Source organism: Rattus rattus, chromosome 11 (assembly GCF_011064425.1).
Source record: "Rattus rattus isolate New Zealand chromosome 11, Rrattus_CSIRO_v1, whole genome shotgun sequence".
Classification (NCBI taxonomy): Eukaryota; Metazoa; Chordata; class Mammalia; order Rodentia; family Muridae; genus Rattus; species Rattus rattus.
In genome coordinates this window covers 71,056,565-71,195,976 of record NC_046164.1, presented here as the reverse complement: position 1 = coordinate 71,195,976, position 139,412 = coordinate 71,056,565, and the positions used below count along the sequence as shown (strand labels likewise).

The window sequence follows — 139,412 nt, the reverse complement described above, 5'->3', positions numbered from 1 at the left end:
TGGTCTGAACAGTGTTTGCCTAGCGTGAATCAATTGGGGTCTATGAGCCCTGAAGAAATGGCTTAGTGTCTAAGAGCACTAACTGCTCTTTCAAAAGTTCTGAGTTCAAGTTCCAAAAACTGAATGGTGGCTTATAGCCACCTATAATGAGATCCAATGCCTTCTGTTTTGCAGGCATAGATGCAAAGCACCCATACGTAAAAAATGTATAAACAAGACTAAAAGAGGATAGGAGATAGTGGTGCAACCTTAGTATTCAGGAGTGCAGGAGGAACTCTGCATTCAAGGCCCACCTGGTCTACACTTCCAGGTCCAGGATGTCAGGACTACAGAGAAACCCTAGGTCCAAAATCTAAACCCAAACCACTCAAATAGAACTGGGGATATTGCTCAGTGGAAAATAGGCAGAAGCTTCTAATTTTGGAATCCCAGAATGCATGTCAAAGAAAGCTCCCAAGGCTACCTGGCCCATAGTAACAAACACAGTGAACATGAGAGCCTAGCTCAGACAGGTATAAAGAACTGACACCCAAGGTTTTCCTCTGAAATGCACACACAGCCGAGTGTCCTAGACTGAGCTGTTTTCTAACTCTCAAATTCCTTCCTGGCATCCACAACTGTGCAATAATAAATCAAGCCTGAAGGCTAGTGTCTGTTCTCAACAGTGTCCAGGGAATCTGTCACTGTGACAGGAGATAAAGAAAGCAACAAAGACATACATTTCTTGCAAATCACACCCTTCTTCAGCAGGAGGATCCCAAAAATGCAAAGCCACCTTCCAGAGTTTGATCTGCTGGTCCCATGACCGCCGGCTGTACTTCTTAAATTTGTTGGGGGTCCTGGGATGGACTCCAGGCTGTCGCAGGTGTCTGCAGGACATAAGATTACCTTAGCACACTTTGAGGTCAACATTTAACAAATAACTTATATTCTCTTTTCTTTTTATTTATTTTCAGCTTTTCATAGTCAGGGTCTCCATATGTAAGCTTGGCATTTGCTATGTGGATCAGGCTGGTCTCAAATTCAGAGATCCTCCCATGTCTGCCTCTTGATTGCCCAGATTAAAAGCATGCACTACCACACCTAGTAATGACTGAGAGTCCATAAGGCGAACAAAGAAATCCACTAAAAGTAGTATCTCAACCAGGCACAAACCTATACTCTCAGCACTTGGGAGGCTGGGGCAGAATGGTAAATAAAGACACCCAGCAAGACCCTTTCTTAAAATCTTACTATTCCTTTAAAACCCATATTCTAGGGGTTGGGGACTTAGCTCAGCGGTAGAGCGCTTGCCTAGCAAGCGCAAGGCCCTGAGTTCGGTCCCCAGCTCTGAAAAAAAAAAAAAAAAAAAAAAAAAAAACAAAAAAAAACCAAACAAAAACAAAAAACCCCATATTCTAGAAAATGTTTTAATCCCAATTCTGCTTAAAAGACACATATACACAGCCATATTATATGTCTGTTCAAGAGAACAATAAAGCTGACACATGCCTTTAACCCAGCACTCTGGAGGCAGTTAGGTGGATCTCTTAAGTTTGAGGCCAGCCTGGTCTACAAAGTGAGTTCTAAGACGGCCAAGGCTGCACAGAGAAACCCTGCCTTGGAAAAGAGAGAAAAAGGGGAGACAGGGTAATGATTTTTTTTTTTCACTTAAGGACTCTCAGAATCCAGAGTGGCTCAAAACCATCTATAATTATAGTTCCAGGGGCTCCGACACCCTCGTCTGGCCTCCAGAGGTACTCAGCACGCACATGGCATACTGTACATGCATGCAGAGGGGAAAGACCCTCATATATAATCTCTCCCTCTCTCTGGTTTTTCTAGACAGGGTTTCTCTGTGAAGCCTTAGCTGTCTTGACACTGTAGACCAGGCTGTCCTTGAACTGATAGCTCTGCCTGTCTCTGCCTCCTGAGTGCTGGGATTAAAGGTATGTCCACCATGACCAGGCTTCATACACACAATCATTAAAATACCACCATGCCCAGCTCTCCAATTAGATAATTGTTTACTTTCCTGAAACTCGTAGAAGAGATAGTCATTATTTTTTTCTGGGTGGTCACCCTAGGAGATATGCATTGTTTACTTTCCTATTGTGTATTTTAATAACTATATACTCTATGAAACGACACACTTTCTAAGTCCTGAGTATGTCAAAACATCCACAGCCTTTCTGATGCCAATCTATTCCTGGTTTGCACGTAAATTCTTATGAGTTAGTAATAAACACTTCCTAGCATATGTGTCTAATATAAGCAGCTCCTTAACAGGCACAATGCTGTGGAACAGGGTTAGGACAGGCCTATGTGACACTACCTGGGCACCTCTTTAATGTATCGATCATAGGCCATAGTGTTCTTCCCATAGTTGATCTGCTTCTGCCTTCTCATCAAGACACTTTCATCTGTCTCCACGTCAGCAGGCACTGAAGACACAGACTCCTTTGAATCAGAACTGAAAAGAATAAAGATTAAATGAGCTTTGAATTTAAGATCATTAGGTGCCAAGAAAAGAAAAAAAACTAACACAAACAGTCCCCCTCTCCATTTGAAATAGGAATCCTACCAAGATCCAGAACCTGGGCCAGGAGGTGGTGGCACACCTAATCATAACACTAAGGATGCAGAGGCAGGTGGATCTGAGTTCAAGGACAGCCAAGGCTACACAGAAATCACCTTAAAGAAGAAGAACAAACCCCAGATTCTGTACTATGGAAATTTCCAGCACACAATAATGAAGAACAAACTACCAATAAGTGCTGGGGCGATAGTCCCCCCAAAAATGTCATTACCAAATTAGAAATGTTTCAGCATGTACCTTCCTGATGATGATTTCCTCTCTCTTCCAAAGTCATTTATGAGTAGCTTTCTTTTGTACCTGAGAATAGAATAAAATACTGCTTTTTAAAAAGTATGCAACACATGAAACAAACAGAACAGTGTTTCTATGACAAAAAGGAAGCTTTTTCTCTGAACAAGGATGATTTGGTGATGGAAGAATGTTGAGTGTGAGGTATATTAGCCCCTGACTAAAACTCTAGGGATTTGGGTTGGAACAGGAAATGCACTACTTTTTTCTTTAAAAACATTTTTGGGCTGGAGACAATGTATGTATGGATCAGCAGTTAAGATCACTTGGCATTTCTCCCAGAGGACCCAGGTTCTATTCCCAGCACCCACATGGTGGTTAACTCCAGCAAAAGAGAGATCCAATGCCCTCCTCTGGCTTCTATGGACACAGACATACGTAGGGCACAAAAAGAAATCCACACACACAGACAAAACATTCATATACAAGAGGTCTGAGTTACCAACAGCTGTGAGCCACCATGTGGGTACTACAGAGTGTACATCAATGCCATGCATGTGTAGGTCTGAGGACAAATGTTAAGAGCCAGCTCGCCCCTTTCATCTGAGTTCTGGAGGGGTGGAGGGTGGGGGTCAGTAAAACTTAGGTCTTAGAAGCAAATTTCACCCATTGAACCATCTCACTGGGCCAGCATTATTTCTTTAAGTCTATTTGATTGCAATTTATGTCCCAGCTAAGTTTTAATCCTGACCTTAAAAAAAAAATACTCCAAATATCTATCTTTCCTTCTGTTCCCTAGCTAGAGATATAGCTTAGTTGAAGAATGCTTACTTAGCATGTAAAAAGCCTAGCTCCACAAACAGGGCACGGTGACAAGACTCGAAACCCATCACTCAGGAGGTGGATGCAGAAAGATCAGGAATGCAAGGTTAAACCTTGTCCCTTGTCCGGAAAGGGAAGACCCACAATAAACTAAGATTAAGGCTAATGTGCTACAGCCTTCAGCATGTTCTTACTCTTTCAGGTTCTCCTGAGATCTTTCTTTCTTTTTTGGGACAGAACTAGGTATAGCCCTGGAACTTTCTATGTAGACCAAGCTGGCCTTTGAATTCAGGATCTATCTGCTTTCCCAATGAGAGGATTAAAGGTTATGTGCAACCACATCCAGCTATTTTCTGGAATCTTATAAGCAAGAGGAAGCCAGAGAGTCTATCAGTGTCTTTCAAAGGCACTTTCTATTTTATGGAGGCAAGATCTCTGTATGAACCCAGAGATTTTTATTGTGTTTGTGTGGACTATGTGTGCTCTCACAAGGACAACTTGTAGGAGCTGGTTCCCAGGCCCTGAACTCAGGCCATCAGGCAGCAAGTGTCTTTCCCTACAGAGGACACTGCGGGTCTTGGTTTGGTTAGTCTAGCGAGCTTGAATTCTAGAATTTTGGTTTCTTTGAAAAACACAGAAATAGGCTGAAGCTGGGAAGTGGTGACCCACACCTTTAACTCTAGCACTTGGGAGGCAGAGGAAGGTGGCTGAGCTTAGGCCAGCCTGGTCTACAGAGTGACTTTCAGAACAGTCAGGACCACAGAGAAACCCTGTCTGGAAAATACAAAAACAAAACAAACAAAAAAAGCACAAAAATAATAGATTCATCTTAATACCAGGTGTGGAGATATGGGGCTGCTTGGTGCCGACTATGATTTGCCTTGTGCTCTACCAGAAGCATGGTTTTGACAGCTGCAGATAGTTTCTGCAGTTGTGTGTGGTTTGGAACTCTGGGAATCTTTCAGAGGGTATGAATGCTAGTGCCAATGGCAGGGAGAGTGCTTGGTCAGCAGGTTAGTTGAGGTTGTTAGTAGCCACGTAAAGAGAAAGACATTAGATTCAAAAAGGAACCTCCCAGGGTTGGGGATTTAGCTCAGTGGTAGAGCTGCTATGCTGCAAGGCCCCTGGGTTCAGTCCCAGCTCAAAAAAAAAAAAAAAAAAAAAAAAAAAGAAAAAAGAAAAAAAAAAAAAGGAACCTCCCCCCACTCCCTTATCCTTCTTCCCTAGCTAGTAAGGGGGTGAAGGAGGGGGGGGAATAAAGGAAGGGAAAACCTACAAAGTAGCCAAGTCCAGCCACAACAAAGTGTGTACCTTGCAATCTCTTTGTTAACTCTGGTCCTCATTTCATCTTCTTCAACTGCGCTTGCCCAGTCAGAACATCTAGAACGGGGCTTATGGCCTTCAGGCGTTGTAAAGCTACAATAAAATAAAAAAATGCATTTAAACTGCAAGTACTTTGTCTCAGGTTTTTGAGGAAAGAATATGACACGGCTTTGGCAGCGTCTAGATGATCTCTCAAAGCCCATCTGGACTCCACTAGACAAGTCTACCTGCCTACTATGAAACTAGGCTTTGTTTTCAGATGACTCTCACCAGTCTTGAAAAACTCTCACGCTTCAGCTACCTCCTAAGTGCTGAGAATACAGGTGATAGCCACTATGTCTGGCTTCAATGCACTCATTTAGCTGCAAAACAAATTATGGGATTTTAAACAAAGACTCCAGATAACAAAAATACATAGTGCTACATACTGTGACCAACCCACAGTGAGAATCCAAAACAGATGAGGCTTATCTTTTAGATGCACAAGACTCGCTACATAAGAGGCACCTCCATCAGTGTGAAATGGGTGAGAATATGAGTGTTGTGGATTTAAAGTTCTTTTGTTTTTAAGACAAAAATCTTACTATGAGGGGTTGGGGATTTAGCTCAGTGGTAGAGCGCTTGCCTAGCACGTGCAAGGCCCTGGGTTCGGTCCCCAGCTCCGAAAAAAAAAGAGAAGGAAAAAAAAAAAGTCTTACTATGTAGACCAGACTGGCCTTAAACTCAGAGATCCTTTTGCCTCACCCTCCCGAGTGCTGGCATTAAAGACTCCCCAACAAGCCTGACAGTTCTAACTTTGGTTGCATTAAGAATAATTAGTCTATCTTTAAAAATTTACCCCCAATACTTGAAAGATAATTTGCTGAGTAATAATAACCCACATTCCTGTAATCCTAGCACTTGAGACAAAAGCAGGAAGATCTCAGTGAGTTCAAGGCCAGCCTGGTCTACCTAGTGAGTTCCAGGACTGCCAAGGTCACACAGAGAAACCCTGTCTTAAAACACACACACACACACACACACACACACACACACACACACACACACACACTTTCAGATAACTGAGACCATGGCAAGGTTCAAAGCTTCAGCTCTTATTTTGTTGGCTTTGTTTTGTTCTCACTGAGAAAAGATAATCTAGTCTCAAACTCACTACATAGCAAATAAAGAACTCAAACTTTTGATTTTCTTGCCTCTAACTCCTGATCACGACTGAGATTACTGATACAAACACTATCTATCACTTTTACCTACCTTAGGGCTGGCCTCTGGTCTTCCCTATGCTCCCTAATGTCTTTAAATATGTGCTGGTAATTTCATATTTTGACCTGAAAGTTTCCCCGAGGTTAACAAGATTCTGTCCCAACATAGATCTGCACATCCACTGCTGCTGTTACCATGAGGAATGACTGCAATCAACAAAGATGGTCAAGGGTTTGAATCAGGCTGGCTTTTCAATCCTCAATCAACACCGCCTGTGTATTCAGAAGTCACTGAGTTAAGTTGCCATGTCCCTTCACTGGGTTTAGCAGCCCTGTCCTTATCTTCCCTTCTAGTCAGCCATCTAGCAAACCACATACCCCATTAAAAGGAATGATCAAAATTTCTGAGATCACCTTCCTCTTCATCCATTACTACATAAAGGTCCCTAAAGAAAGCACTTCTCTGAGGAGTCCAGATCACTAGCTTACTCTTAAAACACTCTTGGTCTCTCAGAATTACTATTTCACTTGCTGGTCCACCTCCATCAGGCTACCAAAGAGACCTCACTGACTTCAGCACAATGCTTCATAAGAAAAAGAAAAAAAAATCTAAACACCGTGGCAAAGTCTTATCAGAAGGAAAGGCCCCAAGAACAACTAGAAGTATGAGTAACCTAGGAATTCAATTTTGGTTTGAATCTTGCTTTCACTCAGGCAATAAAACCTAATTTCACAGACGGACGGACGGTCGGTCTCTGTCTCTGTGTCTCTGACAGACTCTGACTCTGTCTGTCTCTCTCTCTCTGGGGCAGCGGGGAAGAACTGGGAGGTCGAAACATTTTAACAAGATGTTCAAAGTAGCAGTCTTGTGACATTACTGACACTATTCGTGATAAATATAAAGACTGACCCACTCCGGATAAAACCAGTTTTGCTGCTACCTTCCAGTCGCTGGTAAGAAGCTTCTAATACTGAGCAAAACTGAATAGAATCTCCAGAGTAACCTAATCTCTTCCAGCAGCTTAAAAACCGAGTGCCATAGGATGAGGGTCCCCCTTGGCTCGCCTCCAGACCCGAGTGACCCACCCGTTCCCACCGAGTCGGGGCCCACCTTTCAGGTCGATGGTCCGCGGTCTGGAGCTCGCCTTCCTCGGAGTCCTCAGGCTTCCGGTCTCTTCCGTCCGCTCTGCGCTTCCGTCCGAGACTCCATCGCGCAGGAGACCGCGGGCTGAGGACACAGACTGCGGTCAGTGGGCGGGGCCCCCAAAGCACCGATGGTTCAAGGAACCCTACCTCACAGAGAGACTAGAAACCGAAGACTTGAAAACCGCATGACCGCTTACCTCGCACCGCCGTCGCGGCGACTCCCGTAACGAGGTGGGCTTCTAGGTCTGCAGGCCATGGCGGCGGTGGTTTGAAGGAGAGCTCGCCAGCAGGAACCTCACCCGGCGACAGCACAGAAGAGGTCTGAGCCTGCCTAGCCCAACCGCCCTTAAGTGCGCAGGGCCCCGCCCCTCAATAACTCCCGCGCGCGCGCGGGGCCGGACGAAACCACCGGACCTGCACCTGTGGGGGAGCCCTTCTCGGCTCTGCGCGCCCGGCTGACGGACCCGGTTCCGACCTAAGCCTCAGAACTGCAGGCAGTCGCTAAACCACAACGCCTTACGCAGCCATCCAGAAGGGCGGGAAAAACGGGATACCCCGACTAGGTGAAAAGGAACCGGCGACCTCCCCCGACCCCTACGGCCTTCCAGGAGGCTGGCGCTGAAGCTGCTGGGCCTCTGATTGGTCGCCCCTTCGCGGGCCCGAGGGGTATTGGCGGGAGATTGGGCAGTGCGCGCCACTGCCACTCAAAGGAGGCGTGGCCACGGCGATGGCCGGAACACCGAGATACTGTCCGGGATCCGGACTGGCCCCTCCTACCCACCGCCACAGTCCTCCGGGTGCGCCCGCCTCTAGTTTAAACCCACAATTTTAAAACCGTACAAGCTATCCCTTAGTAGCCAACAAACTTAGTTGCCTTTTTTTTCCCTGCAAGGCCGTCTCTGGTGCTTGAGTCACCAGCACGAAGGCCGGGCCACTGCAGATCCCACCTGTCCTAGTTGTAGATGGTCTAACCCAGAGCAGCGACAGAGGACAGAGGGTGGGTTGGTGGTGGTAACTACGTGGCACCATCAAAGGGTTTGTCCTTCTAAACGCACTAAGGACTAGTTTCTAAAACTGTTTTCTGATCTGTGACCATACTCATCAGACTTTTCCAACATCCTACAGCCATTGTATTGTAAACGTTTGGTTTTACTCACAGGTTAAACAAAATGAAATACATCACTTGAAAAGGAACATTTTATTAAATACGGTGTCATTTAGCTACATTTACATTTATCTGTATAAAATTAACTCTTCTGTGGTTAAAAAAATAACTTCAAACCACTTGGCCTCTGCTGGGCAGACAGCCCTTGAAACTGACCGACTCCGAGTCATACTTGGGGACTGGCAGAACTGAGCTTGCAAATCCCTGGGGTTAGGTGCAGTGTTGGCTGGATAAGGGGCTAGCTTGGTCTGTCACTGCTGCTTTCAACAACTCAGTGTAGGTGCTTCAGGACTACAAGTTGAAGGAGAAGTCTTCCCCTCTAGCAGCTATACTTGTGTCAGAGATGGAGGGTAAAGGGCAGCCTTTTCCCCACCCATCTGTTCCATAGATAAGTGAGTAGTAGTCCATCAGAACCCTAACCACTGAGGTATCCTCTCCTGAGCCAAGCTCCCCACAGAGCCTTGGCTCACCCTGTACTGCATTCCTGGTGGGTTTCTTTCTGGGTAGTACTGTGGCTCTCTTCTCAAATCCTTGGCTCCCCTAAAATCCTTCCCAGGACTGGAGAAGCAAGACCCCAAAAGTATTGTGGATCCTCTAAAACATATGCAAGCCTCATGAGTAACTTGGGAGGGTACTCTGTACTGGATGGACTAGGTTGCTGCCCTTGCCTTCCTACCAAGAAGTGGTCCCTTGGCTGGCTACAGTCACCAAGACACCCTAGAAAAGGCCTTCACACTAGAGTGGCACCCCGGTGACCCGCTCTTAACGGTCAGCGTCTACCCAACACCACAGGGCCTGGGACAGACGCAGGTCTGGTTGGTAACTGAGGTACAGGTATGCTCTGTAATAGATATTAAGGCAAACAGGCCAAATGAAGGCTCTTGGGCCAAACTCCAATGTCCTGGGGCTTTGGAGCATTCTATGTGGCATATCAGCCCCACCTGGAGGTAAACAGGAAGAGGGGATGCTGAAGGTCCAGGGATAGAGCATTTCCATGAGAATTTCTTCTAAAACTCTTCAACTGACCATAGACTCAAGGTAGAGAGTGGCTGTAGATTAAGTGTGTGCTTTAACTAGGACATCTTGCTGAAGTCAAGGAGCTGTAGCCACTCCCTAAGTGGCTAGTGGAGACACAGAATATACTGTGATGCTCAGCGTACACAACACACATCCAGGATGCAGAAGCGGGCACGGCAGGTGGGGCAGGGCACACGGCTTGCTAGCCAAGTGTCAGGGCGCTGGGGATCCTGGCGGCTGGCAAACCACTTGCCCATGCAAGTGAGACACCACATGGGTCGGCAGTAACACTGCTGGCACTCGCCCACCGCTGGCTCCTGGCAGGTCTTCACCAGCTTCACGCTGGCCCGTGTTTGCATGCAGCCTATACAAGCCTCGAGCTCCTACAGAGAGGTAGGTGAAACAAAAGGGGTTACAGAAAGGCGGACAAGAAGGTCCTGGGAGGAGGACCACCCACTCCCACTTGGGCCAGCCCTCACCTGGTTGCTGGGTGCTGAATAGGCTGGGTTGACCTCCACAAGAGAAGCAAATGTTTCTAGGAAGAGGTCGCCTAGACTCTGGCGGATGACCACATTGGCTGCACTTCGGATTGGGGCACGGAGCTTCTCACACAGTTCGCCATATTCTGAGGAGTTCAGCCTGCAAGAGGCATGCTTAATGAGCTGAGACAATCTGCCCTTGGGTCCACAACCTAAAGCTATTCAAAACCAAAAGCAGGCAGTGCCAGGGAAAACAAGCCACCTCCGTGAAGTAGCCACGAAAGACGGCCAGCAAGGCAAAGTCCACAGACTCCCGCATCCCCAGCACAGAGGATAGGAAGCATCTGGAGCTAAAGTGCCACCAAACTACACTTCTAGGCCATCCCAAGAAGGTATAGGGACAGCTCAACGACAGAGCAGAAGGAGCAACAAAAAGAAAGCAGAAGGCAAGAGGTAGACACGGATGGGTTCAACTGACCAATGTCATATAAACCCCAGGAGTGCCTCCATCCTCCTCCACCCTTAACACCTCCTAAGAGATGCATGAGTCATAGCCACCATGTACTCACCTAATATCAAAGGGCTGTGCACCAGGGCTGGTGCTTGCCACATGTATGGTAAGAAGCTGCACAGGTAGGTTTGAGTCTGGCGAGAGATCGTGCTGCCGAGACTCTGTCACGGTCAAGTGAACATCCTGTTGCTGGGCCACATGCACACGGTATGTGGTCACCTTCATTACCCATGTGTCTGTCACAATCACTCTGGCACCAGGTGCCCCAGTAGCAAACTTGTCAATCCGTCGGAACTCTGTGTTGATGGAAGAGGCAACCGCCTGCCAACCAGACTGTGGAAGGGCATAGAGGGCCAGGGTTTGGGCCAGTGGGTGCCGGGCCCACCTATCCCAGGACCAATAGTAGATCAGGGTACAGGAGACAAGGGGAAGGGTCACAGCCAGGAGAAGGAAGAGCTGCCAGGCTTCTGGGGCCTGACCGGGGGAGTAGAGCTGCTTTTCTGAGGCTGCAAAGCACATGCCCATGTAGTAGCCTGCAGAAGAAAAGACATCTCAGGGGACAACCTGAAGACCACAAATGCTACCCCTGTGCTGCGGGAAGGGAAGAGCTATTTCCTTTTCATTGCCAACCCTGAGCCTTGTCTTGGTCACCTAGTCCCAGGACATGTTGCTTTTACATCTGCACCTCCACAGCAGGCCTGCCTCAGCCCTTAGCCAGAGCAATGGCACCACATATTAGAGGAAAATGTTTTCAATTTACTACTATAACTTCCCAGAAATTGCCAAGTAGAAAAAAATAAAAATTGCCAGTTGGGGTTGGGGATTTAGCTCAGCGGTAGAGCGCTTGCCTGCGGAGCCAAGGGCCCTGGGTTCGGTCCCCAGCTCAAAAAAAAAAAAAAAAAAAAAAATTGCCAGTTGGAGGTGACACAAACTTTTAATACCAGCACTCGGAGGCAGATGGATCCAAGGCCAGCCTCATCTACTGAGCTAATTCTGGGACAGCCATGGCTACACACACACACACACACACACACACACACACACACACGCGCGCGCGCCAAACAAACAAAAAAAGTTCTAGAAAAATAAAAGGAAATGATGACTTTGCATAAACTGACCACTGGCCTACTTGAGACAGTTCTTTGGCCTATATCTTGGTATCTCAATTTTGCTTCCTCTGAGGAGGCAGATCCAACATAGCCCATCTCAGAGCTGGGGCACTGTCCAAGAACGTAAGCAAGTACCCAATGATAGGGCATGTTTCAAGAACAAAAAAAAAACAGTTTTAGGGCCCTGTTGAGCCAACAGGGAACAACTTGAACATCAAAATGATCTGTAGTTACTGTTTGAGCAGGCTCCATTCTGAAAAAAACAATAGTAAATGTCTACTTTTAGCCAATTCACTACATGTTAAAATAACTTGTTATGAGGGGTTGGGGATTTAGCTCAGTGGTAGAGTGCCTGCCTAGCAAGCGCAATGCCCTGGGTTCGGTCCTCAGCTCGGGGGTGGGGGTGGGGGTGGTAAATAAAGAAATAAATAACTTGTTATGGTTACGTAGCAACAGCGCCACCGTCTGTCTGCTCTTGATATGACCTCCCTGAGTGACTTGTGCTTATTAACTTTGGTTCCTTGTTCAGGCATGGGAGTGCCCACTGGACAGCCCTTGGTCAGGAGTCCTGCCTCAGAGCCTCACTTCATCTGCCTTGCAGAGTACTAGGTTCCCAAACCAAACCATGCCAGCTCCATCTCCAGTTCTCCAATGGAGTCTCCTCCACCCTCCTCAAAACAGACCTGAGTGTTTCTATTTACCACGCCTGCCTCCATCTCCCTGGAGCGGAGGCTGCTGCATCCTCACACCAATCATTCATTCCTGTGCCCAAAGCTGCAAGTATGACAGGCCATCACACATTTGTCCTCCCAGACCTATCTTTCCCTGTCCCTGTATCCTCCTCCAAAGGTCTCCTTCATCTGGATCCCAGACTTCAATCAGTGCTATATCACAGCTGTTCCCCCAGCTTTTCCTCCAAACAGCCGACAGATGAGCCTCTCAGAGGTCTCGCTTACACTTGGGGCACCACATACCATTGCCTTGGAAAGGGCCATAGACCTAGCCCGGCAAAAAAGACTCTGCATTAACATACCCAACCTTGAACGTCTTCATCTCTGCCTGCACTTACACCCACCTTCCCCGGGAGCCCTCCAACCCGTGTTGGAATGAATCAATAGGAGCCCTTTCCTAGAAATCGCCCAACATGGCAAACAAGCTGTACGATTCTGCACTCCAGCCTCAGTGATGTCAAAGACTGGAGCTTAGCCCCATCCGAGCACCACTAGTAGGCCAGCGCCTGGGCTGCCGCCTCCCAACTGGGAAGAGCACAGAGTGCCCTAGAGCGCCCAGCTCACAGCCAGGGCTGCAGAGATCCCGCTTGCTTGCACCAGGTCTTGACCGACTTCTGCTCCGGTTCTGGCGGGGAGCCTCCTCGCCCTTGGAGTCTCCAAGCGCCCAGTTAAGCGCCAACCACCGACCCGCAAACAGGAGGCTCACCCAACGGCAGCAGTGAGTGGCACAGTAGTGTGGCGGAAGTACGACGAAGGTGGTAAGGCACGAAGGCGGCGTCCTCGCTGCCCAGCCAGCCCGACAACAGATTCTGCACTGTGAGCCCGGCCGAGTAGAACTCGTTGGGCGTGAACACGAAGCACACTGCGAAGACCAGGTAGGCCAACGTGAAGGTCACCTCAGGGCTGTCCATCCCGCCGCCGCTTACCGGGCCAGGCAGGGGTAGCAGCCTCTACTTCTGGACAGTTGGTAGGTTGCCGCAGCCACCGCCAGACCGGCCCAAAGGCACTCTGGGAAACAGAGTCCTAGTCAGGCTAGCCGTGAGGCATTCTGGGAGACTGAAAGACTCCTGTCAAGACACCTGCAAAGCATTCTAGGAAATGGAGTCCCTTCGCAGGCTACCCGCGGGGCACTGTGGGAGACTATTTTCTTATCAGGTAACCCGAAGGGCATCCTGGGAGACAGAGTCTCGTGAGGCCGCACCCGCGTTCTGAGTGGGTAATTCTCGGAATCCTGCGCGGATCCACAAGTTGTGAGCCACCCAGACACCCCGGTATGGGTTTAGCTTCTTCCTTACAAACAGTTCGGAGGAGACACTGCAGCTGGTTCCATTTAACAGCTGAGAAAAGCCAAGCCAGAGCGAACTGCTCTCTAACCGCATTCGCGGCCGACTCAGATTGTCTGTCCCGTGGTGGATCTCACAGTCACTGGCTACCAACAAGCCCACTGGGCCTGAGATGCTAGACGACAATTCCCATATGCCCCCACGCTCCCACTGTGCCCTCAATCCCGGAAGCGGAACTGCCTGCGCATGAAGGGCGGGACTGGTATGGCCTGCTATTGGCTGCCGCCGGCTATACAGAGGCCTCTTCTGCAGCGCGCTGATTGGCTGCAGAACCTCAACTCCCGGTATTTGAATCTGGGGCGGGCGTAGCGGACGATGTTCACGGACTGAGAGAGCAGAGCTTGGTCGGATTCCTTTGGCTCGGTTTCTCTAGCTCGTTTTTCTGTTGCGGAGCAAATACGGCGCTCCTCCCTTGCGGTTGGCGTCCGCGCGGGCCCAGGGCTCCGCAGCCGTAGGCAGGAAAGGTAAACGGCGCTTTCTTACTTCCCTTGGGCGCGGGGTGGGGATCAGCCCCTCGGAACTGGATTCCTACAAGCTGAGTTGCTGTTCTTTTGTTCCGCAGCTTCGCTCCTTTGTTAAGCAACCACCCCTCATCCCTCTTTTCTGAGCTAAGGGATGGGCCTAGCCTCCTAGACAGGACTGGAACCGGCGTACTGGGCTTTGCAGGTCGGCCTGCCCGTGGTCTCGGTCTGACCTAGTTGATGTCGGTCCTCCAAAGAGGCCGCGCCAGGTTCCCGTTTAGTCGAGGGTCTCCTGTATGAAACTCTCGTCCCAGAGCCAGGACATCTCTCGCCCCAAGTCTCTTTCTCCACCTTTTCTGCGAAACTGTGCTATCTGTCTACTGTCTTCCTGAACCAACTCTCACAGGGGATATTTCTTGTTCCTGGGTCTGTGCCTCTAAGTCCTGCTTCTGTACGGCCTGGCCACAACCTCAGAATAAATGGCTTCTCTTGGAAACGCTTTCTTCCAGATGGTCGTGATAAGTTTCTCTTCTCTATGGCATCCTTCTCTGAACAGAGTCCTTTAAGGCTAAGGCCTTTTTCCACAACTCTAGCTACCAGGATGACCTCATGCCTATACCTATACAATTTATTCAGAAATGCATGTTTCCAGTCATTGATTGTACACACCTGCCAACTCATTGTTCCAGGTGGGATGTGTTTCATCTTCCTCCTTCAACCCCCAAACTCCACCTGGGAGACCATCAGTCAACTTCAGTTTTATCATCTCCCGTAGGTGCCTTGACCCCATATTTGATCTCAGAAGGACAGGTGCAGCAGCAGCAACAAAACTTCATATGCATGGGGCTGGAGAGATGGCTCAGTGGTTAAGAGCACCCGACTGCTCTTCCAGAGGTCCTGAGTTCAATTCCCAGCAACCACATGGTGGCTCACAACCATCTGTAAACAGATCCGATTCCCTCTCCTGGTGTATCTGAAGACAGCTACAGTGTACTCATATATAAGTGAATAAATAAATCTTTAAAAAAAAAAAAAAAAAAAAAAAAACTTCATATGCTCCCTGTCCCACCCCATAGTCACTCCTGCACCAAGAAGACGTCAGAACCCAAACCTAGCTTGTCAAGTTTCGTCCCCAGGAACTCCCTCCAGGAGCTGGGGACATGGCTCAGACAGTAACGTGCTTGCCAAACAAGCCTGAGGACTTGACTTTGGATCCTCATTACCCACCTAGAAATTGGGTGGTATAGCCTCACCTGTCTGCAATCCCAGCACTGGGCAGGCTGACTGGAGGATCCCTGGAGCCCACTGGCCACAGAGTCTTGCTGAGTTAGTAAGCTCCAGGTTCAGTTAGTCTAACAAGGTGGAGGACAACTGAAGAGAACACCTCATGTCAACCTTTGACCTCCCCTTTACAGGCGCCAACACTCCCCACCCCACCCCCCAAAATCCAATCCCAAACAAAGGTGGAGCCAACTGTTCTTCTGCCTTCTTGCCTGAAAAACTTCATCTAATGCCGTACAGCCCAGAGGCCGATGCTTGCAAATCCCACAGCCATTGCAGTGCCCTTTCCCCAAGCTTTCTGGCCAAAAAGCCTAAAACTTGCTCTTGATTTGTTTCCTCTTTATCTCATGACCTGTGCACCTTGCTGAGCAACCTAGTCTAATTCTCTTTTTGCTAAGGGAAACTCTGGTTCTTTCCCTCTCCCATTTTTCCTCAAGGGCTCCTAAAGGAGAGTCAGCAATAGCTTCTCTTTTGATGCCCTCCCTCCCCAGTGCCTCTCCTTACTCCTCAACCTGAGCTCCCAAGGTTTCGCCCCCAAGAATCCATGGTTCTCTGCCTCTGCTTCCCAAGTGCCGAGATGAAAGGTGCTCTCCTCTACCACCCTGCTTCTGTAGTCCTCTTCAAACCAAAATTGTGTCCCTCTGTTCTTGCCTTAAGTGTAATACATTAATGGGAGTCATTCTGAACTCCTGGTTCTCTTTCCTTCCCTGCCTGAACCCTTTTAGCAATTTAGCACAAGGGAGCAGTGTCTCCAATGCAGTACAAGGGACTCAGGCCTCCTCTGGAAGATGGCACCTACTTGAAGTATTAACTATCCCTGTAAAAAGTACTAGTTCTGGGGCTGGAGAGATGGCTCAGTGGTTAAGAGCACTGACTGCTCTTCCAGAGGTCCTGAGTTCAATTCCCAGCAACTACATGGTGGCTCACAACCATCTGTAATGGGGTAGAGTACCCTCTTCTGGTGTGTCTGAAGGGATCAACAGTGTACTCACATACATTAAATAAATAAATCTTGGGCTGGGGATTTAGCTCAGCGGTAGAGCGCTTACCTAGGAAGCGCAAGGCCCTGGGTTCGGTCCCCAGCTCCGAAAAAAAGAACCAAAAAAAAAAAAAAAAAAAGAAATAAATAAATCTTTAAAAAAAAAAAAAGTACTAGTTCTACCTGTCCGGAAGTAGGATACCTCCCTGCCATACCTGTGGGGGATTCCTGTACATACACTGCAGCATCATTGACTTCCCAGTGACTACAACATACTGTTTTCCCAGGATGAGTCTGCATATCTTAACTGACGAAAATGTCCCCAACGAGAAGAGTTCAGAAAGCCGTGACTTCCTGTTTTCAGCACCAGAACTTACCGGAAGATCCTCTGTTCTTCGCCTGTCACAGAAAGAAAATGTACCTCCCAAGAACCAGGCTAAAGCCGCAAAGGTAAGTGTGGGCTGCAATGCATGTCCTCAGCGGGTACCTGGGATTGACTCTCTGACCTGTGAGGGCTTGTGTCACAGCATGTGCACTTTCCACCGTTCACTAGGTGACTTTTCAGACACCTCTTCGGGATCCACAGACACACAGGATCTTAAGTCCTAATATGACCAGCAAACTTGAGGCTCCTTTTGCTCTGGATGACAGTGTTGGATTACAAAATGACCACTGTGTCTTCTTACAGAAAGAGAAGTAAGTGTTGATGCCTTTAACTCTTCTGCAGTTCTGTCCGCTCTGAGGGTTGTTGCCAAAGCTTTCGGTCCTGTCATATCTAGACGTCTTCTTCTTTTTTTTTTTTTTTTTTTTTTTTGGTTCTTTTTTTTCGGAGCTGGGGACCAAACCCAGGGCCTTGCGCTTCCTAGGCAAGCGCTCTACCACTGAGCTAAATCCCAACCCCACGTCTTCTTCTCTTGAGCACTGCCCTTAAATGGAGTATCTGGCACAGTTGTTAGCTGAGAGTTAGTCATCAGATAGTTGGACTGTTTTAATTCCATCCCTCACTCTTGCTGGGTCCCTGACCAGCCCCAGTAAGCCCATATAAAAAACACACAATCCAGTTATAAGCTAAGAGCCTTGATTGTGCAGATCTGTCACTGTACAAACTTGTTCCCAGCTATGAGACTCTTGCTACTTGCCGTTGGTTCTGCTTCACTGTGGCTTCCACCTCCTCTCCTTCCCCCCTCGTCCTCTTCTCCCCTCTCTCTACCTGTCCCCACTCTGAAACCTCCAGTCCTATCTTTCCCCTCCACTGCCCAATCAAGGCTCTAGCCTTTATTGACCAGTTAAAATGGGGAGAAGGTTCACATGAGATCACCAGAGTACATGATAGGTTGCTTGTCGGGGGCAGCCCCTCTTGAGGAAGCAGATTTGACATCAGAATATAAACAGCATCAGGACAACCCACAAAACCTACCACCTATTCTTTATTTCTATAACTTGATGGAATAATTAGATCTTATTTCCAAAAAAGATTATCTGTAGTTTCCTTCCTAGTGAGTTCTGCTCATCTCTCCCTGCTGCTTAAAATTATCATTTGGCTTCCCGTACTCAAAACTTGGAAAGGGCAGATAGACTCATAAACAGAGAAATTACCATAGGATTGATTAATTGGGGCCTCAGAGTGGCACCCTTGGTATTGTTGGCTATACAAACATGAGGACTTGAGTTTAATCCTCACTATCTAGATCAAAAAAGCTACCAGGGTGCACATCTAATTCCAGCCCTAGTTAGGTGGAGATAGAATCTGTCAAGCTTTCTAGCCAACTCTGTGCTCCAAGATACAAAGTAAAGATTGGTTGAGCAAGATATCAAGTGTTGACTTCCGGCTTCTTATACATTTACATGCGCACATACACAGTGGTCATACACCATGCATGTACTGTGTGCATGTGCACCCACATATCTGCATGCAAACATACACAAAGGAGGAACTATTAAGAATGGTGTAGCTAAAAGGACAGGGGAAGCTTCATCCATAGGTACATTAGACATTTCCTTGGTGGAAGTCAGACAAGCAGATGCTGACCTTTTGCCTAGAGAGGAGGGCCTTGGAGTTAGAACTTCACCAATCTGGCACCAAGAGCACATCTTTAGGGCTGGAAATTCTTTCCAGAGGACTTGAGTTCAATTCCCAGCTCCCACATGGCAGCTCACAACTGATCTCCAATTCCGGTTCCTGGGGATCTAACACCCTCACACAGACATGAATATAGGAAGAACACCAATGAATGTTAAGCAGAAAATTATTAAAAACACATCCAGAGCAGGAAGGGACTTTGGTATGGGTTTGTTCCAGTTTTACTAATTCAGCTGTTGAAGCTTTTTTCTAATTTACAAGAGAGGTGAGGTGCGGGGAGGCATGAGAAATAAAGCATCACTCCTATGCTCTTTAATGTCACAACTCTCTGGGCTGTGTGCTATCTCTGTCCTATCAAAACACCCCCAAGTCTGTTTCTTTTTTGGGGTGTCCTTGTTACTTTACAACTTCATTCTGGTTTTTTTTTTTTTTTGGGGGAGGGTGGGTGGGTTTTTGGTTTTTACTGAAATTCAGTCCAGTGCGATTGAGTGAGATTGGTGTCAAACACTGTTGGTCTATAACAACCTCAGAAACACAGAGCCAGCAGTTGGCGCTTGGCTGCTGTAAATCCAGCCTACTTTGAGACCAAGAAGTTGTCTCTTCCTGTGCTGCTGGGAGGGCAGCTCTGAGTGGTAGCAGTTATGTCACTTGTAAGCTTATCCTTGGGGCCTAGGCATGCATGGACCATATTGCCATTCACCAACTTAAAACACTCTGCCTATCCTATGTCCGAAGAAGCAGGCTGCCCCCGTGGTAGCTCTTCGAGTGAGTTTGGTAGAGGGTGGGGGGATGACCAGAGTGATTGGATAGGTATTTGATTTTTCAGGGCTTATTTCTAGTATATCTAAGGTCCTAGCCTAGGAGGTGGTATAGCAATCTTGCAGTTCTTATCTTATGAAAGAATGGATTCTATCGAGAGAGACATGGGCAGTTTAAATAGTTTACAAAACCAGTTTAGTAGTAAAGTGGAACACTGGAGACCTGATTGATAAGGCCTCCGCCTATCCCAAGATTGTAGGCACCCTTGAGCCAGCAGCAGGCACTAAGACCCCTTCTAGTTTGTGTTCATCTAGTCCTAAGAACTCAATCCCAACTGGCCCTCTTTAGACAGATGGGGCCACAGACCCGAGTACTCAGGAAGCCGCCACTGGTCAGATGGTCATCCATTCAAGTATGATTCTATGAGTCTAGAATTTGACTTCTCTGATGGTACAACCAGCACAAAGGTATCTTCACCAAGGAGACTGGCAGAGAGACCTGGCCTCCAGCCTCTCCTGAAGAAATCAGAGACCAGCCAGATGCAGTGCCCCAAAGAAACAGAAGAAAGAGATGGGACCAGAGAGAGAAATGAATGTCCCCAGCCTACTTCCTAGGGCTCTTATCACCCTAACTGGGAGAAGTTGGATGACCCAAACTTCAACCCATTTGGAAGTGACTCCAAGTATAATGGCCAAAAGGCTAAGCTCCCTGAAAGTCCCAAGAACAGGTTGTCCTTGCCTGTGGCTGAGCAGCTGAGTGCTGGGCCTACAGACGTGGAGTCTTCTCTAAGCCAGTAAGTAGGAAAGGGGAACGTTGTCATCTCAGGGCAGCTTATTTAATGTGTGTGTGATCTGGGGCCTAAATGCCACCTCTTTATGTAGCCAACATACTACTATCCTTTATAGTTCAAGACAAACAGGTCTCGGGTTAGTCCAAAAGAGGCACAGCTCCAGAGTCCCTATCCCCAGACAGTGGGAGAGGTGCTCCAGAGTTCTTACAGCGTATGTGCAGCGTCACTAGCAAATCAGTGCGGTTAGCTCCCAGTAATCCCAGCACCCTGGCTGAGAAGTCAGATCAAGAGTTCTCTATGGGGTTGGGGTTTTAGCTCAGTGGTAGAGCGCTTGCCTAGCAAGCGCAAGGCCCTGGGTTCAGTCCCCAGCTCTGGAAAAAAGAAAAAAGAAAAAAAAAAGAGGTTCTCTATGTGGTAAGAACATCTCTTTTATAAGAAAGCATAGGCTACCAATCAGGTGAAAACTGGTTGGTACCACAACAAGCCACTGTCCTTGGGTACTCCAGAGGCAGCTGTGACCTGAAACTAGCTTTCCAGCAGCCAGATAAACTGTTACCTCCAGAGAAACCTCCTCATAATTTTCATGTACTTTTTAGCATGAGCAGTTTTCACATGATCAGCGTAGGAGGGAGGTAAATAATGGTTCAGTGCAGGATCAGGAACATGGGGAAGGCCCAGCTCTGATGACCCTGTCTCTCCAGCCAGCTGCCGGTAGCCCCAGTGGACAATGTACCTGTGGTTCAGACGGCAGCCGAGATCCTGAAAGCAGAGGGCGAGTTACAGGTATGTGTGCTGTCAACACTATTATACACTGCATAGCAGAGGAACAGCATTGAGGTACAGTGGTGCATACTTTTAATCCCAGCACATGGAGCCCAGAGGCAGGCAGATTCTGAGTTCTAGGCCAGCCCAGTCAACATAGTGAGTTCCAGGACAAGCAGGGCTTCAGAGTGAGACCTTGTCTCAGAAAAATAACATAGTAGAAGAGGCTACCAGCTCTCTTCTACGAACAGGGTGGGATACAACACTATCTCCCATCCCCTAAAGCTGCCTCCCTGTCTGGGTTTACTTTAAGGAAAGAGTGAGTGGGGCTCTCCCTCACCCAGAACCTCACTACAAGGTGATGCTGACTTTCTCTCCAGGAGGGAATTTTGAATTCCTTGAGCCCTTCAGCTTTCACAAGTTTTCCAGACGGTGAGCTGGTAACCCCTCCAATCGAGCCGATGCCGGAGCCTTCCCCTCAGGGGCCAGAGCCTCTCTTGGACAGCGAGCCAGTGACCCCTCCAGTCAAGCCAGTGCTGGAACCTACTCCTCAGGGACCAGAGCCTCTCTTGGACAGTGAGCCAGTGACCCCTCCAGTCAAGCCAGTGCTGGAACCTACCCCTCAGGGGTCAGAGCCTCTCTTGGACAGCGAGCTGGTGACCCCTCCAGTCAAGCCAGTGCTGGAACCTACTCCTCAGGGATCAGAGCCTCTCTTGGACAGCGAGCCGGTGACCCCTCCTGTTGAACCAGTGCCAGAGTCTTCCCATCAGGGACCAGAACCTCTCTTGGACAGTGAGACAGTGACCCCTCCTGTTGAACCAGTGCCAGAGGCTTCCCCTCAGGGACCAGAACCTCTCTTGGACCCAAAGGAAGAGAGCTTCAGAGACCCAGCAGAAGGTATGTGGCATAAATGCATTTTTAAAAGTGATAATCTTTTCTCTGTACTGGCTAGCTCTCAAATAAATGAAACAGACTATAAGATTTATAAGCTTTATAGTACAGTAGCTGAGCAGTTATTAATCTGTTTTATACTCTAAACTAATCTGGCTACTTCCCAGCCAAAATACTTGCATTTTAGTATCAGTCTGGCCCCTTGGTGTCTCTTTTTCTCCTGTGGAATCTAATCCCTCTTTCAGTCCCTCCCCCAATCCTCGGTCTTGGAAGTTCAACCCTATTAGCTGATCAGCTTTTATTGACAAGTCTGAGAGTAAGTGGGGAGCAATATTTACACAAAATTCAGGCAGGAGATACTTAAAATGATCATTACAGTGTCTTGTCCAGATTGCAGCCAAATATGGGGGCGGTCGTCAGCACTTGAATAAAGGATCAAGGATGATCTTTATAGATTACAATAGCATTATGCCTACACTGTGGCCCCAAGGTGTCACCATAGGTTTCTCTGAAAGTCCCTGTGGACACTTAATTACCTGCAGGTTCCAGGCAGTTATTCCACAGGCTTTTCCCTGACAAACTTTTGCTCCCAGCCAAGCATGGTGACACCTTTAATCCCAGCATTGGGTAGGCAGATGCAGAAGGATCTCTTGAGTTTGGGGCCAGCCTGGTCTACAAAGCCAATTCCAAGCCCCGGCTGTCACACAGAGAAACCCTGTCTCTAGAAGGGGAAGGTGGGAGAATCAGCTTTTGGTCCTTAAAAGATGGGGTATTGTCTTAGGGTTGCTATTGCTGTGATGAAACACCATGGCCAGCCTGCTAGTGGTGACACAGGCTTTAATTCCAGCACAGGTAGGCAGATCTCTGTGAGTTCAAGGCCAGTCTGGTCTTCTAGAGAGAGTTTGAGAACATCCAAGGCCACACGGTCCTGGCTCAAAAGAAAAAAAAAAAAAAAAAGGAAGAAAAAGAAGCCAGGTTGTGGCAAATGTCTGCACTTGGGAGGCAGAAGTAGGCAGATCTCTTGAGTTTGAGCCTAGCCTGGTCTACACAGTGAGTTCCAGACAGCCAGGGTTTCACAAAGAAATTCTGTCTCAAAAAAACACAAAAAGAAATTCAGGGTCCTCTTGAGAGTTCAAGACCAGCCAGACTAGAGAGCCAGTCAGTCCCCAGAATGAAAAAGTCGGGTCTTTATCCATGGATTTCACATCTTCTCATTCAGTCAACGTTGGGTAGAATTTTTAAGTGTCTTTATTGAATACGAAAAGGGAAAGAAAGTACTTTTTCTTCCTGTATAAAATTGGGGGCTCCTTTTGAGGTCTATCCCGATGGGGCTTCCCTGGTAGCCACACATCGTTGGAAACGCCTCGTATAGTAACTTGTGGTTTTACTTGACTCACGACTATTCGTTAGGTCTGTGGGAAGGAACTACAAGACAGCAAACAAAAAAAAACAATTGGGGGCTCACCTAGGGCTTTCTTCATAGAAGCAGAGAAGCTGCTAGTTTGGGTGCTGGAACCAATCTCGGAATTTATTTCAAAGAACAGTAATCCCACTCTGTTGAATACTTTGGGCATGTGGCCCTCAGAGCCTGCGGTACTTGGGGGAATGGCTAATACCACTCATTGTTTCAGTTCTAGGTGCTGGCGCTGAAGTGGATTATCTGGAGCAATTTGGAACTTCCTCGGTAGGTACTTGCCCATTATGACAGCCTCGACTGCAATGTGTAAATCAGTCAGCCTAGGCCACTTATCCTTGGCTCCTGGAGCATCCTTTAGTTCCTGTACTGTGTCTGGTCAAGGCTGCGTGTAAGAGCCCTTGCCTTGCAACAGTGTCCTGACCCAGGTGTCCCCTCACTCCCAGATAATCCTGGACCTATTGGGGTGTGTTGTGGTCTCCCCAGGCCACTTTGCTCAATAAGGTCATCCTGGCTTCTGGTATCTGTTAAATCAATGATGAATCCTGTTAATTTTCCTTGTCCCATCTCCAACTCTCAGTTCAAGGAGTCAGCCTGGAGGAAGCAGTCTTTGTACTTGAAATTTGACCCCCTTCTGAAAGAGAGCCCTTTGCGGTCAATGCCAGTGCCAGTGGCCCCAGTGACAAATAGGTATGTTCCTCCTTTGAAGCTGTTAGCATGAGCCAAGGAATCTAGTGGCTGTTACTAAATGTACTGATTGAAAACTTGTGGGAAAAGGCTAATCTCAGCTAGAATGAGTGTTGGTAATAGACAAACAGGACTCTGAGCCTAGAGCCAGCCTCATTGATCAGGTAGTCCGTGGTTTTTTTTTTTTGTTTTTTTTTTTTTTTTCTGGTTTTTTTTTCCGAGCTGGGGACCAACCAGGGCCTTGCGCTTCCTAATGAAGGCTCTACCACTGAGCTAAATCCCAACCCCTAGTCCGTGTTTTAGTAAGGTACTCTGCCATGCTCTCTTCACACAGCCACACAAGCAATAATTGCACAGGAGGGCACGAGCCTGGGCCAGGCCAGACAGTCTGTTTGTATGAGTGGACTTCAAAGGCCTGTTCCTTCATGCATCGTCTATGACAACTTGTATTATAAAGGCAGATCCGGGGGTTGGGGATTTAGCTCAGTGGTAGAGCAGGTCCTGGGTTTGGTCCTCAGCTCTGGGGGGGGAAAAAAAGGTAGATCTGAATTGTTGTGACAGAAACCATAGGGCCTTCAAATCTGACATCTGTGGAAAACCCAGGCTGATAACTAGTACTTTAGAAGAAAATATAATCAAATATTACTGAGAATTATGTGCTAAATCTAACACAAGACCCTTGAACCCAGGGAAGAAAAGATTTGTCCCCTCTAACTAGGTATTAACCCTGTACATTCTGAGGACTCCACAGTAAGGCATCTACACTGTCTGCACAGCTTGCTATGAGCCAGGGGAGCATCGGGCATGCCTCATAGGGACAGTGAGTGGGCAGGTGGGAGAGGGGGCTTGAGGCAGTAACTGCCAGGCCTAGTTCTCCAGTCTCAACTCCTAGTCTCTGTCTTGTTTGTATTTGTTTTTAGACCAAGACCCAAACACAAAGCTTGTTAAGACAACACTACTGACTTTTTTTTTTTTTTTTTTTTTTTGGTTTTTTTTTTTGAGCTGGGGACCGAACCCAGGGCCTTGCGCTTCCTTGGCAAGTGCTCTACCACTGAGCTAAATCCCCAACCCCAACACTACTGACTTTTATGCCCTATTCAATACTCAACATGAGGTGATCTTGCTGCCTGTTTGGTTTCAGTACACAGGATACAGAGGAGTCTGGCTCCGGAAATCCAACAGAAGCCAAGCTTGTCGACTTAGATTTCTTGGGAGGTCTGGATGTTCCTGTAAGCACTTCAGTATCTTTGGTGCAATTTTTGTGATCCAAAGAGATGAGATCTTGAGAACCTATGTTTTATCCACACAGGTGTCAGCCCCACCCCTGTGTGCCCTTGAGCCTCGAGGTCTCCTTCCTGCCGAGCCTATTGTGGACGTGCTGAAATACAGTCAGAAAGACCTGGATGCAGTGGTGAGACCTGGCAGCTGCTCTGTAAAACTGCCTACCGGGATTGCCTGCATCCTTTTCTCTATCTCAGACATCAGTGAACAGCACCTGGACAGTCCGAGGGCCCTCACCTGGGCCTGTGGTACTTGCTTTTATACAGACAACTGAATGGGTTTGGGGAGCCCCCTTGTGGGTAATGTAAGTTAATACATTAGCAGATAGTCCTCGAGTGCCTGCTGGGTTCCCCTCAGGAGCACGGCCAGCATCCCCACGTGACTTCATACGGCAGTATGTTAGCATAGCTCAGGAACATATCTCAGAGACCGAGGAAACTGTCCCTGTGGGAAGATACCCCACAGCCCTGTGACTGGTCCACCTCTGACCCAGGCGTGTGGCTTTTGTAGGTGAATGTGATGCAGCAGGAGAACTTGGAGCTGAGAAACAAATATGAGAACCTCAACACGAAGTATCTGGAGATGGGGTAAGAGTACAGACACCAGTGCTGACCTAGGTCTGCTCATATCACGAGCCATAGATGCTCATCCTCTCTCCTCCTATAGGAAGATCGTTGATGGATTTGAGAAGATCGTGTACAAATCAATGGGTGAGTGCCAGCTGCATCTCCCCTTGTGTTGGAGGTAACATATTGTTTATTTCTTCTCCTAACCCATGCTCTGTGCAACTGTCACACCGTACCCTGTCCTGCCTTCCCCTCCCCAGAGATAATTAATTGCAGGCATCAGAGCAGAAACACAGGTATCCCTGAGGAACCTCTAGCCAGCAGTGGCTCTGATAGGTCTCCCTGCTCTCCCTTCCCATAAACCACGTATGATGGTGTTAATCTAAGCCTCTCACTGCTGGGTCATGAGGCAAGCTCCTTATGAGGCTGACATGGAAAAGCAGCTGCGTTCTGGGCCTGTGCTGCATCCCAGAGAGTCTTGTTATGGGACACTCAGTAGTGTCCATACCTGCTGTTCCTGGATGCCCGTCTCTTTCCTGCTGCTCTGCCTCAGCCCTTGTGTCACTGCTGTTTCTGGCATCCAGTGGAATGGTTACTTCTCTTTTTTTTTTTTTTTTTTCCAGAGCTGGGGACCGAACCCAGGGCCTTGCGCTTGCTAGGCAAGTGCTCTACCACTGAGCTAAATCCCCAACCCCGGAATGGTTACTTCTAATCCCAGGTGCTTTTTTTTTTTTTTTAAGAGGAGGCTGAGAAACAGAAGGAACTAGCTGAAGACAAAATTCAAAAGATTTTAAGAGAGAGAGACCAACTTACTGCGGATCTGAACTCTATGGAGAAGTCCTTCTCTGACCTCTTCAAGCGGTTTGAGAAGCAGAAGGAAGTGATTGAAGGCTACCAGAAGGTGCGTTGTATCCCCTTTCAGTCTTTGCTGTGTTAATCCCTTTCTGGCTGAGCTGTGTTCTGTACATCTGGGTTCTTAACTGTGCTGTTCCTTGGCACCAGGGACGTGATAGCCTATCTATCAGCAGGACAAGCTGCACCACGAGACTCTGGTAGGAGAGCACGGCCGGTCTATGAGACGTGGTTTTAGAGGCTTTAGGAGCCTCAGCAGAAGAGACTGAGGGTTTCCCTGCTTAGTGCTACTATGTCTGGCATGCACAAGGCCCTTAGCTCACTCTCCATTAACTTTTCAACCCTCCTGTCCTCCCAAAAGAAAAAAAGAGGGAAAAAAAAAACTTTGCAGTTATAGAGTTCTGTGAACAGACACCATGACCAAGGCAACTCTTACAAAGGACAGCATTTAATTGAGGCTGGGTTATAGGTTCAGAGGTTCAGTCCAGGATCAAGGCAGTGTCTAGGCAGTCATGCTTCTGGAGGAGACAAGAGTTCTACATCTTGATTGGAAGGCAGCCAGGAGAAGACTATCTCCTACATGGCTAGGAAGAGGGTCTCTAAGCCCACCCCCACAGTGACACAGTTGCTCCAACTAGGTCACACCTAATAGGGCTACTCCCTGAACCAAGCATATTCAAGTCACCACACAGAGATTGGTATTTTTGGGCGATGGAGTTTGGGGAACAGCTAACAGTAGGCTCAGGAATATCTTGCAAGAAAGGGGAAACTAGACTTCCCCATGGGGTCAAGTGGAAAAAACAAGTCATGTCAGAAACCAGCTGCGGAGCTCTCGTATCTCCTGCTACATGGCCCTCAGTAGTGGTTATGAGAGGCCCAGAGTGTGCTGAGGGGAGCAAGGCTGCATATATTATATTCCTCAGGACTGTGCTACCCCCAGCCACAGTCTGTAGAAATCCTAGTCATGGTTTGCACTCGAGTAAGAACTGAAGCCTGGTACTAAGGTCTGGGGGTTAGGCTCAGGTCCCAGAGGTGACAGTCCAGAAGCTCTCTTTACCTTGAAGGTGGGATAGACTGTTTTGGTTTTTCAAGACCGGGTTTTTTTGTGTAAGAGCCCTGGCTGTTGTAGAGCTCACTTCATAGACCAGACTGGCCTCAAGCTCATAGGTCTGCCTGCCTCTGCATCTCAAGTACTAGGATCAAAGGTATGCACAGCCACACCCAGCTCAAGGGGTGCTTTTTTAAAATTTACATTCCAAATGTTGCCTCCCTTCCCAGTCTCCCCTCCCCTAGCTCTTCACACACACCCTTTGTTTCTGAGAGGGTGATCAGCCACCCACTCACCCCCACCAGCATCTCTGTTCCCTGGGGCATCTTCTCCCATTGAGACCAGACAAGGCTTTTTCTAAAGAGAAAATGTCAAGTTGTGTATCACTAATGTCCCCCAAAGCCTTTAAGTGTCTACAGTCTGCACTTGACCCTGGGAGTCCCATATGCCAAACCTGGACAGAACCCCAGCCTTGGTGGAACAGTGTACTTTTAAGGTTTCCTATTTGTTCACTCTCTAGAATGAAGATTCACTGAAGAAGTGTGTTGAGGACTACATAGTGAAGATTGGAAAAGAAGGCCAGAGGTACCAGGCGCTGAAGGCCCATGCAGAAGAAAAACTCAAGATGTGAGTACCAGATACCCATCCTGGGAGGGAGGGCTGGCTAGCTCATGACCGGGCCAGGCCTAGCCTGTGTCTCTACCTCAAGGGCAAATGAGGAGATCGCCCAAGTGCGAAGCAAGGCCCAAGCAGAGGCACTGGCTCTCCAGGCAAGCCTGAGGAAGGCACAGTTGCAGATCCAGTCACTGGAGAAGACTGTGGAGCAGAAGGTAGGACACAGAGACCCCAAGGCCTGCTCCGGAGCTGGCTTTGATTCAGGGGTTCCTGGACATTATCTTTCAGGAAGTCCAGGGCCAGCCTTTTCCTTTCTAGTCTCCTTTTCTGCTTGAGACGGGTGGGATCTTTCTAGTCAGTAGCCACTCCCTCTGAAGCCAGCCTCGTCTGTTCTCCTTCAGACTAAAGAGAACGATGAACTGAACAGGATCTGCGATGAACTCATTGCTAAGATGGAGAAGAAGATCTGACCACAGCTGACTGTCGCCAGCCCTCTTCTGTCTGTCTGTCTGCCCATTTCCTTGTCTGTCTGACTTCTGTGTGGTTTATTTAAACCTCTATTCATTTCTAAGTTACATTACTTTGAAAAGACTAAAGTTTAATTTCAAACTCGAAGTCAACCCAGGTCCTGTTGTTTCTAACAAGCTCACTTGGCCTTCTCCAGGTAGTCGAGCTTGTTTGAAAGTGTCTCTGCAATCCTTATAACAGTGGCTCTCAGCCTTCCTCATGACCCTCTAATACAGTTCCTCATGCTGTATTGACCCTCAGCCACAAAGTTTGCATTGCTATTTTATAACTATAATTTTGCTATTATGAATCATAGCGTAAATATTTATGTTTTCTGATAGTATTAGGGGACCCCAGTGAAAGAGTCATTCAACACCAAAAAGGATTTAAGAACTGCTATTATATAAACTTGAGAAGGGAGAAAGGGTCTAGAAAATGTGGTTGGTTTCAGAGACTTCCTGAAGCTATTGAGTTGTTTACTTACTGAGCTTAAGGAGGTTCCCTGTAGAATGGAATGTTTTACTCCCTTTAGAACATCCTGTATCTTAAGGAGCTTCACTCCAAGATGGAAAGTTAGCTCCTAGAGGAACTGGCTGTACAAAGCCCAGCACCAGCCTGAGGCTAAAGAAAGCCATTATCAGGCTGGAGAGATGGCTCAGCAGTTAAGAGCACAGACTTCCAGAGGTCCTGAAAACCATCTGTGATATGATCTTGGCACCCTCTTTTGGTGTACAGGCATATATGCAGACAGAACACTATACATAAGGAAGCAAGCAAGAAAGCCATTACCACTACACCTTTCAGCCATCTTGGCTCCTTGGCTGTGGGAGCCCTTTATGAGCCTGATCTCTACCCACCAGGGAATGAACAAATAGGAGATGGTGTGCTCAACTATCCAATTTTCAGGCATCTAGTCAGCCACATAGCTTGGGAGAGAGGCCCAATCCCTGATACCTTCCAACTGTATACATCAAAAGTCAGACTCTGGGTTGGGATTTAGCTCAGCGGTAGAGCGCTTGCCTAGGAAGCGCAAGGCCCTGGGTTCGGTCCCAAGCTCCAAAAAAAAAAAAAAAAAAAAAAAAGTCAGACTCGCTTTTCCGAGACCTGTGGTGCGTGCTGTGGAGCCTTGTCAAGTCTGCTCTGTCCTGACTCACCGCTGTTCGCTCCTGCTGAGGAACAAGTCGGTCAGGAAGCTACGCCTCAGCCATGGCATTTAAAGATACCGGGAAGACTCCCGTGGAGCCCGAAGTGGCGATTCACGGATTCGAATCATGCTCACCAGCCATAGCGTGAAGTCGCTGGAAAGGTTTGTGCGGACTTGATCAGGCGCAAAGGAGAAGAATCTGAAAGTGAAAGGACCAGTGCGCATGCCTATCAAGACACTGAGAATCACTACCAGAAAAACCCCTTGCGGTGAAGGTTCCAAGACGTGGGATCGTTTCCAGATGAGAATCCACAAGCGACTCATTGACTTACACAGTCCTTCAGAGATTGTTAAGCAGATTACTTCCATCAGTATTGAGCCTGGAGTGGAGGTTGAAGTCACCATTGCAGATGCCTAAGTCAACTGTTTAAATAAATTGACTTACTTGTTAAAAAAAAAAAAAAAAAAAAGTCAGACTCAAGTTTTCACTTAAAACCTAAAGCTAAGTAGCCAGAGCTTGATGAGTTTGGTGCTGACCTGGCAGCCTGTATCCTGGGTACTGGGTACCACAAGGATGTAGAGGTGGCTACATCTGTGGCTGCTAAGGCACACGGTTTAAAGTGGAGACTCCACGAAGCAAGGAGCTACATGAGAAGAAAGTGCTGTCTCAGGACGGCAGCAGCAGGCCCCACTGGTTTCCAGCTTTCTACCACCCTGCAGATACTGAAGGGCAGCTGTGGACATGCCCACAGCAGGACACACACTTAATAAAAGCTCAGTGTACAAAACTGAGCTGAGTAACCTCTCCAGTCAAACTACAATCAGGACTAGTGCCTCAGAAGAAAGACCCCATTGTATGCTACCCTGCATGTATCCTGTAGTACAAGAGTGGGGCTGGGGACACAGTCTGTGGTGAGGATCCTGGACAGGCCCAGAAGCCCCATAGATCCATAGAGCTGGTCTAAAATTCAGCTGTGACCTAGTCAGCCCTGCCAAAACAGCAAGAAGGCTGAGGAGATCTGCATGTCTGGACGGACTCAAGCACAGCATACAGGCCTACAGCTAAACCTGAGGCAGTGTTTCAATAGGGAATGGATGGGTCTCAACCAGAGAGAGGCCCAGTGGATCTACCACTCCAGAAGTCACCACCCCTTAACCAGGCCCATGGTCACAGGACCTGCTGTGGAGACAACCTGGTCTGCAGCTGGAGGTCCTCAGGTAGTAACCACCAGGAGTTAAAGCCAATCATGAGCCACAAGACATGAAGGATGATACTGTGCAGGGTCGGATTGAGGCCAAGAATCTGGGTTAGCTGTTAGGTGAATGAGAGCCTTTGGAGAACAGATTCAAGCCCAGTAGCCTGGGCTTCCCAGGAGGTCCCCGTTAAACCTGTTTGGAGGAACAGTGTCTTCCTAAAGCAGAGCTAGACCAGGCTTTACTGAGATAAGTTGATCAGACTTTTGGGGGCAGGTATCCCAGAGCCTTTCACCTCTCTGCTCAGCCAAAGTCTCCCACTACCCTGCACTTACAGATCCATGGGACCTCCTGACCTTTCTCTTAATAGGACCACACCACAACTGCCCTACACAGAGATGGGGCAGGCACCCTTCCACCCAGGGGTTAATTGCTGAGCATGGCAGTGTTAGCCAGGCTCACAAGGGAGCTGAGGCCCAGAGATACAACCCTCACTGGATGGAAAAGTCACCAGATGAGGCCATGGCCGCACTTGGGTTTAAGGGTCCAGCAGGAGCTGGCCAGCTACACACAAGCAAGGCAGCAGTATGGTTGCAGGAGTTTCCTGTTACTTGACCCCATTATGGGGGTATCACTAATGTCCCCAAAAACCTTAAGTGTCTACAGAGGTGGAGGCTAACTAGGCCTCCTCACTGGCTCTGCCTGGCTTCTCTAGTCCCTCCTAGAACTGCCCTATCCCCTGGTGGGGCCTCTTCCAGCCAAGGCAGTCTGTCCAGAGAAAGTCCTGTAAGGCAGCTGGATGCATTAGGGTAGCCAGCCTGGCCTAGGGCCATGCTGAGGACACCGGCCGCCCAGCAGCAGCCTGGGCCGAGCCACTCCAGGACAAAGGAGCCTTGTATGGCTGAATGGGCATTTATCCTGGGGGCTGAAGGGGGCCCTGGCACTGGTCCTCCAAGAGTAAACATGACCCTAGCTGGGCACATAGCAGCAGGGCCAGACTTCCGTAGCCCTGTGTCCCTTGATATTGGACAGTGGGTGCTTATGGGCCTCCTGCCAAGGCAGAACAGGGAATGCCCTGAAGCAACTGGAAGGAGAGGGGTTATCAAGGTACACAGTACCACAGCATTAAACTTCACTGTTGAAGATTAAATGAAGATTAAAAATTTATACACTGAAGCCCAAGTCTCCAACAGGTTGGTCTGAAGAGGTAAGACCCTAGAAATTAGTGTCTGTGAGGTCATGAGAATAAAAACGTGATACAAAGAGAGTTAGCCTGGCATGGTGGTGCACACCTTTAATCTCAGTACTTGGGAGGCAGAGGCAGGTGGATCTCTTGAGTTTGAGGCCAGCCTGGTCTACAGAGTGAGTTACAGAGCAGTCGGGGCTACAAAATGAGGACTTGGCTCAAACCACTGTACCCTATGCCCCAAAAAGGGGAGTTGAGCTCTCCTTTTGACCTACATGACCATGGGCAGTACATGTCATGGAAACTGCTTTCCCAGACACTGGATGAGCTGTACCTAGCCTCCAGTCTCAGGGATTGCTGTTCTGTTTAAGTCCCCTCCCCAGCCCATGATGACTTTATTTTCACAGGCCTAGTAAAATAAACTCACCAGTGGTCACTGGCCAGACTAGTAGTTCCTGGGATCTTGAGCCGGACCAAAGGAACCCCACTCACTTCTGAGGTTCCAAGGCCACATAAGGAGTGGAGCCCAAGCTGCCTCCCTGGGCCAGACAAGACCCTTTAGAGTAGGCTAAGTGGACCCTCAAGTGGATCTCCAAGCCAACCATCATCACTCAGGAGGTACCTCTACAGTCCCTGGCTCCCTCCAGAAATGCCTCTTCCTGGACCAGGTGTTGCACTTAGTCCAAGATGAACCCCAAACACTCCTGACACCTCAGAATTCTGACCAGTGAAGCTCCAGCCTCTGGAAGGCTTTCAGTGGTGTTTGAACTAGTAGAACCTTAACAGCGAAACCTGAACCCCAAACTCCCTCTTCTGAATCCTTTTCTGGCTGAGGTGGGCTGAATCTTGTCCCTTGTCTTTCCGGAGAAGGCCTCAGAGAGGCAGGGCATATAAGATGGTCACCCAGGAAAGAGGAACACACTGAGAATGCAGACCCACCTCTTCATCTGAGATGGACTCTGCCTGAGATGGGTCTGCTCAAAGATAGATCACAGCCTTAAGCTATGTCCAAGGAGTACAGGGAATCCCCATGATGGCCCTATGTGTGTAGAGACAGGGATATCTGTACTGATACTAGTCCAAAGGCCTCTGTTCCCTCACACTAGGAATTGATTCCAAGCTCGGCCTTTATCTGCCATCAGGTCAGGCAGCCTGCAGGGGGCACCAATGGACAGGCCTGACCCCTCATGTAGGCCATGGGATCTGTCTTCACCAAGCCAGCCCTAGACTCTCAAGCTGCACCTAGTCTCAGATATAACTCGGGACACTGAGGACCCTCCAGGCCCTCCCATCAGACCCGGACCAGCTAACTAGTTCTGACCAAGAATACCCTCGCCAACTCACACCTTCCGTCAGGAGGAACCACATGCCAGGCCACAGCAAAGAGGTGCCAGGCCCTCAAGGGGAGAAACTAGTCAGCTAAAGCAGGCACATGCTGTAGGACAGGAGTCCATAGCAAAAAAAACTTTGCCCAGAGCTAAGTGGTAAGCAGATGTGCACACTGTACCCCAATACCCTGAATCACCAGGCTCCCCCAAACTCACCCGCTCACTGTTACCTATGCAGGTTCGCTATCCTGTGCCCCTTCACACATGAAGGAGCAGGCCAGAACTCCCAGAACACCCAGTTCCAGACTGAAAACACACGTGGATGTGGATGAATGAATTATACCTAAGACACACACATGTTTGTCTCTTCCACTCAGGCCAGCAAGTGAGAGGTGAGAATATGTCCCAGGAGGGCCAGACTCCGAAAAATGGCTGCCTGGAGGAAGCTAACATCTCTGTTTCCTATGTATCCTCTGTGCGAAGAGCATGAAGGTCCTTAAAAGTAACTTTTTTTTTTCCCCCCGGAGCTGGGGACCGAACCCAGGGCCTTGGGCTTGTTAGGCAAGCGCTCTACCTCTGAGCTAAATCCCCAACCATGAAGGTCCTTATACACACAGACATCCAGGGGAACCAAAAATGCTAATCACACAGGGGTATCATCTTACTGGAGAAGATAAAATAAAACACCTATATTCCATCCAGAAAGCCGAGTGGATTTTGTCAATGACCTGGTGACCTTTTTGCTATCTGTGGAGGCAGACCTTACCCACCTTTTGCTATAGACACAGACATCATCCAAATTCCCCAGAATGTTTATCCAGACTCTCCCTCCCTAGCTCCCAGGTAACAGAGTCCACCCTAGAGAACATGTCACATGGACTGCTGCTGGGTAGAGACCGGTCTAGGCCTTCAGCTATAGAACCCACTCTCATGGTCACTTGTACTTTATAAAGGGTTTCTTCTTCTTCTTTTTTTTTTTTTTTTTTTTTTTTTGGTTCTTTTTTTTTCGAGCTGGGGACCAAACCCAGGGCCTCATGCGCTTCCTAGGCAAGCGCCTACCACTGAGGTAAATCCCCAACCCCTATAAAGGGTTTCTAAACAGTCACCCCTTAAGCTTTACTGTGCACCTAACTGGGAATGATTATTGCTTGAGCACCTAGAGGAAATGATCATTGCTTGGAAACTTTTTCCTGAATTATATAGTGTTTTAAATAAACTTGTAACTATAATTGTTTTCAAAGTCTACTTTTTTTCTTTTTTTTTTTTTTCCGGGGCTGGGGACCGAACCCAGGACCTTGCGCTTCCTAGGTAAGCGCCTCTACCACTGAGCCAAATCCCCAACCCTCAAAGTCTACTTTTAATGATGGCTTTTAAATGCTTTAACCTCCCTTTTAGCCCACCACCCAACAGAGGTAGTGGAAAAGAAAGGATAAGGGGCAAGTGGACCTGTTTAGAGGTTTTTTTTGTTTTGTTTTGTTTTGTTTGTTTGGTTTGTTTGTTTGGTTTTTTTTTTTTTTTTGAACAACTCCTGTTTGCATTGTCAGGAAATCAACAGTTCAGTTCACAGGAGTCAGCAGCGGCACCTCAATAGAGTCAGGACAGCAAACACGAATCAGCAGCAGTGGCACTACCACAGCCAGGCCTCAGCCTCAGCCTCAGTCAGGAGTAGGGACCAGCAGGAATGCCAGAAGTTGTGGCTATGCCTCTCTCAGCAAAGTGAAGATCAGTGAAGATGAGAGACCCACAAAGGTTGCACAGCTAGCTCTATAAGCAAGCCAACCTCAGCCTCTGTCACTGTCCATCGAGTCCTTTTTATACTCTCTCCAAACATCAAGTGTCCTCCACGTGTCTTGCCTCAGCACTCGCGTCTGTCTCAGCTGGCATCACTGCCAATCAGCCAGAGTCCTCAGAAATGGCGAGAAACTGCAGCACACCACCAGAAGTTTTTTTTAGTGCATTTCTCTCTACGGAGTCTCAACAAATGGAGCTCAACTACACAATGTAAGGTGGACCAGTACATGCGTGTCATTAGCAAAGAGTCCTTCATCACCTGTCCTTTCATGTGCTTGCTTTAGTGGAACATCCTCTCTCCTGCGTCTGCTTCAGCCAAACACTCCTTCACAAGTCTGCCTTAGCCTTTCACCTGTGACCGCTTCAGGAAAACGCTCCTTCACATGTTTGCCCCAGCAAAACACCATCCAACAGAAACTTTCCAAAGAACCCTTAAGTTTCCACTTCATATGCTGATAATGAACTACCTGGCATAGACTCCTCAAAGCCCGGTCTGGGTTGACTAAGTCAATCTGAACCAAGTTTTCATCTCTTCGCAGGTCACTTCTTTGCTGTGACCACCTCCAAGGTCCCCCACTTCTGTAGCCCTCCCCTTCTGCCCATTCTTCAAACTCTCCTGCTGCCAGTAGCCCCCCTGGGCTGGGCTCAGGGACTAAGGAGCTGCCTGCCTTCATGAAAAGAGGGGGCAGGGGGTAGCTAGAGCCCCGAGAGGGAAGATAAATCCACGGGAGGGTGAGTCCACAGCAAGCAAACAAGAGCGAGAAGAGCTGTTAGCTAAGAGTGACATTCACAGGGGTTGGGGATTTAGCTCAGTGGTAGAGCGCTTGCCTAGGAAGCGCAAGGCCCTGGGTTCGGTCCCCAGCTCCGAAAAAAAGAACAAAAAAAAAAAAGAGTGACATTCACCAGGGCCTTCAAAAGAAGAAAGTCGCCCCCTCCCAGTGTAGTAACAAGCCACCTGAGGGTGTCCTGTGCGCACTATTGGTGGTAGGGAAGACAGCTCTGTCAGCTGGCCTCTAGGTCTCCAAGGTATATCAGTCCTGGAGGACCAGGGGTTTTGTGGGGAGTCATGGGGTTAGGCCTGAAGTTGTTTGTTTGTTTTTGTTTTTGTTTTTTCTGGCAAGAACTGCAGTGTGGGCAGAGAACCCCAGGCCCTCTCTCCAGTGTTTACTAAGGCACAGAGATTAACAGCATCCTGGGATCCTCTGAGTTGAGTGGGATGAAATGGGGCAGAGCAGAGTTATGGATAATCTCTGGGAACCCCCTAGAGAAAACCCTCTGAGCCTCACTGTGGTACACCATACACCATCTGACAGGGTAATTCCAGAGCTGACCCCACGAGGCCAGCACTGCATATGTTTCAGGTGTGGACTCAGGGCCCTGCCAAGAACGTCTAAAGCCTGAGAGCCCTTCTGCCTGGGTTATCTGTCCCAGCCTTGGGGCTGTTCTTCCACACAGCGTCAGCAGTGTCTCCCACCCAACCCTTAACAATTTACCCACAGTCACGTAAAAGGGGCGTGGGGGGACCAACGACAGGGACTGTTGGGACATCCAGCCTTCCAGCTCCTGTCCACCAGGGCCACACCAGCTCATTTGCCATTGAGCTAGTCTTACTGGCTACCCTGGCCCAGAGGACCTAGACCTAGAGTCTTCAGGAAGTCTCCACTCTCCTCAAGCTCCAGGGTGAATGTCCAGACAGCAAGGCCGGCTAGAGATCAGAAAACATCACTGGGCTGGGATGGGCTCAGCTAGGGCCAGGCATAGACCCCCACCAGAAATCCAGAGTTCTCATCATGAGGGCTGAACCCCAAGACCCTAAAAGTTTTCACCTAGGGGTTGGGAATTTAGCTCAGTGGTAGAGCGCTTGCCTAGGAAGCGCAAGGCCCTGGGTTCGACCCCCAGCTCCAAAAAAAAGAAACCAAAAAAAAAAAAAAAAAAAAGTTTTCACCTATCTGACCTTTTGTTCCCATGTCACGTGTGAGCACCTCCTCTCTCCAGGCCAAGAAAGTGTGAATAGGGCAGCAGAGAAAAGCAGACACATTTGGGGAATGTTAACAGGACATGTTGCAAGAACCAGGGTAGAAAGAAAAGGGTGAGTCTAGGTCTCCATCTGTGGCTACTAATGCCCCCCCACCGTGCTCTCATTGTGTCCTCTGACCCCACCCAACACTGCATCACCAGACAGACCCATAACTTTTGCATTCTTGGGCTACATAGATAGCTCCCCACCTGTGCCAGAAAACACAGGCTCTCCGTCCCTGGGCATTCAAGACCAGAAAAAGCGGAGCATAGGAGAGACCTTTTCCCCAATCAGGAAGAGGCTGGCTGGGGAACCTGGTAAGACCCAGCTTCTCACAGTGTGCAGGGAGACAACAGCCCCAACTAGCCAGGGTCCAACCAGTAAACGTGTAGGGAGAGTAGCTACTGTCCATCCGGAAGGACAGCCCACATCACACTAGATAGGGTCCTTTTACTTCATACTCTGCAGGCTACCTGTGGCAGTTAGGTTCTTCTGGATCAGAGTCCACCCCTACTCCCCACCCTAGACATGCAGAGGTCACTAACTGGCTGATCCTGTACCAGGCCAGGCAGCCAAAGCAACCTGGCACTGGGTAGGGCCAAGTCAGAGTGCCTCCTTGCACTTAGTCTTTGCTCGAAGGCCCTAGAAATCATAAACATATGGCCAGCAGTGTCTCCCACCCAGCCCTTGAGCAACGTACCCACAGTCACAGAAGGGTGGGACCCATGTGAAATTAACTGTTGTGTCTTCCAGTGTCCATCCGTCAGGGCCACATCAGCCCATCTACCATTGAACTAGTCCTACTAGCTGCCCTGGCCTAGATGACCTACCTGGGCCTGGAATCTTCAGAAAGTCTTCCCATCCTGTGCATTTTGCTAAGGGACCTTTCCTCTCTATGCTAGAGATGAAATCCCAACGGTGGAAACCAGGCCTATTTCTTACCCACCCTGTAGAAGGGACACTTTGAGCCAATCAATATGTGTAGGGCTTGTGTAGGGTGCCCTTTTATCACCTAGGGGCTTCCTACATGGCCTGCAGAGTTAGGGCCTTTCTTCTAGACAAGGCTTCAAAATGTTGGTTAAGGCCTCACTTGTCCAACCTCTTGAGTCTCCAAGGGATCCACTGTGTCTCTGGGAGGCCCTGCCTGGCCCCAGGACTGCCCAAGGCAGGAGGGCTGGGCCAGATCTGTGCTGCCCCAACGTGCCTGCTTGCTCCCTCAGGAGGCCTGATGTGCCAGGTGCTGCTCCATTGCCAGGAACATGAGCTCACCTCGACCCTGGGGCAGGATGGGAGAGGCTTCCCCACCCCACAGGCAACGTGACTTGCCCGAGGTCACAAAGCCATCTCTTTGGCTCCCCACCCTGCCCTAGTTGCCCACCCCCCCCCACTTCCTGGAACACTCCAGGGGGTCTGAACCTCTTAGTTTCTCACAGAAGTCGGGGCCTCACATGTGTGTGGTGATACCACCAGTCAGCTCTGACAGGGAGCCAGGGACGTCGGGAGGGTCCTGTAGTCTAACTAGATAGGTTCAGTAAACTGAACCCTAGCAACGGGCTCTAGATACCAAAAGATGTGAGGCAGAATGTCCTATCCAAGGCATGGGATGCCCCAAACCCCTTGGATCAGGCATCATAAGAAGGGGAGCCTAGGTCCCAGCAAAACCACTCCAGGCCAAAGGCAGAGGGGGCTCTGTACAAGCACAAGCCAGCAGTTGTGGCTGTTGTTGACATGTTTTGCCTCTGCTCCCGCTAGCCAAGCAGGAAGTGCCAGGGGCTCTCCCTGCAGGCCGACAGCCAGGCCTCCTTGGTGTTTCTGGGAACCCCCCTCCCCACACGCCCAGAAAACAGGAATGTAACCTTGCCCTGAGTCTAGGCTTGTCTGCCTCCAGGTGTCCCACCAGCCCCACTGTGATGTCCCCTCCTTCAAGCTGGGGGACAACTGGGTGAGGCCAGAGCAGCCCGCAGAAAAGGCTTCCTATAATAGGAAGCGTCAGGCCAAGGGGAGGTGTAGGCTGGGCTGATAAAGGTCATCGCTAGAGAGTGGAGGGGTTCATCTCAAGGAACGTGAGGAAGGGAGCCGAAGAAACAGGCCAGGCCAGATGGACTGCAGCCTAGACTAGCGCCCTACTTATTTTTCCTAGCAGTTCCTTCTGTATAGCCATGTTCTATACCTCTTTAAGAGGGCACACAGGGCCACTCATCCCCAGTACCAAACAGTCCAGGTCTCAGAGACCACTGAGGAAATACACGGCCTCTTTTTTTTTTTAAAAGATTTATTTAATTTATAAATACCCTGTAGCTATCTTCAGACGCACCAGAAGAGGGCACTGGATCCCATTACAGATGGTTGTGAGCCACCATGTGGTTGCTGGGAATTGAACTCAGGACCTCTGGAAGAGCAGTCAGTGCTCTTAACCGCTGAGCTACCTCTCCAGCCCCAGCCTCTTTAGATCAACAGCAGTACACGGAGAAATAAACCAGCATAAGAACAATCCCTGTGACACTGGGCCCACTTCTGGTCACCAGCATCCATGGTGACAAGGAAGGAGCCTCCTGCCCTTACATACCTCCAGGGCACAGTGAGAGGTCTCAAGACCCTTGTCACCCAGCCATGCAATCACCTAGAGAATAGATAGCCCTTGGAGCCTGAGTCCAGAAATTTCTCTCTGGCAAAGTTCACGGCTTTAAGTCCGGCGCTCTAAGACCACTTCCTATTCACGAACCTGAAGTGGAAACTTCTAGTTCTTTGGAAATCAGTTATGTCAAATGATAGTTCACCCAGGCACACAGGTGAAAGGATATCTTGGTAAAGCAAACACGTGAAAGAATGTTTTCCTGAAGCAGACACAGGTGAAAGGATATTTGGATACAGCAGTCACGTGAAAGGACCCTTGATGAAGGAGGATAAACTATGACCCCACACACGGTGGGGGAGGAGCACTGAGCCTTGGTTTGGTTTGCTCCGCCACTGGCCATGTTGTAATGAGCCAGGGAGTTGGAGTCCTTGATGAAGACGCCATCACGCTGTAGTTTCTGATTCCCTGCAGTCATCCCCATGGCTTCATGAATCTTCTCTCTGAAGACACAGACCTGGTCTGTGAGCGGGAGAGTGAAGACCAGCCCCTGCCCATTAGGCTTCCATTCTGTCTTATCCTGCATGTTGGGTACCTGCACCTCGATGGATACTGGACCCTTTGCTCCTGCGCAGAACTATTCGCTAAAGACACCCATGTATCGGTTCGCCGTTGAGCTCAAGTTGTGATGATGCCACCATTGAGAGAAACTCACCCAAGAACTGCTTGTGAGGTTCCTGTGGCAGCTTGCCGCTTCTGCGGCCCCACCTCAGCCAGTTGGCGAGTTGGCAAGCCTGGCAGTTTCTTCAGGATTGAACTGCAGCTGCCTGGTGTCTGCTTGCTGAAAGGACTGGACTAGAGCTGCCGGTTCGTGCCCAGGGTCTGCCTGCCTAGAGGACTGGTCTGCAGCCGCTGAGTCCTGTTTGTTTGTTGTTTGCTACAGGACTGAACTGCTGACCCCCAAAGAACTATTGCTGAACGGGTCCACATCCCCCTTATCCTAATAACTTTTCTCTTCCACTACCTCTACTGGGTGGTGGGCTAGAGGAGAGGTTGAACCCTTATTAAAAGTAAGTTGCAAAAAATGTATGCCTGCAGGACCATGGCTCCTCCTAGCCATGGACAGGCACTTTCCCACAGGGGGGCAAGAATCAGACAGGCTCGGGAACAGTCCACAGCTGGAACTTGAACTTGAGGGTAGAAGCAGGTGGTAAACTTCCTGGCACCAGGTCACAGATACTGGGGCTATGGGGCTGTTCAAACAGGGAAACTTAAGTCCAAAGAAGTAGCAGGCCTCAGGGAGCGCCAAGGAGGGGGTAAGGATGTTCTGGGAGCCCTCTGGGGTGGTCACAGTGGTGTCTGAGATCTGGACTGTTTAGTACTGGGGATGAGTGGCCCTGTGTGCCCTCTTAAAGGAGTTGTGAGTCTGAGAGCAGCAGCTGCCAAGACCTAGGGGTGTAATTACCAAACTCCGAGTCTCGAACACTAGGTGGAGCCCCTCTCATGGCCACACAAAGCAGGCACTCCAACCCTGTGGGGAGGTGGGTGTCCCCATTACAGTTATTACTGAGAGGACTGCCCAGTACTCTACAAGGACTTCCTCCTGTACGGGAAAGCCAGGCCCAGAAGCCCTTGTGTTACTGAGAGTTTAGGGAAGGGGACATGGCACTGAGGGGTTTGTCACGATTTCTCTGGTTTGAAAGACAGTAGGAGGGGTTGGGGATTTAGCTCAGTGGTAGAGCACTTGCCTAGCAAGCGAAGGCCCTGGGTTCGGTCCCCAGCTCCAAAAAAAAAAAAAAAAAGAAAAGAAAAAAAAAAGAAAGACAGTAGGAGAATGATAGTCACACTGGGGGCTTGCTTCTAAGCCAGGTGACTTAGGAGGATGGTTGGTGAGGGGGCTTCAGCTGGACACACAGTAGGCACTTAGCAGGGCACACATAGTAGATGCCTGGATATACAACATGGTACACAGTAGGTGCCTAAGCATGAAGTAGGAACTTAATCCATACAACAGGTGCCTGAGCACACAGTGGGTACTCAGCCTCTTTGGAGCTCTGGAATTGAGCAATGCAGTGTAGGAAGCCACTGCCACTGTCTGAGGACACAGGACCAAGGGGGACAAAGCTGTGGAGACAGTAATCTTGGCAGAGACTATACTAGCAAGCCGCCTCCAGCAAGAATGGTAATATCCTCCTGGTTACCCTTCGTAGCCCTGAGGTGAGGGCTGGGGAGTGCTTGAGGTTATGAGGGACCAGGGGACATTGAAACCTGAGTTGGGAGTGGAGAAGAGATACCTAGGAAAAGAGCTAGAAGAGGCTGTAGGCAGGGTAAACATCCCTCCTGATGCTCAGAACACAGGCTTCCCACAGGGAACATGGTGGCTGCTTCTGTGGACATGCCAGGGATAAATCCTTGCCCTTGTCCCTGCCCATGAACACGTTTGCCAGGCTGGGCCCTATTCTTCCAGGGCTACCACAGTAGAAGAAAGCCATGAAACCAGCTGATCCAGGAAAGCTCTCCGTGTCCGTGTGTCCCCTATGCTTTATGTCCGCATGATCTGATTTCATAACTAGCCTGGATTCTGCCCCAGTAGAGAATGAAGCGCACCACTCAATATATTTTAATTATATCTTTGAACACCACCAGCACAATTGTTTCCAGATGGGGACCCTGAATGGGCATTCTTCCCAGCAAACTAGGGTAGAGGAGGGTACATACACCACAGACCCACCCCACACTGACCATAGCCCCTGGCACCGGGCTTACAACAGTGTTTGCCAAGAAGTTGATGGCGGCTAGGAGTGGCTGTGACTCTCGGTCATAGTTTCCATTTGACAGATGGGGAAACTGAGGCTCAGGGCATCAAGTTTGGAGGAGCTGACCTGTCCGAGTTACACAATAAGATCTGGCAGTTGATGCCTTGACCTCAGGCTGGGAGATTACTGGGGTGAACTAAACCAGATCCCAGAAGAGTGATGGGGAGAGCCCAAGATGGCCTCTGATAGGACCTGCTGAGAAGGACTGACCCAAGGGTTCCATACATAGGGTGGATGGCTCCAGTTCTTGGCTGGACAGCAAAGGAGGAAGATCACAGGAAGTGGAGACCTCAGGACTCTGCCTGCTAATATGATTTTTTTTAAATATGGAATGCTTCATGAATTTGTGTGTCATCCTCGCACAGGGGCCATGCTAATCCCTGTATCGTTCCAATTTTAGTATAAGTGCTGCCGAAGCGAGCACCCGTTAATGAGACTTGTCCACGCTCTTCCTGTCATTTTCCATGGAGGGGCTGCCTAGACAGTCAGGCTACTTTATCCTGCCTGTCTGCACCCACTCCAGCCTGACAGGTCTGAGGCAAAGCATGGACCAAGTTCTGTATACAGGGGATACAGAACCAGAAGGGACCAGAAGGGCTTCCAGGAGACCCCATCCCAGTTCTATTCTCACACTGTCTGGCAGAGGTTGGCCAGCTTGACTACGGAGGACAGGACAGCTTTGAAAAGTAGAGGGGAATCTAAGCTGTAAGGGCTTGGGGATGGAGCTGGTCTGGTCTCCAGGGTGTGACTACAGTGTGCTTGGGCAGGGGAAGAGCCCTATCCTTAGCCTTGGCCTAATCCTGATGATGCTTGCCCAGATGCATGGACCAGCTCAGGGTTTAGTCAGTGCTGCAGACAGTCCTGCCTTGTCTCACACTGTGGCCCTATGAAATAAGCACCTAGAAGGGAAGGTGCTGGTCACCCAGTGGTATCCTTAGGTGGCAGACGCATGGGTCATCTCGCTCATGGGGCAAGCTCCGCTGCCTGTGTTTGGCCAAAGCTAGCAACCTAGAAGTAACCCCACCCCTGGTCTGGCTCCTTACAAGCCTCTACCAGGAGACCGGAGGAGAGAGAACCATTTGGCCATGGTAGGCAGGAGAGCCAAGTGCTGAATGTGAGGAGCTCGGACGAGCCTAGAGATGCCCACAGGGATGTTCCAGCCTGAAGGGCACTGGTTGGCTTGTTTGGTGGGTAGGTAGACACTATTCTATCTCCTTCACTTCTCTCTGACCCTCAGATGACCTGAGCGAATATAGACTGGCAGGGTCAAGGCACAGGCACACCGTGCCCTGGGCTCCAGGCCAGTTCATTCTTACCGCCGGGCCTGGGGCACCCACAACAGACATGACTTCATTCTCCTTCAGCCTCGTGCCTGCTGGGTCCAGAAGAGGTGGGGGCACCCACCGGGTCCACCAAGGCAAGCGTGGGTGCTTGTTCACATGGGCTTTCCAAGGCAATGACTCACCAGTTCCACCCACTGAAGGCCCCCAGACGTCTGTTCTAGGCAGTGGAGGCAGAGGCAATCCTGTCCAGGCCAGGTATGCCCAGGCCAGACCCTCACTGTCTCTAAATGAGACTTCTGCTCTTTGTAGCTTCCCTGGAGGCCTCTCTTCTAACGCCAACAGCACAAGGAGATGGGTTACACTTCCGTCAGTCCTGAGAGATACATTACCTCCCATGGCAAGCAGCTCAGAAACTACCCCCACCTATAGCTGCCAGGGTCCCTAGAGATACTAATTCCCTTTCCACTCTCCATCCCCACCCCCTCACATTCAGGTGCCAACTCTCAGAATCCCATTTCTACTCTGTCTTTCACACCTCCATTACTCTGTATCCTGTGACTTCCCCTCTCCATTCCTAACAGGTGCTCACCTGCTTTCCCTCCTCAATCTTCCCCCTCCCACATATTTGACCTTCCATGAGTTCACCCCACTACCTCATTCCCATCACCCTAGAGCCCAAACTTAGGGACAATGAAGCCATCTTCAGACTCTGGCTCTACCAGATTTCTGGCCACCACACCTGTACCCCCTCCCAGCCCACTCTGGAGCCTACCCAGCATATTCCCCCATCCTCACTCTTAGCCAGCCCTGTGCATGGCCATGCTGCTCACCCCACCCCCAGATCACTCTGTCCATCTATCTGCTGGCAAACATTTACCAACTGTGTACATTGTCCCTGTGTGGTTGGGGACAAGCCAAGTTCTCATGGAGCCTGCCCCCTGCCTGGGTGATGTTGTCAATAAATAAGCCAAATGGAGCAGCCACCAGCTGGCAGTGATGGGTGCCCTGGTGATCGTTATGGGTGGGTACGGTGGGAGAATTAGAGAGGACAGCAGGTGTCGGGGTAGGGTCAACCCCAGGGCAAAATTCCTGAGTGTCCACTATATATCTAAAGTCAGGGCTGCCTCGAAGGGAGCTGAGGACCATTTGAAAGTTTTTGGGTCTGTAGGAGAACACTGAACAGAACTCGGGTACGTTGCACCCTGTTGGGTCCATCTGGGAGACTTCACTGAAGTAAAGGGACACAGGACTATGTAGGTGGGGTCGCAGGTCACACCGCACCCTACCACCTCCACTTGCCTTGGTCTTCAAGGGCCAGTGACAGCATGGACATCTTCACTGTAGCCCAACTCCTGCTGCTGGCCTCTAGTGTGACACTTTTCCTTGGCAGGGAACTTCAGGGTCCTCGCCACCCTAAATAGTTCATGACACTTAGAGCCTGCTACTGGTAGAGTGGCCGTGGAGAACAAGATTGCAGTAATTTAGAAAGTCCTCACCCCACCCGCTAGCAGGGCATGGGTACCTTTAGTGGCTGGGTCCTCCCAGGGTATCAGCATCAGGTAAGTCTCTCTTCCATAGGCTAGCCCTATGTCCTCTACTCTGGGTCTGACACAGGAGGGTATGAGTTTAGTTCTGCACAGTCAAGTCCAGTGTCTCTCTCCCATCCGTGTTGGCAAGTAGGGTCCAGCCTAACCCAGTGCTCTGTTCCCTCAGAGAGCCCGGGGTGGGGCAAGCAGACCCTCCGTCATCTCACCTTCCCTGCACATCTTGGCCATGTTCGCCTACCTCCCAGGACCTGGGTATAAGGCACTGAGGATAAGGCCAAGCTAAGCTGTGACCCTGGGAGCTCTCCCACTGGACGCCAAGGGCCTGTTAAGAAGCTGCTGGGCTTTGGCCCGGGTTTCACTACAGGGGAGGAAGAAAGGCTGGCTCAGTCCCACAGAGAGGCTGGAGGCCCTGGACACCCATCCACACCCCTGCCCACCCTACTCCCTTCCTCAGCTCCCAAGACTCTTGCCAGAAGACAGGCTCAGAGATAAGGTCCGAGGGAGAAAAAAAGCAAAACAAACTGGTGACCCGCCCCGGGCCTGATTAGTTGCAAATCCCAGGAAGTTTCCACCCCATCCTGAAACCCCATCTCTTCAGCTCACTGCCATAATTCCACAGTCAGGGGTACTATCACCACCCTTCAGCCTCTGGGGTCCACCTCCTCTCCAAAGGCTCACAGCCTTACTTTGGAGGTGAACCAAATGAAGCAGGAGCTGACCTGTCCCATATTTGCTTTAAAATACATGAGATATACCCTGCATCTCAATTCTGGCCAGCCCTGCACGGTTGCTGCCCAGTGGGCCAGGGAGATGTCCCTGACGGCTTATTTCCTACCACTCCAGACTCCTCTAGTGAGGGAGGGCTTGCTAGGAAGAATCTGCTTGACTGGATTGGGGAAACTGGAGATCCCCCAGATCCCAGAGGTGGACAGGCAGGGCTGCAGAAAGACAGATGGGGCCAGATACCTGAACAAAGTGGCCGTGTGCCCACCAGCTGCCCTGTTCAGCCCTCCAGCTTTGGGGGCTGACGGCTGTTGAGAGCCCGCAGGGCTGGAGAGCACAGCCGGAAGAGCTTCGGACACCTAAGCCTTGGGGGACAGCCAGCTACTCTCCCAGCTCAACGTGCATAATGGGGCCTGAGAACATGGGTGCAGTCACCCACAGATCAGCAAAAGTGCTGAAGAGCAGGTGAATAGCAGGCTTTAACAGGACACCATGAGCACTGGAGCAAAGACACTACACGGGGAAGCAGATACCCTTGATAAGGGGACAGAGCTAAGGACCCAGCCCAAGGAAGGAGGCTACACTGGCCACGGTGTAGGCAGGCCTAGTCCTTACTTGGCTGCACGGTGTGCGTGGTGCCGTCCGGCAGATGACTTAATCACAGGCGGGCTTTGTCCCTGGGCACCAGCCCCCCTGCCCGGATCCTCCGCCTGGACTGGCGGCAGGCTGCACGCCCCCCACCCCCCACCCGGCTCCTAGCAACCTGCAGCCAAGCATGGGCAAATTCAGAAGGGCTGGGGGCTCTCATCAGGCCTGGGAACGATGCGGGGGTGGCCATGGGGTGCGGCCAGGGCGGATCCATCCAGGGCTGGACTCAAGGGACTCCCTCCCAGGCTGGCCCGTGCCAGCCCCTGAGGAGGGCATCCTGGGAGTGGCTATAGCTGGCATTTTGGCAAACAAGGCGCCAGGGCCAGGGGCGGGGGGCTTTGTATAGTGCGGCCCCTTCTCTTCCTGGGGCCCCCACCCGCCTGATCCTGTCAGAGCCTTAGAAAGAGAGACAAAGGCCCTGGGAGGCCCTGGGAGGGCTGGGACAGAGGCAGGAGATGGAGTTTTAATGACCATGCTATAATGGTGGGAGCAGAGGCAGCTCATTAACCCTGTCGGGCCCTCATACCGGGCCCACCTGATGCTGGCCAGGCCTCCACCCAGCCTTCCTACGGTACCCATCTCTGACCGAATGAGACTCAGGAAACAAGGTGCAAATTCACCTCCAGGGACAGGGCCAAGGTCCCACTCTCTGTTACGCAGAGCAGGCTATGAAGTGGGTGGGTCATGGCTGGACCCAGGCCCAGAACACCGCACGCCCATCCGCCATCGCTTCCTTCTACACTTGTGACTTTCCCATTTCCTGACCTTGGAACTCAAGTCCAGCCTGGGTGTCTCCTGTATGTGGGAACCTGCCCTCCTCCAGACTGAGAGCCCTGGCAGAGCCTGCCTGGGTGGGACTGCGAATGCTGTCCCCCATCCCCCACCCCTGGAAGACCAGTGCCAGCCACTAGCTTATGCCCATAGGAGGAGTCCAGGCCCTACCTCACTTCCCCCACTTCTAGTAGGGGCATGTGGCCAGGGAGCGGGCAGTTGTCTTAAAGAATGAATGAGAATAGTCCACCTCAAGTACAGGGCTGGTGACACAGGAGACGGGATGAGGGCGAGAAGCACTGGTGACACCAACATCCCTGCCTGAGGAAGGAAGGAGCAGCCAGAGGGCTGCATCAGGGACACAAGGTAGCATATGAACAGTACTTGGGAATAGCCCTTCCCCACGCACAGTGGTAGGATGGCAAGGCTTATGGGGAGCCTCATGGGGAAGAGGGTACAAACTGTTCAGTGGGTAAAAGCCCTCAGGGGGGCTGGTCTGCCCATTCCCAGGATGGCACCCTAGCAGCCTTGAAATCTGTACCAGACAAGATAAAGCTCAGACAGGGAGTATGTCCCTAGGTCTTCTGTATTTTTAAAAGATTTGTTTATCATATACGAGTACACTGTAGCTGTCTTCAGACACACCAGAAGAGGGCATTGGATCCCATTACAGATGATTGTGAGCCACCATGTGGTTGCTGGGATTTGAACTCAAGACCCCTGGAAGAACAGTCGGTGCTCCTAACCGCTGAGCCATCTCTCTAGGTCCGGTCTCCCATATTTGCTCCAGGCACAGGTCCCCGTTAGCGAGGGATGCTAACTCTGCCTGCCCCCTCTAGACTCAGAAGAGGGAGAGCTTTGATTCCTAGTCCTTCCTAGTCCTTCTGGTCAACAGCCTCTCCAAAGTGGCCTGTAGCGAAGAGGCCAGAGCAGAAAGCAGAAGGCGCCTCTGCCCTCAGGACCCCAACCAGTAAGTTTGGAGAGCACTGAGTATGGGAGGGTGAGCCCAGATCAAGGACAGCCAGTTGACAAGGTAAGTAGAGGCCACCTATGGTGGCCCAACAGGGTGGAAGAAGCCAGCCAGAGGAGAGAGGCCTGGAAATTTGGGTGGGCAAGATTAGAAGACTCCTTAAGGTTGGACTTGAACAGTTGGGAACACAGATCCAGCAATGGCTGAGTCTGGGCTGGACGGTGGATGTACTTGTGGCCTGCACAGTTTCAGAAGCATAGGCAAGATGCCCGTTAGGGGTTAGAGATGGCTCAGCAGTTAAGAGCACTTGCTGCAGGCTTGGCGACGGCCTTTCACCCCAGCACATGGGAGGCAGAGACAGGCGGATCTCTGAGGTGGAGGCCAGCCTGGTTTACAGAGTGAGTGATAGTACAGCCAAGTCTACAAAGAGAAACTTTATCTCAAAAAAAAATCAACAAGTAAGGCAAGCACTTGTTGCTCTTGCAGAGGATCGGGGTTCAGTTCCCAGCAGCCATAGAGGGGCTCACAACTGCCTGTAATTCCAATCCCAGAGTTCCAATGCCTTCTCCATGGGTACTAGGCACACTTAGTGCACAGCATACACGTAGGCAAGATGCAGATGCTTTAAGATTTATTTACTTTATTTATAGTGGTTGCCAGGAATTGAACTCAGGACCTCTGGAAGAGCAGTCAGTTCTCTTAACCACTGAGCCATCTCTCTAGGCCCCAAGACTAGTTTTCTTAAAAACTCATGTCCGTTAGTTGAGTCCAAGTGCAGAGGCTTCACCGACATGCAGTTGTGTGCCCAGTGACATGACTCTGGGGCTCTGGGTGCTATGTTACCAGGGTAGGACAGGTCTTGGAGGCAGGTAACAATATCCAGCCATGCCTTTGGTGGAGTTTAGCAACTGCCACCAGCCATGCCTTTTGTGTACTTGGGAGGTTAGCGACTGCCGCCAAAGGGTCACAGTGCTGGTTTTCCCCGGAGCATCCCCAAGTTCTGGATACCACTGCACACCAAATCCAGGTTTCTCCCTCTGAAAGGAGGCCTGGCCCTAAGATAAGCACCTCACTCTTTCTTCTTTGGGGTGGGAGGTCTTGAATAGGATTTGTCCCTCAGGGGAACCCAGCCTGCATTAGCCACTCCAACAGCTTAATTCAGGATATCCCACTGTCGGATACTTCAAGCTCCTACTTCAAAGCTTGGTCTTCTCACCCGTGCGTGGAACAGGCCAGGAGCATCGGTGTCAGGGGCAGAGGGGCAGCAGCGGGCCTGTAGGTTCAGGGGCGTGGCTGGCCGCTGCCAAGGCACAGTCAGGTTTGTTCTCACCCGTGGGGTTCCGAGGGGTTTCCAAAAGCCCGAATAAGGAACGTGGCCCGGGAGGGAGCGTGCTGCTGTGAATGGAGCCTGTGAGCCATCCTGGGGCTGGCTGGGGGGCCAGGATAAAGGGCCCCAGTCATGCTGCCGGGCTGGCCCAGCGCGAGTGTGCTAAGTTGAAGCTATAAATTACCCACGGCCTCAGCCAGCGCCACCGCAGGGCGGGCGGGGCAGCCAGGAGGGGGCTCAGGCTCTGTAAATCGGCCCTTTCACCGCTGGAGGCCTCGCACGAAAGAAAAACTTTGTTTTATTAAAGCAACATCAGGGTTGTGGCCGCCAGGCTGAGAGGCGCCGACAGTAAGACTGGGCACCAGGCAGGCGGGGGCTCCTGCCCCACCGGGGCCTCACAGAAAGGCCCCTTCAGGAGTGGTAGGCTTCGAAAGAGGGCCAATGGGGGGTTCCCTGTTGCACCACAAGCCCATGGCCTCACCCTTACCCCGACAGGGGAGACCTTTGAGTCGTTGAGTATTTCAAGTCAACCTATGTTTGGCCTGGACCTTGGGGCCCAGAGATGGGGTCTCAGGACACTCACATCACCCTTAGGAGCTGCTGTGTCTCATTTCTGTCTGCAATGACTGCTAGAAAGAATGAAGACAGTCATGAGGGTAGGGAAGCCCAGAGCTCAGCCTGGTGGGTTCAGGCCCTGCGGGGTAGAGCAAGCATTTGCCTGTCACAGTGTCTGGAGGGGCTGTGGGGACCCGAGGAGGGAAATCGAGGTTGGGCGTTTAGAAGACTTAGGCATTTTACGTGGGAATGAGTGATAGCTATGAGAGCCTCCTCAGTCCTGTGTGCTCTAGGGTCATATAGACCCAGTGAGCAAGTGAGTGGAGACCCAGGTCAGAGAATGGGCTAGGCCCATGACAGGATGCTCCACGTGTCAATCCTACATTTCTCTCCCAGCAGCTCCCTCAGAGTAAAGCCAGCCTTCTGCCCACCACCCCCTGTCCTCAGCCTCCCTATCCTACAGGCTCCAGCAGGGTCTGTCTGGAGGTGCTATTCATTTGTACCTACCCCATCTTTCCTGCTTGCGACACGAGCAGAAGCCTAAGCCTATCTTCCTAAAGCAGCAGTTGACACAAGCTTGGCACAAACAGGGTACCAGGGTCTCTCTGTTAGAGATGCCACTGTGTGTGTGTGTGTGTGTGTGTGTGTGTGTGTGTGTGTGTGTGTGTGTGTACTTTAAGTGTAACCTTCTGCTTTCTCTTTCATAGTTCATAACTCACCTCTCCAGAGGCTCTGATGACTGTATCCCCTTCCAGGCTGAAAAGTGTCTTGGAAAAATATGGTCCCTGGGTTTGGGCCATTCTCCTAAGGAGCACAGGTTATAGTGGAAGCTGCTACTATAACTTGGTAGAAAGAATATGGAGCCAGGAGAGGGTAGGAAATGTCCAGGAGGGCTTCTGGGAGGAGGAGGTACTTGGTTGAGTCTTCAGTGATGAGCTAGGGGTGGGTGGCTCTTAGGTACACAGCACTGAGGTATTCTAGCCCTGGGGAGGACAGGTAAAGAGTGGTATAGGGATGGAGAAGTGGGCACATTTGCCACTAAGGACCTCTTTAGCACAGGTCAGGGTACCAGCCAGAGAGGAGCAAGTTCTTATGCAGGTCTCACACTAAGAGGTGAGGAATCTCAGGTCTTAGCAGGCTAGTCCTGGACTCCAGTACTGCCCTGTCTTAAGGCCCCTTCCTAATGTGGTAGGCAGAACCCAGGTGGGCTGCAGAGGTGGGGGCAGGTTACTAGAGGGCAGGGCCTCGGAGGTGGCTGTGCCCACGGGGCTCTTCCAGCCCCAGCTGCCACCCAGGAGATGAAAGTCTCTGCCCCACAGTGCCCTTTGAAGGCTGTGGGAATGCCCGCAGGGCAGACTGTGCTGGGCACAGGGAGGGGAGCTACTGGGGCTGTGACCCATCTGAGATGCCAGAAGGCAGGGGAGGGCAGAAAGACCATCCTTCTTGACTCAGCTACAAAGGCAAACCCCATAACCCAGCCTTCCGTCTCCAAGTCTCATAGGTTGGTAGAGACCTTAGGAATGTGGCAATAGTTGGTCCCCTCCAGTTGTTGTCCTGAATGACATGGACTTAAAGCTCAGCCAAAACCACAGGCCCAGAAGGCCCTAGAATTCTCACCCTATTTACAGATCCACAGTGAGCCGTACGTATACACTGGCCAGTACAGAAACATGTCCCAGGCCAGGCTGTGCATATGGGGATGCTCTGGCCTGGGAACCACCACCCTGCCTCCCGCTTTGCCTTGGCTTTGGGCCCATTGAGGGCTTGAACCCTGGCTGCCTCTAGGGATGGGGTGGGCTCGGGTTCCCGAAGACCTGAGGACAGGGGCGGGGCCTGTCGTTCCTGGGGTGGGGCTGGTATTGGAATGTTTGCGCTCAATGTTTGTCCTGCGGGGGAGGTGTGAGCGCAGGGACCGAGGGGGGTGGTGCGGGGGTGTTCGGGGCACCGAGGCCCAGCTGGGTCTACAGCTCGGTCAGCCAGTGTTAGACAGAGGGACCCTCAGTCGGGATGGGGGAATTCCAGGGCCTGAGACCTGGACACAAAAGGGTTCTTCCTGCCTTCACCCGACCACTTGTGGGCCCTGGCTGGGAGGCCTGCACACAGCCCACACGGACGTGCCCAGCCCGCTCCGCTCCTGTTAGTCGCCCCCTCCCGGGGCTTCCCAGCCCGGCCCGGAGATTATGCAAATCCCCGGCGGCTCCTTAATTAAATCCCTAACGAGGCGCTGGGGCCGGGCCAGGGGCGGCGCTGAAAGCTGGGGTCACGCTCCGGAGGGGCCGCCGTCTGTGCCGCGAGGGGCCAGCGCCGGGCCAGGCCTGAGCGCAGCGCGCGGAGGGATGGCCCAGTCCCAGTCCCAAGGCCTCGTGTGCGCACCGCTTCTCGCCGAGTCCCCGCGCATTGTGCGGGGGCCGGTACCCGGCAGGGAGGCCGTGGGCGGAGCGGCCGTCGGGGCCGGGGCCCCCCGCGCCCTGCACTACCCTTTCAGCCGCCTGTTGTTGGGCCAACAGCTCGGGCCGCGGCCGCCTGAAAGGCCGGGATTAGCGAACATTAGCGGCCTTTGAGCGGCGCCCGGGGCGCCCCTTCCCGGCCACGCCCCACACGGCCTAGCCCTCGCCCCCTGGGACTCTTTGCGCTCCCGGTCGCTGGGGCGTGGCAGGCCTGGAGCTGCAGCCAACTCCACGACCCGGCCGCCCACCCGGCGGAGCAACTCTTAGGGGTACGCTGTACATTGATCATCCATGGCTGCTAGGGGGAGGTCGCAGCCCCTTGGCCTCCAGGTTGAGGGAGATGTGCTGCCCACCCGGCCTCTGGCTTCCGATCTTCCTCATCCTCTTTGAATCCAGGCAGCTAGATTTTCCCAAGCTCGGCTCCAGGCACTGTCCTTTGCCCTTCTTTTCCTCCTGAGCAGCCTGGACTCAGGGATATACGGACATGTTTTCCAACTTGCTCTGTGTCATTCTAGTCCGGAGCTTTTGTCAGGGGCTCTGAGTCAGTGGCTCCTTTCTAATAGGAGGACACTTCCCCAGAGATAAAATGCAGGGGTAATTTCCCTTTTCTGAGTGCTGTCTGTTTCCTGGACACAGAAAGTAGGGAAAAGAGGCGTTCTCATGATCGTTATCACTGACTTTTTACAAATGGGAGAGTACCGGCATCACTGCCCAGCACAACTGGAGCAGGAGTCACCAGGGGAGACTGTCGATATCCTCACCTGTCCCACCTGTCTTTTGAGGAGTTGGGGCCTGGGTCACCCTTAGTGGTCCTGCAGCTCCCTCCTCAGGCTCCACCAGGGCTGGACCTCCTCTCCTAAATCCCGTTCTTGCTCAGTGCTGGGAATGAGGACAGCCTGAAAGCCCACCTGCCTTTTGGGACCTGTCGAACCACCCAGACTTAGACATGGGCACACATGCCCCCACACGCACCCCACACACACCTGCAGCTCCAAGTGCCCCCGCCCCAGGAGAGTAAACATCTTCACCGGAGGAAGCAGTAGGCTCTGAGAGAAAAAATGTGGCCAAACCTGACCCAGGCAGGTCTATAGAGAGCTGGCAGCCCCCACTTTTGTACCAACACAGAGTTATGTTGGCCTCTCAAATTTGGTGGTAAGACACTGACAGCCCCTCCACCTTCCAGCCATGGCCTGGCCCTTTGGCACTAGGACTGGGTACATGGGCCCCCTGTTCAGGGTAGGGCTTGGTGTTGGTGTGTGCACACAAAGGTGGATTGCTCTGGGTCCTGGAGAGGTTCTCTTGGACCATGGAAGATCCCAAGACCACCTCCTCATTTGCCCTGGAGATTTGTCAAGAGAAGCCGGACTCAGTCTACCAGTTTATTCAATGAAAATGTTGCCACCTGTGTTGCTTTGTCTCTACAGAGGGTTAGGACCACATGAGCACTGGTACAGGGCTTAGAAAAGCCTGCCTGTTGTACCCCTCACAGGGCCTACTGATGCCTAAGGCAGAAACTTACTGGTACTTTTTGTCCTGGGCCCCACCAGGGGAACCCAGGAAGCCTGCCTTTGCCAAAAGACAAGAATCTGTGACTAACTCTGACCCCTTCAACTTCTGGAATGGCAGAGTGAGGAAGGCTAGGTCCCCACAGGCCCTCACTAACTTTAGCTATGACAAGAACAGGCCTGGCCAGATCCTATGGCTCTGGGGAAACCACAGGAGCCTGGGGTTTCTTCTGGAAACCTGATCGGGTAATGATAGGGTTGGTGTGGGGCAGCAGAGGGGAGCCATCCACCAACAGTGGGCTGATCAGCAGCTGAGGACCCTCATGTCCCTGCCCTTCTAGGCTCCCCGCCTGGACCCCTTCATCCCCCAAATTATCTTCAATCTGACGGACTGGCCTCCCTGGTGACTAGTCCCGCTTGTTTTCCAAATAGAACTTTCTGAAGCTCCTGGTTCAGCCAAGACTGCTCATGTGAGTCTTCTGAGGTAGGATGTCTGGCCAAAGAGACCATAGCATAGGCATGGTTAATCTGTAGGCCCTGACCTAGACCCCTCTACCTGGTCCAGGTAAGGATCAGGAATAACAGCAGATCAGATAAGGGGGACAGAAAGGGTTGGTCATTCCTCTTAGACCTCCAGGGTCTCAGTTGGGCCCCTTTGGGCCTGCTATCTAACTTCTACTCAGTCAGTTCAGCAGTCCCAGAAGACCCAGGACAGAGGTCTTAGGGCCTCCGAAGTGGCTGCCCATACCCTTCACCCACTATGAACCAAGATCTGTTTCTGTATGTTGTTAGCTCGCCATTCCCAAGCCCCCTGAGACAGGTCCCTGTGAAGCCAGCTTTCAAAAAGGATTATTGAGAAAGGCACCTCAATGCACAGATAGCCTATCTGCCATCTTGGCATGGAGGACGATGAGGGGTGGGGAGATGTGACCACACAGGACTCCTAGGCACCAGGGCACACACCATGCAAAGAGAGGCCAGCAACAGAGCCCCCCTTCAACTGCTTCAGCCCAGGCGGGCAGTTTTAATTACCCTCCTCGCTGGGCCCATTGAGCTCTTGCTAATCTGGGGCCTCCTCTGTGGGCAGCTCAGGCAGGCGCCCCCCTCCCCCTGCGGGCTGGGCACAGGGTCCCCGGGTTCTCACGTCCAGCCAGCCCCAATTAAAGCGAGCTCGGCAGGGCTGCTGCTGTGCTAATGAGCTCTGTGGGCTGCTGGGCTCAGCGCCAGGGGGCGCAGGGCGGGGGTGGGGTGGGGGTTGGAGCTGGCCCTGGAAGGGTGGCTTGGGTCCATTCCCAGGGAGAGGCTCAAAAGACACCCCCCCCTTAGCCCACCTGGCAGGATGGGCAGGCAAGATGAGCATTTTGCCCCTCCCCAAGAGAAAGGCCTGTCTGGGTGAGGCCTTGAGAGAACTGCACTTGGGAGTCAGGGTGCACCCAAGGCGAGATTGGGGCGGAGCTTCCTGAAGGCCACGTGGCCAGCTAGGGGAAGTAGAGCACTGTGAAAGTGTGGACTCTGGGGTCCAGGGCATTGGCTCTGAGTCCCTTTAATAGTTGTAAAGAGAGGGACAAGACCAGGGATTTGCCAAAGGCTTTTAGGCCCACCTGGCATGCCCATCTGAGACTGGAGGCTCCTGAGAGCTTTGATGGGTTTCGGGAACTTCCTTCTAGTCCAGCATCTTCTGACTTCTTGGGGGCTGTGGTCTGGGCAAGGGACCAACCTGGATTTGAGCTCCCATGGTAAGGCCTAGCATTATTGTTCATACAAGAAAAGGGACATTGCAGGGTCCCTGGCTACATTGGGTGCCAGCAGACTAGGACGGATGGCTAATGGTTGCTAGCCAAAGGGCTATATGTACATGGATAGGGACTGCCACTGCTACCACTGCTAGGAACATTACCCCTGCCCTCACCCCTTCAAGCTTTCCCAGCCTGCTGTCCTGTGCTGTGTTGTCCTGTATGGTCATCCTGGGCTGAATTCTAGAGGTTGAGCCCTGAGAAACCAGCCCTGTGGCCAGGGACTTTTGTCTTCCTTACCCTGTCCAAGGTTGGAGCCTCATGATTTTTCTGGGACCTCCAAGTCTAAACTGTGACACACCCTAGTAGCCCCCTCCACTTATACACTGCCATTTTGGGTCTGTAGACTTTGAAAAAGAGTAAACCGGAGCCTCGCTAAGCAGATGAACACCAGGTAGGCTTTGTTTGGGCAGGCTTAGTTATGGCTGAAAACACAGACCTCCTCTTTTAGGTGCCAGCAACACGTATCAGAGTCCTGCCCCTGCTAGTGTTGAAGACTGTGGACATGGAGGCACGCATGACCACAAAGCCCCTGAGAAAGCACAGGCCTCATGCCTGGGGGAGGGTTGGGGGAGGGGTAGTGGTGTCTTCGCCCAGCTCTGGCTGCTTTGGGGCTCAGTAAATATCTGTGGTGTGTGGTAGTGGAGACCAAATTTGTGCACTGGGATTCGGAGGCCACAGGATGACCCAGTTTACTGGGAGAGTCTGAGCTGCACAGGCAAAGGCGCGGGGGAGGGGGTGCAGGGGGGGGGGTTGACAGAAGCCAGCATCAGGCCTCATAGAGTTGTAAGTGCTCTCACACTTGCCCAAAGACCCAGAGGTGATAGGGACGCACGGAACCTGAGAGCCAAGGAACATCCCCAGGCTGGTCTCTGGCCAGTGCATTTCCCTCCTTCTTGCCCCATCTCAAAGATAGTGTGGGTCAAGGCCATGAGAATGTGTGTCAGCACAAGATGCTCACGGCCACCTTCTCTTGGGCACAAACCAACGGCTGGGAGCTGTGAAAGTGCAGAGTTGGCATAGGTGTCTAGAGATGAAAAACCAGTGGGTAGAAGGGCATTTTGTGTTCTAGAGTGTACTCAGTGCCTCAGCCCTTCCCCCTAAGCCCCCTGAGATCTCCTGGGGCCACCAGGCTCTGTTGAGCTAGGTGCCTGGTACCTGCTTGACACAGGATCAGTCTGAGTCCCGGAGAAAAGCTGTTGAGACACAGGAAGAGCAATAGCTGCTGGCTTCCAGCCGTCCTTCCCTTGGGCCTTGGCCCTTGATTCCTCTGCTCTGCCTCACTAAAGCCTGGTGCCAGCCCTTGTTCCCTGGACAGCCGGTGAGCGCTAGAGGTGTTATCTGTGGCAGCAACAGAATGGACACGTCGCGCCCAAAGGAGGTGTCGGCGCCTGGGAAGAGGCCAACTAGAAACTCAACCTCACTGGCTGCAAAACTGGAGGCCTGCCCCAGGAGACACAGAGATAAACATGACCCTTGCCTCTTGCCCCTCCCCAAACTGATCACTCCCAGATAGTGACAGGGACCCGGAGGCGCACTTTACAGAACAAGCAAGCCCCAGAGAGGAAGGCTCTGGGTTAGGGGGGGCCCAGGGATTGATCTCACTGTGGCCCACACCCTCAGAACCCATGGGGAGGGGCAAGCTTCCTGATCAGATGGCAGCCGATCTGGGACAGGGCTGGTGTGGAGCGGGAAGGACTGAGCCGGCTCCGGTGTTGACTTACCTGGCTGTTCTCACACTGCCTCTCTTTGGGCATTCTAAACCCAGGCTGTCCCCAGGGGTTAGCCACAGTAGGTTGCTTACAGATGGACTGTATGGTGTCTACTCATCAGTACCCTCCATCTGCGCCCTGCACCCCCTTTACAAACCACGTGGCTCTCATCACTCAGACCCTGACTCAGATGTGGACCGCTTGGGAAGATCCCACCGCTGACTGACCTTAGGTCCTCATCTTGCAAGAGTAGTCCTGCTGGCCCAGCCTGGGCTTCCAGGGAAGGCATCTATCTCGGCCTTGGTTTTATGTGGCAGAGTATAGGCCGCTGTCTAGGTACCAGAATGTTTGCTCCCCTCCCTATAACAGAGCTGACCCTGGGGACAGTGGGTGTGGGAGGTGGCACGGGGACCTGGTAGGTAGCATGGAGACCTCATCTTATTGGAAGCACAAAACCCAGTTGACTCTCACTTGAGGGCCTTGGGAGTGGTGTTGGGTGCCAGAGACTGCAGAACTCTTCTTCACCCCAGCCCCTCCACACGTGCTTCTGGAATGTCCCTCAGCTCACCTCTGTGTCCACACCTCTGCACATAGCTATTAGGTAACACCGGACTGACTCCCATACTACAGCTCTCACTGATCCTGCCTCCCTCTTCCTCCTCCTTGTTCTCTTAGAGGACATCTCTTGAGGTGTCTCTCTGAGGTATCATGATGTTGTCCAGGGTGGTCTTGAAGCTTCAGACTCAAATCACCCTCTGGCCTGGCCTTCATGACCATCACTGCTAAACTGTGTTCTCTATGCTGACTGGCTCCCCATGAGTGTCCGTGATGGGGCTGTTCCTCTAGCAGCGGTGTCCTAACCACCTCAGCAGGAGTGTGTACTCTTACCCACACAGTTCTCACTCCCGTTTCAACCTGAGCTGATACTTGAAGGAGCCCAAAGCTATGGGTACAATGAGAACTGATCAGATGCTCACGGGAGTCACCTGACACTGGCCCTGTGCAGTGTCTGCAGCAAGGGGGGTGATCCCCAGAATGAGTCCAGAGGAGGGTCAGCATCTCTGAAGAGACCCTATCCTACCTGTGCCTTCTCAAACACCAGCCGGAAGGTATCCTAGGCCCATGGCTTTTCTTTTGGGTTTGCAAAAGAGCCTCCTGGGCTGAGTCTGCTGCTATGGGCTGTGGGAACTGTGGTCTGGATGCTAGATCTGATCTGGGAACTCTTCGGTAGTGCTGGAGTGAGCAGCTGAGTACAGCTAGAAGCAGAAGTCACTGCCTACAAATATGCCAGCTAAGCAGATCTGCGGGCAGCAGGATACAACAGTCTGGCCCGGACACTGGGATTGCATTCCTTTGAGTAGCCGCTCACATCTGAGCTCACTCTCCTAAGGTTCGAGAAGGCATCAAGGGTAGTGTCATGCCCAGAGGAAGTTCCCTTTTGGGATTACTTTGGGAGTTTCTGGGCCCAGGCAGGCCAGTTCTAAGGGCTTCCTAGCTTTCCTGGCCCAACTGTAGAGACATTAGCCTTAGGGGCTGGGGACCCTAGAGTCCCACCTCGAAGTGGTAGTTTTGGCTCATCAGATGTAGACACACAGACATTGGACAGACAGCTCAAGCCTGTATCCACCTAGCCAAGGAGTCTGGGTCTTTGCTCCTGATACCTGTGAAACAGCCTTGTTTTGTATATGAGAGCTGGCAGTAATGGGAGCAGGGCTGGAGTAATGTGGCCAGTGCTGGGTCAGCATTGCCTGGCCTGAGAGAGACAGGAAGCTTCCCTTACCCCTCCCAAGTCCCCTAGGCCCAGGGCACAGGATATAACACTGGCCTTCCCATGCCAGGGAGAGAGACAACCGTTCAACCTGGATGGTCAGCTGTGCTCTGCATCTATCCACAGTTACATCCACCAGAAAGTTCTCTACGACCAGAACTACTTGGGCATCCCATCGCCAAGCCTGCAGCTGACAGACTCTGAGGCCCAAGAGAGACTATGTTCTGAATCTGTCTGGGGAGGCACTGAAGGGGGGAGGGGAGAGAGCCTGCTGGACTATAGCCAGATCCTTTTCCTGAATTACCCCCGCTGGCCTCACACCAGCTCATCTATCAGCAATTGCACCCACTCTACCTTCGAGAATCCAGCTTGGGTTTGGAGCAGCACCAAAATCAAGGGTTTAAATAACAGATATTGGAAGACCTGGCTTTCCCTGGCTTCCCTGGTCCCTCTCCTTGTGGGACCTCTTCTGGGTCCCTCTCCTGCACTTACCATTCAGCTTATAGGAAGGACTTCTGCACCCCTCAAAATAGTACTTAAAGAACCTAGTTAAGGGGGTCTAGGGATGGAGCTCAGCTATTAGAGTGCTTACCTGGCATTCAGGAAGCCCTGAGTTCCATCCCCAGGTAACACAGCACCTGTAACTCTAGTACTCAGGAGACAGAGGCAGGAAGAGCAGAAGTTCAAGGCTTTCCTCAGCTACACAGCAAACTGGAGAACAGCCCGGGCTACAGGAGATCCTGTCCCTCCTCTCCTCAAACAATCAAAAACAAAAATTGTTAGGTCATGTCTTCCTGTCACCCCGTGTGTGTATGTGTGTGTGTGTGTGTGTGTGTGTGTGTGTGTGTGTGTGTGTGTGTGTGTGTGTGACAGTGTGTGTTTGAGACAGAGTTTCATGCAGTTTAGGTGGTGAGGCTGGGTTTGAACTCCTGATCTTCTACTTCACAAATGCTGAGATTTCAGGTTTATGCCACTATGTCAGCATGTTTTCCTTTATTTCCTTTATTTATCTTATTTTATAAGTGTAAGTGTGCTTTGGGTATGTATGTATGTATGTATGCATGTATAGCACATGTGTGCAAGAGGAGAGTGAGGAGGTCAGAAGAGGGACTGGATCCTCTGAAACTGGAATTATGAAGGTCGAGTGAGCCACTGTGTGGGTGTTGGGTACCAAACCTTGGTCCTCTGCAAGAGCTAGCAAGTGCTTTTAACTGTTGAGCTCTCTCTAGTCCACCAGCAAGTCTTAATTGCAACTTCATGAGGTGGCATGTGTAGGGGGCGAGTTGGGGACTGGGGACGGCTTTTCTCTTTCTCCTTGCTATTCCTAGCACTTGCCAAGGTCTCTGGGCCCTGATGAGAGCTATTCTAGAATGGTCAGGCAACTGGCTACAGGATCATTTCCTGGGTCTCTTCTTTGCTCACCATGGCTCTGCCACTGTGAGGATGGAGCCTCAAGCATATCCCGTCTGTGTGAGTGTAGCTGCCACATCCTCTGGGACTTTCTTTCTTCCCCTCACAGGACTGACTGGAGCAGGGGCAGGGCTCATGAGTATGGGTCATTTCTTAAAGGCTCACAGTTTGGCATGGGCCAGGCATATGTTCTGGAGGACCCCCTTGGCAGACCGCTCACTGGCTGTGCGCCCCACCTCCGGCCTGGACCACTCCCCCAGCCCCACAAACACACACCAGACTTTGCTCAAACACAGCTCCGTTTCTGTTTGTGCTGATGATTGTCTGCTTGGACAAAGGCCCCTTTCAGGGGCGTCAGAGGTTCAGCAAATAAATAAATGAATAAAGTCCAAGGGAGGAAGAGGGGACTGAGGTGGTGGGCAAGGCAGGGGGCAGGCAGCCCCAGGCTCCCATCAACTGGCCCAGCTCTCAGAGGTCCCCAGAGATGAAGGGATGTGTTCACCGGCTGGGGGCTCAAGCTGCTTTTGTGAGGGTTTGGAATATGAGGCTTTAGCCACAGAGGGATGGCTCCTGATGGGGGCCTGAGTTTGTGTGGCCAGTGTCATCCCGGGTGATGTGTACAGTAGAGACAATGGTCCCACGCCTGGCACAGTGGGCTGGCAGATCTGCATATGATTCTTGGTGTGCCCTTCAAAGTCAAGTGTCTACCATGCACAGTTTCTATTAGGAACTGGAAAGGGGTGTGGGTGTGTGTGTGTGTGTGTGGGAGAGAGAGAGAGAGAGAGAGAGAGAGAGAGAGAGAGAGAGAGAGAGAGAGAGAGAGAGAGTTGTTGGACTTGTTGTTGGAAGTGAGGTCTGTGATGAATCAGTAGGACTTGGAGGATTCAATGAGATGCCTTTCAGAATTAGAGGCCAAAATGTTTCCTCTCTTCTTAGACTCCCCACTTTGAGCTCAGATCAGGAGGCCATTCTCTTGGAACCTGGGTTTACTTCAGCTCAGCTTGGATCAGGTCCCTGTTAAGGCCTAAAACGCCCCATCTGTATGTGAAGACATCTCACAGTGGTCATGCCCCAGCCTTCTGCCAAGCAGGTTCTCAGGTCTCCAATGCTCTCCCAAGCCCTTCTGCCCACTCACCCTTGTCTCCCACGTTCCAGAAGCGCCATAGTGGGGCATGGGAAAGCAGACCCCGCGGGTAGCGCCTCCCTAGCTCATCGTCCCAAACCTGTCAAAACTGGAAAACCTTGAAAGAGGGTAGGAGTTGTCCTGGAGGGCTGCCTGGAGGAGTAGGGTGGGGATCAGCCTGCAGGGGTGACTGGCTGGGTCTGGTAGGAGCTGGCTGGCTGGCTGGCTAGCCCCTTCAGTCCAGGCCTGGCCAAGCCCCTAGGGCAGAGCTGACTCCTGGCCATTCCCGGGACAACAATGGCCAGCATTTAAATTCCAATTGAGTTGGCCAGAGTGGCCCCGGGCGTGAGAACAGGAGCCCCCACCCCCAGCTCCGGCCCCGCCTGCCGCATTCCTGCCTCCCCGGAGATGGCCGTGGCCAGGCTGTCTCCAGGGGGCCGGGAATGCGGCACTCAATGGAAGGGGGACAAGGGCCCATTGAGCAGTGACGGGCAGGATTGAGCTGTCAGCCCCCCAACTCAGGACCCCTCCTCTGCCCCCACCCTCTCTCCCTGGTGTTACTGATGACGGCTGCTCTTGGGGACCCCACTCGTACCTCCTGTGGCTGTCCCTGAGCAAGCATGGGCCCCGTCCATCTGGCTGACTGCAGGTTCTGCCCTCTTGGCCCCTTTCCACCCAGCAGCCAGGGAGCTCTCGAAGCCTTAATCATATCATGTCATGCCCCTGCGTAAAGCCTGTTATTGAAGGCGGGCTAGCTGACCCTGCTTTCCTTTGCTCTGCATGTTCTCCCCCCTCAGCCCCACCAAAACCAGGGGCCCTTTCTCGGGTCTGTATAGTAACTGTTCCTGCCTAGCACTAGAGACATCCACACATATCTGAGTATTCAAGGTTTGAATGCCAACCCCGTTGCTCATAATTTCCCAGGACCTCCAGGTCCCTGGGACCCCAGACAAGGCTTGGTGTCTTCAAGGCACCCATGCAGGGCGGAGCAGGGTGGCAGTCCCTACATCAGCCCCACTAAGTCCATGTGGCTTGAGGTCAGGGCTGTAAGGCTGGCTGGAGCCTTGAGAGGCCTGAAGTTTTTGCTGGGATTTGCCCTCTGTATTTTGCCCTGTGGTCCCAACACTGACCAGGCACTAAACTGAGCCTTTGCTGGCCCTGGCTTTGTCTACAATGCTGGTCATGCATACCTACGTGCAGCCTTTCTTCCTCTGCCAGCCAGGGCCAAAGCACCAGAGGATATCACAGAACTGGGACTGGCAGTTACCAGGAAGTACAGAGGCGCTGCAGGGTTGCAGGAAGTCCTGGTTCTGATAATAGGCTGAGGAAGGTCTGAAAGCAGGCAGGCATGCACCCATCCTACATGGACATGGCAGGCACCCCTGTGTCGATGTGTGCATCAGTGAGTGGCAATAAGGTATAGAAGGTTGAAATGGCAAGCTAGGTGGAGCTCCTAGCAAGCTCTGGGCAGCACCCGTTCTACTGCCACCCCTGACTCTGGCATCACCTGCAGGACTCTGCAGAACCTACCTGCTGGTCCTCGTAACTCTCAGAGTGGCACAACAGAAAAAAGGGTGGGGACATCGCTGGGGATCACCGAGCCAGACTCCCTGTACACGGTGTCTGGAACCGAGCTTCAGGTTAACCATGGCTGTCAGGCTATATAAGCCTTAGCCAGTATGGCTTAGATGAATCCTGGGGCCATGGCAGGTATAGGGTGGTTGTGGAGTCCACAAGCAAGTAAATGAATAACTTCTTGTATATATAGACAGAGCTGAAGTGAGATGTGAGGAGAGCTAGTGATCGGGTGCCCAAGAGGCCTGCAACAAACACAGGCCAATGAAGTTCCAGGTCTGGACCACCGTTGCTCTGGTTTGTCCCAGACCCAAACCCAGCCATCTCTGTCTCTCTGTCTCTGTGTCTCTCCATCTGTCTCTGTCTGTCTCTCCGTCTGCCTCTCTTTCTCTGTCTCTCTCTGTCTCTCTCTGTTTCTCTCTGTGTCTCTCTGTCTCTCTCTCTCTCTCTCTCTCTCTCTCTCTCTCTCTCCCTCTCTCTCTCTCTGTCTCTGTGTCTCTCTCTCTCTCTCTCTCTCCCCCCTCTCTCTCTCTCAGCAGTAAGGGTCATCTCCTAGGCTATAGGCCAGGCATAAGTCTGAGCACTGTTGGGAAGCCCTGGCCAGGTCTATCCACAGGCCTGTGTGTGTGGGTGGCCACATATGGTCTACTTCAAAGGACACTTCATCAGACATGTCTTTTGGAAAAGAAAAAAAAGCCCTTGGTCAGCTGGACCAGCAGAGTGGAATGTGATGTCCTCCGGTAGACTGGGTCCAAGAGCCACCTTCTAGGCCATCATTCTTCACAGTTTGGCTGGGCTGGGCTGCGGGTAGGAGCCAAACAGCAGCTGGGCTTCCTGGGAAGTGAAGTTAATGGGAGAGCCTGCTAGGCACTGTCCAGCCTGAAGGTGCTAGCTTCATCTAGGTGTTCATGCACCAGGTCGAGGCGCCCATCACACCTCCGGGCTCAGCCATTCACTCACTGGGTCACTTTATGAGTCTGGGTTCAAGTACAGGCTCTGCCCCAAATCAGGGGGTCAAGCCCAGGGCAGATCCACCCCCAGGGACCTCTGCCCTCCAGCTGAGAGCCAGGCAGGAATGATCCTGGAAGGAATGAGAGAGGAGCCAGGCGAGTGGGGACAGCTCCAGGGAGAGGAGCAGACCAGCCTTGAGGTGGTCTGAGGAGCTGTGGTGGGAGAGTAGGGCGGAAATCCAATGTGTCTGTGTGAGGAACCCAAGAGCCACAGATCTGTCAGAGAGAGGAGCCGAGCCCACTCACGCTTGTATAGGTTCCTGGATGGCCTGGAAGTGAGCTGAAGGGTGTCCAGGAGAAGATCGGGTGGTCGGTGCAGATGTGGTAGCTAACCACTGAGAGCCACATTCCCTCAGTCACGGGTATCCCTCCCTCCCCAGTACCCCTCAGCTGGCCTCTTCATGACCTGTCTTGCCAACTCAGTGCCAGAATTCGATTACACTGTGGGGTTGGCCTCTCTGTTGCCAGGTCCCAGAGGGTGGCTCCTTGCTGGTCTCTATACATGGCTCAGGACAGGAGACTCAGCCTTGGGAGAGGAACAGAACATACACTACTAAGGTGGAGATGGGGGTCTCCATTTCATCTACTGAACTTGGCTGCACTGTTTTGCTTTGTTTGTTTGTTTGTTTGTTTGTTTGTTTTGAAACAGGGTCTCATTGTATAGTCCTAGCTGCCTAGGAACTGGCTCTGTAGCCCAGGCTAGATTTGAACTCACAGAGATACATCTGCCTCTGCTCAGGGCTAAGCTTAAAGTCGAATACCACCATATCCTGCTGGTTGTTTTTAAGATAACCCCTATTATGCAGTGCAGGCTGACCTTGAATTTGAGATTCTGGGTGCTAGTATTTTAAGTGTTTGCTAACATGCACGGTCACACTCCTCCTCCTCCTCTTCTTCCTCCTCCTCTTCCTCCTCCTCCTCCTCTTCTTCCTCTTCTTCTTCTTCTTCTTCTTCTTCTTCTTCTTCTTCTTCTTCTTCTTCTTCTTCTTCTTCTTTTTGTTTGTTTCTTTTCTGAGATGAAGGTTTCTTTGTGCAGCCCTGGATGTCCCTGGAACTTGATCTGTAGACCAGGTTGGCCCTACATTCAAAGAGATCTGCCTGCCTCTGCCTCCCGAGCACTGGGATTAAATTCACCACACTACTGTCCAGCTTATTTTGGTTTCTAAAGACAAGGTCTGGCTACATAGCCATGGCTGGACCGGAATATACTGAATAGCCCAGGCTAGCCTGGAAACTTTTCTGGATCCTCCTGCCTCAGTCTTCTAAATGTTAGGATTACAGGCACACAGCACCATGCCTGGTTGTGTGCAGTGCTGGGAATCAGAGCCAGAGCTTACATTCCAGGCAGATGCTCTTCTATTGGAGCTCTACCCCAGCCCCTGCCCTGTTCTTCTGGCCTTGTTTTGGCTGCCATGGGGCTCAAAAGTAAAGAGCTGGGTGGTGGGGCGCACCTTTAATCTCAATACTCAGGACGCAAAGGCAGGTAGATCTTTGACTTTGAGGCCAGCCTGGTCTACAGAGTGATTTCCAGGACAGGCAGAGCTACACAGAAAGACCCTGCATCAATAACAACCCCCCCCAAAAAAAAAAGAATCCAAACAAACAAAAAACCTAGGCCTAACAGCAATAATTATCTCTCTCTCTCTCTGGAGTTCTGGAATGCTTTTGTTTTCTTGACCTAAATAAATATGATGTGTAAAAGCTGTATTTTCTAGGAAGTATGAGGCTCGCTCACCCTGCACAGCAGCTGTGTCTGATCTGGCAACAGGCTCTTTCCTTTCTGGCAGCCTAATGCTTCAACAGGCTCAGCCTCCCCTGCGAAGCTCCAGCAAAGCCACCTCCTACAAGTAAGTGCACATCAACTGGCTCTAGATGAAGAAAGGGTCAGTGAGTCAAAAGTGTCCAATTGTCTTCTAGTGGGCTTCAGGCACTAGTGCACACACTAGTGCACCCACCACCACTACCACCACCACCACCACCACCACCACCCAACTTTCCTCATCACTGAGCAGAGGACTTAAATGAATGAACTGCTTCCTAGCATGAAGTATCATCCACTAGTGTCCAAGCTGTTGGCATAGCTTCTCTGGCAGGTTTTAGTATGGTAAAGATAGTACACCCAAGAACATGTGGTAAGACTAGCTGAGGTCTCAACACCAAAGCTTCTAGGAGTCTCCCAGAGATCTAAATATAGTGGGCTTGGATTTTGGGTGAGTTGGTAGGTGTTAGGCATCCTGAACAAGGAGGGTCCATGAGGCTACCATAAAGCTCTTATACTCCTTGAGGACCACAAATCCCTGCCCACTGGACAAGAAACATCCATCCAAGCAGGATGGTCCCAGGTCCTCCTGATAGCAACTGGTAGTCACACATAGCCCTGTTGTGGGCACCTGGATGTTGTTGCAACAGTTTCCTCTGAGGTGGAAACATTATCTCCTGTTAGGAAGTTCCTTAAGCAGGAAGGTAAACAACTTCAAATAGCTTCAGGAAGTCCCTGAAACCGATCAGATTCACTAAGCCCCTCCCTGCCAGAGTAAGCAATGAAAGAGAATTTCCCCTCAGATAAAGTAAGCTGCAAAGACAACTATGAGTTCAGACAGCTGCTTGGAAAAACACAAACCAGTGGAGCTGCCCTGTGCTGGGATGGGTTTGTAGTGATGCAGCTGTCTTTAAATCATTTCTGCTCCTATAAGTAACCCCTCACCTATTCTTCTGTAAGTAACCCCAATAAAACTCACATTTCACCAGTTGGACTTTGGTGATATCCATGTTTTAGTCTGTTGTGGGTTCCACATCTGGGCTGAGTAAACATGTATATTGCGTCTCCCCAGTAGTTTTGCCAAGTAACACTGGGTCAGTATCTGGTGCTCTTCCTGGAAGCTTCTGTGTCCTGCTAATCCTTGCATCTGGCCAACTGTCCTTGGGGCCATATTTGCTTCTGGAGGGTCTTCAGGTAAGGCACTGGTCAAGGCCTTAACCCAGGTGTTCCCTAATAAACTGATGAGCAGCTGGTCTTGAGTTTTAGGATCCCCAAGTCATTCCACTTCAAGTTGAAGCCCCATCTACAGACCTCAGAGTACTTCTGGAAATGCCGATAGATGATGGCTGGGTTCAGCTTGTCTCCTTTAGCTCCTCCCCCTTAGTTAAGGAACCCAGTGGTCTGTAACTGAGAACAGAGCTCCTGAGAGAAGCACTTGAGACCTAGGGTGGCCTGGGAACTGAGCTAAGACTTGGTGACTTGATGCCACAGACCCAGATTGCTGTCATTTTCTAGACAAGGTTTCTTTGTGTAGCCCCGATTGTCCTGGAACTAGGTCTGTAAACCAGGCTGGTCTCGAACTCACAGAGATCCTCCTGCCTCTGCCTCCTGAGTGCTGGGAGTTGTGTACCACTATCACCAGGCTGTAAGCCCAGATTTTGGCTGCAGGGTTCTATCTATAGATGAAGAAGGGCAGAATTCTAAGGCCAGGAGAGCAGCTTCTACCTAGATATAGTGCTGTAGTCAACTAGTAATGTCTGCCGTGGATGGGGACTGGTGTATGGCAGTGTACATGCAATAGAGATATCACCCCAGAGTCGATTCTAATATCCCAACTCGGTCTAGAAGCACAAGGCACACACTCCTGAGAACTCACCTACGGTTTTCTCATCGGTCTCTTAAGTAAGTTGTTGGCAGGGCCTCTCACCCCAGTCCACATGGCTGGTTTGGGAGATGCCATGGGCATGAGGGGTGTCAGGCCCCTTCCCTGTGACATGGGTGGACTCTGGCAGAGGATGGGGCAGGGCTGAGTTCCTTGTGAGATAGAGTGAGGTTGCAGACTGAATTTGTCTTGGGTAGGATCTGGGCCACCGTGGCCTGGTCACAGGCACTAACGTGGCCTCCTTTATGTGTTTGTGCTCTGCTGCTGGACCATTGCTGTTGCTAGGCCACACGCATCCTGTTTGTCTCTGACCCGGGACCTATTCCAGGTCTATCTGCTCAGCACTTGTCTATTTCCATCCACCTCTTGCTTTCACTCCTTCCACCTTGGGATGCTCTTTGTCACATCCAGTAAGTTCTCTCTCTCTGTTCCTGGCCCGCGGTTCCAGGACTGAGGGTGGCCTGCAGACAGAGAGTCGTGATTACAATGTACCCAGGATCCATCCTGTGACCTCCAGAAGTCTTTGGTTTCTAAGCCTTTTCATCATCCTGAGTTATACATAAACCTGCCCAAGACTTCTCATGAGCTGGGGCCCCAGGCCCAACATTGGTTAATAAGGGGAAGGGTAGTCGGGTGGTTGTCTGCTGGAGGCCAAGGCTGGAAGCTAGTAGGGATCCTGTCAGAGCTGGTGTTGCTAGGCATCCTGCACATTAGAGATGTTTAGGAGCCTCCAAGGAGGAGCTGGGGGTGCGTGACATTTGGAGATCTGGAGTAGAGGCCTGACCGGGAGGGGCCCTGTTGGCAGGGCAGGTGGTCTAATGTTACTTCAACATTGAGCACAGCTGAGGCAGGTGGGGTTGTCTTCACCCTCCCTGTCAGAACAGGAGGTTCAGGCCAAGCCTGGAGAAGCTGAATAGGGAGGCCTTGGGGAGTGGCACCCATCGAGTCTCCACCTGCCCAACCTGCTGGTTTCTGGCACTACCAGTTATGTGAGCCCGACAGTAGCATGCAGTAGAATCCTTTAAGCCCTTTACAAGGAGAACATGGAGTGTGTGTGTGTGTGTGTGTGTGTGTGTGTGTGTGTGTGTGTGTGTAGGGAGGTTGCTACTCTGGGATCCTTGAGTCTGTGGTGCAAGGTAAGGCAGGGACATGTCCTTGAGAGCAGAAGTGGGGGCCCAGAGTGACAGGGAGCCTCACCCCCTCCCTGGGCAGGTACAGCCCATGTGTGAATGTAGCAAGGGTCCTGGGCAGAGTTTACCTGTCTTAGGAGCTAGGGGAGGGTCTTCTAACTCTGATAGGTGGGTGGATGGGTGATCATGGTTTGGGGACTCAATCCCTCTAATGAACTCAGCAAGGGGGACTGGGCCCAACCTCATCTGGTGGGGTGTGAAGACAGCAGACAAGCCTGGAAAAGCCAGGGTGGTATCCCCTGGAAGGAGTAGGTAATGGGAAAGGGTATTTGCTAGGGGTAGTTGCAGCCCTGTTCTGCTGCATCCCACCATCTGTGAACCAAGTCAAGTTGTCCCTCGTACAACCAGAATGAACATTGGGCAAAGAGGGACCCCTTCTCCCCCGTGTGAGGCTGGCCCTGTAGCCATGGGATAGCCCTTACTGATCCTGGCATCTTCTCTGGGGTTGCCATGGGTGAAACGGGCTGACCTGAAAGTCCTTGGGTGGGAAGATATGCTGGTTTGCTATGATTCTTGATTTGCTATGTGCCTTGGGGTAGGAGGCTGGCTGCCCTTTCAAAGACTTAGATTCTGCACCAACTACTTATCTTCATCTGAAAGGGCTCCAGGGGTGCTGAGTCTCAGCAGGGAGCTCTTTCCCGAGGCCAGTGATCACTTAGGCTGCCTATTCTATTCAGGTCCCCCAGCTTTGGCGGGCTAGGCTGGGAAGTGGACTATCCTGGGCTTGGAACCGGCTGCAGCTATTCCGAGCTAGTGTAGGCACATGTGAGGCTGGAGGAAGCCTAGAGTTCCAGCCGAGGCTCTTGCGGCTTCCAGAGGATCGCACATGATTGCGCACACGACAGGGCCAGGTGTGCTCAGATGGGGACGGGTCCCAGGTTGCTGAGTGAGAGCTCCTGTCCTGCTGTAGGCATGTGTTCTGCTGGGTGAGATGAGGCGGTGCTGGCACAGGGGCCTGCCCAGCCTTGCTCTGACCCAGTTTTCCAGGCCCAACCCAGTTCTCTGCACCCAGGCAGGCAAGGGGCAGCGGGAGCTCACAGAACTTTTTTTTCAGGAATACCAATGCCCTGGCTCACAGCAGTCTTCCTGTCCAGGGTATTTGACTGGATGCCTGTCACTACAGTTAGTCCCCTGAGGACACAGGCATCCCTAGGACTTGAGTTGCCAGTGATCCCACAGGATCCTACTTTGGAGTCATCTGTTCTGTGCCTCTGCCTCCAGATGAACGGATGCATTGCCCAGAGATAGACCATGTATCCCTCTAACTAAAAGATCTGGTAGTGTTTCCTTTCCTGCTCTCCCAGAAGCCAGTTATGGCCTTCCTAAAGATGGGGACTCTTAGGTGACAGGAAGGTATGGGACAGGCCACAGGGTCACAAGAGTAGGTATAAAGGCTCAGGAAAACATTCCAGGGAAAGAGAGGGTGGGAGGGCCTTTGTGGACAAGGAGGCTGGGGCAGCAAAGCCTGCATGAAGCCTGCTGGGAAGTGGGGAGGGGTAAGGAGGGGGGACGGTGACTGTGGGAACCCTGCTCTGGTGGCAGCTGGGTAAGCCGCTTTGATTCACATTGAGGCAACACAGACCCCAGTTCTAAGATAACTTGGGCTTGGGAACCTGGGCTCTGGCCCCAGCTGCTCTTCTGGGTTTCATCCCTGCTCTGCACCGGAGAGACACTAGTCCGGGTGGTGGCTGGCTCTCTGGGCTGGCTCTCCTGGATGCTGGGGCATTGTTATTGTATTGGTGGTGTTTTGTTTTGTTTTCCCAAGACAGGGTTTCACTGTGTGGACCTGGCTATCCTGGAACTCACTCTGTAGATCAGGCTGGCCTCAAATTCACAGAGATCCACTTGCCTCTGCCTCTGAGTGCTGGGACTAAAGGTATGTGCCACCATGGTGGAACTGGGGCATGGTTCTTAAGTCGGCCTGGCAGGACAACCTTAGGCCCATCAGTTTCCAAGGAGATGAGAATGGAGTGCCCACCTGAGCCGTGACCCTGCTCCTCTGAATTAAACTCTCTGTACCCTTTTCCCGGCTAGTTGTTAGCATCTTTGAGTGGGTCTGAGAGGCCATGGGACCCTCTACTCTGTAGCTGGGGCCAGAAGGACAGCCTGGTTTGAGCCAAGGTCAGCATGGACATACAAGTGACCTCTTGGGGGTTATGCACACTGCCTGGGAACCCCATATCAGACTCCTAACCTTTGCCTCAGCCATGGTCAGTACCTTCCCACCCCAGAGGGCTGACTCAACACACCCTCAGTCCCTATCCAGCCCAGGCTGGTGGACAATAAAACTGTCAGCAGCCAGGAGGAGGGGCAGGCAATGGGCGTGGCTAGGAGGAGGGGGCCTCCAGAAGCACAGACATCTCTATTAGGGGCTGTAGACCCTGCCTATCCACCCTACCCAGTGCGGGGACCTTGGAGGCTGGGAGCAAGTGGTGACTCAGAGACAAGGATGACCAGAATAGTTAGCAAGGTCAATAAGGACCCGGGAGCCATGTGGAGACAGGCAACTGCCTGACCACCGTTCAGGCCTCTTAATGTACCTGGACTCTACCTGTGCCCTCTGGGTAGAAGCATCCCAGGTGAACATTCTGTTCAGCCCATAAGAAGACCCCAAGGAAAGGGGGTTCACAGAGAAAAGAGACGGTCACAGAACATGCCTCAGCTTTCCTGCCTGGGATGGGATACAGGGCTTCGACAGACACCACCGTGTACCTAAGCTGCATTACAGAATGGCATCAGTCGGCCTCCAATTGAGTCCAGCAGACAGTAAAAGCACTTTCAGATGATGACTGAAGAAACTAGAGAGGGAAGTGGCCTCTACAACTGTCTCCCCTGCCTTCAACTCTCGGGTCCAGTATGCCTACTCTGTGAACTAGGGCAGAGACCCAGGTGATCGGCGTGGCTGCATCCTCTTACTGGATTCTGCTGGAGACTTGGAAGCTGAAATTTAGGCCTATGGCCCTTGGGTCTTAGCTCCTGAAGTGGTTATGGGTCTCGAGTTCTCTGCAAATGGCTCCCTCTTCCAATTAGTTGCAGGCAGCCTATGCCAGCATTTCCTTCATCCCCCAGGATCCCCAGCCCCCTCGGTGTCCTCAGAGACTGACCAGGCTTTGTGGGTGGGCTGGTCCTTTTCCTCAGGCTGATGGGGCACCTAGCCCAGGGCTTGTGAGGCCCTGACTGCTCTGGGGGCTCCCCAAACATTCCCAAGCTCGGCTGAAACATCCCTGGGAGCAATGTGGTCACCTCTGGTGACGGAGTAACCGGGACAGTGCCTCCTTATTTCCAATCTGTTAAATGGGACTTCTGTGAGGATTCTGTCAGGAACCACCAAGACTACCAAGTTCACATTCTCCTGACCACACAAGGACCTGGATTGCGTGCGGGTGTTCACGCACACGCACGCACGCACGCACGCACGCTCGCACCACCCCAGCACGCTGCTCTAAACTTAGAGAATGGAGCTGAATGCTTGGCTGAAGGTCACACAGGGATGATGGGTGAGAGGGCCAACCAGTAGAGGGGGACAGAGCAAGACGGCCATAGGTATACCAGGAGGGGCCAGTGCCGGAGAAGGGCACAGTGTAATAGAGACCCACTGGGGTGGAGGAGGAGGGTGTGGCAAGGGCTGCTGGGCCCTGGGGCCTAGATTCCTAGTTCTGCTGGAGCCTGCAGAGTTAGGACTTGTTTATTCTTGGCAGGAAGGTTAGTCCTGGGGGGTGGGAGGGGGGGGCAAGGCCTTTTCAAAAAAAAAAAATAATAATAAAACACTCATTTAGAAGGCTCCCAAGGCGTGCTGAACTGCAAAAGGGTCCTGGAAAAAATGCTGAGAGGGTTCAAGTGTAAATGGACCCAACACACCATAATTAAATTTCCCTTAGATTTACCAGAGTTTGGGGTCAAAGAAAAAAATAAAACTTAGGGAAAATACACTTGAGGTTTCAGGCCAAGAGCTTAGGAAAATAGATTTCTGAACGGCTCAGCAGCTACCGGCCTGGCCCTGCCAGTCCCTTGGGTTGTCGAGGCCTGGCCGCCTCTCTGCTAGGCACTGCCCTGTGCACACGCGCTGCCCCTAGGGGCTTTCGAGGCACCCTGGTCGCCCCTTGTCAACTCTCGCTGCTTTCTGAAGCTGTGTAGCTCATCTTTGTCCGGTAGCCGTACCCGTGCCCTGCATCTCTCCACAACCCTGGTCCCCATTCTTTACTGGTCCGGGCACATTTTCCAGACCATAAAAAGTTAGGACTTGAGGTCTAGTGGTCTGAGTGAACCAAGGGGGAAAAAGGTCAGAAAGCTTGGTCTGGGATATCACAGCATACCCAGGCTCCCAACAGTGCATGATTCATGTTATTGCCCTTTTTGCTTAACCTGACAGGAAGCTCACAGCTAAAATTGAGAATCTTACATAGTAGCTAGTATTAGCTGAAGGCTTTTGGAATACTTTAATTCCTACTTCATGTTCTTTAAAAATTCCATTATTTGTTATAATGCGCAAATCAGATGTACCTTTTTTTTTTTTTTTTTTTTCGGATCTGGGGACCGAACCCAGGGCCTTGGACTTGCTAGGAAAGCGCTCTCCCCCTGAGTCTAAATCCCCAGCCCCTATGTACCTTTATTTTAATCCTCAAAATATGAGACTAAAATTGAAAGGCAGGAATTACCCATAAATTTTCACATTGCCATTCAAACCTGCACCCCGTTTCTTCTTTGGGGGAACCGGGTCAGGCCAGTCCTCTAAGACAGAGTTCTGAGCCCCTTCCCCATGGTGCTGTACTGGCTTGTGGGCCTATGGGCATACAGGAATGGTGTTTCCCAGTAGCTGGAGGAATGGGGACTCCTGGGAGGAGACGGAGCAGCTCTGGGGCTCCAAAAGCCTTCAGTCCTTCCAGCCAGGCTGTGGAGTCCAGTGAGGCTCAGTTTCCTTTATCCCTTCACTCGGCCTCATGGCAGCTGCCCCTGCCCCTGCTGGAACAGGTAACCCTCCCTGAGTGCAACCTCAGCAGGGTCCCAGGGCTCCCCCTGCCTGGGTTCCAGGCCCACTGTGGCCTATTGCAGCTGCCACCTGCCAGGAACCCTGTGGGTAAGAGGTGAGTTCTTTTTTTTTTTTTTTTTTTTTTTTTTTTTTTCAGAGCTGGGGACCGAACCCAGGGCCTTGTGCTAGCTAGGCAAGCGCTCTACCACTGAGCTAAATCCCCAACCCCAAGAGGTGAGTTCTGATTTCAGGTCTGTCCAGAAGAGCCACCCCTCTACTCCTCCTGGCTGACAGTACCTCACAGCCATTTCCTCAGCCTCAGTCCTGGTCTGGCTGGGCAGGTCAGAGAAGGGCAAATATCAGGCTGCCTACTGACAGCCTGTAGGGATTCCATTCCTGAGCACATGCAGCTGGTGCCCCACCATAGACCCTTTCTCTGTTACCGAGCAGCACAGACCCCAGAAAGCTGAGGCTACCCATCTCTGAGTCCTGAGCTATCCTGACTTGGCCTCTGCCCTTGACTCATTATGACTGAGGAAGACTCCATCTATGCGAGCCTTAGAAAGCTGATGGGTCTCCCAGAAGTGGGCCAGGAGGTGTAGGCACAAAAGGGGACTTTATCATTAGGAGGCCCCCCTGTCATCAGCACCGGCTGTTGGAAGGCTCCAACCTTTGTCCCCTGGGACTCTGCCATGGTCCAAAGAGAACCATCTCCTCAGAGCCTGGTTGCAGTAACAGCCTGGAGTTCAACTGAGGGGCTTGGGATGAAATAGTGGCTAAGTTAGAGGCAGCATCATCCTGCACTGGTGACAGAATGGTGGGCTCAGCCTCATCTTGTGTAGCTCTGCTTCCGAGAAGCAGGTGGACTCCTGCCGAACCCACTGACTTGGGAAGAATCACTTTGTATAAGAAAATCACACTGAAAACGGACCAACCTTCCAGGAATGACATCCTGGTGTCAGGAGCAAGGCAATTGAGCTGCTGCTACTTGGGGCTGGCACACAGGGACCACATGGACATCGACTCCCACAGAATCAGTAGGGTCTTAAAAATGCTGTGCCCCTTTGATGTAAGTGCCACCAGACAGTGGCAGCCATGTTGGAGAGTCTGTAACACTTAGGCCACGTTAGGATGTGCATGATGTCAAGGGACCAGGAACTGCCAGGTGTGTAGTGGGCAGAAGGTAGCTCCCCCAAAGGCAGGTCTGTGTGCTATCTCCTGGGATCCGAGAGTGTGACCTTATTTGGAATAAGAGTCTTGCAAGTATAGCGGCGGGAAGAAGCTTGAGGTGAGGTCATCCTGCACTTTGCGAACGGCTCTAAATCCAACACAAGTGTCCTGTGAAGGTAGAGTCAGAGTCTAGAGTGAGGTGGCCGTAGTCAAAGATGCCTGGAAGCCCCAGAGCTGTATCAGGCAGGAAGAAGCCTCCTCAGGGCCCGCAGCCAGTCCAACTTGACCTCAGACTTCTGTTGTCCTGAATTGGGAAGGTAAATTTTTTTTTTTTTTTTTGAGCTGGGGACCGAACCCAGGGCCTTGCGCTTGCTAGGCAAACGCTCTACCACTGAGCTAAATCCCCAACCCTGGGAAGGTAAATTTAAGACCACCAGATTTTAATTTTAATCTGAGGAGGCTCAAGACCAGAGTGCATTTTGTGAGCCCCACACAGCTAGTTTTTGACCAAGGGGGCTAATTCCCCACACTGCTGCTGCAGTTCAGCAGGGGTCTGCAAGAGCTGGCCGATGTCAGGCCAGAGGCTTGGGGGAGGATCAGAGGAGCAGAAGTACCCTGTCTGGAGTCCTCTTTTCTGCATGTGTCGCCCATTGGAAAACAAGGTAGCTTGAGAGATATATGGTCTGTGGGGCCGTGGGGTTCAGAGAACAGCCAGCAGTGGTCTGAGATTCCTGACTGGGTATTTCTAGCAAGGAGGTCATCTCAGAAATAAAAGAAGTGTTGCCGTTTGGAGGGATGCTCAGCTCCTGGTTGCTGCAGGGCGTGGAGGGTTCTGGTAAATCCTCCAGGCGAAGGGGGTGGATACAGGGGTCAGAGCTCACATTCTGGTTCATTTACTGATAACTAATCTGCCAATAGATTAGGGGAGAATGTCTGCTATGACCCCCTGGGGTGGCATCCTGGGAGAGGGACTGTGGGCAGCTGCCTGGGGGTGTCATGGGAACCCAGGACTGGAGTCTAGCCAGTCTGCAGGGAGGGGTGCTTGGCTAGAGTAGGAGTAACAGTCGGTAGAGCTGCCCAGCTCTTGAGTGGACACGGGATTGCATGAGGGCTCTGGGGGCAGGGCCCTGCTCAGCTCTCTGGGAAAGATAAGAGCGATCAGTGAGCCAGCGAAGTGTTTTCATGGCCCACTTGCCTTTTTTTTTTTTTTTTTTTTTTTTTTTTGACAGTGTAAAGTCCCTCGAGTCACACACAGCCAGACTGGGCAGAAGCACTGAGCCAAGACCCCAGGTATCTGGCTCCCATAGGCCTCATCAGACCTTGTGGAGTTTGAAAATGAGACAAGGCTCCCTGCATTGGGAGGGTAGATACAGAGGCCATCAGTCACAGGGTGGTGTTGGTTGCTGTCACAGAAGTTCTGCCAGGCAGGACCTACAGCTCACCAGCACGATGGGGTGACCAGGTTGATCCTCCAGGGACCAGCTGTCAGTGTGACACTCCCCAGATGGAATGTGTCCCCAAGATGGGTGTGCTGTGCTAGGGCATCTTTAGGCTGGAGTTCAGGCAGCCCTCGGGCAGGGCAGGCTCCCCTACTTTGTATCCTCAGCTCTTCTTGTTATTCTGAGGCTGGGTAAGTTTCTTCCAAACCTGTGTGTTCTTGGGGGAAGTGTGGCTATCATTCCTGAGAAGGATGCGGGCCACTGGTCGGTTTGATAAATACAGCAGCATGTCCTCCTTTTCTAGGGTGCAATCCCTGTGTCTTCCATCATGTAAACTCTGCCCCATCCTTCACTGAAAGGTCTCTTCACACGTTATTTGTCTTCCCAGAATACTGTCGGGCTCTGCATCTAAGCATTTAGCGCTCTTTGCACAGGGTTCAGCTCAGGGGCCGGTTCACTGTGAAGATGCCCTAACACCTGGACCCCCACCGAGGTCAACCCTCTGAGCCCCTGAGCACAGCACTATTGGAGAAGCGTGCTGGTAGACAGTCCTGAGCTCCGCATTGCTTCGAGGGGTCGAGTGTGCGACCCTGGCCTCGCCCGCTCCGCCCCAGCTGGGCTCCCACGCCCTCCGGGACCGCCCGGCGCCCCCGCCTGACCACGCCTCTTCGGATCCCCCGCCCCTTGGCCGCCGGGGAAGGGGAGTGTTCGGGGCGTGGCGGGAGCAGCCCCCCCCCCCCCCGCTGCTGCGCGCCGGGCAGCCCCAGTTCAGTGCGCTGTGGCAGCGGGGGTGGCGGGAGCAGCTGGCGCCGTGCGGTCCGCTCCGGCGAGGGGACTCACCGGTGGGCGGCCGGCCACTGGGACAGAGGAGAGCCTGGAAGAGCCGGCCGAGAACCGAAGCCGGAGCCGCGCGTGGTGAGCTGGGCTCTAGCGGCGGCGGCCAGGTTGGTGTGAAGGACTCCGCTGGCGCTCGGAGGGGCCGGGCGGGCTCAGAAGCAGTCAGGGGGTGCGATGGGCTGGAAGTGGAGCAGTCTGTAAGTGCGGGGAGGCCAGGCAAGGCTCGGGCTTCCCGCTCTGGAAAGTTTGCGGCTACTGCGGCCGTCCTGGGAGGGCTCTGCGGCAACCAGGGAGGGAAGGAGGAGGGAGGAACCGCGGCTGGGAGGAGGCGGCCGGCGCCAGGCAGCCCGGGAGAGCTAGGAGTCGGCGGGCGGGCGGGCGGGGCGGCCGGGGTCCGGACTCAGGAGCGAGGCCGCGCTTCCCCGCTGCCCTCCGGAGTAACTCAGTGTTCTTCTCCTGTAGTCTCCGCAGCGGCGCCGGAGCCGGGCGTGGGGGGTTGCAGCATGCCGGCGCGCACCGCTTGAGGACGCCACGGCCCCAGCTCCGGAGCCATGGTAGTCCCGGCCTGCGTGCTAGTGTTCTGCGTGGCGGTCGTGGCTGGAGTTACTTCCGAGCCTCCCGGTCCAGAGCAGCGAGTTGGGCGGAGAGCGGCAGGTAAGGACGGACCCAAGCTGTTTTTCCGGTAACCGGCCCTGGACTCTAGGGGTTTTGGCATCAGCGAACAGCCCTTGGGTGAGGAAGGGGCATCGGGTTGAGTACTACCACAGGGGCCAGTGCGCCTGGGTTTTGTCCCCCGGCCTGCAGATCGCTGTCAGCTCGGACGCGGCAGTTTATGGGGGTGTCTGTAGGCTGAGAGCCACCACCCAAGTGCGAGGCGTCACGGGGAGCGGTGCGCCGTGGCGGTGGTCCCAGGCCGAGGTGCGTCGGGAAGGCGCGCAAGCTGACTTCCCACGATGCCTATTGTTGCTTCTCGGATTTGAGAGGACGAAAAGTGCCTGGTTGTTGGTTCCGCCATCCTCCCGGAATAGTTCTTGCTCTGCTTCTGCTAAAGGAAGGCTCGACATTGCGGAGTGGATAGTAGTATCTCAGCCAAAGCTCGGCTCTCAGTGTCTCGCATGACAAGGTGACAGCTTCAGTGCCGCCGCTCCCCTCTTATCCCGTACGCTGCCTGAGGGGTCGGTTCCCAGGGACGCGCACGGACCGCCCTGCAGGCCGCACGCTGGGAGATGAGGGGCGGTTGTCCCAGGATCTTGGCACCGCCTAGATAGTCCTCTGGCCGCCAAAGTCCGATGGGACACTGAGTGCCCTCAAACGGGGCTGGAAGCCAAGGATACGAAAAGGAGCCACGGTCCGCTCTGCGTCCCGCGGCCGCCCGGAGGTGCGACGCGCGCGGCCCCCGGCTGTGCCCGGTGGCAGCGTGGCAAAGCAGAGCAGCGGTCTGGCGGGAGGCCGCGCGAAGGGAGGCTTTCGCTCGGTAAGCTGTTGCCCCACCCGAGCTGAGGCCCGAACAGCCGCTCCTTTGTACCTCGGCGGCCACAGACCGCGCATTGATGGCGGCGTTGCCTCTCGGGGAGGTGCGAGTGCGGCGGGCGCAGCGGGAGGAGGCAGATGGCGGTGTGCCCCTCCCGCGCCCCCGCGCCCCTCTCTCCAGCGGCTGCAGCCTCCTGGAACAATGTCATTTTTTTTCTTTTCTTTCTTTCTTTCTTTCTTTTTTTTATGAATGAAAGTGGGCCGGGAGTTTGAATGTGCGTGTCTTTCAGCGGCGTGACAGAGGCGGTCGGGAGGTCAGCGCGCGCTTTTAGCGCCTGCTACGATTGCCTAGCTTCCCGGGCGCCGAATGGCCGGCGGAGGGACCACATTAGCATGTGCATTCAGATGAAGATATTACTCTTTGCGTCGGGTGTCAGTGAGCTCGGGTAGGGGCGGCGGGGCGGAGCGCACATCCTCTCTGTGCTCCAGGCAGTGACGGTGGCCTCCTGGCACGACCCTGCTGCGGGAACCGAAGCTGAGCCAGGCCTCCAGGGATCGGTGGGATGTGCGCCTGCCCTTCACTTCTGAGTTTGAGCTGGTGAGACAGGTAGGGAATTGATAGGCCAATAAACTTAATCCGGTTCCTTAACGAGATGGGCCGGGCTGTAAAAATACAAAGACCTGGTGAAGTTTACAGAGGTCCGGGCTGGCGCTTTCCCTACGAACATAAATTACCAAGCTGGAGCTGGCTGGGGTCAAGGGCTGTGGGGCGGGGCTAGGTCCCAGTCTAACCTGGCCGCCCTTGGTGAGGGAAGCCCTGCTGGTGTGCTTAGTTTGGAGAGAGTAACGTAGGGGGTCCAGAGGTTGACCCCCAGGCCGGCTTGCAGAAGCAGGGCCTTCCTCCTCCCTTGTACCCCACCTTCCCCCGCGCTCGGAAGGCTGGACTTTGAGCCCTGCTGGCCCTCCCGGTGGTTCATTAACCTGGGCTGATCTTAGACCCTGAAGCTTTAGATCTTATATCGAGCCTAGAATCACCTTGTCCCCCCCAGGTCCCAGGTTTCACTTGGGATCTGGAACCCCCCGCCCCCCCCCCCGCTTTTTTTTTCAGTAGCACCTAAAAAGAAAACGAGTTACCCGGGTTAGGGGGTAGATGATGTCTTGGGGAGAGGTGACCTGCCAGGTTGAGAATTTGCTGATCTGTGAACAAAGCCACTTGGGTTTGGGGCCTACCTTGGCTTGGGTACTCCCCTACAACGTAAGTTTCCTCACCTGTCCTGCTAGAGAGGACTGGTAATGGCAGGGTTGTTTTGGGGATTAAACCAGATAATCCCCGGTAAGCCCTCATTAGCCCGCCCAGCCTCTGGATTTTTCTTTCTTTCTGTTTTTTTTTTTTCTATCTTTCTTTCTTGACTTTTATAACAAAGTGTGGAAATTGGAATGTCTTAAGGTGGAATGGTGGGGAGAGGGGAGGAGGAAGACGGGAGACCCTTGGCTTCAGGGCCCTTGGGGCACCCTTCCTTTCGCTTGGGTTATTTTCCTCATACTCCTGGCCATACCTCCCACACCAGCTGTGTTCACTATCAAAGCAGGTGTCGTTCCGATCTGTGTCCTGGTTTTGCTCCAAAGTCCAAGTCCCTGGAGTTATTTAGGGTGACCAACCTCAGACTGGGTCTGGATTTGATGCTGGTTTTGTAGTGTCCTCTTAGTCTCAACAGCAGTGACCAGAGCTATTGAGTCCTCCAGGCAGGGGGTACATCCCTGCTGGTCAGTTATGTTCTCTCTGCATTGTTTGAGTCAAGGAGCTTTAACGTAGGTGCGTCTCACCACCACACTCATTTCTACAGGCTTCAGACACTTAGCTAGGTCTTTCTGGACCTTAGGTCTGCAAGGCACGCCATAGTGGAGGAAACTGAGGCAATCTAGGAGACCCTTGGCCCAGCACAACTTGACTGGGACATGGTGAGCCTATGGTACCCAGGTCCATGTTTGTACCGTGTAGCAATGAGGATAGGGGCTATGGAATCCGTGTGGTAGGGACATTGCCCCCTTAAAGGACACAGCAGAAATACCCATGCTTGTGGGCTGCATTTGGCTCCTTTATTGATGGGGCCTAGGGAGTTAACTCGTGTGTTCCTGGAGGCTGATGGTATAGGAGTTTGCCTGGCCAGTGCTATGCTTCTACTGCCTCAGAATAGGGTCTACTGTATCTTATTCTGCAGTCGTCCCAAGCACTGTCCTTCCTTTGTCCATACCTGACTCAGGCCATAAATTCCCCTCAACTCTGTGGTGGTTGTTGGTGGATATGTTGTTGCCCAAGCACCCCCCCCCCATGTCTGGTTTCATATAGCTCTTAATGGACAAGATGGATGGACAGATCAAAGGTCAGCTCTTTGAGCTGACTGAACCATTCTCCCTCGCCACCCTATACTTCCAGCCATCTCCAAGGTCTGGATTGGGAGCCGCCATGTTCTCTCCCATCTTGGATAAGGTTAAAGCAAATACTTGTGTGAATAGCTTGACCGGTTGTCTTGCCCAGACCAAACTGGAACCAACTGGCTGTTGCCCTTGGGCCAAGGCCTGGCCTGAGGCTATTGACCAGCCTGTTCTTGCTCTTCTGTGGCCAGAGAACTCCAGCAGCTTCCAGCACTGGGTGGTCCCCACAGGGCATGGCAGCGGGATTGGAGAGCTGGAGTCAGGATAGTAGGCCCCTGGCTCTGGAACCTACCTAGGACACCATAAAGCTGCAGGGTTCTGAAGGACGTGAGCTGCATGGATATTTGGGGATATATGGTTCCCTCTGTCTGTCATAGAATCCTGGTGGACTTTGAGCATGTGGGCTGTCTTTGGGATGGACAGAATTGGGCCTAAGGACTGGTGTGGCCAGAGTGGACAGCTGGGCCTCGAATCTAGGCCATGCGTCGGCGGAATGACAAGTGACACTATAGCCAGTCCAGCTGGATCTGAGGAAGGAGGTCTGCTTAGCAGGACCACCCACTCCTGTCCTGGGCCCCGAGCCCAGCTGCCCTGTGATGGGCATTGTCAAGTTCTGGCAGGGGAGCCTGGGGGAGATAGCCCAGCTGGTGGTGTGTCCCCGAGGGCTCCCTATGAGCTGGGCAGCACCTGGGCAGGGGGCAGGTGTATTACCTGTGTCTGCCTAATGGAGGAGCTATGCTACTCCAGTTTCTTAGCCCTCAGGATGGGTGCCTGGCTTCACTTGGCTCATATGGCCATTCTAACAACCCCACCCCACCCCCAAACCTGGTCCTCATTTGTGAAGCGGGGGTCCCATGTCTTCAGCCACCCTATAAGCTCATATGGGTCTCTCTAGTCCACTGACTAGAGAGAGACCTAAGAGACCAGAATGGTATCCTTTTTAAAAAAAGATCTATGTATATGTATATGTATATGTATATGTATATGTATATGTATATACCATAGCTGTCTTCAAACACACCAGAAGAGGGCATTGGATTCTATTGTGAGTGGTTGCTGGGAATTGAACTCAGGGCCTTTGGAAGAGCAGTCAGTGCTCTTAACCCCGGAGCCACCTCTCCAGCTGGAGAATAGTGTCCTTAATGTCTGTCTGTCATATTTTCCTAGCTGGCTGCTAAGTGAGATGGGCATGTAAGTTGCAAGGCATGGACTGTCCGAGGATCCCCCAGCTGGTGTACTTCCGCCCCTGGTTAGACATGCACAGCTCCCACAGACAGCAGCCCTATGGTGTATGCAAGCAAGAGCTGCCCACCCATGTTCTTACATGATCTTGTGGTGTTCGCTCTCTTTTATTTTGACTTTATTTTTGGAACCGTCTCAGACTGGTCTTGAGCTTGTGGCAATCCTCCTGCCTCAGCCTTCTGAGTGTGCGAGCCACCATACCTAGCTTTCTCTTTCCTGTTGTTAAAGTATGTTCTGTTCCCTGGCTGTCCATCCAAACTGGTTTAGAAGCCAAGATGAGGGTTGGGTGCAAAGAGGGCTCTGAAAGGGCTCCCTATTCTTTCTCTGAGCTTTGAGCCAAAGGCCAGGGAAGGACAGCCTGTCTCCAACCTGCTTTTGTGTTGCCTTCCTGTGAGCTAAGGACTGATTTTACATTTCCAAATGGTGGAGGGATCAGAGGAAGAAGAACGGTGACTTTTTTGTGGTACTGGGGATGAGCTTGGGGCTTCAGGCATTTCGGGCAGGTGTTGCACCCCAGAGCTGTCCGAAACCCTCCTTGGCACCTTAAGGTGACTTAGGTATTAGGGTGGCTGTGCCTCTTCCACCTCGTCTTTGGGAGACAGCTTCCTCCTACAGGGCAGAGCCAGCAACCTTAGCACAGACCATTGGCAGACCGGATGCCCCCAGGCTCCAGGAGCGCATCCCTCACTTACCTACTACAGCCTTTGCTAGTGTGTTCGCCAAGTAACGTGTTGGGCCCCCTGCATGCTGCTTTGGAGACCCTGTGTCATAGTTTACCGTTTCTTCCACAGAGGTTCCAGGGCCTGAACCTAGCCAGCAGGAGCAGGTGGCCTTCGGCAGTGGGGACACCGTGGAGCTGAGCTGCCATCCGCCTGGAGGTGTCCCCACAGGCCCCACTGTCTGGGCTAAGGACGGTGCGGGGCTGGTGGCCTCCCACCGTATCCTGGTGGGGCCTCAGAGGCTTCAAGTGCTAAACGCCACCCATGAGGATGCGGGGGTCTACAGCTGCCAGCAGCGGCTAACCCGGCGTGTGCTGTGCCACTTCAGCGTGCGCGTGACAGGTAAGTGCTTGGTGGGTGGGGCTGCAAGGTGTGCCGAACAGCTGTACAGCCAGGGACATCGGGACACTCCTGGGCAGGGTGGCTGCATCATCCTTGGGCTAAGAGTGCCCCTGGCTGTTGACAGAAAGGAGGGGGTACCCCTAAGTAGGCGCCTTCTGAAAAAATGGCCTTGTGAAGACAGGACCCCAAGGGGAGGAGGAGCAGTGGGCCCTGAAGGGTGGAGAGCAGTGGAACTCAGGAATGGGAAGCAGCAGGTCTTTGGATATAGGGGTGTCACAGAACCCCCCACTTGTAACTTGCAGATGCTCCGTCCTCAGGAGATGACGAAGATGGGGAGGACGTGGCTGAAGACACAGGTGAGAGAGCCTAGGCACACGCTGAGCTGCTGGGGCTGGGATGCCTCTCTGGTGGTTTGATGGGAACACCGCCATAGGTGGGTAGACCAGGAAACAGTGCCCAGGAGCAGGAGCTCAGATTGTTGCTGAGGACAGGTAGATCCAGGGATTGAGGGCACTAGTGGTTGTTGGTTCAGGGCTGCAGGAGGGGACAGTGGCTGTGCCATGCTGAGGTACCCATCGTAAAGAGGGCATCGCAGAGGGAATGTGTGTGTGTGTGGCTATAACTTGGAGACTAGGTTATTTGGACTGAGTACTTGGACCACTCGGAGACGTCTGGGGAAGAGTGGACAAGGTGTTGAGAGCAGTCAAACAGAATTTATGGGAAAATAGGGACGAGTCTGTGTGGGGGCAAGGAGAGTGGGTATAGGGACGTGTAAGAGATTTTAGAGTGGAATCTACATAGGAATCTAGCAGTGACACCAACTGAGGCTACTGTCCTGAGGAGTTGTTTGGCTTCTCATTTCCCTTTTCCCTTTGGCTACCAGGTGGCTCAGAGCAAGATTTCTAACCCAGTTGCCCCCTGCCCCCGGCTCCCGCCCCAGCCACATTATGTGGCCTTGTTCTTGGTTTGTGTGTGCTCTGCCTTCCTGGCTTATCTAGGCTGTATTTGGTGCTTACACCCGATATGGGCTTGGGCTGAGGTGACTGAAGGATCACCTTCTGGACCTTGCTGGTGGTGGGCATCATGAGGTCACTGCTGGCCACCCTGGGAGCCTGGGAGGGCAGCCCAGCCTGGAGGGGCCCCTGGGCAGCATAGGCAGACTGTTCTCTCTTCCCCTGCACAGTGGCCCCTCCGCCCGCAGATGCACATGGTCCTCTGAAGAGTATAGTGAGGTCACTGCAGAAGGGCCCTGCCTCCCTCTTCTGTCCCGGATCCCTGCTCTGTCCCTCAGCTGCCTCAGGAGTCCCAGCAGGGTGGCTTTCTCCACCCAGCCCAGAGGAATCAGCGCTCAGTGTGGGGAAGCACAGCCTGGGCACTGCAGAGGCTAGCTCGCTCGGTTTTGAGGACTGGTGGGATGACCTGGCCTAGCTGCCTCCCAGGATCTGCATCCTACTGGGGTCCACCTTCTGGGGACCTCCACCTGTGAGCCTGCACCAAAGGGCAAAGAGAGGATATATTCAAACCTGAGAGTAGGGCAAGTTTAAGTGCAGCGTCGAGGCTCGGGGAGAGCCCGTTCAGGGAAAGCAGAGGACAATACCTAAGGGGAAACAGGATAGAGCTGTGAACAGGCAGGGAAAGTTCTGGAAGGCACTGATTACAGCTGTTACGGGCACTTCTGCCATCAGGGGCTCCTTACTGGACTCGACCAGAGCGTATGGATAAGAAACTGCTGGCCGTGCCAGCTGCAAACACTGTACGCTTCCGCTGCCCAGCTGCCGGCAACCCCACCCCCTCCATCTCCTGGCTGAAGAACGGCAAAGAATTCCGAGGGGAGCACCGCATTGGGGGCATCAAGGTAGGTCTGGGAAAGGGCACTGGACGAGGGGCTTGGAGACAAGGTCTAGCCTGCGTGTACTCACGGATTAACTACCCGCAGCTCCGGCACCAGCAGTGGAGCTTGGTCATGGAAAGTGTGGTGCCCTCTGACCGCGGCAACTACACCTGCGTGGTTGAGAACAAGTTTGGCAGCATCCGGCAGACGTACACCCTGGATGTGCTGGGTGAGGGCCAGGCTGGGTGGCTAAGGCAGGGCATCCCTGGGCCCCTTAGCCCGACGCCCCCTGACCTGATTGCCTCTTGCAGAGCGCTCCCCACACCGGCCCATCCTGCAGGCTGGGCTGCCGGCCAACCAGACAGCCGTTCTGGGCAGCGACGTGGAGTTCCACTGCAAGGTGTACAGCGACGCACAGCCACACATCCAGTGGCTGAAGCATGTGGAGGTGAATGGCAGCAAGGTGGGCCCTGACGGCACGCCCTACGTCACTGTACTCAAGGTAGGTGCTAATGCCAGCTGGTGGCTGGGTGGCTGGGTGGCTTGGTGGGTGATTCAGCTGGGGCTGCCCTGGCCTTGGTCCATACGCGTCCAAGGGATATGTTGGGATTTACCTAGGTGTTGGAGCTTCTGTGAGAAGGGGCAGTTTCGTCCCAGTGCATGTCACCTGCTCTGAGCTCTAGGCAGGCTCTGTGTTACTTGTACCATGGGACTTGGCTCCAAGGGCTGAGCCTGCAGAAGTCTTCTCTTGGGTGACAGTTATGGTGGCCCAGGACAGGAGGATGAACCCTCTGGACCCCAGGGGACTGGCTAGACACTCTCCAGCTGGCCTGGGTTGGCCGGTGTCATCTGCTTGCATATAGCACTGGCCCTGTCCTGCCCTCCCTCAGACTGTACCCCAGTCAGGACTTTGCCACATTGGAAGCCCAAAGAAAACAGTTGTTGAGAGACAAGGAGGTCTGGTTGGGGAGGGGACCAGGCACACAGTTGGAACGGGAATCCCGGCTGCTGAGAAAGAGGCCACTGGGGTGCCTCTCACCATGGGTGTGGATGTTCATGAGAATAAGCTGGTGGCCCTAAAATGACCCGTGGGGTGGGGGCGTTTAGAGGCTGTGGGTTACAGGTTTTCTCTCTCCTCCTCTACTCTCTGTATGTGTGTGTGTGTAAGCATGTCCGTGTAGCTGTGGTGGCAGACATGGAGGGAAGGCCTCTTTCTGAAGCCATGCCTTACCCTGCCATGATGTGCCTCCTCCCCAGGCAGCTTTCCGGGTGCTGCCCAGCCCCCCAGCCCGTCTTTGGGGTCCCTTGCCCTGCCTCATCCTCACGTCCTTCTGGAGCTGGCTCGGGGTGTGCCTGAGCCCAGTCTCTTGTCCCCGCAGTCCTGGATCAGTGAGAATGTGGAGGCAGACGCACGCCTCCGCCTGGCCAATGTGTCGGAGCGGGACGGGGGCGAGTACCTCTGTCGAGCCACCAATTTCATAGGCGTGGCCGAGAAGGCCTTTTGGCTTCGTGTTCACGGGCCCCAAGCAGGTAACAACTCTGTCCCATGCCTGCCTGGCACGCTGAGCTCCAGCTCCAATGCCCCAGCCGTGCACCTGCCTGCATGCCCTGCACGACCCGTCCTGCTTGATCTGCCTGTGGCTCCAACTCTACCTGTGATGCCTCAACAATACTGGTTGCCCCCAGTCACCGCTGACTGACCGTCTGCTTCCAAGCCCCCTCCCCCAAGGCCTGTGCTGTCCTCTTGCGTCCCTCACTTGCAAGCTTAGAAGATCTTTAGAGCCTGTTAGGGGCCACGTCCTGCGTGCGCTGTGTGAGAGCATCGACCTTGCACCCATCCCTGGCTGGCTGATGCCTTGTGGCTTCCCATCTGGTCCATCTGTCTGCCCGTCCTTTCATCTGCATCTCCCCTATTTCTGCACTAACTCTGCATGCGGCCTTTGTGTGGCACTGTGCTGCCCACCTGCCTGTTGCTCACCTTGGGACAGAGGACTCGCCACTGGTGGAGGGACTGGCTTCAGGCTCAGTGCCTCGGTGCAGGAGGCAGAGGGCCCTGGGCCTCCGTGGCTGTGGCAGGGCCATGGTGGTGGCCAAGGTTGTGGTGGTGGCGGCGGCGTTGGCGTTTTCCTTGCAGCCTGGCTGGATCATCTCCATGTGGACTGCTGTGGTACCCAAAGGGAGGTGTTGGCACTCGTCTGTCGCGCTCTGTTCTTTCTTTGTAGACTGCAGGCGCTAACACCACCGACAGGGAGCTAGAGGTTCTGTCCTTGCACAATGTCACCTTTGAGGATGCGGGGGAGTACACCTGCCTGGCGGGCAATTCTATCGGGTTTTCCCATCACTCTGCGTGGCTGGTGGTGCTGCCAGGTACTGGCTTCTGCTGCTGCTCACGCTGCACCTGTCTTCTTGGGGTGCTGTCTCAGGACATGCCAAAGCTGCCAGGGACTGCGGCCGGGGGGTGGGCTTATGGCTGCCCATCCTGTGAAACTCACCCAGGCCTTGTGCTTGGTATGGGAACATGAACCTGCCCCATCTTGGTCCTGCAAGGGCCTCTTCGTTCTCTAGCGGGGCTTCCCCTACAGTCCTGATCTGAGCTCTGGCATTTCCTGGGTGCCTGGGTAGCGGTGTGGGTGCTCCTGGCTCTGCTGGGCTTCTCTCCTGGGTGTGGTCCCTGCTGACTCTCCTCAGATGTCCCTCCCGCACTGGGACCTGTGGTTCTGGCCAGAGGGGAAAGTTTGAAAAGGCTGGATGAGGCCCCAAAGTTTGTATCTTTGCAGCCGAGGAGGAGCTGATGGAAGCTGATGAGGCTGGCAGCGTGTACGCAGGTGTCCTCAGCTACGGGGTGGGCTTCTTCCTCTTCATCCTGGTGGTGGCGGCAGTGACGCTCTGCCGCCTGCGCAGTCCCCCAAAGAAGGGCCTGGGCTCGCCCACCGTGCACAAGGTCTCTCGCTTCCCGCTTAAGCGACAGGTAACAGAAAGTAGATACCAGGTTTTGAGCTCCCTGTCCTGCCTTGAGTCTCCTAGAGTCCCAGCAGGGCCTGGGGCCTGCCTGAGACAGACCTCTCTGTGGTTGGGTGGGCTCGTACCTCCTTATCTCTGATCTCCATGTGGGGTTCAAGTTACTCTGGGGGGCAGCCCGTTTTTAGTTGCCTTCAGTTACCACCGTGTAGAAGTCAGAGCAGCCAGCCCCTTTCTTGGCCCCAGGCCTTGCCTCATAGACTTGACCTTGCCATCCCGGAGGCTCCAGCACCCCACCCCTTTCCCAATGCCCAGCCCACGTTGTGTGGTACCAACCTGTCCTGATGACCCAAGCAGGTGTCCTTGGAATCTAATTCCTCTATGAACTCCAACACACCTCTCGTCCGGATTGCCCGGCTGTCCTCAGGAGAAGGTCCTGTCCTGGCCAATGTTTCTGAACTTGAGCTGCCTGCTGACCCCAAGTGGGAGCTATCCAGGACCCGGTCAGTGGTGGTGAGGGACAATGTGTACTTGGTCGGGGTTCTGGGGTTGGGGGCTAGGTGGCTACCGGGCAGGGGCCTGTTAGAGGTATTCCTGAGGTACTCCAGGGTGAGGTTTGAGAAGGGGTCATTCTTAGTTTTTATGAGCAAATGCCCCTAGGGCTTCTGAGATAATGAGGGTTGGATACACACTCACTGCCTGTTTCTGTGGCCAGGCTGACACTCGGTAAGCCTCTTGGAGAAGGCTGCTTTGGACAGGTTGTCATGGCAGAAGCTATTGGCATTGACAAGGACCGCACTGCCAAGCCTGTCACCGTGGCCGTGAAGATGCTGAAAGGTGAGGAGGGTGGGCGGGGGAGTAAAGAGGAACACTTGAGGGCTATGGGGCCATCCACTGACACCCCCATTCCCGGCACAGATGATGCCACTGACAAGGACCTGTCGGACCTGGTGTCTGAGATGGAGATGATGAAAATGATTGGCAAGCACAAGAACATCATTAACCTGTTGGGGGCCTGCACCCAGGGTGGTAGGTCAGGGGTAGGTGGGCATGCTGCTGGAGGGGGCTCCGGGGTCTCACGGCATCTCTAAGGTGCCTGTGCTCCCAGGGCCCCTGTATGTGCTGGTGGAGTATGCAGCCAAGGGCAACCTGCGAGAGTTCCTTCGGGCACGGCGGCCTCCAGGCATGGACTACTCCTTTGATGCCTGCAGGCTGCCAGAGGAACAGCTCACCTGCAAGGACCTGGTGTCCTGTGCCTACCAGGTGGCACGGGGCATGGAGTATTTGGCTTCCCAGAAGGTGGGTAGAGACAGCGCCCAGGGCCGGTGGGGGCCTCTCTGAATGGAAGACCCGGTGACAAGCTTGCCTAGGCTGGGGAGGGGTCGGCTTAGCCCAGGTTCCTTTTGTCTCCTCAGTGTATTCACAGAGACCTGGCTGCCAGAAACGTGCTGGTGACTGAGGACAACGTGATGAAGATTGCGGACTTTGGCCTGGCCCGAGATGTGCACAACCTGGATTACTACAAGAAAACCACAAATGTGAGCACTGCTCCTGCATGGTTGGGGTGTAGGGTCCCACCAGGAGGCCCCACCCGAGAGCCAACACCTCTCCCTCTGCCCAGGGCCGGCTACCTGTGAAGTGGATGGCACCAGAGGCCCTTTTTGACCGAGTCTACACCCACCAGAGTGATGTATGTGTCCCCCCACGTGGGATGGGGGGGTAGGGAGATGGGACATGAGTGGCACTTTTGCAGCCTTCGGGGTCCTGGTTCTCTCATTGGGCCACAAGCACAGCCCTGGCTTCTCCTTATCCTGGTGCCCCACTTTGCCTATCGGTGGAGTGTCCTGGTGCAGGGCTGCTATGGTAATGCACCAGGAGTAACGGGCTTTTTGTCCTCACTCTCCTGCAGCTGGTCCTTTGGTGTCCTCCTCTGGGAGATCTTTACGCTGGGTGGGTCACCATATCCTGGCATCCCAGTGGAAGAGCTTTTCAAGCTGTTGAAAGAAGGCCACCGCATGGACAAGCCAGCCAACTGCACACATGACCTGTGAGCCTTGCTCATCCCTCTACCGAGTCCCTGGGGTGGCAGGATTCCTACCAGGGCCCTTGGGATGGGTAGGGGTGCAATGAGGAGGGAATGGGCAGCAGGCCAGGGACCCATAGCTGTACTTGCCACAGGTACATGATCATGCGGGAATGTTGGCACGCAGTGCCTTCACAGAGGCCCACCTTCAAGCAGTTGGTAGAGGATTTAGACCGCATCCTCACGGTGACATCAACTGACGTAAGTGTCACTCAGTCCTGCCCTCCCTGTGGCTGCCTTGCTTACTGTGGGTATTGCTCCTTAGAGTTCCAGTGGAGGGACTAGCCTTTAGGGGGCATAGTCTGAACATAGATGGTGTGGGATAGAAGGGGGTGCAGGCTAAGGGATGATCCTGACAGCCTTGTCCACCAAACAGGAGTACTTGGACCTCTCGGTGCCATTTGAACAGTACTCGCCAGGTGGCCAAGATACTCCTAGCTCCAGCTCGTCCGGGGACGACTCTGTGTTCACCCATGACCTGCTACCCCCAGGCCCACCCAGCAATGGGGGACCTCGGACGTGAAGGGCCGACAGTCCCACAGACCAAGCCCCAGCCAATGTTTACGCGGACCCTAGCCCGCCCTGCTACTGCTGGTGTGCAGTGGACCCTAGTCAGCCCAGTGCAATGGGCCAGCAATAGACAAGACTTCCTGCGTGTTTATCCTTGGCTCCTGGGTGCAGAGGCCCCTGGGGAACATGCACTGCTGTAGAATGATCTCCTGACTGGCCAGGGCCAGGAGCACCAAATGAGAATGTAAGAGGCTCCCCCCGTGTGACAGTGGGGTTCTGGCTTCCTCACTCCCACTGCTACCTTACAGGGACCGTTGTAGAGAGGGCTGGACTCCATGTCCAGGGTGGGCCTTGGCCTTTTTGGTGCCCAAAGCTGAGCCTGTAGGGAGGCTCTGCCTCTTATATGTGGCAAGCCTCTCTCCTACATGGCACCTTGTGCCTGGGGTGAGTCATAGCTCGACACCTCCAGGCTGCCCGCTTCCCATCCTGTCCCTCAAATTACGGGTACCTGAAGGGGGGGCGGCCATAACTTCTATCAGAAAGGTTTATTCCAGAGGAAAATGTACATTTATATAAATAGATGTTGTGTATGATATATATAGATATATACATACATATATATAAGAATATCTATATGGAAAAAGGCAAAGCTGAGGCCCAAGGGAGCAAGACACCCCATGGGGCTCACCAGTGAGATGGCACAGGCAGGCCGAGAAGCAGGGGCCTTTTCTGGCACTGCAGTGTTGTTTGTATCTGGACCTGTATATTTGTAAAGCTATTTATCAACCCTCGGAGCTCCAGTCCCCGACCCCAGGTTCATAGCGTTTAGTCCCAGGGTATTGCAGAAATTTTAAGTTGTAACTTATTAACAGCTGAAGAGGTTTATGCTGAATCTAGGGAGTTGCTGAGAACGTGCGTCTGGCCTCCCACCAAGGCTGGACGTGGCCCCGTGGAGCTTGAGCGACTCTCCTAGTTAGCCATGGCTCCAGTGAACATTTTTTTTTTTTTTATTTTGTTTCCTTTGGCCCTCTTTTGTGGGGGATTAGATTATATAGGGACTTTCTTTAGAAGATTTTTAAAGATTTCAAGGTGAACTGGTATTTTTCATACAGATTATTCTAATTGTTATGTGTTCCAGGCAGGGGCCTGTGCCCAGGGAGGGGCTAGCCCTGCAAAGAAGGTTCAGATGTTAATGGATGTCTGTTACAAGTTTATCCATCTATAATTTATTGAGTTTTTACAAGTTGTTTTGCTGTAGGCTTAACACTTCCTATGAAGTGATCCTAGACTTTTTATAGCCTAGACTGTTACCTTTCAAAGCTTGGGAGAGAGTGCTGAATGCAATTTTGTTACGGTTTGTACTGTTACTGGGCCCTAGGCTTGGGTGGCTGTCCCTTGCCTGTCAGCCAGCAGGGTCAGGACAGTGGCTCAGGGTGACTTTCTTGGGGCCTAGCATATGGTTTTTCAGCCCACACTGGCAAATGTGGTTTTGTTAACACAGCCAACTTACTTTCCAAAAAATAAAGATAACTGGTTCTGATATCCATGAGTGCCTTGCTTTTTGTTGTGAGACCTGTACATCTGTGTGTCCTTGTTGCCTGTGGGGACAGGTTCTGAGGTATGTCCCAGGGGAGGAGGGATAATAGCGCTTGGGGATTCAGCAGCCTTGGGCTGGTCCCTAGAAGGTATTGGTCCCAGGCTCCAAAGGGGCTGTCTTTGCTTTTCCTTCTCAGGGTAAGGGCAGCTGGACTCAGGGGTGCCTTCCTGTGGCCCAAAGTGGCAGGCTGCTTAGGGTTACCAGAGTCTAGAGGTGCCAAGGACAGGATGCAAGGAAGTTGTGTCCATAGAGGGGACCATGGATATGTATGTGGAGGAAATGTTCTGGGTCTCTTCAGTCCCCTAACTGCCCTGACGGGAGGTATCTCATGAGAACAGAGGGTGCTTACTTACATTTGAAAGTCCTCTGGGGGAAAGGCAGGTAGCCAAACCCCTGGTTTAAGCAATCTACACTGGGCCAGGCATGGTGTAGGCAATCTCTGAGTGTAAGGCAAAGCTGGTCTACGTAATGAGTTCCAGGACAACGCAGAGAGAACTTAGTGTTTCCTTCCTACATCCATTTTGTCTGTTGTACTTTCTAACCTTGGGAGAAGACCTGAGGGCTGAATGAATTTCATCCCTTGCTAGGATCGGGTCCACCTTCTAGGTGAGGGGATTTATGACTGGAGTCTTGGCTCTAGACTGAAAGAGGAGCTTAAGGATCTTTGGGGAGGTACCAGGTTTTAGGGGAAACTATAGGCCTTGGCTAGTGTTGCTGTTGGTCACCCTCGGCAACTTCTTGAGGGGCACCAGACAGTTTCAGGGACTCAGAGCCACACATATGATAGTGACTGTGCAGAAGGCAGCTAAAGGATCTAACTAAAGCCCGAAGAACAGCATGTGTGCATATACGAGCACAAGTGTGCAAGTATATGTAGGGCGTGGCACCAGGAGGATGGCATTTTTAATCCCTGAAACCCAAGAGAGCTGTGGCAGCCTGTAGCGCCCTCTAGTGTCATGCTGAGCATAGCTTTGTACGGTAATCTGAAGGCCCTTTTCAAGTCCAGGCAGGGCTCTCGATCTACATCTAGGGAAAGCTAGCACCAAGGGGTTGGTCCACGGGGACAACCTGAAAACTCTGAAAGAGGCAGGGGCCATAGGTCAGGATGTTGTACCACCAGGGTTTCCTGGGTGGCCACTGCCCAGTGGCTCTAAGCTGTCATCAAACTCTAGTCTCCTCTGGAGGAATCTATTCCACTGCCTGGCCTTTTGAACATGGGGAGTAATGATGGTGGATGGTTTCTTGGCTTGCTTTAGCTGGTACCAGGAACAGGCTGGCTCCCAGGACACTCCTGCACACAGCCACTGGCCTGTGGCTGGCTGTCAGACTGGGTTGGGATAGGTCCTAGTGTTCTGAGGACCAGCAGCAAGAATGATCTTCTGAGTTGGAGAGCTGACTCAGTGATTTATTAAGAGTACTTGCTGCTCTTGCAGAGGACCTGGGTTTTATTCCTAAGACCCACAGGATGGTCACAACCATCCACAACTCCAGTGTCGGGGGACAGAGCCTGGTCTGTGGGCACTGGATGTAAACATGGCACACATACATACTTGCAGGCAAAACATAGAATTCATAAAAGTGGAAAGAATTATTTTCCCAAGAAGGGAAGAAACCAGTTGTGTGTCAAATGTCCTGTTTTCCAGTGAGAGAGTCAGGCACGATCACACCCCCACTCCCTGGTGCACAAGGCTTTCCTCAAGTCACTTGGGGTCGGGACTTGAATTTACTGTCTAAATGTTTGCTTTGTTCTCAACAGAGCCAGTAGGTGGGCTGTGCCCTTTAGATACTGACTGTCCTTCCTCATCCACAAGCAGCTCCTACCCTTGCCCTGAGACTTGTACTCTTGAGCCTGGGGACCAATGTGACCTCAATCAAGCATTCTAGAAGACACCACGAATGGCTACGGGAGGCCATGCACTCCATGCTGGTGTCCTGGGCTCAGGGCAGCAGTCACTGATGAGATCAGATGAAGAATACTGTTAACTCAAAAGCCAGACCCTCCTCCCAGATAAGGTCCCAAAGCAAGCACCAAGGTAGGGCTTGGGGAACTGCGTCCATCAGGCTCGCTGTCCTCACATCCCCATGGCTGGGTTCTGTCCCTGGGCTGGTTTCCTGTGGGCACAGACCTCATTTCCCTGGGGTGCCTTAGCAAGGTCTCAGCTCCTGCCCACCCTGTGCAGCTCATGAGAAGAAAAAATTGGGCTGTGAGGTGCCTTAGTCTGTGGTGGTCTAAGCGTTGGCAGACTGGGAGAGCCTGGTTAGGTATGGGAACTCCCAACCTGGACATCAATTGTACAGCAGACAAGTCATCAGTGGCACTTTATTCAGTCAATCCTTACATCAGGTCTTTAGAAAACATCATGCAGCCTGTTAGCCCCACGGGGCCCTGGGTTAGCCTAGAGTCTAAGAAGTCCTTCCTTGTCAGCTTCTACAAAACAGGGCTGTATCACAGGATGAGGGCTTTCTCAGATAGGTCCCACAAGTCAAGAGCCTGGAACCAAGGCCTGAGCCCCCAAGTGTGAGCTGACACTCACCTAGGGGCCAAGGGGAGAGTCAAGCCCCACTAAAATCTCAGCACACCTGGTGGTCAGAGCACAATCATTAGAGCTTAAGGTGGTCTGAGTTTCCATTCAATTTCTTGAGTAGATTGCTCAGGGTTCAGAAGTATCACTTTGGGTTGTTACATGAACATGGAAGATGTCTACACATTACTTAGGTGAGGCTCTGGGACCCCTGGAAGACAGAAGAGGGTACAGAACTTGCTCCTTACTGTGGTCCTAGGACGCAAGACCATGAGATGGCTTTTAAGAACTAGATGGTGCCCTTCACATTTAAGATGTTAATAGTCCGAAGAAGCCTGGTATTCAGGTGCCAGCTTCCCAGAGCCTGTGTGGGACGGTGGTGTGGAGTGGAGAGAGGAACACCAGACTCCTGTGTTGAAACCGTACTTTCATTTAAGAGGTGCAGATGGCTCAGCTCCTGCACACATGCCCTGGGCAAGCGCTGAGGTGCAGGACAGTTACGAGTTGACACGAACTAACTTTCAAACGCTCAGCCTTGAGTTTGAGCTGGAGAGATGGTGATTACAGTTCTCAGTCCTGCATCTGCTATTTCTCTTTTGGGGTGGTGGTGGTGGTGGTGGTGGTGGTGGTAGTGGTTCAAGACAGGGTTTCTCTGTGTGGCCCTGGCTGTCCTGGAACTCAAGAGATCCACTTGCCTCTGCCTTCTGAGTGCTGGGACTAAAGCCGTGCGCTGCCATCACTGCCCGATGGATCTGGTATTTCTAACCCTGACTCAGTTGTACTAGGTAAGGTCAGCAGCGAAGCAAACAGATATGGGGACAACTTCAAAAACCAAGAAGCATCCACTGGTAGTCCTTCCAGCACATGTGCTTGCTAAGGTCCTGTGGTGGGGTGATGGCGTGACCTGTGAGGACAGAGTCCAGAGTGGCAGTTGGAGGGACAGCAGGGGATTCCTGAGTCGGCAGCAGCCAGCACAGGCCACAGACAGTGCCCCGCGATACAATACAGAATGAAGATGATGGGTAGACACAGGACAGGCTCCAGAGTGCTGGTCACAGGAGATACCCTCTACTGTGGGGACATATTTGGCAACCATAATCTTGTCCTCGTAGGGTACACAGGATTCACATGTGACCATGGAGCCACTAGGCTCCTTCATTGTGACTCTGCAAGGATTACATGCAAGACTCATCTATTTCTCCTTAGCATTATATATTTCCTTTAACGGTCAAGAAAGAAGTTTCAAGAAACTGAGAAAGTTGCATTCTGGTTGCTGTTTCTCTGTTTGTCTGTACATGATCCGAATCCTGTCTGGAGTCAAGAAGGTTTTTTGTTTTGTTTTGTTTTTTTTCTGGACAGGGTCTTGCTATAGCCCAAGCTGAACTGATGATCTTCCTTCCTCTGTGCTCCAAGGATGGGGTTACAATGTGAAGGTGGTGGTGATGCTACAGGACACCCAGTCCTGGCCTGTCCAAGGAGCCATTTCCAAATGAGAAAGGCTGCTGGCCACTCAGCAAAGAGCTCTAGGCTGTCCACTCAGAGGGGTGCCAGTGAGCTGTTGGCAGGCAGAGAACGCCATGCTGAAGGCTCTGTGGTCCATCACAGGGCCACTTCCTCACTCCTTGGCCAGAGCACAGCTGTGAGCATTTGTGCTAAAGCTGGAGCCTTGAGCCTACAACATTCCCTGTGAAGCCTCATCTTGCACTCTGTCCTGTGAGCCAGGACTTGAAATTTACGTCAAAGGCCACACAAAGCCTCAGGTAGATTCAAGTTGCAGACGTCAGTTCTCTCCCCCATGCCTGCTCAGCAATGTGGATGCCCAACAGAAAAGATTTCATTTTCAAAGGTTTCTTCAATGTGTGTCACCCACTCTATTAGGAATTACTCATGAATTAGGCGGACGGTCATGTATGAAAATTCAGTACTGGTCAGTTAAAGAATTACTAAGTGGAAATCGATCAATGGTGAATTGAGAGAGCTCTAGTCAATATGCCTCGGAATCCATACAGGACAGACACTGCTGTCAGGGACCTGCAGTTAAGACAACGGTGGAGGCATGAACAAACAGATCTATGTACACTGGCGTTTAGGACTCTCAATCCCTCAGCCTGACGGCAGTGTCTTCGGAACAGAGCAGCCTGCAGTTGTGTCTAACTCTTACCCCGAGGCCTGTGCGGACACGCAGGCTCATCCTCTCGGCTCCGCACACGTGCTGGGAGCTCACTGGTTCTCATTCTCCTCTCAGGATGGAGGCTGCTCAGATCCTGATCCACTAAGGACATATACAGAGAAATGCCTTCCTACTGGCCCGGCCAGAGCCATCTCTGAGGCAGGGGTCAGTGTGGGGCTATGATCCTTTAGGCAGCTGTACCTTAACCCAAGGGCATGAGTCCAGATAGCCACACTCTCCAGCTCCAGCCAGACTGAATCTTCGTGGAATGATGAAAATTAAAAATTGCTTCATTGTGAAAGTTTCTGATTTAATATTAGACAAAATATTAGATTTGCCACTAAAAATCACCTCAGAGCAATCACTCGTGTGCCGTGTCACCATGGTGGGTGTGACATGAAGGCAGGCCCCGGGGGACCAAGAGCCTGGCAGCTCTAGTTCTTCACTTCTGCTGCCTCCTTCTCAGCCTTTTCCTTGGCCTTTTCCTTCTCTTCCACCTTTTCTTCCTTCTCTAGTGTGGCCACAATCTCGGCTACCTGGGTGGTAGAGATCTGGACATCTTCTTTGTTCACCAAGTCGATTACCTACACAGAGGGAGGGAGACTTAGGAGGTGCTGCCCCACTGCACTGCCCTCAACAGCTCTGGGGACAGCACGGACCCCCCCTCCTCCTTGGAGCTCCCTTCTTGGCTGGGCACTCGCCATTTTACTGCACGCTATGGGTATCTGGGCTCCTCCTGCTGCTCTGCCACTGGAGCCGCAGACCTCCAAAGGTCATAGACTTCACAGGGAGGGCATGGCGTCAATTCCCTATTCCTGCCAGCATGGCCCTGCCACCCTACAAGAAGCCTGGGACCTGCCCTGAACATGGCTTCCCTGGTACTGCTTCCCTGGAGCATTGGGTTACATCTGCTCCTGCCATGCAGACTGAGGGGAGAACATAAAAAATGCTCAGTATGTATGTCTGATGGTGCCTGTTTTAAAATGGAACTAAAGGAAATTAACCAATATTTCTGACTATATATAGAAAAATCACAAACTTGCCAGGCATACTGAGAACCATGATGACAGTGGCAAATTTTCTCTCCCAAATCCATGACCTATAACTTACAATTTGTAGGCTGGAATCTAGACTTCCCTAGAGGCTGGATCTCGACTCAGGTCCTGCGGGCTGATGTGCCTGGAGCTTAGCCACCCTGTAAACTCTACCTACTCAGTGTCTCTCCGGTCTCAGGAGGCCCCAAAATGGGTCCTGGCAGAGGTGTTTACCCTGTTCCTCAGATCTAATAGGGATGCAAGGTCCTGTGGTACATGCGGAAACAGTCCAAGGCAGCATGCTGGAGCGCACCTGTGGCAGGTCAGGAGTGCATTTTCTTATCTCACCAGTATGTCTGGAACTTAGTAACTTCTTAATTCCAGTGGGATTTCAAACGAGAGCAAAGGGCTGAGACACTTGGGCTTGCAAACCTGACTTCCTAATAGTCTTTTTTTTTTTCAAAGATTTATTTATTTATTATAGGTACTCTGTAGCTGTCTTTAGACACACCAGAAGAGGGCATCAGATCTCATTAGAGATGGTTGTGAGCCACCATGTGGTTGCTGGGATTTGAACTCAGGACCTCTGGAAGAGCAGTCGATGCTCCTAACCACTGAGCCGTCTCTCCAGCCCCCAATAGTCTTCTTTTTAAAAGGATTTATTTATTGCATGTGTGTGAAGGTGCCAGATCCTCTGGAGCTAGAATTACAGACTGTTGTGAGCTGCCATGTGGGAGTAGGAATTGAACCTCATTCCTCTGTAAGAGCAGCTAGTACCCTTAACCAATGACAGCCATTTCTCCAGACCCCTCCCGATAGTCTTAAAGCTCTGAATAAGCAGCTCGGCAAACCCCTGGGCCCTACACCAGGAAAGCGGCCAGGCTGCCTGGCTCAGTGTGCAGAGACCCACCTTAACAAGATCATCGATGTTGATATTGCCATCCTTATTTTCATCCAGGGCTGAGGTCAAGCTGATCAGCTTGTTTTCGGGAATGTGCTTGATTTGCTTCATGGCGCTGATGAGCTCGTCGACGCTGATGACACTCTCCCTGGGGAGTGCAGTCCACATGTGATATTGGCCAGGTGCTTCGCTTCATGCCTTACGCACAGCTCCCCCCGTAAACTCTGATCATGCATGAACTGGAAACATCAGCACGACAGCACTTCTCCCACAGTGAGCCCCTGAGCCCCTCTCCCTTCCAGATGCAAGGCGAGCATGGACACTTGGGGAGCGCGTCCTTGGAAGCTGGGGAGGTTGCTTAGCAGCTGTCAGTGTTCTCACTACATGAGGACCTGAGTTCAAATCCTCAGAACCTATGTAAAAGGCTGGGAGTAGTCACACATGTGTCTATAACCGCAGTGCTACTGGGTAGGGGCAGGCATAGGAAGATCATGGGCTTGTAGCTCACAGCCTCCATGTGCACATAAGCATGTACACCAGCACACACACATACTTACAAATATAGAACACATACAAATACCACACACGCACACGCGCACACACACACACACACACATGCTCATGCATACCACGTACACACACACATACACATAAAACTGAAAACGTCTTGAGGCTGCAGAGTGGCTCAGTGGTTAAAAGCATCAATTACTGCACTTGCAGAAGGCTTGAGTTCGGTTCCCAGAACCCATGTCTGGGGGCTCGCAGTTGTTTATACCCCCAGCTCTAGGGGGTCTGATGCCTTCTTTTGGCCTCCACAGGCACCACACTCATGTGCATATCCCCACAGTGGGGAGTACCACAAGTCCTTAGGCCCCTGTCTTCCAGGCTACCAACAACCAATTCAAGGACCTAGAGTAGAAGCTGAGCCCAGCGGTGCCTACCTGCCCTCACTGTAGAGTCAATGGTCAGGACTTGTAGCAAGTCTACTCATAGTGGGGTCACAAAAGCATGGAGTATATCACCACTTCCTGGTGTCTGCTCAGGAAGGCAGACTGTCCATAATGGTGTCATAATACCAGGGTTAGAAAATGGAGGATGCAGGAGAGAGCCTGACAGTTTGAAGAACCAGGAGCCAAGTGGGGTTAAGACTAAAGCTCAAAGGGATGGGAAGGCAGGGAACAGACAGATCTGATGATCTATCTAGGTAAATGAGCATGCGTTTGCAGAACCTGAGCTGTGAAGGGAGGGAAAATAAGAGCAAAGACCCCTGGAACCCTGGTTGCCCTGGGCCCCAGGTGAGGCGGACAGGGAGAGGCAAAGGGCTATACTTTGGAATAGAGGCTTGCTTACCCTGTGGGGGAGCTCGCAGCAGCGGGGTCCAGCTTGCCGTTCTGTTGCGTGGTCTCCAGCTGTGCAATGAGGCCATCTATCTGCCCGATCATCTGCTGCACCCGCTTGGACAGCCTCTTGCTGGCTGTAGACTCTTCTATGTATTTCTCATCACCCGTCTTGGAAAGTTCCTTCTTGATCTCCTGCAAGTCCTAATTTAAAAAGCATGTCCCAAAAAAGAGGGGAGGCTCTACATTAATTTGAACTTAAAAATTAAGTCATTAATTTGTGATGGGATGTGGCTTAGTGGTACAAGGTACTATGCACAAGGTCCTGAGTTGATCCCCAGCTCCACAAAACAGAAATCAACCAAACAAAAGAACTAAATTCAGCCTTAGAAATTGCAGATTATTATTTCTCTCATGCAATTTTTTTTATTAATTTAGTTTTATAAGTTCAAATTTTTAAAATCTATTCTGAATTTCAACTTCCTTTGTATTAGCAATGAATGAATAACTAAATGCTCAAGGAAGTCTAAGTATTATCTTTCTTTACATGGGTCAAAGATTACAGGGGTGAGAGCAGGCTGAGGAGCAGAGGGGAATGAGGCACTGCCTTGTCTAGTGAAAAATGTGGTTTCTGGTGGAGAAGTCACATAGCCAGAGGGGATTAGCACAGGGAAGATGAGACATAGAAAATTGACTATTAGCATCAATCTCTAAATCATTACTTTGCCAGCAGGGTAGGGATAATGGTCTGTGGTAACGATAAGGGTAGAGAACAGTGACAGCTGGGGCTGAGGAGAGTTAGTGGAACAGCACGTACCTAGCGCTATGAAAGGAAGGAAAGGAGGGGCAAAGGAGGAAGGGAGGGACAACCACGAGATAAAAAAAGAAGGGCCCTGGAAGGCCCGGATGAAAGTACGATTGCACGCGTTAAGTGACTAAGCTGTTCCCATGACACCAGGGTTCTGACAGCTATCGCCAACATAGCAACAAGGGTCTCATCAACCTACACAGTGGCCCAATCATCTACCCATCCTCTCCGGTGTCAGCCTGGGCCCTGAGCAGCTGCTGGAGGGCTGCCTACAATGGTCCATCTTCCCGACCCGCGTCTACCCACCTCACTGTAGTCCTGGACATCCTCTTTCAGCAGCTCCAGCTCCTCCTTCTCCTTGGTCAGGGACTTCTTCTGCTCCTTTAGCTTGGAGCAGGCGTCACTGAGGATGTCAATTTCCTCCTTGGTTATCTCTTCTCCCTGGAAAGAAATGAGTAGATAAACCTAAGTCAAGGGAACAAACAGCTTCTGCCCCTAAATGTTGAAAACCTTTCTGTTCACCCCATACAAGCAAACACTAGAGGACAGCCTCAAGTGAGTTAAAGTCAGCTCTGAGCTATGCTGGCTACGGCACTTGTGTGTGTTTTCCTGATGTGCCAGCAGAGAGAGCATAGTGGTCATCTCCAAATGTTGCCCTATACTCCTTAGGATTCTATCCCCACGCAAGACTGACCGCCTCTTGCTCTGTGGGACAGCCTGTGTTTTCTAGAGTCCAACAGAGATGGGTCACTAGCTCTGTGCTCTGTTTCTTTTCATTCTGGTGTCCAGTGGTAAACTCTCTAATCTGGCACACGCTCTAACAGCTTTCCCCTTCTGGGCGGCTTTCAGTGGCTAGGACAGCTGCTGTGAATGTCTGTGTACAGGCGTAAGTAGTTGATCGTAGGGCGTAAGTCTGCTGTTTCCAAAGAGATCCAGGCCCTCCACATCCTCACCAACACTGGACGGAAGGCCACATTTTTCTCTTTTGTAGCACAGGGCACTGAGCCTACGGCCCTGAGCACGCGATGTATGAAGCACTCCATGTAAGCACCATAATGGAATCACCGCCTCAGCCTATCTTCCATTTCTAAAAGACTGTTTATGAGTGTGTACAAGGTGTTTGCCTACATGTATGTCTAGGCACTACGCGTCTGCCTTGTTCCTGAGGAGACAAGAGAATGGGCACTGGTCCTGTGTATAACTGAAGTGAGCTGCCATGTGGGTGCTGAGAATCAAATCTGGGTCTCATGGAAGAGCAGGCAGTGCTCCCCCTCTCCTGGTCATGTGGCTCACCTTCAAACCTTCCAGAACAGGTGCTGTATCCTTTAGTATCTCTGAGGGCGGGATCACATCAACCATCTTGGGCTGAAGCTCGGCCGCTGGCCTCCCAGGGACAGTGGCTTCTGCTACTTCTGGCTGGATGTCCTTCTGAAATGAAACAGTACCACACTGTCACCCTGGTCACCTGGCTTTGGTTCCACACTCAGCATGCTGCCCTGACAGGTCACACTGGAACACTCTGCAGTGGTAGGGAGACCGACTGATCACTACCTAGCAACAGTAGCTCCCTCCACCCACGATGAGCCAGCCACCTGAGGCCACCGCAACAGATTCAGTCAGAGCATGTGGCTCCCTCGCTGGGACTGAGACAGGAGGAGGGATGTGCGTGAATAACTCAGGCAACTCCAAGGTCCAGTGACACTACAGCTTCAGCTACTGCAGCTTCTGAGACCACGGAAGCCAAGAGTGAGCACAGTCGTGGGGCGTCAGTAACTGGTAGGAAACAACCCTGAGAAGGTGGGTCCTTTGGTCACTCCTGTAGGCTGGCCTGTCCTATGCCAATGGTGCCCAGGGAGTTAGATATCTCATCCTGTCTTCTACTGCACTGTCCCCAAGAGCTATAGCTCTGCATTCACGCACTCGTGTGTCCTTGAACACTTTGTCCCCTGCAGAGACAGACAGGACAGGCCTGAGAGCCACATACACAGCTACAAGACAGGCTCTAAGGAACTTGGCCTGGGACAGCTTTGGGTCCCACAGAGTGTCTGTCAGTCAGTGCAACTGCTCCCCGCAGCCTCAGCAGCACAGGCTGCACCCCACAGCCTCAGCGGCACAGGCTGCTCCCCGCAGCCTCAGCGGCACAGGCTGCTCCCCTCAGCCTCAGCGGCACAGGCTGCTCCCCGCAGCCTCAGCGGCACAGGCTGCTCCCCAGCCTCAGCGGCACAGGCTGCACCCCACAGCCTCAGAGGCACAGGCTGCTTACCGCAGTCTCAGCGGCTCTCTTTAGTTCTTCCAGGTGTTCCTGCTGGATGGCGGCCTCTTCCTGCAGTGTGGCCTCCAGCTTCGCCTTGTTGTCTACCTGTTCGCCCTCCACCTCGGCCGCTTTTACCTGAGCCTCCTTTGCCTTCAGAGGAAAGGAGAAAGAAGGTGGTAACTGCAGTGAGCCTGAGGTGCCAGTCCTGCAGTGCCCTTACCGCTCTCTGAGCAATGTTACTACCCAGGCTTCATACAAAACAACAGAGTACACAATGGCATGCTGCCTCCTGTGTTTGGGGGTTCCAAGACTTCTGAGGGTAAGGCTCCCCACCATAGAGGACGTTTGAGTTACAGCATAAGAAAACAGAATGCATCAGTTCAGTTTTGCCACCTTAGCAGTGCTGTGCCTGAGACTGTGCTATACAGGGGGCTGGGCAGGGAGACAAACCAGGGAGCTGATGAAGAGGACAGCTGTGGAGGTGAGAGTTCCATCCCAAACCCACAGAGATGAGAAGTCTAAAGGGTCTTCTGACAACACATACCACAATTTCTGGAAGGGTCTGCAAGGTGGACTTCAGCTGGTCAGCAGGTGAGAGGGTGTCTGGGAGGTACATGGCCCGGGACAGTATGAGCAATGATGTAGGGATCTCGTGATACAGGTGCAAGTCCAGCCACTGGAAGCAAAGCACAGTCACTGGGCAGGCAGGCTGTCCTTGCCTGATCTACAGCCCGAGTGCCTCCCACAGTTTCCCTCTGTAGCTCTGGTTTAGTTGAGAGATGCACAAGCAAACATGACTGGAGCAAACAGGTTCATTAAGTCACTAAAATGCATTTCCCAAAGATATTTCAAAAATATCTTTAAGGTGCTGGAAAGAGCCCTCGCTGCTCCTGCAGAGAACCTGGGTTCAGTTCCTAACGCTCACTGGCAGCTCACAACTCTTTCTTTTTTTCTTTTTTTTTAAAAAACATTTATTTATTTATTATGTATACGTCACACAGCTTTCTGCCTGCATGTATGCCTGCAGGCCAGAAGAGGGCACCAGACCTGATTGTAGATGGTTGTGAGCCACCATGTGGTTGCTGGGAATTGAACTCAGGACCTCTGGAAGAGCAGAGTGCTCTTAACCTCTGAGCCATCTCTCCAGCCCATACAACTCTTTCTAACTCCAGTTATGGAGGGCCTGACATCCTCTTCTGGTCTCCATGGGCACTTGCATGCATGAGGTATACAAACATTCATTCAAATACCCATACAAATGAAATCAATATTAAAAATATATCCAATATATATAATATAAAATAGATATATACACACCATTCAGTAAACTGATCATCAGCTCCAGGTACCTTGAGAATGGTCAGTGTGCTTTGAGCTTATAAACAGGCTGGTACAGTGGCCTAGGAATGGTGGTGCTTATCTGAAATTCCTGCCCTAGCTGAGACAGGAGGATCACACAATCTATGGCAGCCTAGGCACTTAAAACATAAAAACACAGGCCTAGGGTATGATACACATATATATTACATGGTACCTATTACTATTTGTAACTTTGATGTCTTTATTCATTTACTTCACATCTATTTATTTGGAAGGGGTGTGTCAGCTCATGCCACAGAAGTGCATGAACTGAACTCATAGAATGACATTTAGGAGCCATTCCTCCCCTCTAGTACACGGGTTCTAGAATCGAACTCAGGTTGTCAAACATGGAAGAAAGCACCTTTACTCAAGGAGCTATTGTACTAGCTTATAAATAAATAACTTTAGAAATGCTGAGGCAGAAGGATACCCAGAAATTTGAGGCCAGCCTGGGCCATATAGTATGAGATCTTGCCTAAAAAATGTTCCTGCTTTCTTTTTAAATTTTGAGGGCAGGCTGGATGTGGCGTCTTATGCCTTTGACCCCAGGTAGAGGTGAATTCAAGACTGGTCTAGTCCACACAGCAAGCTCTTAGGACAGCCATGGCTACACAGTGTGACCTGGTTTCATACAACAGAAACAAAAGCTTTAGAGGGCAGAGAGACTCAATGGCAAAGTGCTTCCCTAGCACATGTGCAGCCTTTGGCTGAACCTCCAACACTATGTAAAAACAAACCGAAGGCTAATAAGATGGTCTAGCAAGTAGAGACATCCCACTCCCACACCCACGGCAAGGCAGGGTTTCTCTGTGTAGCCCTGGCTGCCCTGGAACTCACTCTGTAGAACTGAGTGAACTGGCCTTTAACTGAGCCCGCCTTTAATCAGCCCACCTCTACCTCTGCCTCCTGAGTGGTAGGGCTAAAGGCAGAACCATATCTGGGTTCATACATTTGTTCACAGACTTTATAACTTGAGATTGAACTCTAAATCCCAAAGGTGGCAGGAGTGGACAGATTTCTGCAGTTGTCGTCTGACTTCCACACAAGAACATAAAATGAGTTCACACTTATGTGCAGGTCTGCATGGGCTCATGCCTATCAGGGTACTTCACTGACACCAAGACAACCTCTCACGTGGACAGAAAAGCTGTTAGGTCTTATTCACACACAGGGCAACAAATGATAAGAGGGGCCAGAGAAACAGCTCAGCTGTTAAGAGCACTTGTTCTGGTAGAGGACCTAGGTTCTGCTCTCTGCACCCACATGGATGGTTAGTTACAACTGTCTGTAACTCTAGTTCCAGGGGATCCAACACCTTCTCTTGACTTCCAAGGGCAGGGGAATGCATGTGACACATAATCATAGATGCAGACAAAAACAGTCACATGAATAATAATAATAATAATAACAACAACAACAATAGATAGATAGATGATAGATAGATAGATGGATGGATGGATAGATAGATAGATAGATAGATAGATAGATAGATAGATAATGAGAGAAGATGCATCTAACCCTTGAGAGACTTGAGGCCACAGGGACTGGGGCGGTCAGGGGGAGGGGTGCAGGGACATCCTCTTGAAGGTGGGGAGGGGGAGGAGGTATGGGATGGGAGTGGTGGTAGTAGTGGGGGTGGACCAGGAGGGAAATGAAGACTGGACTATAAAGAAGGATTAAAGAATAAAAAAAACAAAACAAAACAAAAACAAGTCTGAGAATAAAGCACCTTTGAACCTTTGATATTAAAAACAAAGGAAAAAAGGAGCCAAGTGTGATGACACTTTTTTAATCCCAGCACGCAGGAGGCAGAGACAGGTGGATCTTTGAGTTCAAGGGCAGCCTGATCTACAGATAAGAGTTTCAGGACAGCCATGTCTACACGGAGAAATCTTGTCCCGTAAAACCGAAAATAAAGAGGAGATGCTTAGGATGTGTGAAAGGCTCAGCAGCAGCAGAGGGCGGGCAGAGGCAAGCAAGCCTGCGACCTTGGATCCCATTCACCAACAAGCACAGCCTTCGTGGTGTATGCTGAGAACCCACGTCTTACATGACTGATGGGTGCTGGGTGCTGGTGGTACACCCCTTTAATCCCAGTACTCAGGAGGCAGAGGCAGGTGGACCAAGTCCAGCCTGGTTTATAGAGCAAGTTCCAGGACAGCCAGGACTACAAAGAAAAACCCTTCTCAAAAAAACAAAAACAAAAGAAAAAACACAACAGAACAAAATCATGTTTTCTTGCTCTTGATTTATCTTACCTTCACATGTTGAGTGCCAGGACTACAGACGTGTACGACCACACTAATACAGCACTGGAGAACCAGCCCAGAGCCTGTGCATGCTAAGCAGGTAGTCTATCAGTTTGGCTATTTCCTTCACTCTGTCTGTCTGTTCTAGGACAGGGTCTTACTCTGTAACTCAGGCTGGCCTCCAACTCTGATCCTTCTGTCTCCAAGTGTGCCACCACCTTTAGGTTTGTGTGCATGTGTGTGCTCCACTCCTGTGCTGTGTTGAGGATGGAATTCTGGGCATTTGTGCCAGATATGCATTCACTTGGACCATCCCAAACAAACAAACAAATGCACACTTGTGCTGTCTGGAGCAGGGGTAGATAATTCCCAGTAGAGGGAAAAGCTATGAACCTGCCCCAGCCAGCCAATGAGGCCACCCACATACCTGTTTCAGCTGGCCCTTCAGACGGTCTTCTGTGACACCAAGTGCTCGCATGCCCCGTGCTCGACACGCTGCCTGCAATTCCTTCACAGTCAGACTGTCTACCCCTTCTTCAGAAATCAGCTGGAAGAGAAAGGAAGCCAATTATTGCCTTTCAAGATCATCCCAGATCTATGACATTAACGTTAATGCAACTGGGGGAAAACTATTGAATTAGAAACCATTCTCCTGGCTGGAGAGATGGCTTATTAATTAAGAGCACGTGTTGCTCTTGCAGAGGCCCTGGATTTAGCTCTCAGCACTCACGTGGGAGTTCACGACCATCTGTAACTAATGTTTCAGGTGGTCTGATGCCCTCTTCTGACCTCCGTGGGCACCAGGCACTAATGTGGTGCTTATGTAGGCCAAACACTCATATACATACAATTTTAAAAATGAGGGGGGAAGGAGAAGAAAGGGGAGAAAGGAGAAGCAGTAGCAGCAGGAGCCATTTTCCTGATATGTTTTGCTGAGGTATAGCTCAGTGCCTTGAGATTTAAGGGTCTATCCCTGGCACCAGAAGAGAGAGAGAACATTTAAAAAAAGACAAAATAGTGCCATCAGTGCAGGTTCTGAATGTCAAGTGAGTGAAGCCATCCAGAGAATGAAAGGACCTAGAAGGCACACAATGACTAGACTTAACCCCAGGATGTCAAAAGGGCCACCTCCACGTATGCACCTCCTAGAGGAGATGCCAGGGAGGACCTACTTCTTCCTGTGCTAGAACCCTGTCCTGCCAGCAGAGCCAGCACTGCCTGGGCATGACCTGCCACAGAACGGTCAGTATAGTGACACTTCTTGAATTTCGGTTTCTTTAAACACAAAAACAAAAACGCAGAGATATTATAAGAATGTTTCATTTTACCCCAGGTGTGGGTGTGTGGCTGCTCAGACGGCCCACAGCAGCTGACTGTGCTTTGCCCCGTGCTCTAGGGCTGTGATTCTGCTGGCTGCAGGGTTTCTGAGACTGTGTGATGTTTAGAAGCCTGGGGACTCTTCAGAGGGTACATAAGTGGTAGAGCCCTGAGAGTTGAGGGGCTGTTGTTAGTCATGGTTTGTTAAGTAGTGGTGTGCAAAGGAGAAACAACAAGAAGAAATTAGATATTCTGATGGTGAAGATCAAACTTGTCCCAAGAAACTTGATACTCCTAATCAGCTCCTAATCAGTGTTCTAATGCTATCGTCCCCTTCCCAATCTCTGAGTTTATTCAGAGATCTTTCCTTTCCTCTATCTTTTTCTCTCCTACCTAATGTTAAGAGGTTGAAAGGGTGGAAGAAAGAGCTGGCTGCAGTTCAGTGTTCAGTGTTGAGGGAGAAAGGCCCAATACCCTGAGGACACCTCGGCCTCATACCCAGAGGGGCTTCCTCTGCTTCAGTCTGTGGTTACGCAGGTCATCAAGACCCTGATTTGGAATACAGGAGACCTGGGGACCCAGAGGAAGCAATAGTCTAAGAGAGCAGAAACGAGGCAAACACTAGGGTGCCACCTTGTGCTTGGCGACTCCTGAGCCCTCCACGTCTACAACTGCACACTGTGCTGCTGACTGCCCCACTGCTCCGCTTCTGAATGAAACTTTGAGATATTCACAGACATACACACACACAGGCAGGACAGAGCCACGTCCCCTGAATGAGGACCCCTTTTGCTGTCTTTTGTACACACCAAGATTTCCATGGCTGTCACTTGTTAAAGAAAGTCAAACACATGGAAACACACAGAAATCACATGGGAAGAACCTATGGAGTCCCTAAGGACACCCAAGGTGGCTCTCAACTAATGGGCAATCTCCACAGGCAGGGTGGATCATTCCGCTCACCTATTTTCCCAATAAGATGGGGCCATTTCCAGTTTATGTACGATGCAAAAGTTATTTTTGGTTGGTTTTCTCATCCGTTCCCTCTGGCTTCTACAGCATTGTCTGGGAATATGGTGTATACTTATCACAACTTACATACTGGAGCGGTGGGCAGATGCTCACCTTCCTTTACCTTCTCCCATTCCTGATCTGGTCATCTCATCTATCTCCTCTTCTCTTAGAGGACCACATCACAAGTGCTGCACACCCCAGCTCACTAGAAAGTAGTAGGGACGGCTTGCAGAGGGTTGGTCTGATGCTGCTTGTTTTCTAACGCTAAAAACTGGCTCTCCAGACCCGCCTGCCTTTGATGGTGATGGTGATGGTGACGAGCGGCCTCACAGGATGCTATGTAAACCTTGCTCCCAGTTTAACTGGTCAATAAAAGGCCAGAGCCTGTGTTTGGGCAGGAGAGGGGGAAGGTGGGACTTAAGGATTGAGTGAGAGGGTTACAGGGAGAGAGAAAGAGAATAAAGGGCACGGAGGTGGAGGAGACAGACCATGAGCACATGGCCAGGAGAAACAGCAAGTAACAAGGGACAGCATGGCTGGAAAGTAAGTCACAATAGCTCCTACCCGATCCGGGCTACAGCTTGTAATAAAATACCTAGATGTGTGTCTTGTTTATAGGCTAGATAGGATGATTAATTTCATTTACAAAGGTTAGCCACACTCAAAGTCCTGCCTCCTTCTGATACTCCAAAGTCTCATCTTGTACTCTATAAAGATTTTGGGTGGAAAACACCTTTGGCATTTTGTGTGTCTAGTGTTGTACGTACAAATGTACCTTTGTTTGTACATGTGTGTGCCTGTAGATTTAGAGGCCAGAATTATGTATGGGGTGTCTCTCCTTGATCACTCTGTTTCTTTGGGGACCAGAATCTTGTCAATTAGCTAGGTTGCCTGGCAATAAGCTTCAGGGAGTCACTTGTCTGTGCCTGTCCCAGTGCTGAGCTTATAGGCTCAGGCCACTGTGCCAAGCTCTGGGGATCTGAATGCAGCCTTCGTGATGTATGGCAGGCATGCCTCTGGCCTGTCTCTGGTCTTCTTCAAGGAATCTGTGACAACTCTTATGCTCTTTCACTTGAGTTGTCTTGGCTGTTCCTTATTCTTTTTCTTTTGCTTTACTGTATTGTTTGAGACAGGATTTCTCCATGTAGCCCTGGCTATCCTGGAACTCACTCTGTAGACCAGGCTGGCCTCAAACTCAGAGTTCCACTTGCCTCTACCTCCTGAGCATTGGGATAAAAGGCGTGCATCACCACCACCCAGCCTACTCTGCCTCTGTCACAAAATGCATTTGTGACATTATGAATTATAAATGAATTTGGGGAGTTTAAGGCCATTTGTCTTCCAGGTTCTTGTGGCCCTGGCCACCCTGTTTCTCCATTCCTCTGATCCTTTTAACATAAACGTTGGACACTGTGCTGTGAACAGACTGTAGGGCTGTTCATTGTTCACTGGCTTCTGTCTGCCACTGCCACAGGCAGCTCTTGTCCATTGTCCCATCCTCTGTTGCTGCTGCGCCCTATGGCCAGGCCTCCTGTGTGGCTCTAACTCTTTGTGTGACTCTTTAAATCCCTGTGCACCTGGAGATATGCTCATTTAGTTCAGTTGTAAAGTGCGTTTAAACATCGACATAATGGCTGCTTCAAGGTTTCTAGCTAAAGCTGGGGCAGTGGTGTGTGCTTGTGGTTATAGATCTGAGGCAAGAGTTTAATGTTGGCTTGAACAGCACAGCTAGACTACTGCTCAAAACAGAGAACAAAACCTCTCCGGTTCCCTACCTCCCTCTCAGTCCTGGCGTCTCTCCGCTCATTGTCCTTCTCTACCTATGGCCTCCTCCTGGCTCTCGGTATGACAAGTGATTTGTCTTCCTCCCTTTCTTCCTTTTCAACTTTAAAAGAGTTATTTATTTTATGTGTATGGGTGTTTTGTCTGCATATATATGTGCACCACATGTGTGCCTGGTGTCCAAAGAGGTCAGAAGAAGGTACTGGAAATCTCCTGGAGCTGGTGGCCCATGCCTTTAATTCCAGCAGGCAGAGGCAGGTGAATCTCTATGTTTGAGGCCAATCTGGTCAGGGCTATACAGAGAAAGCCTGTCTCCAAAACAAACAAACAAGCCAAACTAAACCAACAAAACAAAACAAAAAAACAGAAAAAAAAAAAAAAGAAAGAAAAGAAAATGTCCTGAAATTGGAGCTACAGACTGTTGTGACTTACCATGTGAGTGCTGGGAACGAGACCCACAGTCACTGTACAGTCAGCAGCTGTCTTACCCGTGGTCATTTCTCTGCCCTGACAGGTGTTCTGCAGTCAAACCTAGACACATGGGCGCACAGCAGAAGAACCTAGACTCATGGGCGCACAGCAGAAGAACCTAGACACATGGGCGCACAGCAGAAGAACCTAGACACATGGGCGCACAGCAGAAGAACCTAGACACCTGGGCGCACAGCAGAAGAACCTAGACACATGGGCGCACAGCAGAAGAACCTAGACACATGGGCGCACAGCAGAAGAACCTAGACACATGGGCGCACAGCAGAAGAACCTAGACACATGGGCACACAGCAGAAGAACCTAGACACCTGGGCGCACAGCAGAAGAACCTAGACACATGGGCGCACAGCAGAAGAACCTAGACACATGGGCGCACAGCAGAAGAACCTAGACACATGGGCGCACAGCAGAAGAACCTAGACACCTGGGCACACAGCAGAAGAACCTAGACACATGGGCGCACAGCAGAAGAACCTAGACACATGGGCGCACAGCAGAAGAACCTAGACACATGGGCGCACAGCAGAAGAACCTAGACACATGGGCGCACAGCAGAAGAACCTAGACACATGGGCGCACAGCAGAAGAACCTAGACACATGGGCGCACAGCAGAAGAACCTAGACACATGGGCGCACAGCAGAAGAACCTAGACACCTGGGCGCACAGCAGAAGAACCTAGACACATGGGCGCACAGCAGAAGAACCTAGACACATGGGCGCACAGCAGAAGAACCTAGACTCATGGGTGCACAGCAGAAGAACCTAGACACATGGGTGCACAGCAGAAGACTTTGATGGACTTCTGCTTTCAGCCTCAATGGCTTCCTCTGACACTGACACTGTGGGGTGTGGTACCACTTTTACAGATGTTGTGCTGGGGTGGGTACCACTTTTACAGATGCTGCAGTTATGCTTTGCAGCTAACAGCCATAGTCGCTCTGTTGTCTGGTTTTCTCAAACAAACACAAACCTTGATCTCTGTTTCACATCCTACAGTTAAAACCATCCCGGGCTGCTTCTCCACAGGGAACAGGGACATAACACCAGTTCCTCGTGCTCTCTATTCCACTGCTCGTCAAGGTTCCACGTGGCTCAGCTGCTACAAGTCACAGAGGTGTCTCTTCACATTGCTACTTGGCCCTACCCACGAGCTACGGTTTTGCACGGGCTGACTCCGGAAGGAAAACAGAGGACTAGCATGACTACAGGGTCAGATGCACCCCCTTCCTACTTCTGCAGACATCCTGGCTGCCAGGGCACAAGGTCCTTGTTATTGTTACTGCTTCCCACATAGCACCCAGTGACATCTCAGGTCTCTGCTGCCCCCATCTGACACTTGTCCCTAGTGACCCTTACTACCTGCTGAGGACAGAAGTCAGCTCTTTGCTAGCTTCCTCCTTGCTAGCTCCCTGACACTTCCCTGCATAAGGCCATCCTGGCAAGGGTGGAGGTGGCTAACCCTGGGCTGCTCACTGAGTGAGTCTTTTCTGAAAGAAGAGTCCCGGTCACTACAGTCTATTCTTGTGTGTCAGAAAAATAAATAGGCAAACAAAACCAAGACACAGCAAAGACAAGGACCCTAGATGCTCTGATCTCTGATACTGAATGTGAACTATGATTAATATATTTGGGAAAGAAAAATAAGAGCCAGGTACAGTGATACATGTCTTTAATCTCAGCACCTGATAGGGAGGGAGAGCCAAGTAGATCTCCGTGAATTAAAGGCCGGCCTGGTCTACAGAGCGAGTTTTGAAGTCAGCCTGGTATACAGAGTGAGTTCCAGTACAGCCAGGGCTAAGTAGAGACTGTTTGTCTGTCTTTAGGCAGACAGATGTGATGGGACGGGAAGGAAGGGGAGGGAAGAGAAGAAAAATTAGAAAGGAACGCAAGCAGACAAACCAGGTCTGGTAGTCCATCAATGAATCCCATGATTTGGGAGGCAGAGGCAGGAAGATTAAGAGTTTGAGGTTAGGGGTTAGGGATTTAGCTCAGTGGTAGAGCGCTTGCCTAGCAAGAGCAAGGCCCTGGGTTCAGTCCCCAGCTCTGAAAAAAAAGAAAAAAGAGAAAAAAAAGAAAAAAAAAAAAAAAAAAGAGTTTGAGGTTGGGCTGGTAACTGAGACTTTGTCCAAAATAAAAAGCAAAGAAAGCGTGCGGGGCTAAGTGTGCTGGGACATGCCTGCTGTCTGCCCTAGCTCCTAGCTCTTAGGAGGTGGAAGCAAGAGGAACAAGAGCTGAAGGCCAGGTTAGCAGAATGGCACTCCCTACCAAGTTAGTGACGCAAGTGTGACTCCTGAGACCAACATGCTAGAATTAAAAAACAGACTCAAGCAAATATAGCTGACTCCACAATACAATGTGTGATGCCCACACCTACATGTACACACACAGACACACTAAACAAACAATGTTTAAAAAATTGTTTTAAAAGAGTTAAATGCTAATCTTGACTACATAGTGAACTGCCGCCTGGGTTCCTGATACCCAGCCTTGGAAGACAGAGGACTCCTCAAAGCACTGGCTTGGAAATCAGCCATGGGGGTGAATTATGGATTTGACTAGAGGACTCTGCTGTATTGAACAAGATGGAGGAACAATCAAGGATGATTCCCAACATTTTCCTTGGGCTTCCAGATGCATGTGAACCCACTCAAACACTCACCCTTCCCAGACCCATGCACACATAAATTACTACATGTGCCTACACATGCACACACAAATGCTACACATGCACACATAAATGCTACACATGCACACATAAATGCTACACACGCACATGAAAAATGGAAAAAGGAAAAATGTAAAAAAGAAAATAGAGTGGGCTGGAGAGGCGTCTCAGCGGGTAAGAAAGAGTTCCAGTGCTCCAGTGTCCCATCCCATGCCCTCTTCTGATCTCTGGGGGCACCAGGCACACAGGACACACATAGATAAGTGCAGACGGAATACTCATGCATGTAAACTGAATGTAACCTAAAAAGGAAAGGAGGGTTGAGGGTCTAACTCAGGAGTCAGGTGCTCACATAGCACATGAGGCTTGGGTTCAACCCCAAGGACCGCTCTCCCAAGCCAAACCAAACCAAACCAAAACTGAGGTCTGGTGGTTTATGCTTGTAATGCCAGCACTCAAGAGCGTGTGGCAGGAGGATCACCACAAATGTGAGGCTAGCCTGGGTTATTTAGGGAGTTCTAGGCCAGCCTGAGCTATATAAGAAAAAGGAATGACAAGAAAATGTGAAATAAAAATGAGAAGACAGAGCATTGTAGACAGGAAAGGTAACGAAGACACCAGGGCAAGACACAAAGACAAGAAGCTATCTCCCAGTGGCCAGAACAGTACCCTACAACAAAGGTGACCTTTGGCCCAGCTCACCTTATCATCAGCCTTTATGGACCTCAGCCGCATGGTGAGCTGGAAACGCAGGAAGTTGTTGGTACCAATGGACTGAAGCTCCAGCAGCTTGCACAGTGCTACCAGTTGAGGCCTCGTGAGGTTATCCAGGGTCAGTTCATCCTCAAATAATTTGGAAAAACGCATGATTTCTTCATTGCTGGGTCTCTCCCCTGTCTCCCGGATCTGCAGAAGTAATCCCAAGTATTATTCAGTAGGTCCAAACTGTGCATTCTCCTGTTCCCACAGTTAACCTCTGGTACCAGCTGGAAGGATCCAAGAGAGAATGGATGCAGAGTGCTAGATCACCTACCTCTCACCAAGCTCTCCTGGGGGCTGTCATACCTCAGGCAGCCGAGGCCTGGGCTGACATCTACTAGAGAGGATCAACACCAGCAACACCATCCAGGCTGCTGTCTCCCAAGAGCCTGGAGTGCCACTGTGGGATCAGCTCTGTGGTTCTTTTTCCATCAGGGCGTGTGGCAGTGCCCTGAGCTCTCACACCACACTCCTGTTTCTCACGGGCAGGAAGAGGCCATATTTGTATATACCTACAGCTCCTCTAAGAGGGACTGAGCCTAGAGAGTAGGAAGGTAGCGTAAGCTCTCCTCTTGGAGCTTAAGTCGGCTGAGGAGGAGGAGGAAGAGGAAAAGAAGGAGGAGGAGGATGGAGGAGGAAGGAAGGAGGAGGAAGGAGGAAGAGGAAGGAAGGAGGAGGAAGGAAGAGGAGGAAGAGAAACGGCAGCAGAGGCGGCAGCAGTAGGAAAGGAAGGAAAGGAAGAGGGAAGAATGCCAGCCTCACAGTGCTTGGCATTCCAATCACCCTCCGACGGGAGAAGTGCTGCACCTTCTGGAAAAATGCAGAGAAATCCTTGGTGGCATTCCCTTTGGCTGCCTTGTTCTTCAGGGCCATTTCCTCTATGGTGTCTTGGAGAAACTTGGCTAGCTCCAGCTTCACCCTAAGCTCCTTCTTCAGCCTTTCCTCCTACGAGAGCAAAGTGAAGGTTACACTCCAGTCCTACTCTGACCCTCTGCCCTCCCCCACTACCTGTCTCTACAAAGTAGTCTCGAACCCTGCTCGGACTGCTGCCCACTGCAAGACATGACTCCCACATCCCATACGCTTCAAGGAACAAAATTTAAGTATAATATACTCAAACTATTTCATGGTTCTAAAAAAAAGTCTGTGTGAATCCCTACCCCTGCCTCAATAGCAGAGGTTGGTAAACTTCTTCATAAGAGGCCAGACAGTGAGGTTTTGGGGCTCTGGGGTCCTCTGGTCTGATACAATCACTCGACTCAGCTGGTGCTTCACAAAAGAACCAGTTGACACACATGAAACAGTGTGTGGAGGTCTGGATGGAATTTTAGGCTCATATTCTTTCTATATGTTATTGTGTGTGTGCGTGTGTTTTGACTTACGTGAGTGTGGACACTGGATGTGATCAAAGCACACCTTGGTCCTTACCATCTTCTTCTTTGTTGTTTGTGACTAGCTGGCACACCATCTTTGGGACTGTCCTGTCCCCACCTTACATTTTGCCACAGGAGCACGGAGGTTACTGATCACTACCCTGCTTGGTTTTCACACAGTTGCTGAGGCTTAAGCTCAAGACGTGTGCTTTCTTTACCCGCTTTGCCATCTCCTCAGTCCTCAGACTCATTCAAATGTATTCAAAGTCCCAGTGCCCTTACCTTGATAGACTGGGTCTCAAATGTGGAGGGCAGCATGTTGGGGAAGAGCTTCACAACTACAGGCAGCAGGAATTCCATGAAGGGCACCACCACGAACACCAGGAAGGGTACTAGACGGAAGAGGTCCGCGCAAATCCGGAGAAACTGCAAAGATGTAGGTACATGAGCAGGGGCAGAGCAGAGCAGGAGTATGTCTCCCGCCCTCCGGCAAACTGAAGAGAGCTCTTGGCAGACACCTTCAGAAACCCATTTCTCTCTCAGAGTCTAAACTGCATGCTAATGCCCTTCAATAAAAAGGGATTAGGTGCTGACCCACAGGTCACCAGATGCACAGGGCATATGCAGAAATAAACAAGACAGGCTCAAAAGAGGACAATTTAGACCAGATATAATCTGTGAAAGATGCCTTGGACACTCCCTGCAAGTAGGGGGCCTGGGAAATCCTTCAAATGAGATTATACTTTTCCATAGTGGAGTCTATTACAGGTCAGGGTCTGGACAGTTTCTTAGATGCCCTAACGTCTTAGCAAGTACTTGCTTTTTTTTAATGGTCCCAATCTCTATGTATATTTTTATTTATTTATGTATGAATGTTTTGCTCGTATGTATGTAGGTAGCTACACCATGTGTGTGCCTGGTGCACAGAGAGGTCAGAAAAGGGTGTCTAAGTGGAGGTCGACGGATGTGAGCCAGGTGCTGAGATTGAACACAGGTCCTCTGAAAGATCAACAAGTGTTCTAAGCCACTGAGACATCTCTCCAGCCCCATGATCTCATCGTCCTTAGCTCTAACTTTTTACTGACTTTTCTGGCCCAAGTGCAAGTTTTTCAAGTCTTTTTACTCAGTTTTCTGCTCCTGATCCTCATTATAAATCTGGTAAAAAAACATCCAGGAATAACCATTCCACAGCCTGACTCTATTTTTTTCTTGAAATTTCCACCGCTAAATTCGTCTGTCACTTTTAAACTCAAACTCCCACAAAGTTTGAAGACGCAGATGAAATTTAGACAAGTTCTTTGCTAGAATATAACATGGGTGGCCTCTAGTTTATTCTCAATCAAGTCCTGTTTCCAACTGAAAATTAATGTCAATGGTGTGTGTGCACTCGCATGTGTATTTGCATGTGTGCTGGCCCATAGTTGAATTGGGGGTCATTCATTATTGCTCTCCATCTAATATGTGAAGGGCCTGACTACCTCTGAACCCGGAGCTTGTGTTTTAGCTATGCTGGCTCACTGGTGATCCGCAGGTCCTGTCTGTTCCCCAATCCCAGAGTTTGGTTACAGACAAGTGCCACAGAGCCTAGCTCGGAGTCCAGTGCAGGTGTCAGGAATCTGAGCTGCCTCAGGCTTTACGGCAAATGCTTTAGCCCTAACTTTACTGGCCATAGTTCTCAGAATTTTGGTCTTCTGAGCTCCTGACAGAATCACTCATTAAGCTCTGTCCAAATTCTTCCTTATACCAGTTCCAAAAGTTTAAGAACTGCAGGGTCAGGATTAATAATATATGACTATTTCTGGTATCAATTTTCTGTATAAATAAATTTTCTTTTATTTTTTAAAAAGATTTTATTTTTTACTTATTTTTATGCATGAACATACTGTCGCTGCCTTCAGACACACCGGAAGAGGGCATCAGATCCCATTACTGATGGTTGTGAGCCACCATGTGGTTGCTGGGGATTGAACTCAGGGCCTCTGGAAGAGCAGTCAGCTCTCTTAAAGGCTGAGCCATCTTTCTAGCCCATAAATAAATTTTCTTATAACTGTGACTAAAACACCTGAGAGAACAATTTAACAGAAGGAAGAATTTATCGTTGCTCATGGTTTCAGAGGTTTCATCCATCGTGGTAGCATGGATTGGCAGAGCAAGGAAGCTCACACCAAGGTAACCAGGAGACAACAACGAAGGGCCAGAACAGGACAGAGCCACCGAGGGCACACCTCCAGTGAGCTATTTCACTCCTCCACCTAGGGCTAGAGTCACCAGATCACAGCCCCAGTAATCTAGTCATTTCTCAGGGATCTACCAGCGGGATTTAAATATTTAAAGCACAGACCCTGTGGCTTGGGAATGTAACTTAGTAGAAGAGCATCTGTCTGTCACACACAAAACCCTAGGCTTGATCCCCACACCATGAAAAATACAATAAAAGGACTCCTTGAGTGTGCAGACACATAAAAAGCAGAGTTACACTGGGCACTGGTGGTACAGGCCTTTAATTCTAGCATTTGGGAGCCAGAGGCAGGTGGATCTCCAAGTTCTAGGCCGGCTTGGTCTACAGAGTGAGTTCCAGGACAACCCCGACTACATAGAGAAACCTTGTCTTGAAAAACCAAAAAGAAAAAAACAAAACAACAAAAGCAGAATTACGACTCCTTGTCTTTGGTACCTTAATCACTCTACAGGTATCTTTAAAACAGAGGGTGACATTGCCAGGTACAGTGGTAGCACACAGCTATACTCCTTACACTTAGAAATCTGAGACAGGATTTCAAATTCAGTCTGGGCTACATACACAGTAAGACGCTGAACCAAAAATAAATAAATAAATAAAAAACAAAAACAAAAAAACCCAAAAAAAACCCCAAAAAATTAGACATCATAAAATGTATACCTGAAAAGCTTTTTACACGTATTTATTTTTATGTGTATGGGTGCTTTGCCTGTGTGCATGTGCGTGTACCTGGTGCCAATGGAGGCCAGGAGGGTGTCAGATGCCCTGGAACCAGACCTACAGATGACTGTGAACCACTATGTGGGTGCTAGAGCCAAACTCAGGTCCTCTGAGCCGTCTCCAGCCTGGAAATAATCAATTTTTGCTTTTATATACAATAATAATAATAATAATAATAATAATAATAATAATAATAATAATGATAAGTTGACTATGTTTTTGATTGAGTTCTATGTTTTTGATTTGATTCCTGCCACTTGCAGGTGGACCACAACCATTTGCAGCTTCAGTTCTGGGGAATTGGTACCTTCTGATTTCTGTGGGCTCTTGCACACACATGGTATATATAATACACATAAAAATATATATTGCTTTCTTTTTTCTATTATTTATTTATTTTTATTTTATGTGCACTGGTGTTTTGACTGCACATGTCTGTGTGAGGGTGTCAGATCCCCTGGAATTGGAGTTACAATGGGCAGTTGTGAGCTGGAAATTGAACCTGGGCCTTTTGTTAGAGCAGCCAGCGCTCTTAACTGCTGAGCCATCTCTCCAGCCCCAAAATACATATATTTTAAAAATCAATTAAAAGAATAAAATTTCATAGAAACCTCATCTTAAAAAACAAAACAAACAAACAAGGGAAAATAAATTTGGGTTGGGGAGCCAGGTGTAGTGACAGTATGGCATTGGGAAAGACAAGCAAGAGGACTGTGAGTTCAAAACCGCCTGGGTTATATAGTAATAACTTGTCTTTAAAAAAAAAAGAGGGCAGCTGGGAGTAATGGTGCAGCCTTTTGTCTCATCACTTGATAGGCAGAGACAGGTGGATCACAGATGGATCACTATGAGTTCAAGGCCACTCTGGTCTACATATCAAGTTCCAGGACAGCACTGGCTACATAGTAAAACCCTGTCTATGGGGGAAAAAAGGTAAACAGGGCTAGGCTAGTGAGATAGCTCACTGATTATGAATACTTGCTGCTCTTGGAGAGGACCCAAGTTCAATTCCCAGCATCCACAGGACAGCTTAAAACTATCTGTAATTCCAGTCTTAAGAGATCTGATGCCCTCTTCTGGACTCTGAGGATATCAGGCGCGCACACACACACACACACACACACACACACACACACACACACACATGCATACCTACACACATACAGGTAGGCAGGCAAAGCACTCATACACATAAAACAAAAATAAATATTTTCTAAACATTCACACACATTTGATATTGTTTAAAAAACGTGACCCCTTTCTGGACCTGGCTGAGCAGGAGGCACCATCAGGGGTGATGACATTTGCCACAAGGACTGGACCTTTCGGCGCAAGGAGCCCAAGAGCCAGGACACCTGCCTGTGGCTGCCAGTCAAGCTGTGCAGGTTTGTGGTCAGACGACCAACTCCACCTTCAATCAGGTTGTGCTGAAAAGGTTATTTATGAGCCGCGCTAACCGGTCACCTCTGTCCCTGTCCCGAATGATCTGACAGCCAAAGATGATGTGCGGATTCTGGAAGTGCCCAAGCTGAAGGTGTGTGCACTGCGGGTGAGCATCCAGGCCCAAAGAGATGCTCAAGGCTGGAGGAAACATCCTAACCTTCGACCAGCGGGTCGACCTGGGCTGAGGCGCTGTGCCCCTGTCTGGTCCTCGGAAGGGTCACGAGGTGTACCGATACTTTGGCAAGGCCCCAGGAACTCCACATAGCCACACCAAACCCCATGTCCATTCCAAGGACCAGAGGTTCCAGCATCCCAGAGGCTGAAGGGCCAGCTGAGGCTACAAAAACTAACCCTAGATCTTACTGTTAATAAAAAAAGCTTTGGATGTTGGAAAAAAAATGTGACCCTAGTACATCAATGTATAGATGGACTCCAATGCAAAGCAAATAAGCTAATTTTCTGGGTATGCCAGGAAAGGGCCTAAGGCCTCTTGTATATACATTAAACAAGTGCTTTATCACTAACACACTCAGCCCACCAAGCTAGCTGTTTACTGGCATGCAGAGTGCCAGTGGGCAGGTGACCTGAGCTGTCAGGACTGAGAAACCAAAGTCATACACATGCACATGCTCACAGTTATTTATCTGTGTATATGTCTGAGAAAATGTACATGTGAACGAGTGCAGGCTGCTAGAGAGGCCAGAAGTGGGTGTAGGTTCCCTGGAGCAGGAGTTACAAGTGTGTGCATCTCACTGTGTGCCCTCACTGGCCCGGAACTCATTATGTAGGCATGGGGCTGGCCTTGAACTCACTGAGCCTTCTGTCCTGGCCAAGGACTGACATTAAAGGTATGTACACTACCACACCTGGACTACCACTTTCATTTACGCTGGGTCAGTAGGCTTCTGCAAGGCTATAATACATACACTAGCATGGGTGCACTGCCAATGAAGGGTCCTCAGCCTGTCTACTGCAGGTGATAGAGTAGGTTTCTGAACAGCACAAAAACACACCAGGATGGGGCTGAGGATTTAGCTCAGTGGTAGAGCGCTTACCTAGGAAGCGCAAGGCCCTGGGTTCGGTCCCCAGCTCAAAAAAAAAAAAAAAAAAAAAAAAAAAGAAAAAGAAAAAAAAAAAAAAAAAAAACGGAAAAAAAAAAAAAAAAAACACACACCAGGATCTAACATGGGGCAACTGGGCTGAGAAAGTAAGGTCAGGCCAAGGCTGGAGCATGGGCAGACTGCTGCTCAGAGGTTGCCCTCCTCTGGGACGAGCACTCCTCCCCCAGCACATATCTTACTTCTTTAAAAGGACCGCTGCTCCTGGGACATAGAGACAGGTGGCCCTCTGCTCACAATGCAGGGCAAGAAGGGTAGGAAGTATGGGTTCTATTTCAGAGTCTGGGCGGCTGCTGGGCACCCTAGAAGAACACAGGTTCTGAGGGCTACCACAGCTTGGGCCTGAGCACCTCAAGGGTTGTCGGTTGTGCTGAGCTGACAGCAGCAGAGGCTTCCCAGAGATGGACAAGAGGGGTAGGGGAGGACCAGAGCTTGCTCTGGACACGCATTCTGACCCTGAGACTGCACACAGAAAGCTAGCAAGGGCACAGAGAGCAGTGAGTGTGGCGGGGACAGAAGCCCAGGCTGGGTGGACGTCAGCTGTAGATGGGGTTTCTGTGTCCTACGAGGGGAGGCAATGCTATCTGGGCCAAATGCCTTGTATGTCCACCTGCTTGAGCAGCAGACAAATGTTAAATAAGCCCCCAAAGGCACTGGTGTTCTGGACACAGCTAGTGTTCACCACCAAGCAGTGGTGCGCTCAGGGTACAAGGTGAGGTCCTAGACCAGGAAAAGATTATCAGTGGGAAGGCTGGAAAACTGAATCAAGTCTGGAATTTAGCAGAGTAGGAAGCTAAGCCATGACCATTATGAAACATTAGGGGACTGAGGTGAGGGCACAGCACCATCCCTAAGGTTTCTCTATAAATCTAAAGTTATCTTGTTGGAGTGATGTTTTTGTACCCTGTGTGAAGATGTGTCTCTGTCCTTCCTTGTCTGCCTAAGGCACCTTCTGATCGGCTAAAATAAAAACTCTACCTCATAGTAAGGTGGGACTTCCAGACAGAGGGAGGAATTCTGGGAAGGAGCCAGGTGCGGAGATGCAGACAGACAGACAGAGAGGGAGGAAGAAGAAGGCCAGAAGGAAGGAGAGGTAACCAGCCGTGTGGCAGAACTTAAATTAGTATACAGGGGATAACTGAGTTATGAACAAGAGAGAAACAATGCCTAGCTATAAGGCCGAAGCTTACAAATGGTCTCTGTAGGCACTGGGGTGGGCCTAAAGTCCCACAGTTACATTTCAAAGTAAAAGATTTATTTAAAAACAAAACTAAAGCCCATAAAATAAGTTATGGAAATCCCCAAGAGCTAGAAACAAAGAGGTGTAAGGAGGCAAGGTGTCTTGGGGAAAAGACACAGATTCCCACCTAGGCTTGATCCCTACACAGCCCCACGCGTCTCACAGCACCCAGAGAGAAAAGCACCTGCATGGAGAAAATGGCTTAGCGCTCAGAGTCCTCATAGTTAAGATTCTTTTGAAAATAAAACTCACAGTACAGAGTCACTAAAGAGGGCTAAAGATATAGCACAGTTGGTACAGTGTTTGCCTGATGAATGAGAGTGGCCCTTTATAGGCTCAGATATTTGAATGCTCAGCAGCAGAGAGTGGCACTACTTGAGAAGGATGAGGAGGTGTGGCCTTGTTAGAATACATATGGCCTTGTTGGAGGAAGTGTGTCATTGGGCTTTGAGGTTTCAAAAGCTGAAGCCAGGCCCAGTCTGTCTCTGTCTCTGTCTCTGTCTCTGTCTCTGTCTCTGTCTCTCTCTCTCTCTCTCTCTCTCTCTCTCTCTCTCTCTCTCTCTCTCTCTCTCTCTGTGTATCTTGATATAGAGTCTGCTTGTCACCATGCTCCCCACCATGATGATAGTGGACCAAACCTCTGGAACTATAAGCCCCAACTAAATGTTTCCTTTTATTTAAGAGTTGCCTTGGTTATGGTGTCTCTTTACAGCAATAGAACACCAACTAAGACACTTGAGTTCTATCCACCCTGGTACTTTATAAACCAAGTGTGGTGGTTCAGGCCTATAATCACTTGGAAGTTGGAATCGAGAGAATCAGAAGTTCAAGGTCAGCACAAGCTACACAGTGAGTTTGAGGCCACCCTGAGCTACTGGAGACCCTGTCTAAAAAAGAAAAAAGAAAAGACAAACAAAAACCATATGAAATCACACACTACACACATAAAAATTAAAACACACAAGTCACTCACCATGGGCAAAGTCCACAATAAAGAATGAACCCATCTCCCATAAATGTCAGAAAATAGAAATTCTCTTTTCAGGAATGAAACATATTCAGAAATGTTAAAGACTTAAAGGGAAGAACTAAAAACTAAAAGAAAAGGACAAAGGTCCTACCAAGAAAAAACAAACTGATGGTAAAAAAACAACACACACACACACACAAATGCGTGCACGCGCACACACGCACATACACACATACACAACTCGCGCGCACCCCAGCAGAACTTCTGGAAGTAAAATCATATGCACAGAACAGCCCAACTGTCAAGTTGGAAACACAACTTCAGCTGAAAACGAGGAAAGCAATAGCTGCAGCCCCCAGAGACAGACAGAGGGACAGTAGAAGACTACGTGTGGCTTCTTTTTGAGATGAGGCCTCACTGGCTCACCTAGGTTCACCTAGGCTCACCTAGGCTAGCTTGAGGTCCTTGAGCTATAGGCTCCCAGGTGGCCAGGACACAGGCACAGCCACCACTGTACTTGGTTTAAGACTCCCCTGCCCCCGCCCCTGCCTTTTTATGATTTATTTTTATTTTCTGTGTATAAATGCTTTACCTGCATGTATGTAAGGGTACTTACTATATGTGTGCCTGGTTTGCAAGGCCCAAAGAAGAAATGGGATTCCCTGAAAGTAGTGTTACTCAGTGCAGTTATAAGCCACTACCTAAGTGCTGGGAATTGAACCCAGGTCCTCTGGAAACAAACAAACAAACAAACAAACAGCAAGTGCTTTTAATGACTGAGCCATCTCTCTAGCCCCAGGAAGGATTTTTTTCAGAGCTCAAAAGACGTAAGGAATTACATACCAGGCCCACATAGCCAAAGAAATAATTTTAAGAAACTTCCCCAGAGGGACAGTGTCTCTGAAGACACACTAGAGGCAGAAACAGAGACAGCCCCCCCCTCCCCTAAGGCTGCAGGAAACCACCTCACTAGTAGCATGAGATAGGCTTATTCTTCTATAAACTTTTACTGACTTTTTATCCAAAGGAGTAGAAAAAAAGAGCACAGAGTGTCCCGTACCTGCCTGCGCTCCCGGCGGGTCAGCGTATGGCCATTCAGGATGCGCCACAGCATACGGGCGGCTATCTTGGTGTCGATCCAGAGCAGGCGGAAGCCATGGTAGTAGTGCTTCAGCTCATCCAGTATCTTCTGCCCCAGGGACTTCTTCACTACCACCTGAGCTGGCGGGCTGTACACGGGGCCACCTTCTTCCAGCTTCTTATTCTTGTCCTTTAAAGACTTAAGGGATTTCTCTATCATAGAGTCCTCTCCTAGTGGGGATGATGAGTGCCAGCCACGCACAGGAAGGTATTGAGGTCCCGTAACAACCAACCTCGCAGAGGCAGGTGTCCATGCTGCCCTTGCCACGGTGCCCTGGCACTCAGGCCTCTGAGTCCAACAGCTGAGGGGTTCACCTTTGAAGTAGAGGTACACAGGGTTGGCTGGAGTACAACAGCGGGACAGAACACTCCTTGAAAAGAAAAAAAAAAAACATAAAAGCAACAATGAGAAATTCCCACCTACTTGACCACTTGGCACCAAACACCAACCTACACTTCGTGGTGGACCAAAGGATGCAACTACCTATTCCCTTGGAGGGGGCCTTTGGGAGGCTTGCATGTGAAGGTAGAGCCTGAGCCTCATTGGCCTACCTCACAAGTTCCCAAAGACACATCAGTAGTGTGGACATGTCCACACAGCAGACCTTGACTGGACTCTATCTAACCCCTGGCACTGGATGTAGGAAGTGATATTTATGACTTTGGGTTTGAGGATACGGGGTGCAGAGTCAACTCTCGAGTTTGGATATTCTCTCTCAACAAGTGACTCTTGGTTGATAAAGACACTAGAACAAAGGGGAAATCCCAAAAAAGAGTCCCCCTTTCTCTGCCTCTAGCATGTGGCTAGATTCCAGTGCGAGGAATAAAGCTTGAAGTAGACTGTCCAGCCTCAAGAGCTGCAGTCCCAGGCTGGTGAGATGGCTCAGTGAATGAATATGACTGCTGCCAAGCGTGATGACCCCAGTTAGACCCCTAGGACCCACCGGTAAGAGAAAACCAATTCCTGTAAGCAAGCTATCCTCTATTTCTATCCTGGTGTTACGGCATGCATCTCTGCTCCCACACACAATAAACACCCTGGGCTACAGAGCAATTTAGTGAGTCAGTATTGGCTTAGTAAAACCCGTGACTCAACCACACCACCACACACACACACACACACACACACACACACACACACACACACACACACACACACACACACACACACACACACTGCTGCTCCACCTGCTGTAATTGCAATGACTTCATAACTCGAGCACTCTGTGCTTTAGGAGCTTCCTTTGTAATCTCATACTAGAATGCACCTACCAGAAAGGAAGCCAGAAGTGATGGCCCTATCAAAGCAGTGGGAGCCAGGTATGACTCTCTGGAGCTACAATCCCTCATAGGTGGGCTTACATATGACAGGTGGTATACATGGCCTCAGCTCACAGTGTATGGTGTACAGTGAGAGCTGGCAGAGTACTATCAGCCCACAGAGTCCAAGTATGGGGCTCACTGGGCTCCAAAGCTCCAGCAGCTAAGCTCAGCTCTGGTTACAGCACTCTCCAAACTCCAACTCTGTCCTCTGTCACAGATCTTAAGCCCACACTGACCGTACAGCAAGCAGAGAAGAGTGGTACGGACATGTCTGTGGATGAGTAAGAACAATGAGAAAGTGTGTCTGTGAGTGTGCAATGCATGCCCGCCAGCCCTCTTCATCTATCTCCCTGGGGGTCCTGAAACTGCTGTCAATCTCTTCCCACATCCCACCCAGCAGCACAGCACCATACCTCTGGATTTCCTGGGCTCTGTAATCTTCAGGCTGTGAAGAGGCCCTTGAATCAACTCTGTCCTGAACCACGTGTTACATCACCCAGGGTGAGGCCACATGGAACACAACAGAGTCCAAGCAGATCCAGAGTACACTCAGCTACTTACCAACAGAGATGCAGCCCCTACTTCCTACCTTACCACAGCCTCACCTCCAAATATAGGGGAAGACAGTTCTGCACACGGGACAAGTGCATCATCAGGCTTAACTATCAACTTCCCATCCTCAGAGAAGATCAGTGTGGCTTCCACAGAAGGCTGAGAATCTTAGAAAGGGTGGTTGTTTATATAAGGGTCCTGAGCCTATGCCCTGCCCAGCCTGAAAGTCCAGCCTTCGTGTTAGGATCAGGAAGACTAAGGAGTATCTTACACAGGAGGAATGTGTATAAGCCTTACACTATCAGCTACATATACTCAGCTATGTGGCAGGCAAGAACAGGAATGTGGCACATGGACAGATAGACACACACACACACACACACGGACACACACACACGGACACACACACGGACACCTTTTCTGCTGTCAGTGTTTCTAACTCTCACCAACATTATACAAATGCCAGAGGTATGCCCATAGGCCATTCCCATGAGGACAACTCCCTTGAGCCATCCCAGAGCCTCTAATCACAGGCTACCCCTAGAAAGGCACGATGCAAAGGAGAGGCCTAGTCAGGAAGGACACCAACCAGGATAAGTTCTGTTCTCAGCAAAGTGATGTCAAAGAATCAAGTCATCCTCAGCAAAAAGGAACAACAACAGCGTTATAATTTAACAGAGAAAATCTCCAAAATCAAAAGATGATTCCCAAAGTGCAGACAGGTCTACTTAGAGGCCTATGGTTATACCACATCAGATTACACTTGCTTCCTGGCTGAGGAACTAGACGACACAGAAAAAAAAAACAAAAAAAAAAAACACAGTAAAGTATAGTAGAATTCTTAGTGCCTGGTTCCAGCTCATGACATGAGATTCTGAGCTTAGATGTCATTATACAATGGGCTTATGCCCTTCAGGGATACCCATTAGCATGGTCTAAATTTTGCCACTGTGAGCACTAAATGTGGTGTAGGCTCAGCAGACAGAGGCTAGCCAGCCTGATGACCTAAGTTTACCCCTGAGATCTGCATGGTCGAAGGAAAGATCCAAATCATACCAAGTTATCCTCTGACTGCCACACCTACATTATAATGTGTACACACACACACACACACACACACACACACACACACACACACACACACACACACACACACTTTCTCTCTCTTTCACACTCTGAAGAACCAATACTGGGAGCTGGCAAGAAGGCTCAATGGGTAAAGGTGACTGCTATTAAACCTGAGGTCAAAGTTCAAAGTTCAATCCCTAGGGACCCATAAGGTAGAAGAAAAGAACGGGGTTGGGGATTTAGCTCAGTGGTAGAGCGCTTGCCTAGGGCGCAAGGCCCTGGGTTGGTCCCCAGCTCGAAAAAAAAAAGAACCAAAAAAAAAAAAAAAAAAAAAGAAAAGAACCAACTCCCAAAAGTTGCTCTTTGACTGGACTCTCACACACACAGATACTCTGTATGTATATAAACACATAAATAGCCGGCCAGCTGGCATGGTGGTACAGGAGGCAGAGAAGGGTGAATCGTTAAATTTGAGGCTAGCTTGGTCTACATAGTGAGTTCTAAGACAGCTAGGGCTACAAAGAAGAGACCTGTCTCAAACCAAACCAAACCAAACCAAACCAACAACCAACCAACCAAACAAGCACAATAAACCAATACCAATGTTTACCTTCCCATTACAAGTCACTTCCAGGACTCAAGATTCCTTGTTTTTAAAAAAACAACAAAAGCCATAACATTTCTGAGGGTTCTGTGAATTAAACTCGGAAATTCTTTCAAGATTTATTTATGTGCAATATTTTGCTTGCATGTTTATGTAGCATGTGCATGTTAGGTGGCCACAGAAGGGAGGTCACTGGATCCCATGAAATGGAGTTACAGATGGTTGTGTGGAAATGGAATCTGGGTTCTCTGCAAGAACAGCAATATTCTTCACCAGTGAGCCTTATCTGTAGGTCCAAGACTCAAGAACTCTTACATGGGTTAGAGAGTGGCTCAGTTGGTAGTGTTTGCTGTGTAAGCCTGAGAAGCTGGATTTGGATCCACTGTACCCATGTCAAAAGCTGGGTACAGTGGTGTGCACCTGTGGTCCCAGTCTGAGAGAGGGGGATACAGGCAAACCACTAGTGCTCACTTGCCAGTCAGCCTAGCAAATCAGTAGACTCAACACTCACTGAGAAATCTGTTTCTAAACACAAGGTGGAGCACGACCAAGGGAGACAGTACATATTATCCTGTGGCTTCACACGCACGTGCTCACTCACAAGTGCATTACCACAATCATACACACAAAGATTTCTCACACTGCGTAGCTAAAATGGGAGTTTTTGCTGCTCATCCATAAGTGCTGATTTAAAATGTGTAAGTTGCTGAACAGAACTTCATAGCTAACATACTGTTAGCTTTTAAAGCAAATGTCCAAAATAGTTAAGTAGGAACAAGTGAAAGCTGGGCGTGGAGGCACAGATCTATAATCCTAGTACTGGGAGGCAGAGCTGAGTCTGGGTAGCCTGGACCTCACGGTGAGACTCCCCACCAAATGAGGCCTGGATAGAGAGCACCTGCCTGGCAGGACAAAGCCCTGGTTTTGATTCCCAGCACTGAAAATACTTTGTTTAATTAATAAAACACAGTTCTTTACATTCTAATATGAATCTTAAAAATCCTAAATGCTAGAAAGGTGCTTGACAAATCTAACACATTCTTAATGAGAACACTTTAAAATGAGAATGGGCAGCTGGGTAGACAGGCAGTGGTGAGACCCTAAAGCTAACGCTCAGCACAACCAGCTCTGCTAAGCTGGCTCTGAGGCTGCCATGCTGTGTGCCCCGGCTGAAGCTAGCCTCAGGCTGCCATGCTGTGTGCCCCGGCTGAAGCTAGCCTGAGACAGAGCTTCCTGCTGAGGTGGGCCCTGAAATTACAGAGACACAGGCACTAGGACGGAGAGGTGGGTACTGCTGGTGCCACCAAGATTTCAGCCATAACCTAAACCTGCTACCAAATGAGCTGAGCAGGAAGCAAACACAGTGATGTGAAATGGCCAAACTCTAGAATATTATCATAGATTGGCAGAAGCAAGCACTTGGCAAGAAAGTGAGGGCAGAATACACCTGAGAACTGCCTTAAAGGCCAAGGTCATGACCTAACAGAAATGGTGCCACTTTTTCTGAAAGAAAAGGGAAAAGTCTTTTTTCGGGCACTGGGGGGAGACAGGGTCTGATTAACAGCTCTGGCTGGCCTAGAACTCATAGAGATCTGTCTGCTTCTGCTGGAACTAAAGGCATATGCCACCACGCCTGGCTACCATCCCTACTCTAACTCTTGATCCTGCTACCTCATCTCCAAGATTTTTGGTTAGAGGATTTTTGGTAGCAGGATCAAGAGTTAAGGGCCAGCCTCAGGTATAGGAGATTCTGTTTAAAACAAAACAAAACGAAAACAAAAGGTTGTTAATCTTGGGGCTGAGGATGTACTTGGTGCAGTGCTCATCAGAAAGCCCAAGGCTTTGGGTCCTATTCCCAACTCCACAAAACAAAACAGAAAGCTGCCAGCCTACAGTGGTTTGGTAGGTTTAATGGCATTTCACAAAGGCTGTTTTAGACTGGGAGGACTAAGGTGTTCATCTAGGACACTAAAATCTCAGAGGAGTAAGGATGAGGAACTGGTGCCTAGAGTTATGACTAGAGAACTAAGGAAGGAAACCGGCATATGGTGCATTTCAGTGCGAGCCATACAAACTGCCTGTAGTCAGGGTTATATTAGGCCAGTTCAGTCATAAATCACAGGACCTGCAACCCACACCTTTGTGGACTTATGCAGGGAAACCGAGTCCACAGAGCATGCCACTAATCTTCATTTGGTATTAGAAACTGAAGAAAACAAAAACCGACCAACCAGACAACGAAGACAACAACAAAAAACCCACCAAAAACAAAACCCAGAGACTCCATACCAAACCCTATTCAACTTTCCCGGAACCCCAAAGCCGCATCTACCAAGCCTCACCAACACAGCTCAGGAAGAGCCAACGAAGCTAAGCAAGGTGTGGTGGTGCACACCTTTAATCCCAGCATTCCAGAGGCAGACGCTAAGGCAGAGGCAGGTGGATCTCTGTGAGTTCAAGATCAGCCTGATGCATATAGTGAGTTCTAAGACAGCCAGGGCTGTTACTCAAAGAAATCCTGCCTGGAAAAACAAACAAACAAACAAACAAACAAACAAATAAACGAGACCTAAAGAAGTTCTGTACACAGACATTAATGCTATTACTTGCACAAAGAAGGTCCATGACAGCAGTCCTGAGACTATCCAAAGAGAAATTAACTAACATCTTACCCAACAGGAGCCCACACACAAGGACTCTCTGTCAGGTGTGTGCGGATCTGACCATGATGTGTGTGCATAGCCATCCAGCCACAGAAATGTTGCCTTGTCCAAGAAACCTGCAGGCCTTCTTCTTCCCCCAGTATTTGACAAAAGGTATCACACCAAATGTGCTTTAACAAAAACCAAGTTTTCACAGTTGACTTGTCTTTAATTTTTTTAAGATTTATTTATTTATTTTATGTATAGGAATACATTGTTGCTGTCTTCAAACACACCAGAAAGAGGGCATCAGATCTCATTACAGATGGTTGTAAGCCACCATGTGGTTGCTGGGATTTGAACTAAGGACCTCAGGAAGAGCAGCCAGTGCTCTTAACCACTGAGCCCCTGACTTGTCTTTAATTTAGGGAATTAAATTCTGTATCGAGAAGCAGCACTGCTCATGTTGCAGAGCCAAGTAACTACTCAATAGCTTTAAGTGAACACAGAACCTGCAGACCGAGGAGCTGGAGAGACAGGGAAGTGCACAGAAAGTAGCATTGGCTTCCTGCTCCCCAGAGAAAGGGACAGGGGTATGGAAGCTGGAGGAGATGAATCTCCTTCCGTATTCTGAGCTGAGAGCAGAGGGTAAACCCTGGCCCTACCACAGGACACAGTGCAGGAAGCACAGACTCTGGTGCAAGCCCAGGAGGACATACAACAGGGAGTGTGGGGGCCATTTTCTTCAAGAAGCTCCATGATACTGGCCTTGCAATGCAATGCCATCAAAGCCTCATCTGAGATGCTGTCACCATCTCATAGGCACCCTCATCCTGTGGGCTAAATACACCACTCACTATGCCTCCAGAGTGAGGGGAGGGGCATGCGGTGAGCATCCCTGAGGCAGGTATTTGAGGAAAGGTCTGTCTGGTCATGGACAGATTCCCAACAGTCCTAATGCTGCCACAAACAACTGAAAAGAATTAGGCAAGTCTATGGAAAGCCAATAAAGAAGACAACTATGTGAGCATGGAAGATTAGTCATTCTGAATAGATGAAACCATAGAGATAATGACTACCCCAAACCCAGCTACATAAATGAAAATGTCAGGCAGGGCGTACATGTGTAAATCTAGTAACTGGAAGGCTAATCAGGAGGGCTGTCAAAAATTCAAGGCCGGTCTAAGCTACAGATACTGTATATGGAGACTCTGTTTTACATAACAAAGAACCAGGCCAGTAAGAAAAAAACAGCAACCAAAGTATACCAAAAAGCCAGTAGTATGCAAACTGCTACTGGTGTTATAGGTACTAACGATCTTAAAAACAGCCAACATTACATGGCTATAACCATCAAAAGAAACAGATGATTTGAGAGAAATGAAACCAAGGAATCTGGAGGAAGAAGCTGTCAGTTCAGGTAGACGGCCTGCGGTCTCCAGCAGGCATGTACAGTGACATATTCAGTCATGGGCTCCTGGGCTTACTTACTCGTGGCTCGTCAACCCCACGGTCCTGGTACAACTGAGACAAGCTCGATCCCTCAGACTACCTATGACAGAAACAAAGAAAAGATAAGCAAACAGGTGTCAAACAGGCATCTTTGAAAGTCTGAATGGAACCCCAACTGGGAAGTTTCTGGGAGGTTGTTGTGAATGATGGAAGGCTTCAGAGCATGGTGGAACACAGCATCGAATCTCCCCAGTTTGACCCCCAGGGAGGAGCTCTGAAGGCATGTGGGCTTCTCCCAGGGTGGGACCCTTCCAGTAAGCTATAGTTGTTGTTGGTAGTCAAGGGGAAGGGCACACTGATTCCTAGTGAACAGTCCTACGGACCAAAACTCCATTCCAAGGGACAAGGGCTGAGAACTAACAAATGTAAGAAGCCTCTACAGGGCCAGCAAGATGGCTCCAAAGACCAGTTCACACTCAGGGCCCACATGGTAGGGAAAATAACTCCCAACAAGCTGTCTTCTGACCTCCATAAGCATGCCATGGCATATCCAGGCAGACACACAGACACAGAAACAGACAGACAGACAGACACAGACACAGACACACACGGAAACAGACAGACAGACACAGACACACACGCACACGGAAACAGACAGACAGACACAGACACGGAAACAGACAGACAGACAGACACACACACAGACACACACACACACACACACACACACAATATATATATAATTAAAGCAAAAACTTTAAAAGAGGCCATTTTAAAAGAGGCCATTTCTGGAAAACACTACTGATGAAATACACTTTCAATGCTTTCCCCAATCCACTCTAATTCTCCTAACACATGAAGTTGAAAGTTTATTCACAACACTGCTATGCAAGGCAGGAAGGAAGTAGAGAACAGGCTTCCTGCACAGTGGGGACCAGACGTACCATTCTCAACAGGGGACACATTGTCCAAGTAGAATTCAGGCAATAGCAGGGGCCAACAAGGCAGTAGATGACACCCTGCCCCGGTCCTCCAAGCAGTGAGAGTAGCCATTCATTTACTATTTTATGTCAGGAGGGAACTCTCCTGGCTCTATGGGGAAAGAGGTCACATTTAGGGTCTGGTAGCACTGAGAAAACTCTGGTTGTTACTTCATTACCATAAACACATCAAAACGAAGATATATATATATATACATATATATACACATATATATACATATATATATAAATATAATCTGTTTTTAAATTTTACTTTGCCTTTATTTATTGTACATACACTCATTCAGAGCTCTGAGGACACCTCCCAAGATTTGGTTCTTTCCTTCCACCATATGGCTCCTAGGATTTTCAGGTGAGAAAACAGGAAACTGAGCCTCTCGCTGTCCCTCAGTTACAGTCTTTTTTTTTTTTTAAAGATTTTTTTTTTTTATATATAAGTACACTGTAACTGTCTTCATATACACCAGAAGAGGGCATCAGACCTCTTTACAGATGGTTGGGAGCCACCATGTGGTTGCTGGGAATTGAACTCATGACCTCTGGAAGAGCAGTCGGGTGCTCTTAACTGCTGAGCCATCCCTCCAGCCCTCAGTTACAGTCTTACAAGCATAAGCATCAAGTGTTACATTTTAAGTACACACCAGGGCACACAAACTTTCCCAGATTCTGTGTAATCAAAAGTAGCCCAGAGGGTTGGGATTTAGCTCAGTGGTGAGCACTTGCCTAGCTAGCGCAAGGCCCTGGGTTGGTCCCCAACTCAAAAAAAAAAAAAAAAAAAAAAAAAAAAAAAAAAAAAAAGTGGCTCAGAATTTCCTCTCTTTCCCTTCCAATCCTACTTTTAAAGGATTTGGCTCAGAAACATCCATATAGCATCCCAAAGATAGCCTGAGTAGATCTTATTCTGATGTTCCTGTCCTACCAGCTCCCTTCCTGGGTTCTCCCCCAAATAACATCTGAAGGCTGCTCCTGCTCCATGAACGATGCCATCCAGGTGATGCCAACAGGCTCACAGGTCTATATTTCACTGTAGCTGCTCAGGCTGCCTGCAGTTCTGCTCTCTGTAAACCTGGGGAGCACTCGCTGCTCTTGCAGAGGACTTGGGTTCAGTTCCCAATACTCCTACTGGCTGGTTCATAATTGTGTGACCCCAATTCTGAGTTCTTCTGACCTCCATGGGCAGCTACACACATAGAGTACACATCCCCTATAAACACACATGAATGCCTACATTTTAAAATCTAAAATAATAAATTTGAAGGGTTAAAATACTCGTTTTTGATAATTTGTTAGAACAACTCACCAGACCTAGCAAAGTCACAGTTTATCACAAAGGACACAGTGAGTAGCTAGAGGAGACACGGGACTTGACCAGGAGAGTCCTGAACGACTCAGGTTCTTTTCCCAGTATTCTTTCCTCTGGTCCACTGACCACTCTACACTCCCCACCTCTCCTCAGGCCCCACTTCTCTCCTCAGGTGGGGTAGAAAGGGCTCCTTATGAGTAACAAACCCATTGATATCATATCACTCCAAAGCTTTGGGAACTCAGTGTCAGACACAGGGAGACCTTGACTATTTCCCAGGCAATGTCCTCTCTGACACTCATGCAAAGTCTCCAGGTTTGGCGTATCTTGCAGCTATCAAGAGCTGCAGGAACTTGTCTCACTCCAAGCCAGTCTTCTTGTTTTCCTGAGCCTTAACTAGTCCTCACATGTTTGCAAAATGGCACTGTGGCCTCTGGACTGGCTTCTCTCCCACACACTCCAAGATCATTCAGTCCCACTTCTACATACCGAGTATCTGCTTGTCACAGAGAACAGCACAGAAAGGGGAAGGAAAGGATCTTCACAGTGGACACCTGACAGGCACACTTCCACTGGGGAACCAGGTCAACTCAATATCATCAATAGCCTCGCCCACATGTGATGGACAAAACACCTAAAACCTCTCCAGAACTCATCAGCAAAACACCAAAGACAACACAGCCGACTCAAGCACTCCTCAAAACTGTCAAGGTCATGAAAAACAAACAAAACCTGAGAGATGGTTACAACCTGGAGAGCCAAAATGACTAATGGGATGCGGTGTCACGGAAGAAGATAACGAGAAAAATGAAAATAAAGTATGTCACGCAAAAGTGAAGAATCCGGTAAGTACTAAAGAATAAAGAAAACGTTGATATAACATTGGCCTCAATCTATCCACTATGACTAAAAAGTAAGGATGTTCATCCTATGCCTGTTGACTCTCTGCACGCTCATCATTACAAGGAGTGCAGGGAGGGACTTGCTACACAGTACCACCTTATTGGTTCCACATCTAGCCAGCTGACAAAACCCACTGTCAGTATTTTTGTTCAAAGTGGGCTGGGTTAACTACAGAAAACATTCTTGCGCCTGGAATAATTAACACACACAGACACACACAGACACACACAGACACACAGACACACACACACACACACACACACACACAGTATCAGCTAATTTAAAAGCCATAAACATGCCACAGAAATAAGAAAGGGCAGAAGTACTTTATGGTATCCTGAACAAGTAAGTCAACAGGTAGACACTTCTTACGACCAGAGACAGCCTGAAAACCCACACCAAAGCCAGGGATACTTTGCTGTCTTTCCACCCATCATAACTGGTTTTGCTGTTGTTTGTTTTTAAGACAGGGTCTTGTGCCCTGCCTGGCCTGAAATTCTAAATGGTCTGGAATCCAGAGATTCTCATGCCTCTACTTCCAGGGTGCTGGGGTTAAAGGCATGTGCCACCATGCCTGGCTCCACACCACGCCCGGCCCTCCAATGCTGTTACGGTGACAAGAACTGTACTTCTGCCAAGAAACCATAAGGTCTTGGGTCCCACTTTCACAGGATAAGTTTTATCCTTACCGTAACTTCCAAACAGGGCACGTACACGTACGTTTCTTTGGGAAGCACGGTCATGGGCCACCCCACCCCAGGGAGCGGCCCACTATGCTGGCATCAACCACAACCCAATCTCCTTGTCCCCAAAGTTCCGGCTTCCAGGCCTGAACTGGCCAAAGGGCACGGCAGGGCTCGGTTCATCATCGAGGGGAGCACCAGGGAAGCCACGGCCCTAAGGAACTTTCTCAGCGCCTCTGTCAGTAGCAGTGACCTGCGGTGACCAGGGCAACTAAGGTCACAGCGAGGTGCCCAGCCCAGGCGGCACAGAGCCGCCGGTGCTTGTCACTGCCGCGCTGCCTCGAGGCGCGGCGGAGCGGGGAGAGGGGCATCCCGCTCGGGCGCCTGGTCGCCCACAACAGGTCCGGTGCCTAGCTCCCGCTTACCCCGCGGGGAGGCGGCCCGGGGCGGCGCGAGGCGGGCAGGCCCCCGGCCGCGGCAGCTCCTGAGCAAGATGGACGCCATGCGCCCGCCGCGGCGGCGTCCTATGGCAGCCTCAGCTTCCTCGGCTGATCTTCGCCGTCCCGGCTCTTGGGCCCAGACCGTGCGGACCGTTGACCGCAGAGGTTGGCTCCGGCAGTAGGCGCTCAGCTCTAGAACCCGGCATCAGCAGCGGCCATGTCCCGGCACAGACGTCCGGAGGCGCAGGGCGGGACAGGCCGGGCCGGCACTTCTCCCATTGGCCCTGCGGCACCCGCCCTGGCCAGGTGAGGGGCAAACCCGCGCAACGGACTACCAGTCCCAGCGTGCATCCGGGAGGCTTTCCTCTGCCGACTACAACTCCCAGCGTGCACCGAGACTCTCCTTGAGAGATAATCAGCTTGGGTTTTTCTTGCTGTGCTTAGGTCTGCTTCGAGTTCCTCTTGCATCTTTGCAGTGCCTACCTCCTGATTTGGGGATTCGGGTGCAGAGGCGGCGAAAGAACTGGCATCTATCTCTGTTGCTACTAAGCCCTATACTAATCGTAGCAGATGGCTCATGGGACTTTAAGGAAGGATGGGTAGGGAACAGAGCTCTATGAGGCTATGTTAGTTGGTCTCAGCTCATTGGTTTGCCGCTGGGCAAAATTAACCTTACTCAGTAGTGGGCTGCGCTCCTGGCAGGTCCCTTCTGTGATAGCTCACAGCCACCCCTGCTCACTCCAGAATAGACCTGGAAGTGTCTTTTTCTTTAAAGTGTGGCGGGAATGGCAGGCTTCAGGATTATGGAAACCCAGGACCCTACACACTCTGGCACTCCACAGCAGCCGCCCCCTCCAGGAATCTGTATTCCGACCCAGGGCCACCAGACCTTTCCTTGAGACTTCTGTCACTGCTTTCCACTTCCTTCCTTTGGTTCTTTGCGGAATGCCTTTTCTGTTCCTTTCACGTTCCTGTGGGGATGAACTCAGCATAGTAGATGAGGATCTTCAGTATGAACTTAATGCATCTGGTGTCTATCTGTCGTCTGTCTGTCTGTCTGGATGAGCAGGTGCTCAAGTCCTAATTCCAGCTGGCTCCCAGCAAGGATGCTTAACTAGTATCTCAACACAGCCCATTGGGAAGAAGTAACCTATCCAGTCGTTTTCTGAATCAGAATCTAAAAGTTGGGCCTTTGTAGGCCAGAATCCCTTTTTCAGGCCTCAGATGGGAGAGGATCTCCTAAGATGTCTGGAACCTCTC

The 139,412-nt window shown here is 50.9% G+C and overlaps 5 protein-coding genes, 2 non-coding genes and 2 pseudogenes across 13 annotated transcripts in view; 5 read left to right on the top strand and 4 right to left on the bottom strand.

Annotated features, from left to right (window-relative positions):
* Positions 1–7,663, bottom strand: part of Slbp (stem-loop binding protein) — a 10,168-nt gene extending 2,505 nt beyond the window's left edge. Inside the window, exons 1-6 of the mRNA XM_032916708.1 lie at positions 7,497–7,663; positions 7,265–7,381; positions 4,940–5,044; positions 2,816–2,875; positions 2,315–2,452; positions 720–869 (exon numbers count right to left, since the gene is read on the bottom strand). Coding sequence (XP_032772599.1) covers positions 720–869; positions 2,315–2,452; positions 2,816–2,875; positions 4,940–5,044; positions 7,265–7,381; positions 7,497–7,555 — 629 coding nt within the window. The 5' untranslated portion in view covers positions 7,556–7,663. The remainder of the gene's footprint in view (positions 1–719; positions 870–2,314; positions 2,453–2,815; positions 2,876–4,939; positions 5,045–7,264; positions 7,382–7,496) is intronic.
* Positions 7,664–8,478: 815 nt separating this feature from the next.
* Tmem129 (transmembrane protein 129, E3 ubiquitin ligase) lies at positions 8,479–13,319 on the bottom strand. Of its 3 annotated transcripts, none has more exons than XM_032916395.1 (4): positions 13,018–13,319; positions 10,530–11,004; positions 9,961–10,120; positions 8,479–9,864 (listed from the first exon to the last, which is right to left on the bottom strand). In XM_032916395.1, the coding sequence occupies exons 1-4, from the start codon at positions 13,220–13,222 to the stop codon at positions 9,616–9,618; spliced, it is 1,089 nt and encodes a 362-aa protein (XP_032772286.1). In that variant the 5' UTR covers positions 13,223–13,319; the 3' UTR covers positions 8,479–9,615. The 3 variants fall into 3 exon arrangements, with proteins under 3 accessions (XP_032772286.1, XP_032772287.1, XP_032772288.1); XM_032916396.1 differs by having other exon boundaries at positions 12,957–13,059; XM_032916397.1 differs by lacking the exon at positions 13,018–13,319 and adding an exon at positions 12,656–12,793.
* Positions 13,320–13,502: 183 nt separating this feature from the next.
* On the top strand, positions 13,503–28,732 carry Tacc3 (transforming acidic coiled-coil containing protein 3). 2 transcript variants are annotated; one of them, XM_032916393.1, is made up of 15 exons: positions 13,511–14,118; positions 16,663–16,825; positions 16,929–17,071; positions 20,706–20,787; positions 21,147–21,663; positions 23,289–23,341; positions 23,652–23,761; positions 24,900–24,987; positions 25,068–25,169; positions 25,550–25,626; positions 25,706–25,749; positions 26,346–26,506; positions 28,026–28,132; positions 28,215–28,335; positions 28,522–28,732. In XM_032916393.1, exons 2-15 carry the CDS (start codon positions 16,664–16,666, stop codon positions 28,588–28,590), a joined length of 1,836 nt encoding a protein of 611 aa, XP_032772284.1. In that variant the 5' UTR covers positions 13,511–14,118; position 16,663; the 3' UTR covers positions 28,591–28,732. The 2 variants fall into 2 exon arrangements, with proteins under 2 accessions (XP_032772285.1, XP_032772284.1); XM_032916394.1 differs by lacking the exons at positions 28,026–28,132; positions 28,215–28,335; positions 28,522–28,732 and adding an exon at positions 26,608–28,019 and having other exon boundaries at positions 13,503–14,118.
* Positions 22,967–23,095, top strand: LOC116912965. Its single transcript, XR_004389532.1, has one exon. It is a non-coding gene; the product is annotated as a small nucleolar RNA SNORA18 (small nucleolar RNA).
* A 995-nt stretch (positions 28,733–29,727) lies between the features above and the next one.
* On the top strand, positions 29,728–30,234 carry LOC116912362 (annotated as a pseudogene). Its single transcript, XR_004389449.1, has one exon. The product of XR_004389449.1 is annotated as a 40S ribosomal protein S20-like (transcript).
* Positions 30,235–42,995: 12,761 nt separating this feature from the next.
* LOC116913051 lies at positions 42,996–43,099 on the bottom strand. The gene has a single exon (XR_004389586.1). It is a non-coding gene; the product is annotated as a U6 spliceosomal RNA (small nuclear RNA).
* Positions 43,100–78,513: 35,414 nt separating this feature from the next.
* Fgfr3 (fibroblast growth factor receptor 3) lies at positions 78,514–93,217 on the top strand. 3 transcript variants are annotated; one of them, XM_032916141.1, is made up of 17 exons: positions 78,514–78,739; positions 84,022–84,291; positions 84,594–84,647; positions 85,977–86,146; positions 86,228–86,351; positions 86,434–86,624; positions 87,502–87,652; positions 88,900–89,090; positions 89,438–89,583; positions 89,796–89,917; positions 89,999–90,109; positions 90,189–90,379; positions 90,496–90,618; positions 90,702–90,772; positions 90,990–91,127; positions 91,259–91,364; positions 91,540–93,217. In XM_032916141.1, the coding sequence occupies exons 1-17, from the start codon at positions 78,637–78,639 to the stop codon at positions 91,684–91,686; spliced, it is 2,409 nt and encodes an 802-aa protein (XP_032772032.1). In that variant the 5' UTR covers positions 78,514–78,636; the 3' UTR covers positions 91,687–93,217. The 3 variants fall into 3 exon arrangements, with proteins under 3 accessions (XP_032772032.1, XP_032772030.1, XP_032772031.1); XM_032916139.1 differs by lacking the exons at positions 78,514–78,739; positions 84,022–84,291; positions 87,502–87,652 and adding an exon at positions 88,345–88,489 and having other exon boundaries at positions 84,593–84,647; positions 88,900–89,096; XM_032916140.1 differs by lacking the exons at positions 78,514–78,739; positions 84,022–84,291 and having other exon boundaries at positions 84,593–84,647; positions 88,900–89,096.
* Positions 93,218–95,563: 2,346 nt separating this feature from the next.
* Letm1 (leucine zipper and EF-hand containing transmembrane protein 1) lies at positions 95,564–138,445 on the bottom strand. Its single transcript, XM_032916040.1, has 14 exons — positions 138,138–138,445; positions 133,862–133,922; positions 126,102–126,552; positions 117,594–117,737; positions 116,746–116,883; positions 115,882–116,085; positions 108,335–108,454; positions 104,841–104,972; positions 104,306–104,446; positions 103,336–103,470; positions 102,349–102,483; positions 101,248–101,438; positions 99,907–100,045; positions 95,564–98,546 (listed from the first exon to the last, which is right to left on the bottom strand). Exons 1-14 carry the CDS (start codon positions 138,214–138,216, stop codon positions 98,397–98,399), a joined length of 2,220 nt encoding a protein of 739 aa, XP_032771931.1. The 5' UTR covers positions 138,217–138,445; the 3' UTR covers positions 95,564–98,396.
* LOC116912620 lies at positions 119,448–122,063 on the top strand (annotated as a pseudogene).
* Positions 138,446–139,412: the final 967 nt, after the last annotated feature.

Coding starts and splice junctions, on each gene's coding strand:
- Tmem129 (XM_032916395.1), bottom strand. CDS start 13,222: ATGGACAGCCCTGAGGTGACCTTCACGTTGGCCTACCTGGTCTTCGCA. Junction 11,005..13,017: donor CCACTCACTGCTGCCGTTGG/GTGAGCCTCCTG, acceptor TTTCTTCTGCAG/GCTACTACATGGGCATGTGC. Junction 10,121..10,529: donor GCACAGCCCTTTGATATTAG/GTGAGTACATGG, acceptor TGCCTCTTGCAG/GCTGAACTCCTCAGAATATG.
- Tacc3 (XM_032916393.1), top strand. CDS start 16,664: ATGAGTCTGCATATCTTAACTGACGAAAATGTCCCCAACGAGAAGAGT. Junction 26,507..28,025: donor TGATTGAAGGCTACCAGAAG/GTGCGTTGTATC, acceptor TTCACTCTCTAG/AATGAAGATTCACTGAAGAA. Junction 28,133..28,214: donor GCAGAAGAAAAACTCAAGAT/GTGAGTACCAGA, acceptor CTCTACCTCAAG/GGCAAATGAGGAGATCGCCC.
- Fgfr3 (XM_032916141.1), top strand. CDS start 78,637: ATGGTAGTCCCGGCCTGCGTGCTAGTGTTCTGCGTGGCGGTCGTGGCT. Junction 78,740..84,021: donor AGTTGGGCGGAGAGCGGCAG/GTAAGGACGGAC, acceptor TTTCTTCCACAG/AGGTTCCAGGGCCTGAACCT. Junction 84,648..85,976: donor GGACGTGGCTGAAGACACAG/GTGAGAGAGCCT, acceptor TTCTGCCATCAG/GGGCTCCTTACTGGACTCGA.
- Letm1 (XM_032916040.1), bottom strand. CDS start 138,216: ATGGCGTCCATCTTGCTCAGGAGCTGCCGCGGCCGGGGGCCTGCCCGC. Junction 103,471..104,305: donor AGAGAGCCGCTGAGACTGCG/GTAAGCAGCCTG, acceptor GTTTCATTTCAG/AAGGACATCCAGCCAGAAGT. Junction 100,046..101,247: donor GCTGCGAGCTCCCCCACAGG/GTAAGCAAGCCT, acceptor TGCACTCCCCAG/GGAGAGTGTCATCAGCGTCG.